General features: G+C 52.9%; 1 protein-coding gene across 8 annotated transcripts; it reads right to left on the bottom strand.

Annotated features, from left to right (window-relative positions):
* Nucleotides 1–43,065: 43,065 nt before the first annotated feature.
* On the bottom strand, nt 43,066–91,705 carry TLE3 (TLE family member 3, transcriptional corepressor). 8 transcript variants are annotated; one of them, XM_033439971.2, is made up of 20 exons: nt 90,603–91,705; nt 89,958–90,058; nt 89,379–89,442; nt 88,343–88,387; nt 70,033–70,095; nt 68,349–68,453; nt 60,542–60,746; nt 58,759–58,775; nt 55,058–55,177; nt 54,077–54,127; nt 53,275–53,427; nt 52,719–52,860; nt 51,961–52,160; nt 51,057–51,133; nt 50,042–50,291; nt 49,410–49,657; nt 48,432–48,579; nt 47,475–47,625; nt 46,286–46,362; nt 43,066–45,216 (listed from the first exon to the last, which is right to left on the bottom strand). In XM_033439971.2, exons 1-20 carry the CDS (start codon nt 90,624–90,626, stop codon nt 45,109–45,111), a joined length of 2,349 nt encoding a protein of 782 aa, XP_033295862.1. In that variant the 5' UTR covers nt 90,627–91,705; the 3' UTR covers nt 43,066–45,108. The 8 variants fall into 8 exon arrangements, with proteins under 8 accessions (XP_033295862.1, XP_033295864.1, XP_033295863.1 ...); XM_033439973.2 differs by having other exon boundaries at nt 51,976–52,160; XM_033439972.2 differs by having other exon boundaries at nt 52,728–52,860.
* Between the last annotated feature and the right edge of the window lie 50,292 nt (nt 91,706–141,997).

Below are 141,997 nucleotides of genomic sequence, written 5' to 3'. Positions count from 1 at the left end.
AGGACTCCCAAAGCAGGGAGTTACCCCAGAAACGAACACTCTCCTCCCAGACACCCCAAACCGGTGAGAAATCCTTTCTGAGAAGTACTAGAAATTATTACTGTCTTAATGAAACTCGGCCTACCTTCCTTGCATCGATACCCCGCTCACCATAGATCCATGCCCCGCCCACCTTGCGTCCAGGTCCCTGCTGCCCTCCCCGGGAATCCTTCCCTGCTTTAGCTGCAGCAAGCAGGACAGTGTATACTGTCCCCTGGTACATTAACATCGGCCCGAGCAGTCATTAACAGAGTCACCATCAATTTCTCCAGAATAATTGCTATTGCACAGGGAACTTAATGGAATCTCAGGGTCATTTTTCATTTAAAAAAAAAAAAAGATGGGGGGTGGGTGTAAAGCAAAAGGAAGGAAAGCAGGCCCTCAGCCAGCACAGGGCTGCTCTAGTCACCCCGCCCGTGGCGATCTCCAAGAGCCTGTGATGGGGAGCACGTGGTACTCTAGCTGGTTAATCACCCAGCAGAATGGAGACTGCGGCTTATTAGGCAAATGAAGCATGATGGATGTTTTATTTCAACAGTGGAATTGGGAGAAGAAGGGAGGCTGGGAGGGTCTTGCCGCAACAGCTGGATAAAGCTAGTCAGGAGGGGCCAGGTTCTGGTGTCTGGGCAAGGGGAGGGGGCACTGTGGACCCCAGCACGTGGGAAGAGCAGAGTCAGGGAGGGGTAAGCAGCAGGAATTCTAAGCCCGACTCACAGCAGTAACGGGTTTCCTGTATTGAACAGGAAACCTTCAAATGATACTTTGTGCCCAGCATATACCTGTCCAGGGAGGTAAGACTTAAACCAGATCAGGGATAGCACACGCTGAACAACGCCCCTTGTTCCCCAAGGAAACCCCCGCGGGGCTATTTCCTCCTAGGAGAGAGCCCTGCCTTGCTGGGGTGCCCTTCTCTTCAGGAGGAGGGACAGCTGTGGGCTTCGGTGAGCTGGGGGAGTGGCCCAGCCAGACTCCGCCCCCCTGCAGCCTGGAGGACGGTGGTGAACGAAGGCTCTGGGAGGGGAGCCCTCAGCTGCATCTTGCTGAGGCCTGTACTGGGCGCTGGGGGGTTGCTCACAGATGGCTGGAGGAGCCTGTTCCCCAAGGGCTCAGAGAAGCTGGCAGGAAGTCCCCTGGGGAGGGAAGCTGGTCAGTTCCAGCTGTTCTTAAGCACCAATCAGGCCCTGTGTCACCTCACTGAATACGCCCCAATCCCCTGCCTCGTACCATGGCTGTCTGAGAATTATTATCCTCACTACACAGGTGAGGAAACCAAGGCTCAGAAAGGTCAAGGGACTTGCTCAGAGTCCCTTGGCAAGTGAGTCCGGGCAGAGGCAAACATAGGCCCATGACTCTACCTTCGGCACAGATGGCAGGGCAGCTTAGCAGGCTCCTGGGGGATGGTTCTTGTTGAGTTCATCTTTTTCCTCCTTGTCTCCTTTGGGAGATGCTGGTCCGTCCAGGAGAAGAATCTCGTGTCTTCTGCTCTTGCATGCATTTGTTCATTCAATAGACTTGAACTGGCCAAGTCCTAAGTGCCTGGTGTGTGCACTTAAATTTGAACCAGACGCAGGCCCTCAGGGGCCTCGGGGGTCTGACAGCCTAGGAGGGCTGCAGAGGGGACCAGTGTGGGATCTGCAATCAGAGGCGGGGACTTGAGTCTTGGCTCTGCCGCTGATGAGCCCTGGCGTCCAGGACAAATGCTTTAACTCCTCAAAGCCTCTCTATCTGTACAACGGAAATAAAGTTCATCTACTTTCCAAGATTATTGGAAGAACTGAAAAAGAGCTCAGGTCCACAATCCCTTATCCAAATTCCTTAGGGCCAGATGTATTTCAGGATCCAGAACATTTTTTTTTTGGAATTTAGGAAGGGAAGATGGTGGAAATATCACCTATTTCATATCACTCCAATGATCTGGGACAGGGCCCTGTAATCAAATGCATTAACATTTCTGCAGGAAAACTAATGAATATTCACAGTCCATGGGTAAATAAAGACTAAAAATAGTTTCCAAATGAATTTTTAAAAAGCTTTTGGTGTTCAGAGTGTTTGGGAGCTCAGGATTGTGGATAAAGGATCTGGATAGTAATGATAGCAGTAGTTACTATTTACTGAGCATTTGCTGATTGGCATGGATTAACTCACTGAATCCTCACAGCAAGTCCATGAGATCAGGAGCCATGATTATCCCTGTTTTGTAGTCAGGGCTGAGAGACCAGAGAGGTTGATTCACTTGCTTATAAGCACACAGGTGCTAAAGGGGAGAGTCAAATTGGACCCAGGCAGTCAGGCTTCTGCATCTGTGCCTTTGCTCAGGTTAGAAATTGAGAAAGGTGGTGGGGCTGCGGGAGGGCCTCAGACAGCACCTAAGCCATCTTCCTGATGTGACAGACAGGCACAGAGGGGAACAGTGAATGCCAAGGTCTCCTGCCCTCTTTCTATCAGGGCTGGGAATAGAGCCATGTTTCCAGACTACTTATCCAGTGTGCTACACACACACGCGCGCACACACACACACACACTCTCTCTCTCTTTGATCCCATCCTTCCAGCCTCCACTTCCCCAGCACCCACCCAAAACGTGCTTGCCCAGACTGAGGTGTCAGGTAAGAGAGCAGGACATCCGTGGCACCCGGCCTCCTTTCTGCCTCTTCTCTCCTCCTGTGTGATGCCCCTCCCACCACCATCCCCTGGGGCACCCACCTGCTTTTCCCCAGGGATCTAAAGCGGGTGGTAGCCGTGAGGGGATGTCCCCGGGCAGCAGAGGCCTCCCTGGCTCCTGACCCACACAGCCTCACTTCCGCCTGACCGCACATACGCAGAGTGAGGTACGGGAAGCCCAGAGACCAGGCCTGGACTCACACAGGCCTGAGTTTAAATTCTAGCTCCTTCTCTCACTAGGCTAGTGAATGATGTCAGTCTCCTGAGGTCTCGAAAGAGGAACAGGTACTCCGCGAGGGATGGGGCACATTTGTGAGTTAACGAGGTGAGCTGGATGGAGCCTGAGTGACCAGCTTCCCTCCCCAGGAGACTCCCTGCCAGCCTCTCAGAGCCCTCGGAAACGGGCTCCTCCAGCCATCTGTAAGCAAACCCCCCGCACCCAGCACAGGCCTCTGCAAGCTGCTTCCCAGGGCTCCCCTCTCAAAGCCTTCGGTCACCGCTGTCCCCCAGGCTGCAGGGGAGGGGGGGAGAATGGCCGCGGCCCAAGTGCCCCCCAGCTCACTGCCGCCCACAGCTGTCCCTCCTCCCAAAGAGAATGGCACCCCAGCAAGGCAGGGCTCCCTCCTGGGGAGGAAACAGCCCCACGGGGTTTTCTTTGGGGAATGAAGGGGGTCGTTCAACGTGTGCTGTCCCCAATCTGGTTTAAGTCCTACCACTGGGACACGTACGCGGTGGGCTCAGGACTAGTTCCCCCAGTCCACGAGCTCTTATCCCAGGGCCTCTTGGGCAATGGCCCAATGGTGCTCTTCCGAACGCTGTGAGGCTGGGCCTGGGGACCACCCATCACCCTCTCAAATGTGATGGGGAGGGCTCAGGGCTGCCAGCCCGGGAGCCGTGGTCCCAGCCTTCTGTCTGCCGAGAGGAAATCGTTCTCTCTGGCAGGATGGTTGATGGTTCACAGTCCAGATTTGTGAGTCAGGAACATGAATGTGAACTCCAGTTCCACCACTTCCTAGCTGCGTAACCTTGTTCATCTCTCTCGACCTCTGTTTCTTCATCTGTAAAATGGGGACGCTATTTCTCTTACTTCAAAGGGCTGCTATGAGGATTAAACAAGATCGCTGATCCAACAGCAAAGATGTATTGAGCCCCTGCTACGTGTCAGACACGCTGCTGAACACTTTGGGTGGAGGGTTCAGCAAACAGACACGGCTCCGGCCTCCCCTGGAGCTTGTAGTCTGGTGGGTGAGCAGACAGTCAGGGTGCAGTATAACAAAATATGATGAAAAGAACTTGGCTTCATAAGTAAGAATTCTTATTATCTACCTTTGGGGGGTGTGGCTGTGCTTAGCTAACATTAATTAATTTATTTATTTAAATTTTTATTTATTTATTTATTTTTGGCTGCATTGGGTCTTCGTTGCTGTGTGCACGCTTTCTCTAGTTGCGGCGAGCGGGGGCTACTCTTCATTGCAGTACTAGGTCTTCTCATTGCGGTGGCTTCTCTTGTCGCAGAGCATGGGCTCTAGGCGCGCGGGCTTTAGTAGTTGTGGTGTGCAGGCTCAGTAGTTGTGGCGCACGGGCTTAGCTGCTCCATGGCATGTGGGATCCTCCCAGACCAGGGCTCGAACCCCTGTCCCCTGCATCGACAGGCGGATTCTTAACCACTGTGCCACCAGGGAAGTCCCTTAATTTATTAAAGCATTACTATGTATCAATATTTATTATTTATTTGTGGGCTATTATGAGAGTTAAATGAGATTTTATATATAAATAGTAATATAACCATATATATTGTATATGCATAATCTTAATGAGCCCTCATAAAATTCTTATGCAGTAGGTATTTCCTCCATTTCTCAGGTAAGGGAACTAAGGTTTAGAGAGGTTGAGAGACTTGCCCAAGGTCACACAGCATGTAAAGGGTGGAACAGAGACTCCGGCCCAAGTCAGTGTGCCTCAAAACTCCTGTTCTTATCTGTAGGGATACTACCTCCTCTTAGCTCAGAGGCCATGATGGATGGCCATCATGATGATGGGTTCTCTGCAAATTACAGAGCCCTGGACAAATGTAAGGGGTTGTTATAGCTTCATTCCCTGCATCACATCTGATCCCTTGAACACCAGGCAGATGAACCCAGGGTGGGAGCCAGGGAGGTGAGCCACGTGGGGATTCCGGAAGAGGGATTAGCTTCCCTTGCCAGTGGGGGACACCTGACATGTAGAGATGGCATCCTCCCAGTTGGAGCTTCTTTAGGGTTTCTTGAAGTTGCTCAGCCCCAGAAGAGCCATCCCCAGAGAATTCACACTGTTCACAGAACAGCCTTTAGCTGGTCACTCTCTCCATCATTGCAAGGCCAGTTCCAATCCCAGAGAATTCCCTAAACCCTAGATCCGCCATCGGGGAGGAGGTATAAGCTTTCGTGAGAGACACACCTGGCTCTGAATCCCCGCTCAGCATTTCCCAGCTGTGTGACCTGAGGCAAGTCACCTAACCTCTCTGAGCCTCGGGCTTCCTCGTCTGCCAGGTGGGGGAAAGGTCCGGCCTGCAGGGTTCTTGTCAGGATTGAAGGTGACGTCCCCCAAGCACACAGGACGGTGCCTGCCACCGTCAACACTCGGTAGGTGGTAGGAGATAAAGTGCCTTGGTGGGTGGGTGCCGCCAGAGAGAAGCAGTACCCGTCCTGGCCTATCTGTTACGCACACTTTGGAGAAATGCGGGTGCTACTGAATCCAGCCAATTAGGAGGATTTCCCATAGAAATTTAATTCTTCAATAAAAGAGTACAAAATGACATAGGTGAAGCATTTTAAAACTGTAAATTAATGATCTATGGTTATAGCCATAATAATAATAATAGCTACCAATTATGGAATATGGAAGGCCAAATCTGGGCCAGGAGCTAAATACACACGGTACCCAGGTCCCCACCTTCTGACATAGGGACTCCTGCATTTTGCAGACAGGGAGAGCAGGGTTCAGCGAGGTCAGTGGTTTGCCCACCATCCCACAGACACCATGTGGCAAAGCTTCAGCTTCTCACTCCTTCTCACTCCTGTGTCCTTCTCTCTCCAATGACCAGGCACCTTCAAACACACTTACAGCAAAAAACCAAAGAGCAAACTGAGAACAAGAACTGTCTCTCATAGAGTTTAACTGTCTCCAGTCCCAGTTTAAATGGAATTGAGTCTTCCCTCTCCAGACCTGTATCCTCACACCAGTTCTACTTCAGTGCCATGAAAGCCTTATGAGACAAACGTAGCCTCAGGCCTCTCCCTGTAGCCCCTGGAGAAAGACCCTCAAGTCGGGGGCTTCCCTGGTGGCGCCGTGGTTAGGAGTCCCCCTGCCAGTGCAGAGGACACGGGTTCGAGCCCTGGTCCAGGAAGATCCCACATGCCGGGGAGCAACTAAGCCCGTGCGCCACAACTACTGAGCCTGTGCTCTAGAGCCCGCGAGCCACAGCTACTGAAGCCCATGTGCCTAGAGCCCGTGCTCCTCAACAAGAGAAGCCACCGCAATGAGAAGCCCGTGTGCCACAACGAAGAGTAGCCCCCGCTCGCCGCAACTAGAGAAAGCCCACACGCAGCAACGAAGACCCAATGCAGCCAAAAATAAATAAATAAATAAATAAATAAACGTACTTTAAAAAAAAAAGACCCTCAAGTTTCTCTCCTGCATCTTTGTGTAGTTGGAAATCAATAACCCAACTTTGCATCTATTCCCCTCAAGACCTTCCCTGATCTCAGAGAGATCTGTTCTCAGGGAACCCTTTGGAGTCTTCTCCAGTCTCCTCTTGTCCTCTTGACTCCTCTGAGGTCAAAAATAGACAAGATTCTGCAGCCTGGGGACCGGCTCCATTCACAGACGCTGGAGCCAGGCTAGAGATTCAGTCTCTGACTTGGTACTTACTGTGTGGCCACGGGAGAGTTACTCAATCTCTCTGTGCTTCTGCTTCCTCATCTATAACATGAGGTTGATAATAATAACACCTACCTTCTAGGATTTTTGTGAGCTTAAACAAATGCAAAGCACTTAGAACAGTGCCTGGCACCTGGGAAGTGCCCAGAAGCACTTAATTATTCCCCACCCCCTAAGTGTTCGTATGTCACCCATGGCCATAATGATTTCTTCCCAATACAGAAGATGAGAGGCAGGAGAGCTCCCTTTCACAAAGCCAGGCACAGTCCTAAACTCTTTAAATGCATCAGCTTCTAAATGTGCCAAGCACAGTGAATGGCCCATCATAGGTTCTCAGGAAATGTCAGGATCTCTGAAACCCAAGTTACTTTCTCACTCAGTTAACTTAGAGCCCTTTCCATTTTTTATAAACCATAATTATTAGAAACAAATTACATCCTAGAAGAGAACATAGGCAAAACGTTCTCTGACATAAATCATACCTATGTTTTCTTAGGTCAGTCTCCCAAGGCAATAGAAATAAAAGCAAAAATAAACAAATGGGACCTCATCAAACTTACAAGCTTTTGCACAGCAAAGGAAACCATAGACAAAATGAAAAGACAACTTACAGACTGGGAGAAAGTATTTGCAAATGATGTGACCGACAAGGGATTAATTTCCAAAATGCATAAGCAGCTCAATAACAAAAAGACAAACAACCCAATAAAAAATGGGCAGCAGACCTAAATAGACGTTTCTCCAAAGAAGACATAGAGATGGCCAGTAGGCACATGAAAAGAGACTCAACATCGCGAATTATTAGAGAAATGTAAATCAAAACTACAATGAGGTACCACCTCACACCCATCAGAATGGTCATCATTAAAAACTCTACAGGGACTTCCCTGGTGGCACAGTGGTTAAGACTCCGTGCTCCCAATGCAGGGGGCCTGGGTTTGATCCCTGGTCAGGGAATCAGATCCCACGTGCATGCAGCAACTAAGAGTTCGCATGCCACAACTGGAGAGCCTGTGAGCCGCAACTAGGGAGCCCGCCTGCCATGACTATGGAGCCCGCATGCCACAACTAAGACCTGGTGCAACCAAATAAATAAATAAATATATTTTTTTAAAAGTCTACAAATAACAAATGCTGGAGAGGGTGTGGAGAAAAAGGAACCCTCCTACACTGTTGGTGGGAATGTAAGTTGGTGCAGTCACTATGGAAAACAGTATGGAGATTCCTCAAAAAACTAAAAATTGAACTACTGTATGATCCAGCAATCCCACTCCTGGATCTATATCGAGACAAAACTATAATTCAAAAAGATACGTGCACCCCTATGTTCATAGCAGCACTATGGAAACAACCCAAATAGCCACTGACAGGTGAATGGATAAAAAGATGTGGTGTATAAATACAATGGAATACTACTCAGCCATAAAAAAGAAGGAAAGAATGCCATTTGCGGCAACTTGGATGCACCTAGAGATTATCATACTAAATGAAGGAAGTCAAAAAGAGAAAGACAAATACTGTATGATATCACTTACATGTGGAATCTAAAATATGACACAAATGAACTCGTCTACGAAACAGAAACAGACTCAGAGACATAGAGAATGACTTGTGGTTGCTAAGGGGGACGGTGGCAGAGGGATGGAGTGGGAGTTTAGGATCAGCAGATGCAAACTCTTATATATATATATGTATAGCTGAGTCACTTTGCTGTACACCAGAAACTAACACAACACTGTAAATCAAACATACTTCAATAAAACAAATTTTTGGTAAAAGTAGCAAATTACATCTTGATTGCCTTCAACCATGTGTTTCTTAAAGAAAACAAAACTTTTTTCCTTCATATATTTTTAAGTGGACAGAATCATTTTACAGGTCACCCAATGATTGACTCAATGATCTCTCAGCGTTGCCTTTCTTTGGGGACTCCCATTCTCCTAAACCCTGCCGCTCATAAGTCCAGTATCCAGCCAACTCGCAAATCCTGTTGATTTCCCTTTAAATGTCCCTCCTTCCCAGGTCTTGCTCTTGGCTCATGTCCAGGCTTCCCCTCATCTTGAACTGTGACAAGCCCCTCCAGGGCTCCGCCTTCCCGACGGATCCCACATGATCAGTCTCTCCTTTCTGGGGATCAGTTCCCTCCACAGTAACCATGGGCGGCTCCTCAGCCTGCCCCACCCGAACCCCATCCTTAGCCCTCTAAGGCCTGCTTTCGGCCACAACCTCATTCTGGGCTGTTTTTCTTGCTTCTGCAACCCAGCTGAAAACCCCTGGAGGCGGCAGCGTGTTTTAGGTGCCATGTGGACCTGCCGGCTTCTGACACTAACACAGGGCGAGCACACTTCCGGGTGATCAATGGAGTCCAGGCTTGCAAATTCAGTTCAGCTGTTTTTAGTTTGAGACATATTCTTGGACCTGATTTGCCAGTCTGAGTAACTAGGTGTGGTACCTTTTAAACATTATTAATAGGTCTGTGCTAATTACCCTTTGCACCTAGGCAAAATTTTACGGATGAGACTGACAGAGAAGGAGGCGTGAAGGGCTGTGCCTGAGGCCGCCGCATGAGTGGGTTGTCAGGATGGGGCTGGAACCCGGGAAGCTGGGGTCCTAGGCAGGAGTCTTGCCTCCAGAAGAGGGAATAGGGCAGAGAGAGGTGGCATTCGGGCTGCAGGGCTGGGACACGGGGAAGCGGTTCCACCTGGGGAGATGGAGCCACTGTCTTGCCTGACTCCCAGAATACACCATCTACCGAAACCTCTTATTAAAAGTACTCTGGAGGTGATAAAAGTGTCACCAAAGATTTGCTCATTTTCTAAACTGTCATTAAAACAAAATTTATTGTCAGGGGAAATACAGGCAGTGGAGGAGGGAGGGTGGGCAGGGAGACAGGGAGGATGATTTAAAATCGGTCCCTTCCCGTGAGCCGTGGCCGCTGAGCCTGCGCTTCCGGAGCCTGTGCTCCGCAGCGGGAGAGGCCACAACAGTGAGAGGCCCGCGTACTGCAAAAAAAAAAAAAAAAAAAAAATCGGTCCCTTAATAAATTAAAGACATTCGCTCACAAGAGGGGGGCTTGGAGAGGGAAACTGCTAGAAGGTCATCGCTTTCTCCGTGCCAGCTGGCCGGGTCCTCACAGGCTGTCACACACCCTGCAGTCTCATCATCCCCACCTCTATTCCATCCCTCTCCTAACCCATCCGAATGGCCAAATGCTCCCTCCCTCAGGCCCGCCCCTCCCTCCCCCTCCCCCAGGACTTCCAGCCCCCACCAGGCCTCCCTCAGCCCCACTGTCTGAACAGTAACTGGAACCCAAATCTGCATGGAAGGTTACATGGCTGTTTCTCACCCCCACTGGACTGTAAGGTCTTTGAAGACAGGAGACCTGCCTCTAAGTGTTGCTTGATTCTGAATCATCATAATGTCCTCGTGGCCGGGGTGGTCGGGGGAGACAGGAGTGTGACCTAATTCCCTTAGAATTAGGACATGTCTGCTGAGAAAGGGAACATAGAACCCAAAGAGTTCAAACCCTCACTATACAGACCAGGAGCCTGAGGCTCAGAGGGGAGATGGGACTCACCCCAGGTCACACAGAGGAGCCACCAGAACTCGTGTCTCTGGCTTCTAGCTCAGGGAACCAGCAGCCACCTCAAGAGCTCCGCCTCCGGTTATAGGCTACCTGAGTCCAACTGTGGCCCCTCTCCCCTCGCTAGCTGTGTGACCTTGAACAAGTCACTGGACTCTGGTGTCCCAGGTACCTGTCTGGGCTGTTATCGGGATCAACTGGGAGAACGTAAGTGCTTTACTCAGTGACGTTGGTATTTATCATCTTCCTGTCATCGTCATCCTCATGATGGCAGGAGGGCAGTGCAGTTCAAAGCTGTCAGGGCTTCTGCCTTTTGTTTGGGCCCATATCACCTGCTCAACAAGTACCCCTGCATCCACTGTGCCAGGATTGGGGCGTACAGCCCCGGCCCTGAAGATGCTTCAGCCTGGCAGGGGCAACCACAGCTCTGAACACAGAGGTCACCAGGGCTGCTCAGACATGTCCCAGCCCTTGCTCCTTTGGGGCGGGTGGCAGACTTGCGTTGCCCCACCCGCTGAAGTTAAGTGATCATGTGTCTTGCTTTGGCCAAGCAGGACCAGCTCAGAAGAAGGCCTCTGGGGAAAGGAAGAGGGTGTGGCTGCCAAGTGTGGGAGCGAGGGTGTGGGGTGTGCAGCAGGTGCTGACCCACTGAGAAAGGGAAGTGAGAACAGGTGAGGGCCAAGTTGCAGGCTAGGCCCTTCGGGATGGGTTTTCGGGTCTGAGCCAGGCCAGGAGGTGCCAGGCCCCGGTACCCCTTCCCCATCTCCCCCAGTGCGGGCACTCCGCCCTTGTCTAGAGTGAGGTTCAGGACCAGGCGCTGGCTGAGTGTGCCGCAGACCAGCTCCGGGAGCCTGGCACGCTGCCAGCCTGAGCGTCCACTCCCCTCTGCCCACCGTCACACTGTGTCCTCCGTGACAGGCTCTCCAAACTGAGGACCAGGTGCCAGCGTTCACAGGAGCGAATTTGGAAAAAGTAGCAAGCACAGGATGAATCAAAGTAGCACATTTCAGAACTCGGGGATGCCTCTCTGTGTACATGCCCTGAGGCCTGGGTGGGGAGGGAGGAGGAGATGACGGAGAAGAGGATTTTACATCCAGAAGGAGGGATGGGAATAGAGAATCTACGTGCATGGCAGGCAAAAGAAATCCAGAGGAATCCCTGGGGCTGGTGATCCCCATGGGCTTCTTGGAGGAAGAGGAGCCTGGGTTGGGCTTTGAAGGCATGGCGCGTACGGGAGGAGGGGAGAAAGGAAAGCAGGGGGCGGGGTGCAGGAGGGGCCTGGGCACGTGGGGGTCATGGCCACTGCAGGGCCTGAAGAACCAGGACCCTGCAGGCCTCCCAGCCTGGGGAGAGCCCTCCAGCCTCCATGAGGGGGTTGCTTCCCAGCCTCTGCAGGAGGAGTCCTTTTTCTCCAAAGACCACATCTGAGGAAAAGGGAGCAGAAGGCCTGGCGGGCTGGGCCCTTCATCTAGAAAGCGGGCCAGCCTCCACGTGGAGGAAAGGAGGGCAGGCCAAGGGGCCAAGCCGCTGGCCCAAGCTGCGCCAGCCCCACAGGGGAGTCCTGCCCCAGTACAAGACACTTAGTGGTGGTCCCGCTACTCCCAGACTCTCCCTCGGCCTCCCTCGCTCTCTGTTCCGGTCTCTGTTGGCCGCTGACACTCTCTTTGCACGCCTCACTGCCTCACTGCCTCACTGCCTCACTTGGTGCTATGGCTGTGTCTTTGTTTTGCTTTCTATTGTTGTTTTCATCTCTGTTTCTGTCTGTTTCTCTCTGTTTCTCTCTCTGTTTCTCTGTGTGTGTGTGTGTGTGTGTGTGTGTGTGTGTGTGTGTGTCTCTGTTTCTCTCTCCTTCCTCTCTCTCTCTGTGCAGCTCTGTCCTGGCTGTCTCTCTGTGTCTTGCTCTCTCTCCCTTCTGTCCCTCTCTTCATTGCTACCCCTCCTCTCTCCCTCTCTTTCAGGCCCCCCTGCCCTGCTCTGCATGTCTCTGTCCATCTGTCTGTCTCTGGTCCGCTCTCTGTCCCACAGCTCTACCTGAAAGACACTGGGATTCCAGGCTACAGAGGTTTCTTGAGGCTGGGCAGGCCTCCTGCAGACTTCAGCCTGCGGAGAACTGGCTCCTCTTGCTTTAATCAAGGGGTGATCTGACTTTGGTTTCTTTTACCTCCTTCACCTTTGATCTTTATCTTTCTTTGAAACCCTGTGTTGTTAGAAACCTATTCAGATGTCCTCATCCTTCCCGTGTAGCAGCCAAGACGACACTGGGCCAGGGGATCTGGCTGGGTTATTCCCCAGAAATCACAAGGCAAAGATCTTGCAAGGGCTTGGGCTGCAGCTGGATGCCTCCGCCAGATTAAATGAGAGGTATCCCAGGAATCCTGCAATCCTGGCGTACTGGAAGGCCGTGTGGTAGAGGGGGACAGGATGATAGAGGGGGACAGGGTGGTACCGTGGGGACAAAGTAGCACAGGGGACAGAGTGGTACAGTGGGCACATAGGTAATATAGGGGGACAGCGTGGGACTGCATGATTCAGGGGGACAGGGTGGCACAGGAGGGACAGAGTGGTACAGGGGAACACCGTGGGATCAGAAGATAGACCTCCCTGAGCTCTGCCATTGCTGAGTGCCTTTGGACAGATCACAACTCTGAGTTTCTATTCTCTCTTCTAGAGTTTTCATAGCTCTCCTCTCTTGGGGATTACACTGGATATGAGAATTCTATGCAGCGATACGTGTAAAATGCCCAGTGGATTACCTGGTACATAGCAAGTGCTATATTCAGTTTCTTCTACCTTCCTCTCCCTGCGCTGTGATTTCATTAAGGGCCAGGCTCACGGCAGCCACAGGACATCCCCGCCACAAAGACAGGGCCTCGCTCACTGCCCCGCCAAAGAGGTGAGCCAGCTGGGCACAAGGATATTTACTAAGACACAGGCTCGTCCCTATGCCCCTGCCCTGTGCATGACGACCTCTGGACTCTTCTTGCAGCATCTCCAGGGCTCTCAAACCTCCAGGTTTATTCACCAGAGTCATCAGGGCCACGGCAGGCCCGGCAGAAGTAAATGACAAGCACAAAAGCAACGACCAGAATAATAAAGCAATCAACTCATGTAGTGTCCTAGAGCCTCTCCCCTGACATCCCTGTGCTCGATTCCCATGAGAGCCTCGAGATGAGAAGGTCCCAGATGAGGGGCCAGACCCACTCAGGTGACCCAGCAGGTCAGGGCCAGAGCCGGGTCTGAACCCTGGTCTGCTGATGCGCAGACCAGCCATGGTGCATACACCAGGAAGCCCCAAGCACAGCCCTCAGAGACTGGGACTCAGCTGGTAGGGCCGGGGCCTGGGAATCTGCATATCCGTAGGCTCTGGGGAACTGTGATACAGGTGGGCTCCCCCAGTCTGAGAAACACCCCTCCTCAACATTTGCATGGAAGGCAGTGAGTCTAGCTCAGCTATCTCCTCAAAGTGGCAGAAGCTTGGTTCATGGTTACTCACCCTGTCCCTTACTGGGGGCAGTTTAGGATCAAGGCCTTATTAGACAAGCTGGAGGGAGACGAGCTGGGCCTGGAAACGTGGATGCTGTATCTGATCCCGGGGTGCCCCTGAATTCACTCTCTGGGGTTCCTTGCCGGGTGATGAAATAAATTGAGAGCCACTAGTTGTCAACCCTGGGTGCACACTGGAGTCACCTGGGGGCTCTTAAAAATATGATGCCTTGGAGCTGGCCCATAGAGATGGCAAGGTGATTCTTCTAGGGTGTCGCCTGAGCGTATGGGATTTGTTAAAAGCTCCCCAGAGGATTCTAATGTGCGCCAAGTTTGAGAATCACTGAAGCAGGCCACGAGGGTCAGCTCTACGATGTCTGAGTGTAGAGAGCAGGTGTGACACAAGAAGTATTGTCTGCGTGTGGGTGTGAGTCTGTGTTTGTGAATGTGAGGCTGTGTGTGTGCCCGTGTGTGTCTATGTTTGCATGTACGTAAATCCACGTGTCTGGGTGTGTGTGTGTCTGTGTGTCTGTGTGCATGTCTGTGTCGATGTGTGCCTCGTGTGTGTGTTTACATCCGTGTGTGTCCAGAGAGAGAGACCAAGTGGGCAGCTCCTGGGGTGGGGGGACAGAAAGGGCTGTAGAAGTGAGGCAGGGACCCCGGGGATACAAGTTTCCTCCCTTTACAGACAGGACCCAGGGTGGGTAAATGGCTACTCCAGGTCACAAGGCCCAGGCCTCCACAATGCCACGCCCGCACCCCAAGGCTGAAAAGAGGAGGAACTTCTGAGCTGGTTTGTGGCTCCAGGTCTTGTCGGCTGAAGCAGACTTCTGCTTTGCTTCTCTACCTGCTACAAAATGCTAGGCCCAACGCAATTTAGCCTGTTCTGCTGGCTTGAGAGGCCGGGCCAGCTTTTCTGAGAACTCTAGGCTCCCTGAGGCTGCTCCCCAGCCAGTGACCCCTGTTCCCCACTGCCCACGCTGGGCAGGACTCCCAGGCCAGCCAGGGCCTTCTGCCCTCTGGGAATTTCATCACGCACAGGATTCGAGCGTGAGGAGGAACAAGCATAGCCCCCTGAGATCCAGGTGACCTCCCAACACCTTGGGGCTGAGGTCCAGAGCTCACCCCATGGTTACCTGGAGAGAGACCCTGGTTGCTGAAAGTGCTCCAGGCCGGAGCCTGGGGGCACTGCCTCTTCCCAGCTGTGCCATTCGGGCACAGGTGAGCCCTGCTTTCCTCATCTGGCAAGCGGGCCTGCAGGACCCACCAAGCCTTGGGGTGCAAGGTGGCTGGAAGCATAGACGGGAATGCAGGTGAAAGTACTCAGCAAAAAATAGCATCGGGGGCTTCCCTGGTGGCGCAGTGCTTGAGAGTCCGCCTGCCGATGCAGGGGACACGGGTTCGTGCCCCGGTCCGGGAAGATCCCACATGCCGCGGAACGGCTGGGCCCGTGAGCCATGGCCACTGAGCCTGCGCATCCGGAGCCTGTGCGCCGCAACGGGAGAGGCCGCGGCAGTGAGAGGCCCGTGTACAACAACAACAACAAAAAAAAAAACAATAGCATCAGCGCCCAGGCCAGATGATTCCCGTGCACAGCCTAAGGAGGGTTCAACCACTCCTGTCCCCAGATGTCTTCCCCACTCGCCACCGGTACCTGCTGTTGCCAGCATGAGATCCCTAACTTCTGTGTTGAGGGTATTCAGAGGTTTCTGCTGCAAGGAGAGGTTCAGGAAGTGACACACCCCACGGGCCGTCCTCCACACTGGTGTGACCGGCAGCTGGCTCTGTGGCAGGAGGTGGCACATAGAGGGAAGTGGTTCCTGCTGGGACAGGGACCTGGTGGCCTCTGGACCAATGGCCAAGGGAGGGGGCGGCTGGTCTCCCTGAGGCTTTCAGGGCAACAGGAGTGGGATGCGGGCTTGAGTGCCCTCGGGACCTGGGAGTGACCGGTAAGGAAGGAAATCTCCAGTGTGTGGAGGCCGGGCGGCAGCAGGGACCCAGTGAGTCCAGGGCTGGCCTGACCTACTGCAGCCCTCTCAGTGGAAAGGATCCAGGATCTGGAGCCTGACAGATTGGGGCACATTTCTTAACCTCTTTGAATATCATGTTGTCATTAGTAAAAGGGAGATAAGGAACAATTCTATTTTGGAGTCATTTAAGGATTAAAATAATATATGTAAAAGACCAGTTATTTTTCATTACTTACAATTTTGTTGGGGCCTTCGCACAGGCAGACTGTATATTTTCCCCCGTATCTGGGTATTCACTCCCTCTTTGCTGCGTTTTCTCCTCCAGGCTGGAATGCAGTGCAGCAGACGGGACATGGGGTTGGCGGTCAGAAGACCTAGATTCTAATTCTGCCCTTGCACTTACTGGCTGAAGGACCTTGAACAAGTCCTCTGGCCGTTCAGAGCCTCACCTGTAAAATGAGGGTAATGAATGGGATAATAATCACTAACTCATTAAGTTGCTGTGAGAATGACATAAAACAATATATTAACAATAGTTCCTGTCTGTCCAGCACTTACCATTGTGCCAGGCCTTGTCAAGTACTTCACAAGCATTATTTTGATGGCCCCTCACTACAATCTTATCATTACCTCTATTGCTATAGAAGAGAAAACTGAGGCTCAGAGAGGTTAAGCAATATGGCTAAAGGTCACACAGCTTGCAAATGAGGGAGCTTGAATTTGAACCCAGGCAGCTGCTCCTTCATTACTTTACAGGGCACGGGATCTAAGCACATCCAAGCTGGAAGAAGCCTTAAAGCACACATGGCCCAACCACCTGTTTACTGCTAAGGAATCGCCCCTTCACCTTGACCTGCGTCATAACTTCCCTGTTGAGTCCCTGTATCTGGCAGGTCTTCACCAGCCTTACGGCATCCACAAAGCAAGTTAATGTGCTCTTCAGAGGAGGGCACTGAAACGCAGAGAAACCAAGTGACCCGCCTAGGGTCACATGGCATGCCTGAGGCCAAGCTGGGGCTCCAGCCACTTCTGCAGGCTCTTGGCCGCAATGCCTTATGCCATGTGTTCTCGGTGGGGTTGGGGACTTTTGATGCTGGGTGAGGGGTGATTAGTGTTCCTGAGACTTCTCTGCCGTTCTAAAAGCATCCAGGTATGACCCTTGACACTTTGTGGTCTAAGTTCTGATGAGATGTCGGCAGTACTTCCCCCTCCTATTTCAAGACCTGGCCCGATGTGGGGCTCTGCACAGTATGGCAGCATTCCTGCTGTGCCCATCCCAGTGCCAGGCACAGCCTGGATGGCGCAGGGCATGGCACACACTGCTGATTGCCTGCTCAATATTCTCTCAGATTTGTGTTCAGATATTGGCATGCCCAGCCCCAAGTGACATATCAGTCATGGTAATCCTTTTCTTCTGCCAGTGATTAGCTGCTGAGTGGCCAAATGACCCAGTTCCAACCAACACAAGGGGAGGGAACCTCTGAGGAAAAGTTCCCTCCCCGAATAAAGAGGCACACGAGAAAGGAGCCCTTTTGCTCTCCCTCTCGCACCTCCACCTTCCTTTCTGCTGACAACGTTCTTGGGTGAATATATGATGCCTGGAACCATGGCAACTCTTTTGTGACCATGAGGTGACATCTGCTGAAGATGGTGGAGCAGGAAGATAGAGAGAACCTGGACCCTCGCTGACTCTGTTGAGTTGCTACGCTATCCTTGGAACCACCCATCTTGTTGAATAAGATTATACATGTACGTATTGATGATACCATTACCTGATGTCTTGTTACTTGCAGCCAGGATCATCCTAACTGATAAAAGGGATAACAGTAATAATAATAATGATGATGATAATAATAGGATCTTCTTTATGAAGTAGACACTCTGAGATCTGTTTTGTACGTAAGGAAGCTGAGGTTTAGAGAAAATACTGAATTTTCCCACTTTATATATCCACCACTAGCAAGTAGAAGAAACAGGATCCATCTGATTCCCACACCTGGGCACCAAAACACCTCACAGTCCTGCCTCAGAGAGAGTTGGGTTCCACTGAAAGGACATCAGAGAAAAAGGTGATTTCTACTCCTCTCCTAGAGCTATCTCTAAATTACCCCATTTCCAAGTATTCAGTGAGTATCCATGTTAGAATGTGTCCTGTAGGACCAATGATGTGTTTTGGAGTTGAAAAGAATAGAGATGATGGGATTGGGCCTGTGAAGAATGAAACCAGTCCTGCCCTTCAAAGGCTTGTGTTGTCTTTAACGATCTGGGATGGTCACCCCAGAAGCAGTGAATGACCTCAGAAAGAACACATCTTCTGCTTCTTCCAGTCTGGGTCCTTCAAGGCCAGTTCAAGTGTGCCTTCCTCCAGGCAGCCTGCTCTGACTGTTCCAAGCAGACCTGGCCCTCTCACAGGCTATGTTTGCCCAATTCTTATCATGAGCAAAGTTTTTAAAGCTAATTATGTGCACATGTACGCTTCCTGCCAACTGAGTGTGAGCAACTGGTGGGCAAGACTGTGTCTTACAAACAGGTGCCCATCCCATGCCCAACACAGTCCTGAGTGCCCAGGAGGAGTTAAGGAAATGCTTCCTGGTTTGACGACATCATTCAGTGCCAACCACACGCTCTGTAAGGACAGCTACACCAGGTCAGTTTCACCCTCTCATTGCCACAAACCCACCCCATGCTCAGCATAAGTCTTTATCCACCAAAGGGAGCTTCTTCCACCAAAATTTGGGGTATCCCTTATGGGGCACGCCAAGAAGTGCAGTGGTCATGTGACCCTCAGGGGGAACCCACAACATCAAACAGTTTGAAAAAGACTGCCTGGAAGAACTGGGACTTGACCTTGCCTGGGAGGGCGGGGAAGAGCGTTGAAGGGAGCCCAGCATGAACGAAGGCACAGAGGTGGCCCCATGCCGGAGGGTAAAAGGGACAGTCGGGGGTGGCTCCAGAGAGCCACCAGGCACCAGAGAAATGGCAGCTTTCTTCCGCACTCCCGCCAGGTGCTACCACCTTGACCCAGGCCTGAGGAATGTTCTAAAATTGGCGATGGCTTTTCCCTCTGGCCTTACTCGTCCCTGGAACATAATGGCCTGTGCTTGAAGAGCTTGGGGGTTTCAGATTCCTTCAGGCAGCCAAGGAATCAACAGCTTCTGGGGGCTGCCCTGAACCGCCCCTCTCCATGGGTATTTTTAGTCACTTTTAATTTGGCACCGCTGAGCACTTCTGATTTCACAATGATTAGTTAGAGCTTGTGTGTGCGCTGATTTTCTTCTTCTGGCCCGCCTGTTTCCCACAAGGGGACTGGTTGTTGTTTTGACTTTTATGTGCTACAATAAAAACTTTCATTGTAGCAAAATGTTTGCTCGTCAAAATTAGCTTGGTTAATTCCAAAGAATTGTTTCATCTTGGCTCCACGGGCACCAGGGATCTTTTTTACAAGACGAATTGGCCACCAGCCAGCTATCTCCGGGACCATTCCTCTGTAGTGTTCTTCCCCCTGGAATTTACCTTTAAAGAGGAAAGACCTTTGCTTGCCTTTGCTTTCCAACGGCTCCTGCGAACGTGCTACCGAGTTTACATGCTCAGCAGGGCTGGGTAACGTTGATTTTAACGTGACAGACATGAAAGAAAGCCCGCCCACCCAGAGATAGACTCTCATGAGTGCAATCCAGGCATGAAGGCATACACACACACACACACACACACACACACACACACACACTCAGATATGCCAGGCCCAAACCTACACCTGGAGATATTACACTGCCGGACACACATCAACACACACTCACAAATGTACAGGCACACCAGGCATGACACTGCACACAAGCAGGCTGACCCGGGGCACACGGGAAGATAGAGATGCAAAGGGACACGCAGACCCCACTCAGCGGGTCCAGATGGGGAACTCCTGAGCCGCCCTCCCCTCACGCCTGCAGGGCTTAGCAGGCAGGCTGGGCCCAGAGACCTACCTGTATCAGTGAGGGAGCTCGTAGATGCCACCACCACACAGCATCGGTTACCCTGGGGCCGGGGCTCAAGGCCCTCCTTGCACTGGAGGAGACGAACCCCTAAGCCAGAAAAAGCCAGCTCTCTTGAGCCGAGAGCGCAGGCCGAGCCGACTCCCTCTGGCGGCTCTCCCACCTGCCTCTCCCCTTCTCCCACTGAGACCCGCTAGCCAAGGAGGTGGAGGTCTGTGCGGTCAGCTGCCCGTTGTTAGGTGGGAGTCTGCTCAAATAGTCAGGAAAACAAACCTGGGAGAGGCAACGGGAGGGGCGAACGTGCAACCTGAGCTAGAGCGCGGGCCAGGAGTAGGGTGGACGGGAAGCGGGTTCTGGAGGGCTCTCTGCAAATGGACCGTTTTGCCTTGGCTGTCCTTGGGATGGATCCTCAGAGCTGGCCTCAAACCATGTGGGTTAGTAGATGACACTCAGCGCCTCCTGCCGGCCTTCCAGCAGCCCCTTCCTCCCCCTCTTCTCTCTACACTGAGTGGGTTTACCGTCAAACAGTTCTGGGAGAAAGGCGAAGTTACTATTATCTGGACACCCCTATGTGGCAGGCCCAGTTCAAACACTTGAACTCATTTACTCTTTCAACAATCCTGCGAGGCTGGCATCTTTATCCCCATTTTGCAGACAGTCGAGGTAATGATGATGGCGCTCAGTGTGGGCCCAAGGACAGTTGCGCTCTCTCTCCTGCATCGGGTGGATAGACGATGAGGCTCAGAGAGGTTCAGGGACTTTCCCAAGGCCACCCAGCTGGTACTGAGGGAGCACGATTTGAGCTCAGGACTGACTCCAAAGCCAGTTTGGGGACAGGCATTTAGGACCCGCTGCCCTGGACACAGGATGGCAGGATCAGGGCCCCAGATGGCAAGCTCTGGCTGCAGTGTGGGTGGCAGATTGGAGGGGAGATCCATTCGGCTGTGGCGTGACCTGGGCTGAGAGCCTGACCTAGGGACACCGCGGCAGCAGGGGGGATAGGAGGGGTGGCGGGGGCGGCATGTAGTTGGTAAGTTGGCTGAGCTGTGTCCCGCATGGCTGAGACATAAAGGGTGCCCAGACAGGAGCAGCTGCCACTGCAAACACAGTCCCTGATAATGTAGCTCTGGCATTCTCCCCTGCCTGCCTGCGCTGCCCCCACCACCCCTGCCTAATTCACTCCTTGGAGAAATGGCACAGCTGACATCTTAAGGGGAAATTGGCCTTCGGGCCATGTATTCATTCTTTAAATTTTTATCCTGTTCCAGGCCCTGGTCCAGGCACGGGGGCTACAGCAGAGAACAAAACAGAGCTTCTGCCATCCAGCGCTTGCAGGGGAGACAGACAACTGTGGACAAAACAGCAACGTCCGGCGATAAGGAAGATGATGGGGAGGAAGCAAGAGCCGCTGGGGTGATGGGTGGTGAGGGGAGGGCGGGACCAAGGGAGCAGAGATCGGAGGGCTGAGCTGAGCCACTGTCTGGGAAGAGCAATCAGAGCGGATAGAAGCCCCAGGCCAGAGCAGGCTTGGCGGCACTAGGAAGTCGGCGTGGCAGAACTGGGCCAGCAAAGAGAAGAATGGGTAAAATGAGGCTGGAGAAGCAGCCCGAGGCCAGGTCTCGTAGGACTTTGTGGGACACGGTCAGGGCTCTTGAGTATAGCCTGCATCTGGAAGCACCAGGGGCCACGGGGCAAGCGGCTGACAGCATCGTGCAAGGATCTGGCCTTCTCGGCAGCCGCCGGAGCCCTTCAGTCTAGAGTTTCTCTAGCCGGAACTTTTGGCTCCCTGGCTTAGAGATCAAGTCCTCCTTCGCAGTCCCCGTTAGGGAAGGGGCTTGCAGAAGCTGCTGGAAAACTCTTGCTACACTGTTGGGTGCCAGGCAGGGCTGAAGACCTGCACAGGGGCCTGGCCCCAGGACCTAGCTGGGTAGGGAGACAAGAGCAAGACCTGGGATGGAGTCCTCTGGCTTCCCCTGGCCAGCTGTGTGGCCTTGAGTCAATCATTCGCTCTCTCTGAGCCCCAGGTTCCCCCATTGTCAAACAGAGAGATGTCCCGCCACAAAGCCCTGCAGATCAAGTAAGCAAAGGAAGTCAAAGGGCATCGTAAAATAGAAGAATTCTGCACATCTGGAAGTTTTTACTTAAAATTGTTTCTTGCCTGTAGGGGGACGGGACGCTGACAGCCAAGGAAGGGAAGGAGAAGGCTTCTCTGGGAGGGGCTTGGGCCCCCCTCCCTGCCCCCTCCTCCCCATTCTCCCCGCTGTCTGGTTGGGCCTCCTCTGGAGTCTCTCATCCTGAAAAACTAAGAGGCTTCACCTAGACCCTGAGGCCCAGCCCACTGGCACTGATTTCTCACCCAGGATTTCTTTTATTTAATTAAATTAATTAATTATTCTTTTTTAAAGATGTTTTTGATGTGGACCTTTTTTTTTTTAAGTCTTTATTGAATTTGCTACAATATTGCCTTTGTTCTATGTTTTCGGTTTTTTTGGGGGGGCCGTGAGGCATGTGGGATCCCAGCCCCCCATCAGGGATCGAACCCGTGCCCCCTGCAGTGGAAGCACAGATTCTTAACCACTGGATCGCCAGGGAAGTCCCTCACCCAGGATTTCTGCTCAGGCGTGTGCTTCTTGCTCTCTCCGGCAGGGAAGCCACAGCCTGATCAACAAACCCACGGCGTTCTCCAAGTGGCACCTGGAAGAGACCCCAGGAGCAGGCTCCGCCCGTGGCCAGGATTCAGAGACTGGAGGATCTGCTGACAGGACTCACCAGGGTTCCCCCTAAAGCCTGCCTCCACCCCACACCCCGATTTCAGCTTTGGTCCATCTCTCTCTCTGCATTCATTAATTACTTTTTTAAAAGTCAAATGATTTTTTAAATTGATGTTGCTAATTCTTCTCACTTTTCGATCCTAAGGATGTGTATCTATGGGTAAAAGAGAAAACACGAAGGGACTGGCTGATGGAACACCTAATTTGGATCATCAAGGAATTCTAAGGACCTGAAATGTATTAACCTCCCATAAGACAAAAAGACTACTGGTGAGTGAGGCAGGGTGTGGGGACCATCGCAGCTGGGGACACAGGGCTGGGCCCACAGAGAAGGCCTCTGCTTCAGCAGCTCAGCTGGGTGGGGGGCAGGGGCCCACGAGGCTCTGGTGCCCCCTGAGGGCCCCCACCTGATACCCTTCAACCTTCTGCCTCCACCAGCCCCTCCTGACCTTCAGCTGGTGCCTTCTCGCTTCATCAGGGCTCCACCAGCCTGTCCCAGAAGCTGCCTCCCCCTCAGAGGCAGCAAGGTTCAGGTGAAGGGCAGGACAGCACAGTCAGCCAACCTTCGGCGCCTGTCGGGTGAGCAGAAACGCTGCCCTCGCAGGGCTGCTGAGAGAAGTCAGGAGGCTGATATGCAAAATCCCCAGCCAGGGACGAGTCCGCACCTTCCCATCTCCGCCCAGCCTGCATCCCTGGACCGCACACCGGGCACTAGGGATGCGAGATGAGTGACACATGGTCCCTACCTCCATGAAGGTCACCGTCCCCCTCTGAAAACTGACCATCTGGGTTCTGGTGGCTGGAGCAAGAATTGGACCACGTCATCAGGGAGGGAACCATGACAGAGAGAGGCTGGTGTCCCTGACCCCTGAAGAACTCAGGGCTCTTTACTCATAGCCAGGAGGTCCTCTAGGGCCCTGTGGAGGCCACTCGGAGGCCTGGAGACCAGGAGAGCAGCTGCCTCCGTATCTTCTCCTCTTTGTCATCATTTATTGAGCATGTAATATGTGCAAGATGGTATGCCAAATGCTGTGTACGTATTAACTCATTTCATCCTCCTGATAGCTCTATGGGATGAGTGTTATTGTTTATTCTACAGGGGAGGCAGTTGAAGCACAGAGAGGTTAAGTAACCTGTCCGAGGTCACACCGCTGATCGGTGATGCAACCAGACTGGACACAGGCGTCAGGTCCAGAGGCTGCAATCACACCCACCGTAGTAACAACTCCTCTGACAGGCATGACGTATATAGCACAGGTCATCATGAAGCAAACGTTAGTGTTAGGAATCCTCCTGAAAGCTTATTGCCCTACTTTACATTCGAGAAGTTAGGCCACTGAAGTGATCATTCATCTTCATTGATTAATTCGTAGGAGCCAGGAACTGTTCTAAGTACTTTGCATGTTTTCACTAACTTGGTCTCATACTGTCATGACCCCGATTTTACAAAAAGGAGGAAACTGAGGCGTGGAGAGGCTAAGCGCCTTACCCAGGGTCCCCCAGCTGATCACTGGCAAAGCCACAGCCTGAACTCGGGAGGTCTGGCTGTGGAGTCCACGTTCTTGACCACTCTACTACGCTGCCCAGGGTGTGCAAAGTTAGTAACTAGAAGAGCCCAGGCTCACAGCCAGGTCTGTAGGCCATCTGTCCCGAGCGTCGGCCGCTCCCACCTGCTCTGCCCGGACTGTGATGCCCTTTCCAGGTTAAGACCCTAAGCAGGGTCCCAGGCCTCTGGTTCACTGCCTGCCAAAGCAGGGGTCCTTTGTTTCTGGGCCCTCCTTCCTCCAAACAGGCTAGAAGGAAGCTCTCTTGTCCTCCAGGGCTCTCCAGCTGCCTCGCTCACCTGGGCTTGGCCTGCGCTGGAGTTCACCTGCCCTCCAAGCCTTCCGGCCAGACTGAGCCCCTACTAGACCCCTGAGGAGCCGCACCCCTGGCTAAGGAGTCATCTACGTTTCATTGTGGGGGCCTCTGGCCCCTTTTCCTGGGTGCTCACACTGTCGTCGGTGCTCTTCCTTGGGCTGGTCGTGCACTCCGCCTTCCTGAAATCAAGGGCCCTTGTCTCCTGGGCCTGATTTGCCTTCGCTTCTGGGCCGCCTTTCCCCAGACTCATGTCTACTTCCCTTCACCCACCAGTTTCTCCTAAAGGGGCACCATCGTGGCGCCCTGGCCTCCCCACCCCCTGAGTGAGGCTGCCGGTGGCACCCAGCCGGCCAGGACAGGCTGCGTGGGATGGCAGCTGTCACAACTGCACAGCTGAGCCCAGGTCGGGTGGACCCACAACAGCGGCCGATCGGAGCCCTGCCGGCCAAGGGCCAGGAGAGATGAGCTTCCCAGAATCCTCCAGAAGCAGCACAGAGGAGGGGCCAGACAAGCTGCGCACTTGGAGTCTCACTCAGACCCTGCTCTATGACCTTGGCCGCCTACCAATTAATCTGTGTCCCAACTCCACTGACTATAAAACAGGGGCACAGCTAACACCTTGAGGGTAGCCGTGAGGATGAAAGCCTGCCACTTGGCAGAAGTGAAGGGACTCTCGGAGGTCCCTTTTAGCTCCAGCAGGTAATGATTCCGTGAAAACCAGGCAGGTAGTCAGGCTGCATGTCAGGCAGGTCAGGCTGTAAAATGCCAGCATCACGTCTCCTCAAAAAGCAACAGACTTCTGCTGGTCACTCAGCATGTGTCATGTGAGACACTCAAAGAGGACTCTCTATCTCCAGCCCCAAACCCCTTCCTTCAGGCAGGAGCCAGGGTGCTGAAACGCCACCACTGCAGGCACCCCTGGGACTTACACACTGCTCTCTCCAGGCATCTCTTTTTAAAAGAAAAGGTTTCGAGCTGAGTGTCTTCTCTTACAAAAGGCAGCCCCACAGCATCACGGCCCCTGGATGGGCGGGAGGCACAGGCCTGGAAGCCAGGATGAGGCACAAAAGAGTGGCCGAGCTCGGGCCTGGAAGACGAACCTCACCAACTCCCATGGGTGGCTGGGGCCAGCTTGGCATGGCCATACACCTCGGCACCTAGTAAGGGTCTGTCATCCTCACAGGGGCAATGCTGGGCTGTTCACAGAGCACATTTTTACGTACGCTCTTCTGAAACTTCACAACCTGCAGAGGTAGGTCTGTTTAGACCCATGTCACAGATGAGGAAACCAAGGATTGGAGATATGGACTCCTCCAATATCACCAGCGTATCAGGGGCAGATCCAGGGTAGACCCAGCTCTGGCTCCAAGCCCAGCACTCTGCCAACTGCACTGCCACCTGAAGCACCAGCAAGACGCCGTGGTCAGCAGCCCAACCCTAGCGCCCCTGCATCCACCGTGGGGAGAGCTTAAGGGGGTTCGAAGACTCGAGGCCAGCAAGCATTTGGCTAAGTCACGGTACTTAGGATTCTGACAGGTCCCGCTAAAAGCCCTCATCCCTGGGGGAAGTCTTTGGTGCCAAAAGGGAAGGAGATAAGTCCCCGGGGGTGTGGACTAAGGGAGGACAGGCTGGGCCGTCACAGAGCAGAGCCCACCCACAGCACTGGAGCAAGCAGCAGAGCCTCCAGAGGGGAGGTCCCAGGCTGGGATGGCAGGTGGCCCGTCACGCGCTTTGACTGCAGAGGGAGGTCTGTGCAGGCCCCGCTTAGAAGCAGCTTCAGAGCAGCTGCTGGCTGAGCAGCAGTGGCTCCTACGAGTCGCCTGCATTATGGAGGTGTCTTAGTCTCCAGGAGCCCCACAGCTCAGGGATCTACACGGTCTTCCTGATGAGACAGGAGAATCCCTTCCCTTCATCTCAGAGGGATCGCCAGCGAGGTCCAGGTGAGCAAGCCCAGCACCAGAGAGTGGGCATGGAGAGGGGGCCGCCACGCTGCAGGGTCGGGGGTGTACTCACTCGTGTGTGCACGTGTGAGGGGGTGTGTCTGCAGGGGTGATGAGTGGAGCGAGTGCAGCTGTCAGTGGGAGCCCTGAGGTGTGTCAAGGGTCCGGGCCCGTGGCTGTTTCTGAAAGACAGAGACTGTGTGTGCGTCTTGTTCACCCCACCCACCACGTGCCCCATGCCTATCACAGTGCACCATCACCCAGCTGTGTGGCCCCAGGCAAGGTACTTAACCTCTCTGTGCTTCAGATTCCTCTTCTGTAAAATGCAGCTGGCACTGGGCTTGCGGGAAGGATTTGACGTGACAGCGAAAGGACCTGGTACGCTCTCTGTGCTTGGCGTCCCTTGTGCCCCCAGAGCATCCGAAAACATGAAGGCTGGCACCTGAGGTCCTCCTGGCTCACTGGCCATTGGGAGAAGGAACTTTTGATCCTAGAAACCGGAACGATCATCAAAAGACAGGAAAGGAGCTGGAAAACGTGACCCCTGGGGAATGTTGTTTACGGAGCACACTTCACGAAAGTAATCATTGTTTTCTCTGAGAAGCAGTTCTCTAAAGGGCCCTTGAAATACCTTACCGAGAAATCCTCCAAGAAGAACAATCCCTGTGACTTGCTTTGAGGGATGCCTCCGACATGGAGACGCACAAACCTCGTCCATGCAGATCCAAAGGTGAAGGTGGATGCAAGGCCGAGGACTGGGCTGGCGCCTTCTGTAGAGCTCAGCTTTACAGCACAGAGTTTACGGCACCTAAGCAGCTCTTTGTGAATGAATTGTATTTTCTTGGTGTAGCAATGTGCCGTACTCAGTCTCAAAAGAAAAAAAACTGAGCACAGAAGCACAGTGCTGAGCACATACCAAGTCTCCACAAATGGCAGCTGGAGTCATTTTTATTATTATTTATGTACTATGAATATTATTTGTGTATAAATACTTAGCTATAAATAATGTTTATTTTAATATTATTATTAATATATATTATCATGCAGGCAAAAAATGAATGATGCTACCGGAAGAGTGGAAGAAGCAATCAGGTGACCCCCAAATTCATCACTTTGGACAAGAGAACAGGGGCTCAGAGGGGAAATTTGGCCAGACCAGACCTGCCAAAGTTATGCAGAAAGTCAGGGATGGGGCTGGGATAAGCTCCCTACCTCCTGACTTCCAGGGGCCTGTCACACTCTAGCCCTGCTCCCCTCCCCACTGGGGGTCAGAGCCCTCTGTGGCCCAGCAGGGGGACCAGTACCCCCCTACCCTGACCTACTCGGTCTCTGAGCTGGTGACTCCTGGCAGTGTCGCCCTGGATCGGGGAGGTCTACTCGTATCAGCTCAGTGCTGGGAGCCAGGAGACCCCAGGGCCACCCACCCTGCTGCGAGGGACCCTGAGGCCACCCAGCAGAATTAGCAGAACACCCTGGGAAGTCTCCCTTCACCCCTCACTCTCACTTACACATGGGGGGTCTCGACTCACCTACGGCCTCGGCCTCCAACTCAGAAGGGGCAGTAGCCACAGGGCCATGTGCGTCTGGGAGGTCACAGGTCCCAACAGACCCCACCAGGGTCTTGGGGGCTGCCTTCCCGGAAGAGGCCTGGTCCCAGCACTCACTTTCCCTGGCTGAACACTACCATGTTGGGATGAGAAAAGTCTTTGAAGTTATGGAGCCAGTTTTGCTTTTCTCTTGGGCACCAGGGACTAGGGAAAGTGTAGAGGGATGTTTAGAATCTATCCATTTTATTTGCATACTTAGCAGGGGGACCAACAGACGCAGACACACCTGGGTTTGAAACAAGGCGACCCACTTACTAGCTGCCTGAGCTCGGGAGGTTCTTCAAGTTCTCGGAGGCTCAGTTGCCTCCTCTGTGCAATGGGGTAATAAGGCGCTACCTCCTGCAGTTGCTGGTAAAGGCGAGTGAGGCCAGGCTTGTAACAAAACACCACGGACGTCAACACACTGTGATGGGGGAGCGGGTCCGAAGATGTAACTATTTGCCCGTAAGAGTCTGAAAGAATCTTCACCAAAATTTAAGCAGGGGTGGGAGTGGGGGTGGGTATCACTGAGGGGCAGGATCTCAGCTATTCCAATTCCTTTTCTTCTTTTCCTTTTCTTTTGACCTGAGTTTTCCAAATATTCCACAATGCTCCTGAATTCGTCATTTGAAAACGATAACAGAGTGAAAAATCAACCTGGCCGCCCGCTGCGATGCGTGGTCGCTTCCGTACTGGGGGTGGGGGCGGGGATGGGGGTGGGGAGGGAGCCCCGTGGGGGCAGGGCTAGGTGCCCTCCCCCGGCGGGCGGGCCCAGCGGGCCTGCTCGCTGGGGTGGCGCCTGGCTCAGACAATGCGAACACACAGTCATTCATTATAACTCAATTACAGTGATTAAAGCTGGTGGCATGCAGAGGCAGGAGGGAGTGTTGCCAACAAAATTTACACTCCGTGTCATCAGCGAGAGATAACAGCAGCTGACGCGGCCGCTCGCCTCCCCCTGCCATCTGCTCGGCGCGGGGGCCGCCCGAGGGGCGAGGTGCTGCCGGAGGACCGCGCAGCGGCGGAGAGCTGCTGATTCGGGCTGCCCCCGGCCGAGCTGGGGCCGGGACAGGGCAACGATCGCTGGGGAAGCTGCCCCTCCCTGCGGACAGGGCGGCCCAGAAACACGATGTCCGGAACGGGGGTTTGGGGAGGCAATGGCGCCCGCTCTTCTGGGCTTGTGCCCACCGTGGCGGAGGGTGGGACGGGAAGATCTGGGTTTTGCCCCCATGCTCCAGATGAGAAAACTGAGGCACAGACCCATGAGAGACGGCGCACAGTAAGCCTAAACTCACACCTGCTCTAGCTCTCCTAGGGACGATGCAGAGAGGGAGGCTGGGAGGTTGGGGGCCACTCTGGACTGCGGGGAGTTGGAGGGGCCAGGCGGAGGCCTGAGACCCAGAATGAGTCAGAATGAGTCAACGGTGGGGACAGGAGGGCCTATGGGGGCAATGTGGGGGACACCAGCCACAGGGCAGGGCTGCGGGGGGCGTGTGGTGGGGCGTGAGGTGGCCATCAGTCAGCAGGCAGCGGATCAGACACCCGTGGGCTCTGGGCAGGGTGACTCAGAGGGACTAGGGGGATGAGACAGGCAGAAGACCATGGCCTGGGTCTGTGACACCGTGAGGCAGAGGGACGGGGAGGACGCAGCTGCCTTTCAAGGGGCAGCAACCTCACCCCAGAACACCAGGCCTCCAGCTTTGTCAGCCACAGGGAATAGGAACCTGTCTATTGGACCAGCAGATGAGTTGGTCCCCTATCTGGAAAAGTCTCCATGCTGAGACCCTGTTGACTTGGGGTGCGGTGGGGGAAAGGAGGTGCTTCGGGCTCCCTTCTCCTGGTTATTCTCTTACTCGTTTACCCAGAGCGTTTTTCCAGCGGTGCCCACCTCTGAGACCACGTCACCATGGTAGCATAATGCTACAGCTAGAGCTCGTTTCCTAGTGCCCAAATCCCACCACAAGTCGCATTTGCTAAACTGTCAGCGGCCCCTTGGTTCCCCCAGGATACATCTGACCCCCCAGATGTTCTCCTTTGAGCCCCATCTTTCCCCTTTGCCCCAGGGCCTTTGCACATGCCGGTCCACAGACTGAAGCTCTGCCCCTCCTCCTTTGGCCCTCCTCAACCCGCTTGTCCTTCAGAGCCCAGCTTAGGCATTTCCTCCTCTAGGAAGCCATCCCGACCTCAAGGCCAGCTGGGTGCCCCTCCTCTGGGCTCTCATACCTGCATGCTAGTCCCCTTGGAGCACCAACCAAAGAATACAGAGGTCATCTGGGGACAGGTCTGTTTCCCACCTTCAACCATGGTAGCAACTTGGGGGCAATGGCTAGGGCCTGTGCATCACTGAAGTCTCAGCACTGACTGGACAGGTGTGTGAATGTGGGTGGGTGGACCAGACAGAAGCCAACAAAATGGCTACCTCACGCAGATTGGCTCAGGAGAGCATGGAACCCAGACCACAGGTCAGGGCAGAGATCAGTGTTAGAGTGAAGAGCGAGGGAGGGAAAGTGAAGGGATAGGAACCACCCCCCTTCCCCAGCCTCTCCCACATCCACCAGGGCCCCTCATTCCATGCCTGACAAGCCCACTCTGTGCTACACCTTTGGCTCCCAGGCAGGTCAGACCAGGCAGGGCTGATGGCCTAGAGTGGGGCTCGGAGCTGCGGACTGCTGAGGCCTTCTCTCTCCTGCACATCCCACGTCAGGCCACCTAGACACTGGACTGTCAGCAACTGGGGACACTTGGAGACATGGTACAAGAGTGAGGTCCAGGCAGGACCACACCACCTAGCCCGAGAAGCACAGTGCCTGGAATTCCCCAAGTAGAACCGAAAGAGGAAGCTGAGGAGAGGTGTTGAAGGCCGGGGACGAGGTGGGAGAGTCTGCAATGCAAAAGGCACTCAGAGTCAAGAAACCTGGGTTTTTGTTTCAGTCTTGACTCAGGGCTGCCTGAGCTTATGCATTCGTTCATTCTGCGAGCCGAGCTACGGACACAGTCCAATGCTAACGGTGGTCCTGCCTCCATGGAGCTTCCATTCCAAGTCACTTGCGCTCTCTGGGCCTCAGTTTTCCCATCTGTCACGAGGGTAATGGCCTTGAACTGGTCTCCCAAAGTTGGTATGGGGGAGCCTTTTTTTAAGTAAGATGAAGACTCATTGAAAATCATGGCCATCTATATCCAATCTCCTGGGATAAACCATAATGGAAAAGAATATTAAAAAGAATGCATCTATGTATATAACTGGCTCACTTTGCTGTGCAGCAGAAATTAGCACAACTTTGTACATCAACTATACTTCAATTAAAAAAAAAAGAAGAAGAAGAAAGAAAAAGAAAATCACCGCCCACAGAGCAGGAAAGTTTTTCCCTTTCCAACTCTCAGTGATTCTGATTAGGTCAGATGCTGAGGGGTCCTCAATGCCTCTCAGTCAGGAGGACTTGAGGCCTAGTTAGATCTGTTGACATTGCATTTACTAGTGTGAAGCATTTTTTAAAAGATGAGTGATAACCCACTGAGGATAATGATATACAGTTTCCCTTTTAAATGCTTATATTTAAGCTTAAAAAGTGAAATTATTTCAAGAAAAACTATGAAGTAACTCGGAGGCTGGTGGGTTTTAGTAAACCAGGGCACATATCACCAAATGATAATTTACAAATGACCACAATTCCTTGATCCTTGGGTCCAGGGGCTGCTGCATCACCAGGGTAGCTCTGCTCCTGTTGGGGGCAGGGCTCAGAGGCCTGACAGCTGTAACTCCTAGAACTGGGCCAGCAGGGTCAGAGGAGGGTACCACACCCTGATAAAAAGGCGATGGTGAGCCAGTTGGTAACATCAGTCCTTGGGGCTTCCCAGGGACTAGGGAGTATGTCCCTAAACAAGCTTGAATGCAAATTACTGTCAATGACAGACAAGCTGACCTACAGTGCACGCACAGCACTTGACATTAGTTTCCAAACGGTGCTCTGCAGAGAGGGGCAGCGCCTCTGTGCAGTGCTTTACAAAGTGACTCAGGCCTGGGGGCTCTCTCCCTTCTCCCTTCCTCCCTCACTCTTTGTGCCTGCCCTCCTACAGCCCCCCCACCAAGGGGAGGGGTCCTCCTAGGAGTAGCCTCCAGCCCCAGCACAAGGGATCTGTAAAGCCTTTAGCCACCCAGGAGCAACGTAGCTCAGCACTACCGAGGGGCCGGCAAATCAGGGACCAGTGTGTCTAAAAGGCCTTTCCTTCTCTCAACCCATGACTCCTAGTCATCCTTAAATACCTAGGACAAATGTGATCTCCGTTGAAAAGCCTTCATGTATTCCTCCCCTTCTGACCCTCCTAAGAGTTGCATGAACTTTCTGACCCCCATAATATGCTGTCCATACCACTATTTATTAGTAACACTGTTTTATAATTGTTCTAACTGTTCAAGTTTGTTTTCCCCACTAATGAGTACACTGCTTGAAGCATGGACCATTCATTTCTATACCCCATGTCCCTAGCTTCTGACACTGGGTACGGGTAGCATAGATATAGAGCATCTGTCTATATCTATCGAATCAGTGGGTGGGTGGAAGGGTGCATTGGCTTGGCTTAAAGTTATGAGCTAGTTTTGCACTCACTCTACTTCTCTATTTAAGGAGAGGAAAATGTGTGTTGAAGGCATCGTTCTTTCAGGCATTCATATTACTAAGCACATATCATGTGACAGGTACTTTGTTAGGGGCCAGGAGTACAGAGTGAACCAAATTTGATCTGTGCTCTCAGGAAGTTCACAGGTTGGAGAGTGAGGCAAGCAGCAAATGGGTAACAAGGGAAGGATTTCAACGTCATCATCACTTATATGTAAAACCACTCAGAATTGAATCAATTTTGAAAGGAAATTCAGATAGAAGATCAATGAGGTTAAGTAAAAACCTGCAACCCTGAATTTGAATTAGAAGTATCAGCAGATGTATAGCACAGGGAACTATACTCAATATCTTGTAATAACCTATCATGGAAAAGAATCTGAAAAAGAATATACATATTGTATATATATAGCTGAATCACTTTGCTGTACACTTGAAACTGGCACAACTTCAATAAAAAAAGAGGTATCAGTAGACTTCATGATGTATTTTATCTTTAACAACTATATAAAAACATGTACCTCCTAGCTCTGCTACTGAAAGGATCTAAAAGCAATGACCAATCCATTAGCATCAAGCACCCCTAGCCCCCAGATTATGGCCCCTTAAATACTACTTCCCACTAAAAGGAACTAGGGGTCCTTGGGGAAATGGCTGACTCCAGATTTAGGACAGAAAATGTACAAGATGAGAATATTGTCTTGTACCAGAAAGCAATGAAGCTATCAGACTACCAGAGTCATATCAAAAAGACTCAGAAGGCATCTTCAAGAAGTTTCCTAAAATAGGATGATTTGAGAAGCAATAAGAATAACTCCACTTGACTGAAACATATCAAATATATATAAATCCACATGGTTAGAGTGATACTTTAAAAGAAGAAAATCTTTGAGGTTGCTAAGGAACTAACTTATTACTTTGAAAACTGAAAAATAAAGCAAATAAGTATGTATTTATCGTGCATTGAAACTCTACCTCAAGATAACCAAATGGTTCATGAGGGGTAGTTTCTCTTTATAGAAGTACCCAAGCAAATAGATGAAAAAGGAGGGATAGAATTTAAGTATCACCATTTTGCAGCCTCCTAATGAATTCATGCATCTAGACAGGGATCAACCATGACTGCTAACGTTCAAAAGGAGAAACACATACATAGTTATGTGCTTCCGAATGGATCAATGAAATAGTCTTGCCTGCGCACACCCCCACCCCGGCCCCAAATCAAGCCGGGATCTCATCAAACTCCAAGATCTAATTAATTTAGCAATCAGCAAAATTCAGACTGTGAGAAGCTGTGAGGACAAATAATTTTGTTTCTTCAATAAATAAATGTGCGTGTGTGTGTGTGTGTGTGTGTGTGTGTGTGTCAGAGAGAGAGAGGGAGACTGAGATATGAAGAAGGAACCTAAAAGACATTTATCAATTATAGTCGCTTTGTACTTTATTTGGGATCCTAATTCAAATATACACATTTTAAAAAAAAATCACCAGATAATTGAGGAAATTCAAATATGAAGTAGGTATTTTATGACTTTTAACATTGCTGTTAATTTTTTGGGTGGGTTACTAGTATTATGTTTACATTTTTAAAATAGATTTCACTTTTTGGAGATATTGAAATATTTACTAATTAAATGATGAGATGTCTGGGGTTTGCTGCATAATACTCCAGTGGTGGTAGCCAGGTGGAAATAGGAGGGGTGTAGATAAAACAAGGTTAACCCTGAGTTGACAACTGTTGAAACTGGATGGTGAGTACACGGAGATTCATGATACTGTTCTCTCTACTTTTGTTTGTTTCCTAATAAAAAGCTAAACAAATTTAATCCATGATGTCTATGCATGAGATTGTTGCCCATGAAATCTACAGAATCATTAGAATCACAAAATATCTAGGCTAGAGAGGACCCAGGGATTGCTCACCCAGCCTTCAAGCATGACTCCATAGATAAGAAGACCAGGACCTGGAGAGGTCTGGTGACATAGATAAGACGACATGGTGAGCTTTGCTCCTCTGCCACTGGGCATGTGCACCTGTCCCCCACTTCCCCCCGCCATGCCCAAAGCTCCCCTCTTAGTCACCAGAAATTATGATGATTCCTTATCAAGTCCTGATTTTTCTAGCTTTTCTTTATTTAACCTTCAATTATGAAATATTTCAACCATACAGAAGATAATATGATACTACTAAAGCTACCACACAGATTTAAAAAATGTGAACATTTTAAGATTTTCTTCAGTTTTTTTAAAGCTAACAAAACGTGATAGGTAGAACAAACTGAACTCCCACATTCTTCTCCCTTCCCTCCTCACAGATACAATTATCCTGGTGGCATGCTGTGTTCTTTCCACTTGTGTTTTTATAGTTTGATGTGTACACTCAAATTTATAATTGTTTTGTGTGGATTTACATTTGACATAAATAGTATCGTATCGTATATTTCCTTTTGCAACTTGCTCTTTTCACACAACATTGTGTTTTTGAGGTTTATCCAAGTTGATACATGAAGATCTAGCTAATGCACTTTAAAGCCTCTATGCAATTTCATTATACAAAAACATATAGATTTTTCTTTGTTTCCTCCAATAATGCATTATTGCATTATTGGTTATTGACAGTTATTTTTTGCTGCTTCAAACAATGGGGCAATGAAAAATGTCTGTATGTATCTCTTCATGTGTTTGTGTAAGAGTTTCTCTAGTGTATATACTTGGAAGTAGAATTACCAGGTCATAGGGTTGTGTTGCTTCTACTTAGCTATTGCCAAATGCTCAACAAAGTGGGTGGGTGACCCAGTCATGCTCCCACAAGCAGGGTTTGATGTCATTCCCCATCCTCCTGGAAGCTGCATGTTATTAAACTCAAAAAGTTGCCAATCCAACAGGAATGAGTTGTTCTGTTTTGCTTTTGTTTTGTGAATTTGCATTTTCCTGATGACTAGTGAGAATGGGGCTTTGTCACCTGTTTCCTGACCATTTGTGCTTCCTCTCCTGTGAACCACCTGTTTCTGCATTCTGCCCATTTTCCTGTGTTGTTTACTTCCACGTACTGACTTGGAAGAATTCATTACATATTCCAGATACCACTTCTGTGTCCGTTATAGGCGATGCATTTATTTTTTTCATGCTTTTTTATGGCAGCTCTCATCGTACAGGTGTTTTAAATTTTAATGTAGTCAAATTGACCTCTTTTATTTTTTTCATTATAGCTCTCCCTTTCTGGGTCTTGTTCAATGATCCTTTCCTACTCAAAGTCCTAAGGTTGCTCCCTAATATTTGATCCTAAAAGTTTAAGGATTTTAATCCTGCTGGAATTTATTTTTGTATGTTGTGTGAGGTAGAGATCCATTTTCCCCTCCATAAAGATGGTCTATTGCTCCAGAACTATTGCTAATAATGCTTTTCTTCAATGATACATGACGGCACCTGGGTCATAGTCAGAGTTCATCTCTATGGGGATTTATTTATGCACTCTGTTGTGTTCCACTGGTCCACTTGTCTATACATGCACCAAGAGCACACTTTCCTGCTGACTGTGGCTTTACAATAAGTCTTGATATCTGGAGGACCAGTTCTCCTTTTTTACTCCTCTTCAAAATTATATTTGCTATTATCGGTACTTTACTCTTCAGATAAATGTATTAGCTTTTAAAATTACACAGAAAGCATCCTTTTTGGGCTCTGTTTAACATTGCATTACTATATAGATTGCTGGGAAAGACAGCTTTTAAAATGAAACCGAATTTTCTCCTCAGTGAATATGGTATAGCTTAATGAGGCTGGGACCTGGGCCCCTTTGTTGCAAGTGCTGCAGTGCTTGCACCTGGACACCCCTCTCCTCAAGCAACAAAATACAAAGAAACTGTACAGGACTAAAAATAACTGTGTGCATGGTGCAGTTGGGGTAAATTCTGGACCCAAATGATACAAAGAGACCAAAAAAACCCAACTGCCACTTTTTTTTTTTTTTTTTAAGCGGTATGTGGGCCTCTCACTGTTGTGGCCTCTCCCGTTGCGGAGCACGGGCTCCGGACGCGCAGGCTCAGCGGCCATGGCTCACGGGCCCAGCCACTCCGCGGCATGTGGGATCTTTCCGGACCGGGACACGAACCCGTGTCCCCTGCATCGGCAGGCGGACTCTCAACCACTGCGCCACCAGAGAAGCCCCCAACTGCCACTTTTGAAGAGCCTGGAGCAACAACAGGGCGTAGGGGGCAAAAGCAAGATACTGCACATGCCCCCTCCACACACCACCACCTAAGGGGTGGGCAAAACACCTAAGCCGCCCCTCTGACCCGACCCCTGGACACACCCCTACCCTCACCCCATATAAGAAGCAAGGTTGCCCGCCCACCTTGGGGAGCGAACAAGCAAGGGAAACTGTTGTTTGTTCTCGCTGCCCCCTGCTGCAGCAGGAGGGGCCCCAATAAAGCCTTGCCTGAATTTCTTGTCTGGCCTCTAGTCAATTTCTGTTGATTGGGGAAGGCCAAGAATCCTGGTCGGTAACATCATGATCTGCATATACATCTTTTTTTGTGGGGGGGGGCTGCATTGGGTCTTAGTTGCGGCATGCGGGATCTTCACTGAGGCATGTGGGATCTTTCGTTGTGCCACACGGGCTTTCTCTAGTTGTGGCTCTCAGGCTCCAGAGCGCGTGGCCTCTGTAGTTTGCAGCACGTGGGCTCAGTAGTTGTGGCATGAGGGCTTAGCTGCCCCGCGGCATGTGGGATCTTAGTTCCCCGAACAGGGATCAAACCTGTGTCCCCTGCATTGGAAGGCGGATTTTTACCACTGGACCATCAGGGAAGTCCCCTGCATAAGTCTTTTTAAAAATTATTTCCTTCTATAACATTTAATATTTTTCTTCATAAAAGTCTTATGTAGCTTTACTTAGATTTAGTCCTAGGTCATTTTTGTTGCTATTGTAAATGGGTTTTATTTCTTTAAATTACATTTTGTGATTGATTACTACTTATGAATAGGAATGCTATTGATTAATATTGATTTCAGATCTAGCAACTTGATTAAACTCTCTTACTTGTTTTAATTGTATATTTTCTAAGTATGTAGTCATATTATTTGCAAATAATCCTGACGTTCTTTCATTTCAATCATCATATTTGTTATTTTTTATTCTTTTATTTTGTCCTATCGCATTGGCTAGAGCCTTCAGCACTATGTCGAACAGAAGCAGTAATAATGAGCATTTGTTTTGTTGCTGACTTTGAAATTATGCTTCTAAAACTTAACCTTTATCTATTATTGGGTTGCTGCTTGTCTGATTCAGCTCTCCATTGCCAGATGAAAGATATTTTCTTTTATCCCTACTTTGGTACTTTAAGGAAAGTCATGAATGGGTGTTGAATTTTACAAAATGCCTTACCTGTTTCTTTTGATTGATAAAACGAGGACTTCCAGCTGTGCTGAAAAGTGAGGTGTGTTCTTCAATAATTGGTTGTAGGGTTGGTTCTGTGTCCCAATTATGTTGTTCAAATCTTCTATATCCTTATCAACTTCTCTCAGCTTGATCTAGCAATTTCTGTTAGTGGATATGTTAAAATCCCCCATTCCTCCTTATAAAATTCTGTCCATTTTTGATTTATGTAGTTTTTATGTAGTTTTCTTAGCTTGGGAGCTCCCACTCTACATTTAAAGGTTTTTATCTATGACATTAAAGGATTCCCCTTTCTTTCAAGGTAGCCTATCAAAATAATTGTTTTATTTATTTATTTATTTTTGGCTGTGCTGCGTGGCACGCAGGATCTTACTCCCCCAACCAGGGACTGAACCCAGGCCCTGGCAGTGAAAGCACGGAGTGCTAACCACTGGACCGCCAGGGAATTCCCTGTTTTACTTTAATTTTATCCAACATGTCTGTCCACACAGTTAAAGGAAACCCTAATTAGCTTGCTGTTAGATTTGCCAGAATTGGACATGCCAGACGTGCTTTTTTCAAGTCTGGTCACCTATTGTCAGCAAACTCTTGCATCTGTGATATTCACAAGAGACAAGACCACAGCTCCATCTCACTCTCGCTTCTGGCCTCAGCAGAGCGGGACCCCCCAAGGGCCCGCTTCTGAGCCATCAGCCCTGCCCTGTCTGATCTGCCTGGGAGGGGAGCTCAGAGTCAGGGGCACGGTGAGCACACTGTGGAGTTTTCTGGGCATTGACAGATGTGCCCTAATAGATGTGAGGAAGGCCTAAGCTGGGCAGTGGACACTTCTGTCCTCCTTTGACTTTTACCTTCCTATGGTCTTCATCCTGAGAGTGCTGATCTCCTCTTCTATCTGTGAGATCAGTTCTTCCCAAGCTTCTGAGCCAATCCTAATGATGCAGCTGGTCCACCACCCACCCACTCATTCATCCATCTACTCATTCATTCATCCAGCCAGCCAGCAGCAATATCGTACAAACACTACAAATTGTGTGATCTTGGAACTTCAGTTACATCATCTATAAAATGAATATAATAATAGCATTGACTTCATAGGACACTTACGTGTTTAGAATTAGACAGTGCTTATGAAGCACTGGCAGACACATACTAAGTACTCTATTAATAATAGCTATGATCTTCATCACACACTCACTGATTCATTCAACTAACATTTCCTGATCACGTACTGCGTATTAAGTACCAGAGATACGAGACACAGTCCCTGCTCTCGGAGCTCACCGCCTGGTGGGAGGGCCAGGTGGACATCAGGAGAGAGGATGATATTATGAAACTAATAGCCACAATACACCATGCATAGTGCGTGCCACAGAGAGCTGGCAGAGATGCTCCGACAGCACAGAGGAGACACAGCCAGTTTAGACTAGAGAAGCTGAGGCTCAGGGAAGGGCTTCCTGGAAGAAGTGAAACTGAAACTCAGCCCTAAAGAATGAGCAGGGGTTTGAAGAAGGATGTAGGGCATTCCTGGCTGGAAGAGAAACACATACGAAACCTAAAATCAGAGCGTGGCTTCTCAGGGCCTTGGAGGCATGTGTGACTAGTGTGTAAGGTCAAACGGGAGAAAAGGTGAGACATGACTCTAGAGATGCATGGCTGGGCCTGAGGACAAGTTAAAAGTTCAGACACTGTGCTTGCCCAGGGCCACTGAGGGGCTCCGAACAGGGGAGTGGCGAGCACAGGTGTGCAGTTTATAAAGGTCCCGCGTGAGTATATCAGCCGGGTAAGGGACCCAGATCACGTCCAGTGATCCAGTGCACAGAACCCCAAGTCTTTGGATGTTAATTGAGGTGGGGACCTAGAGCCTGGGACCCATCACGGGCAGTCTTGAACTGCAGCTCACGCCCTTCATTTCCTCCTCGTCCCCCTGCCCCTCCTGGCTCAGGCCAGAACTGTGGGCTCTGCAGCTCCCTCCTCCTGAGCTAGAGCAAGGCAGAGGGGAGAACTAGGTGGGGTGGGGGAGGGGCACGGGGAAGGATATGCCCTTACCCCAGGCCTTAGCACATGCTGTTCCTTCTGCCTGGAACACTCTCCTCCCCACATCCCTTGGGCATGGTACCTCTGCATTCTTCAAGCCTCAGTTCAGCTCACTCCTTCCAAGAACCCCTTGCTCTGACTCCACGTCCTGGGTGATGTTTCAGCTATGTGAAGTGACATCTTTTGGTTTGTGCCTTCACATATCTCATGGAGCGGCAGTTGTCCGTTTATGTGACCGTTTCTGCCAGCTGGATGAGAGCTCTGTGGGGAGGGCAGGCATCGTAGCACCCAGAACCATGCCTGGCACACATTAGGGTCTCACTATAGAAATGTTGGTTGGATGGATAGGTGGACAGAAGGATGGCTGAAGAAATGAGTAGATGAGTGAGTGGGTTGGGTGATGGATGGATGGAAGCATGGGCAAGATGGGTGGGTGAGTTCTAGAGTGTTCTCAAGGCAGGATGACTTGACTTCCATGACTACTGTGGGCCATCTCCCTTCCATGAGGAATTCCCCACCAGTCCTCTTGAAGAAGAGGCAGGAGGCGTCATCCCCTGGATACTAATCCTCCAAACAGTATCATTCAGTCCTGCCCACCGGGCGGCTCCTTCACTAAGGGTGGGCTACTGAGTTTAGGGGAGGGGGAGGTATGAGTTGCAATCTCAGCTCAGGCTGTGTCTCATGGTGGGTTACTTACCCTTTCTGGGCCTTAACTGTCCCATCTATCAAACCAAGGTCTCAGGATAGATGTCTCTTCAAATACAAAAGGCCCAATTTTGGTGTAACGTTTAAAAATACCTCATGAGTACGGTACATTTTATAGAGTACGGTACATTTTATAGAGCACATTTTCTATTGTTGTCATAAAAAAATCAAATGATGCCTAACCGTGTAAATAAAAAAAGGTTCATCAGGTTTGTTTGCTATACTTTATGTTAAAAATAGCTCAAACAGTGTTCTTGAAAAAACATTTACACTCCAGCATCACGGGAGAGTCCGTGGGCAGTTCATAACATTTAAGAGTCTTGCCAATAACACTTCCAGCTCCAGCATCCAGACCTCTGTATCTGTTCTTTCCTGTAGACCCTGTAAGTTAGGACAGTCACTGCCCCTGCTGGGGCCTGGGCTGCCTAGGGGTGGGGAACAGGGATGGCAGTGACTCAGAGAGAGGCCTGAGGGTGACCTGGTCTTAGGATAATCCTGTCACTGCCCCTGCTTGGTCTGGCCTGGACCCTTGTACATAATCTGATGTGACCTAAAACCATGAAAGCTGGCTTCTGACGACCACGCCCTCTTCATGTGTTTCAAACAGATCTCCTTGCTTTGAGCAAAGGCAGCACAACAGAACTGAAGAACTGCAGAAACCAGTCCCTTCTCTGGGCTTCAGTGGTGAGCACTGTGACAGCCCACTTGCCCTGAGAAACGGGCTAATCTCAAGCCAGTGAAAGCTCATTCTTTATTCACTAGTTACAACCCGGAGCCTATGAAGTCCTGGGCGCTGCCCTCCAGGGAAACTAGTCTAGCTGTGCAAACAGGTGTGTGAAACGCTGCAATTAGTATGAGCCTGGATTTTTGCAGCAATAGTTAGGGGGTGACTTTGAAAAGGGCTAAGAAAATGATATCAAGGCTTTCTACCATCCTGCGGAGGAGGAGGTGTGGGCAAGCTCGGGGGATTAAGGATGAAGTCAGATTGTTTATCATACTTGGGTCTCTCCCCAAAGACTCCAAGAGGCCTCACAAACCTGAGAGTGCGGAGGAATCACCTGCAGAGCAGTAAGAGGGGGAGCTGAGGTTCTGCAAGGTGGGAAGCATGGGAATGAGAGGGCAGCGGTGGGCGGGGGAGAGAGGAGGAGAGGAAGCAGGCGAGTGTGAGGTTCAGCGTGGACAGGCTTGGTGAGCTCCTTTCAGGACAGTGGCCGTGATGACAGGAAGGGGTCAAGGCACCAGCAGCCAGGGCCCAAGGGTGTGTCCCCAACCACACTTTCACAGGTCAAATGTCTCTCCCCACCCTCGACCGTGAGCTTCTAGCGCTCGGCCTGAAACTTGGTCATCTCTCCATCCTCGACGGTGCCCAGGAAGTCTTGGGAGGACAGCCTTTCTGAGGTAGGTCGCCTCCCCTTCTCAGAAATGGACCTGACATCAGCCTTCACTCCCAGCAGCACAAGACTGGAGGTAAGCGTTATGAGAGGTGTTTCCTCTTCTACCTGCTGGGGCATGCAAGCCTCAACTCCAACCCTATCTCGGCACCGATGGGCAACCCACTGGCAAACACAGAACTTTCTGGCCAGGGCCTGCCGTCTGGCCCCTCTGGCCCTCTGCTGTGACGATAAGACCTGGACAAACAAGGAGTGTGGTTCAAAGGGCTGATGCTTTTCCTCAAGTTTGTGCAACCAGGACAAGACAGAGCTGTCAGCCAAACTGTAGCCCCCGATGGGCATTCTTGCTACCTGCTGGAAGCTTCTCCGCTGTAAGCCTGAGAGGACAACCGGCTCCAGATAAATGACCCGTGTGTGCAGTCCAGCTGTCCTTTCTTAGGCTTAGAATAGACTGCTTTATCCCGAGCGTCACTCCTTTTTTCAAATGTTCAATTCCCTTTCTTGTATGAAATAACAGTAGGCAATCGTTTGTGCCGATTTACGATGACTGACAAAATACGGAGTTGGAAACCATGTTAGTCCCTAGTTCTCGAGAGATTTTGCCCATGGCTGCGTGACAGCCAAGAGCCTGGGAACCATCCCGGGCCAGCCCTGCCTCCCTGAGGGCACTGCCCTGCATTTCCTATCCTGCCCCTTCCGTAAATAAATCCCTCTTCCTTCAGAAATGCACCCGTAGTGAATTAGAGAGCGGGGTCAGCCCACAACATCTGAATTTAAGCTTAAAAAAGACGGTGGAGGTTTTCAGGGTCCTGATGTGACATCACAGACACTTTGCAACTTCACTGGAAGTTCATCACACTTCATTTTCTTCCCAAAAAGTTTTGCAGTGACAGCCGTAGAGGACTTTGGTGTTACCTGTGGGCTTCCCCTCAGGGCAAGTTAAGCACTCCCCTTAACTGTCCCGTGCGATCACTTTTTAGGGGCAGGGGCAGCATGGCAGTGCTTTGAAGAGAGAAGAGCTCACGTTTATGGATGACAAAGGAAGCTGCCCAGGATCCAGGACATGGGGGTGACAGCGCCCCGCTCTCTTCTTGGGGGCGGGGGAGGCAATTAAAACGCAACAATCAAACCAACCTTTAAATAGTAACTTTTAAAAATATAAAAACAGCTCATTACAATGACTTTTCATTTTTTCTTTTCTTCAGGAATCAACTTGTCTTCCACCCTCGCCCTCCCTTGTGGGGAGAGCCTTAACAAGAGGTGGCAGCTGAGCATCTGAGACCCAGAGAGAGGAGGGAGAGAGGGAGGGAGAGAGACAGAGAGAGAGAGAGAGAGAGAGAGAGAGAGACACAGACAGACTCTGGATACGTCTCCCCAGCCTTAGAAAGGGAACGCACCTTGCGTCTCTGCAGCCTCCCATGCCAGGTTGGGGGAGGGGCTCACCCAGGAACAAGAGCGGGGGTGGGGTGGGGGTGGGGGGGTGAGGGGCGTGGTTCACCAGAGCCCCTCCTTCCTTCTCACCAGACAGAATCACACATTATAAAATAATCCATAAAAATGCAGTATAAAAATTATCTTCCATATGCTACATCCATGGAGAGCCCACCACCAGGACTCACGACGCCCTTTAGCTTTTCCTTAGAAGAAGAAAAAATAAGACCAAAAGGAAAAAAGGAAAAAAAAAAAAAAACCCCAAAGACCAAAAACCCACCCAAATCCTAACACCTCAGAACATTTTGGTACCAAAAAGTGGCACCTGCAGGAGACGATATTCTAGCTGTAAGCTGTCTGGGCTCCTAAGAGAGACGGGAAGCTACAAGAAGTCAGCCCAGTGTGCCCCCAGCCCAACCCCAAGTCCCCTCGCCCCAGGCAGGGGGGAGATAAACCTGACTCACAGCTCTGCAGGTTAAATACACACTTTCCCTCTAAGGAGAGAGGAGGTCAGAGGCAGGAAAGGGGAGAGGAGGCATTTTATGAAAGGACATCACTTCTAATTCCTTTTATTCAAATTAAAAAAAAAAAAAAAAAAAAGCACCCACATCAGTTGCTATTTTTTCTCTGGTAGCTCCCTGAGCTGAGTCGCTATGCTTTCCTCTAACTTCGTGTCCTTTTTAGGTTGTGTCCGAAGATGAAGAAGGGCCGGAGACAGAGTGGCTTTGAACTTCCATTTCTCACCACGATAACCAAATGTGCACCAAAGAGAGATGGAGGTCAGGGTGGGTGGGAGGGAGGGAGGGAGGGAGAGAGGGAGAGAGAGAGAGAGAGACAGACAGACAGACAGACAGGGGGTCAGACACCTGAAAGGGGAGCATGGAGCTCAGGGGACTACAGAAAAACCCACCATTTCTGCTGCCGTCACCCGGGCTGACACCCATCTCAAGCTCTGTCAGTCCGTCAGTCTGTCTGGAGCTTGGTCCTGACACGCCTCAATCGATTCCCAGGTCCACACGGAGATACACTTGTCCGGGGGGTACCTGGTAGCCAACCTGGCTGCCAGCCGTAGTGCCTCTCCTCCACCCCAGGAGTTTTCTCCCCGTTCTACTCCCTCTCCATTCTGCACCCCGCTCCCTGCCTCCCCTTCCCAGATGGGAACTTTTGTTTTTTTTTTTTTTAAAAAAAAAAAAAGAAAAAGCCACCACCACGAGTGGATTACAAATACAGCAGGCGAAATACACGGCTGGCGTTGCCGGTGGGAAGGGGCCTCCTCCCCCCGCTGACCAGTCCGAGATAGGAGTCTGTTATTTACACTTTTCACAAACCTCGTGCGCTGCACAGTCAGGGACGTGAAACCCCCCCTCCCCTGGCACAAACGTGTGGTCCACGCTCCAGTGTCCCCGAGCCAGGGCAGGGGAACACATCAAAAACAAGAGGGGAAGGAAAGATTCATGAGGGCGTCTGTGGGGAGCTGGAGCCACGAGCCCCCGAATAAATCTATGTGTAGCATCTGCCAGGATCGTTAAGGGGAGGAGAGGAGAAATCCATCAGAGTCCGTGAGTCCCATCAATCCACGCCTGGGAGTCCCGACTGTGATGGGGGCACCTTCTCAGCCGCCGGAGTACAGCGCTGGCCCGCTTGCCGCCCATCCTCCACGTCCACGGAGCCCCTCGCCGGGGTCTCCCCGGCACAGCTGAGTCTGTTTCTCCCGGAGTTTGACAGCCCTGTTACAGTCCTTGTTTAGTAGATGACCTCATAAACCGTGGCCTTCTTGTCACCAGAGCCTGTTACAATATATTTGTCATCCGCCGAAATGTCACAACTCAAGACAGATGAGGATTCCTTAGACTGGAGGAGGAGAGGCAAGAGAGGGCGGCGAGAGAAAGGACAAATTCACTTTGTGGGACTGGACGCCCTCCCTTTCAGTGCTCTCTGAATTCAACCGCCCTCTGCCCGCCCTGGAGCCCACACTGCAAGGCCTTCAAACACAGCCCTTCCCGTGAGAGGGGCCCCTTCCACCTGCTTCCCCACAAGGAAAAGCTCGTTAACAGGGCCCAACGTGATCTGTACAGTCTCTGAGGAGCAAAACAGAACACTTGAGCCTCGTGAGCTTTGATCCTGAGTTTACAAACAGGAAGAAGCTTTTCTGAGCTGGGAGCAGGTGTCAACAGCCCAGACCCTCAGCCTGGTGAGCTAAGAAAAAGGATTTGCACCTGAGTTTTGAAGCATCCAGTGTTAACTGGAGACTCGAAAGTTACGTGCGTGACACGCTAGACGCCAGACTTCTAGCCTGAATCCAGAAAGTGGCTTGTTGGCTCTGAGAGCGGGTGTGACTGTGTGTGTGTGTGTGTGTGTGTGTGGCATGTCTCTGTATGTGTGCGCGTCTGTGTGACCAAGTGAGAGGGTACAGCATCAGGCCCCAGGTCTTGAGAACTCACAGAAAGCCTCCTCCTTCTCTCCCATCTCCTTCTGGATCTTTCTCCTGCCCCACCTCTCTCCCTACTTGGAAGTGTTGAGATGAAATACGAACTTACTTGAATATCAGACAACACTGCTCAGAGAAAAAGCTGCCCAGTTTGCTCAAATGCCCAGCACCCCTCCTGCGAGGGCTCAGCGTGCAGGCCAAAGCCAAGAGCATGCTCTCACTTCTCCTTGCTCTAGAAATCCTACAAGAGCCCCTGCTTAAAAGCCCTCACCCCGAGGGGTCAGATGCCATTAGCAGCAGAGTGTACGGCCCACTGATGCGCCCAAGTCCAAGCTCTTGCCTCTGGAGAACCCATCCTGTACCCCCGGCAGGCAGGGGCTGGAAGAGGCCGAGGCAAGTTCTGCTTCACCTCCCCCAGCCCCGCCCCCATGGCCGCGGACGGGCCCTGACTCTGGGCAGGATCAGGAGGGGCGCTCGGGTGGCGGGTGGTACCTGGAATATGCTAGCTCCATACGGTGTCCTCCAGGCGTTGAGAAGGTTATCCTTCCCAGTGCTCACAAACCACTTGCCTGCAGGCGGGAGGCAAAGGAAACATCAGGTTGTGGGCTGCTGCCCCCTAAAGTGAGACCCGCCCCATACATGGCTGGCTGCCATGGAAACAGTGTGAACCGCTAACCAGTGCTGGGCCAACTCTTCACTCGTGAGAGGCATTTTGTAACCGAGACGCGGTAACACAAACATCGACGCCCAGAGAATGCCTTCCTCTGCGATCAAGGGGAGGGGTGGGCAGGCTGGGACGGAGAAAGGGAGGATCTGCAGTTAATCACAGGGATTACGCTGCCCAAAAGATGCTTTTTAAAGCCACTAAGGTTGACTGATCCATCTCGATTCTACTACTGGAAGACGGCAGGAAGTGCTAGGAATGACAAAGCTCTGAGTGTCTGGAGACCCAGCTGAAGGCGGGGATCGCTGCAGGTGCGCTGCCAGGGCTCTGCCTGCGTTAACGCCCCAGGGCTCCCAGAGCCACGTGGGGTGCCTGCAATTCCTGGTCCACAGAAAGACCGGTCGGGGTTTAGAGAGGACGGGCCGCATCAGAGCTGCACAGCCACAACTACTGAGTCCGTGTGCCACAACTACTGAAGCCCACGCGCCTACAGCCCGTGCTCTCCAACAAGAGAAGCCACCGCAATGAGAAGCCCGCCCACCGCAACGGAAAGCAGCCCCCACTCGCTACAACTAGAGAAAGCCTGCACGCAGCAACGAAGACCCAACGCAGCCAAAAAGGAATAACTAAATTTTTAAAAAAGTAAAATAAATTTATATATTAAAAAAAAAGAAGTGGGTCGGCAGATATTCCAATCCAGAGCTATGGCCACCAGAGCCTGGGGTCTGAACCACAACCTGGAAGCACTGCCGGCAGGGCTGTGAGTACTGTTCCTTTGCCCCAAGCCAGCAGGGTCTGGCTCTAGCCTGGTCTCACAAGTGCTTGGTACCCTGTGGCAGCATCTGCATCCGAGGATGCAGGGGGGGGATGCCAGATGGGGGGTACTGGTCAGGGTCAGGGGGCCTGGTTCTGGGACCGTGCTCACTTTGGGGCTCTGGCCCTTCTCTAAGCTTTGGGCCGCATCTATGCACAGAGGGCAGGCCAGGCCTCCCGGGGCTCCCGCTCCCCCAGGCTCACCGCAGTAGGCGAATTTGAGGGATAGCACGCAGCTCTCGTGCAGGTGCAGCTGGTACTTGTCGGGCTTGGTGTGGTGCAGCACCTCCACGTTGCTGCTCTCCATGCCCACGGCCAGCCACTCCCCGGTGGGGCAGTAACCCAGCGAGAAGATCTGCGGGGGAGGGGCATAAGGAGATTAGCATCCTCCAGAGCCACAGGGGTGAGGGTTCCTCGAGGGCCCTGCTCTGGGACCCTGAAGACTCAGCGTCCCACCACTCCTTCCCCCAGCACCTCCCCACCTGCCATTTGCAAAGCCAAGCCCGATAACCCAGGGGAATGGGATCTCATGTTTCATCCCCATTTGATAGGTGACGAAGTTGAGGCCCAGAGAGATTGCTGACTCTAGAAAGTAAGTGGCAGAGCAAACTCAGAGGTGGCACAGATATTTCACTCTCACAGTTATTCTCTCTGCCTCAGTGACTTCTGCCTTTTCTTAAGAAAAATGTGAGTAAATAAAACACTAACGTCTTGAATAGCAAGATTAAAATATTAAAACAAGTAATAAAACAACAACAGAACCCAGTAACACCTGGCACTTATAGAATGCTTTCTATGAGCCATGCTTACAGCCAAGGCTTTTAGAGGGACCATTTCAGGTGCTCCCACCAGACCCATGAGGCAGCTATGACTATTCCCATCCCACGTAAGAAAACCAAGGCCAAAGTGCTCAACGGCAGAGGAGCTGGGAATCAAATCCAAGCCGTTGGGTCAAGTGTGTCCAACTCCAAAGCCTTGTCGATTCTGTTTCATTGCCACTTCCTCCAGGAAGCCTTCCCAGATGGCTCAGGTTGGTCTCAGGTCCACTTGCAACGACCAGGTGTGAGGGCCCCTTTGTCCCCTGACTCAGCCACTGGGACCTGGGGAGGGAAGGCCCCACGCTGCTCCAATGGAGGGAAGGGGGGGGTCTCGGGGGCACACCTGGGAGGTGAAGTCGTGCTGCTGCAGCTGCCGGCCCTCCCGCAGGTCCCAGGAGCGCACGGTGTTGTCCAGGCCTCCGGTCCATAGCTTGGTGCCGTCATGAGAGATGTCTATGCAGCTGGCCCCATCCGTGTGGCCCTGGAACTGCCTAGGAAGGCCAGGCAGGGATGGGGATGAGCTCCGGGGAAGAACCGATGCCAAGCGGACAGCCATCCCAGGGGGCAGGCCAGCTCCGCCTGAGCAGAACAGGAAACTGCGGTCCATCGTCCCCCCGGGGAGCTTGCAGCAGAGCCAGGCCTGGGCCCCTCTCCTTCTCTGCTCAAGGGTCTTCGGCAGGGGCAGTTCTGGGAGAGCAGGTACGTAACAGGAGAACCCCCCCCCCTTAGCCCCACACCCCATGCCTCCTCAATTTGCATTCTTGATCCATCCTTGTCACCCCGCATAAACCAGGCGGCTGAGGCCATAAACCAGCTGCATGGCGCTATGACTAACGCAGACGGCCACACTGCGCTGAGGGCCGATGCTGGGCCCGGCGCTGGGGTCCGACTCTAAGGAAGGGGCTTCACTCCGCCCGTTGCATGCAAGGGAAACCGAGGCACGGAGGTTAAGTGACTTGCACAAGGTCACACGGAGGCAAGATTGAAACCCTGCAGCTTTGCTCCCGAGGCCCCACACTTAACCACCAAGAGGTACTGCTCCTCCACTCTGGTCTCAACGCCTCTCCTTCTCCTGCCCTCTCTGTGTGTCTCCAGCTCCCCTTCTCCCCAGAGCCTTGTGCAAGTTCCTGGGCCAAGGAGCCCTCCATCGTCTACCCATGTCAGGCATCTGGCACAAGCTGTTTTCTCACCTGGGTGCCCTCGCCCGCGCTGTTCCGGCCGGCCCACAGCACCTCGGACAGGCCAGTTGCAGCAAAGATACCAGGCACGGCCAGCGAGGCCTTCCCGAGGACAAGGACACCCGCTCCCTCCCGCGCCTAACCTGACTAGGGTCTGGTTGTGCAGGTCCCACACGGCAATGTTCCCGTCGCTACAGCAGGAGAAGCAGACTTTGGCGTCGGGGCTGATGGCCAGGGCGTAGCAGGCCGGAGCCGAGGAAGTCAGCTCGGCCTTGATGCGGGGCGTGGGTGACGCCAGGTCCCAGATGGTGAGCGTGCTGGCCTCGCCGCCCACGATGAGCGTGCGCCCGTCGGGGAGCAGCTTGCAGGAGCGGATGTAGTTGTCCCTGTTCTGGAGGGGGAAGGGGCGGTGTTCAGCACTACCCACCTCCCCTCCTGGGGACCAGGGGGGTCCACAACACTGAGCACCCTGGCCGCTTCTGCCCACTTCCTGCCCTTACCGAAGGCAGCTGCCCGTCCGACTCGGCTCCTCATTCACTCCTCGTTCACCCCCCTTTCAAACTTTCACTCACTTCTTCACAGACCCCTGGAGGTCGGCATCACCTCCCCTTACAGACGACGGAAGTGGGGCTCAGGGAGGTTTGCCAACTTGCCCGAAGTCGCCTAGCCAATACAGGGCTGCACCTGGCCGGGGGGATGGGGCTCTCCCCCGACCCAGGCTGTCCCGCTCTCCTAGACCAGGTGGAAGGGATGCCCCCAGCCCCGGGATCCTCACCAGGCAGTCCAGCTGGGAGATGGGGCTCTTGCTGCCCGGCTGGCTGATGTCCCAGATCTTCACGCAGCCCTTGCCACCTGTGTAGACGTGCCGCGTGGGGTTGCTGATGGTCACCGCACACACCACCTCCCCGTGGCTCAGCGTGTTGATCTGCCGGGCGTGCCTGGGGATGCCGGGGCCTGCCAGGGCATCGTGGGGGAAGGGCACGGGCTGCATCTGCCCGTCAGCACTCACGTGGAAGGAGTAGGCTCTGGGAGGGGGAGAACCACACTTCTGCCATCTCCAATCCTCTAATGACAGTGTGCAGAGCTCCTGCCTAGTTTGACCGGCACCCGCCCCTGCCTGGCCTCCTTGCCTCCAGGTGTCCCCTCTCCCCAGATCTGAGGGCACCTGGTAACCCCAACCTCCTTGGCCTGGCTCCACCGGGCCGGAAACCGCTGCAGAGTCCAACCTTGGCTTCTGCCCCCGCTCACAGAGCCTTGCTGCAAACCAGGCTGCTGACCCCAAACTGGCCGTGGGAAGGGAGCACCCTTCCCCCACCCAGCTTGAACGCCACCCCTCCTCTAGGAGCCAGTGGCATTGGGGAGGAAAACCTGTCTGCGACCCTCCAAGTGAGTCCCAGGGTGCGCATCGGAGCCAGGGCCGAGCCAGCGTGGTCGGCCTGCTGTCTTAAGTGCCAGCTGTGGGCAGAAGCCACAGGAGCCCCCGAGGCCAGGGCAGCTCCACGGCGTCTGGTTGAGAGACCGCAGTGTCCGAAGTGTTCCTTCCCTCTCAGAGCCCAGGGACCACATCCTCCACCCCAGCCCTGTCTCGTTCCCCTTTCAGAGGGAGCCTGGGGGCCGTTCAGGAGCGCGGCCAGGCAGCTTTGCTGGGGTTGCAACCTGGCCTCTGGGTACCCCGAGAGGGGCAGACACCTTCCCTCAGGGGAGGTCCACCAGGGCAGGGGATGGATGGGTGGGTGGGTGGTGTGCTCTCCCCTGCCCTCCCCAAGAAGCAGAAAACAGCCAAAGCTTACGGTTTTCCACCAGGAATGGAGGCGAGGCTGGAGGGCAGGCCCGTGGCCCGCATCGGGGGGTGAGGGTCAAACCCAACCTGTAAGGCAAGGCCAGGCCAGCCCTTAGTGTGGGGTGCCGCCATACGTCCCCCCACTACACATCCCCCTCCACCACCTCCTGTCCCACCCGCACGGCGCTGCCTCTTCAGAACCCGAGACAGCTGGGCAGAGCACAGCCCCTTGTTCCAGAGAGAGCACGGGCCCAGGAGGGCCAAGTGCCTCGTCCAGGACAATGGCAGGAACAGGATGATGGTCCAGACCCCAAACTCTGAACCGGTTATCTTCCACTCCCACCCCCAGCTCATTCTCCCTGCTCTGCAAGGCCGAGCGGGCCCCTCCTCACTTTGTTCCCTCCCCTGGTGTCCCAGGGGGCTTGTCATGTGGAGAGGAGGCCAACCTGGGTTCAGGAGATCAAGAGAAAAACCGTCTCCTGGAAGAGGACCCACCTCTCCAGTCTGAACTGCTCTCAATAAACGGCAGACAAATCTTGGTATAACGGGCTGCCCCGTTTGCCAAGTCCCTGCCTCGTGGAAATCACCCGACTCACCGTGGGATTCCCACCCCCACAGAGCCCAGAAAGAGAGGTGTCAGCCCCGCTTCCCAGATGGAAAGGGGCAGCCCAGGGAGGCTGTGTTGTGTGAGGTCACGTGGCAACTGATGGGCAGGCGGGGTGGGACCCAGGTCTGCTGACCCCCAAGTGTGTTCCACTCTTATTCCTAATAAACACTCTACCCCAAAGGCAGCTAGCTGCCTGGTCGCTGGGCCCAGGTCCCCTTTGGTGTGCAGGAAGGGCCACCTTCACCCCCTCCAACTCCCCCGCTCCTTACCCAGTCCCCCCAAAAAAGGAGCCAAAAGGTCTACGTACAGCTCCAAAGCTCACCATTGGCGATCGGCCATAGGCGGCGGCAGCAGCGGCGGCAGCCGCGCTCATCTGGGGTGGGATGTTGTGGAGGCCGGCGTAGGCGCTGGGGCTGGTGAGGGAGCCGTTCATCTCATGGTGGCTCATCATGGCAAAGGGCGCAGCGTAGGAGCTGGTGATGGAGATGGGCGTGCGCAGGGCCGAGGCTGCAAGGAGGCGGCCGTCAGCCGGGAGAGGCCACCAAGGGGAGTGGGCCCCACGCCTCCATCAAGGGCAAAGCTCAGGCCACCAGGCTGCCTCCCTGCCCAGCAGCAATCCCTCCTGTGTTTTAAAGCTGCCTACTCCAAGCAGTCCTCCTGGACTGAACCCACCTACCAGAGAACCCCATCTTCACAGCCTAAGAAGGTTCGAGCTGAGAGAGGTGACCACCGCTTTTTATAGAGCAGGACTTGGAGGCCCAGAGGAGGGGGCTGTTCAGAGCCTCACAGAACTAACAGCAGAGGCAGACAGATCATTGGTGTCCCGACCTGTCTGAAGCTCCTTCCACACACCGAGTGCACAGCGGCTCCAGTAAGCCCTGACACCGGTGCTGAAGCACCAGGCACTCACCTTCTCCTCAAACCTGACCAGGTCCCCCAGAGACGGGCCCTGGGAGAGCCCTGACTCTGACCCCCCTCCCTGGCCCCCATCCGTGAGGCTCCAGCCCTGGCCTGGGGCAGAGCCCCTCCCCTCAAACATGGTCAGCCCAGCCCCATCGTGCCTACCCATTATACCTATCGGGTCCATGCCCGGAGGCTTGCCCGGCATCGACCGGAGTCCTGGGGTTGTGCTGGTGCCCGGAGTTGGGGCATCGTTCCTTGGGGTTGGTGTGTTGGACTTGAGCCCAGGGGTGGAGGATTTGTCATTCTGAAGAGGGTAGATGCAGAGACCAAGGGAAGCCATGAAGATTCCTTTCTCCCAAGAACTGGGCACCACATGAAGCCCAGTGCTGGACCCAGCTCTGAATCTTCTGCCCCACAGCTCCTCAATTCTTGCCCAAACTTGTTTGGCAGGGACTGTGGTAATTGTTCCCATTTAATAGATGCAGCAACTAAGGCTTAGAAACGTTAACTAATAATAAGCACAGGGCTCAGCCTGTAAGTGGTAAAGACAGGATTTGAGCCCAGGCCAAGCCCCAATCCGTGTACTTTCTACTCCAGCCCTCTGCCTTCCACTTAGCACCACTCCAGATCCAGACCCTTTTCCAGAACGTTTTCCCTCTGCCCCCACGTTCCCCACCCTCTCCCAGCCTTTGCGGCGCCACGGGCAGACCCCACATACATGACCAAGGTCTTTGGTCTTGGAGGAGGGCGTGCTGCTGGAGGAGGCCACCGAGGCGGGGCTGGTGGGAGCGTCCTTCTTCAGGCCACGGGCCTTGTCCAGCCCGTTTTCAGGAGGGGAGTGTGCCGGGCTGACCCGGGGCGTCGCTGGGTCCTAAAAACACAAGTGATATGGGGATGTGCTGAGCAGTGACGAGTCTGGAGTCTCTCTGCTCTGGGGACGGGAATGGAGTGGGCACGGGGCATGGGAAAAGAGCCTGGTCCCAAGTGGGGACAATGAGTTTTTAATGACCTAGTCTGACCCCTTCATCCCACAGATGGGGGGAGACTGAGGCCTGGGTGGGTGGAGGTGACCTGCCCAAGATCAAATACAAGTTCAGGACTCCAAGCTGGGCAGCTGGGCCTTGGCCCTGGGTAGGTCCTTTCCAGCTCCCCCTCCCTCACTATGGCTGACCCAGGAGGCTCACAACCCCAAGATCCCAGGGGTGGTGGGGAGAACAGAGCTGACCTGGAGGACCATGGTGACTGGGAGCCAGCCCTCCCCTGGGGTCTTCAGGGGCCTCTCTCTGGAGACCCAGCCTAGGAACCCAGCAGTGTGCACGAATGCCCAGCCACCAGGCAGCCAAGCCCTGCCCTCCTCCTCCTGACCAGCTGGATGCCCCAACCCCAAAGGCCTCGTCACCCAGCTGGGGCTGCTGGTAACGGTGCAACAGCTGAGACACGACAGCTCCCACCCAGGACAGGAGCAATCGCCGACCACCCTGCACAGGGACAGCCGCCCTGCGACCTGGGCCGGCCCTTACCTCATTGGAAACGTCCACCACCAGATCGTCACTCTTGTCCCCGTCACTGTCCTGCACGGAGAGGGAAGCCAGTGAGAGGCCACGCCCACCCCAGACTGAGCCCAGACCATGTCCCTGCTTCCACCAGCCAGGATCTGAACCCCGGCCAAACCCCAAAGTCCATGCTCTCCCCACTCAGCCCCACCAAAGCTGACCTCTTCTCCTTGCTGTTTGCTAGCCCAGCCCCCAGCCCCACGGTCACTCTGCTCCCACGCCCACAGGTGGCCTCACCAACACCTGCCCAGTTATAACATTTCTAAGGCTGCTTTAACATGTCGCTCTGGAGCCAGACACCTCTCTCCAGCTGGCCTGATATCCACCACCATTTGCAAGTGAGTGCGCTGGTCTCGTTCCATCATTCCCATCACCGTGTGTGTGTGGGGGGGGGGATTAGCCTTGTCTCCCAGAAACGCAGCTGAGGCTTTGGCTGTGCTACGTGTCCGGAGCCCCAGAACAGCCAAGGAGCTGAACACGGAGGGCCGGGCCCAGGGGCACCAGGTCCCACACTGCATCGCCCCCTGCCCTCTGCCCCAGCTCTCAGCCCTGCTCGGCCTGGCACAGAGCAGACACCATGACCACCTGTAGGGTCGAAGTGTGGGGATGCCAGGAACGGTCCCCAGAGCAGACCGGAGGTTCTGAGGGGGCCGTGATGGCAGCAGGGGGTTTTTGGCCCATCGGGGGAGGTGCCCCTAGCTCTCCCCAGGCCCTACGGAGGCTGGGATGACTTCCCTGTCCACTGCCTCCTGGCCATGGTCCGCAGGCTCACAGGACATCGGTCTGTGGACGCTTCCCCTGCCCGGGCCACCTGCCCTCCTCAGTGCGGCAGTGTCTCCTGCCCCCACCTCTTCCTGACTCTCCCACGACTCAGGCCCCGTGGGGTCTCCCCCAGCCCAGCCCACCCAATCCAAACCCCGGTGGAACCCGCCGCGCTCTCAGACGTACGTATCGGCTCAGACTGTCCTTCTCCTCTGCTTTCCGCTTCTTGGCTTCCATGCTGTAGTCGGCGGAGCCCCGGTGCTTCTCACTGGCCCGCAGGCTTTCCGAGGGCGACACTGAGTTATTCTGGAAGCAAGGAGGAGAGTGAGTATGAACATTTCATGCACATATCGACATAGCTAAGTGACTCAGAAGGTCAGCTGAGGTGTCGTGTGTGTCCTGCAGGTCTCAGCTCCATCGGAGGTTCCCCAGGGACGCCTTCCCAACTCCCCAGACTCGGTTCCCCTGGGAGCACGACAATTCTCTTTTATAGCTGCTATTAGATAATTAACCCAGCACGGGCCGTCTGCCTCTGGCCTATGAGACTGTATGCCTCATGAGGGCGGGCGGGGGTCACGCCTGTGTCCCCCACCGCCCATCTGTGCCTGCCACATACATTTGCTCAAAGAATGGATAAGCTCAATCTGCACTGCGTCTCGAAAGATGGATCTGAGCCGACAAACTGGGGCCAAGTGCAATACTTCACCTGCGGAACCCGACAGGAGCGGGGAGACTGACCGGGACGGGGATCGCCGGGGTGCCAACAGGCCTCCTAAGTGTAGGTGGGCGATGGGGCATTTTGTGCGAACACCCTACAACTACAGCATGGCCTTCTACAACTTTAGAGAAACTCCAGAGTTATAAAGAAACAGAAAATGCAATGTCATGAAGCCTTTCCCCTCTTAAGACAGGAAAAAGTATAGAGGACAGGCAGACTCCCCCGCTTTGTAATGACGGGAAAGGAGGGGCCCCAAGACAATGGGCAACGTGCCCAAGGTCCCCCAGCAGCAGGCAACACGAAGGAAACCCAAGTTTTGCAGGCCTGGAAGAGACTTAGCAAGTTCTCCCTTCAACTACAAAGCAAGTGAGGACAAGGAGAGTTTGGAATTTCAGGCCTGGAAGAGGGAAGGTGGGCCAACAGGCGAGGCAGGAGAAGTACCGGCCAGCGGGTCCGGGGACGGAGCGATGCTGGAAGGGGAGAGCTGCCCGCAGAGGAGGACCCTGGCTGGTGGTGTGATGGGTAACCAGGAGCGGGCTGGGAGCAGGGAGGGAGGAGCTACGGGCAGGGGTACCTGCCAGCAAACCTCTGTGCCGAGAGAAAAATACCACAACCCCCTCTAGGGGGCTGCCGAGGCTTGCCCCTTCCTGAGAGACCACGCGACCCCGTCCCCGCTTTGCTCAGCACCCTCTAGGGCACCTGCCCTGGATCAGGCCTGGGGCTGGATGCCAGGCGTGGAGGAAAGAACAAGACACAGTCCCTGCCCTCCAGGAGCTCACAATCCAGCTGGAGGGAAGGCCAAGTCCGCTTCATCCCCATCCCCAGGGGTGTGTGACGAGGCCACACGGGGACCCAGAGAGACGTCTGCTCCGAGGAGAAGGGCATCAAGAGGCAGCTGGAAAGTCTCCCCACGTCCCCAGCGGCCGGGGACAGTGTGCCGGAGTGGGGTGGGGGGGAGCGGTGCGGGAGCCAGCCACAGGACTTTATTTCCTCCCCTAAGCCGGTTTCTGGGCAGCCCTTCCCTGCCAAGCTTCTGCCTGAAGCAAATTAAAATGGCAGAGTTATCAAACCTTGAAGAAAATATGGAGGTTATAACGGAAGTGCAGCTCAACCCTCCCCGCAGCCGGGCAGGCGATCCACGCACAGCCGTGATTCAATTAGCCGGGGCGAGCGCCGGCAGAAAAATCGCCGTCATTTCATTTCAGTTCCTCTGACGGTGGCCACCCCGCGCTAAGCAGAAGCGCTCCCAGCCCCTCTGCTCTCGGGTGGGCAGGCGGGGAGGAAAGGGGGGCGCGCGGCTGCTCGTGTTTCTCCCCGCGACCAGGGCCACGGCTCAGAGAACAGCGGGCTCTTTCTTCTCCTGCAGTCAGGCTGAAAACCCTCGCTGCTACCGGAGCAGAGTCCTGTCAGGCGTTTAGCGGCATCGATCCAGCCCGCCTCTGGCTGGCAGGCGGCCAAAAAACTAAGTATTTTTTATTGCTTCGGCTAGGCAAGGAAATATGAATGAAGCTACCTCTAATTGGACTCCAGACTAACCCCTCTGGGACAGCTTCCAGCCCCTCCAGCCGGTCCCCCTCCCACTCCGACACGGCCCTGTCTTTCCTGCCGGGGCCTCATCTGTTGACAACCTGGTTTCCAAAGGGCTGATTACGTGTGTCTACACTCCCTCCAACACCATGGCCGCGTGCACACATGTGAGCCCCTACTGCCTGTCCCCGGGACGCCCCACACCCCCTCCCGGCCCAGGACGGCGTCCCGATTCATTTCCACGGCATTCTCCAGTGGCCCAAGGATGGCCCCTCTGCCCTGAGTCTGGATGTCGGCGAGCACTGAGGAGCGAAGAGCCCAGCTCTTAGGGGTTCCCCATGGGTTCCTTTTAGCAGAAATCGTTCACAGATGGGGGCACAAAGCCAGAGTCAAGAGCGACGAGGACGAGCATGAGCATGTGTGAAGGCAGGGAAGGGGCTGAGCACCCACTTCTCTGTGCGGCAGGTCCCTGTTAAGCAGGTTAAGCTCCGGATCCTGGGTCCCGTTCTGAGCAGGGGGTCTTCCTAGCTAAGCGGAGAGGCTGGCTGGGCAGGAATGTTGCCATGTTACAGATAGAGAAACTGAGGTTCAGAGAGGCCAAGAGGACTACCCAACGTCCCATGAATCTGGGACCAGACTGACCCTTGAGGTGTCCAGCCCAGCCCTCCAAGAAGGCCACCTACTGGGATCAACACTAAAGCAATCAAAATGGATGTACAGTTTCAGCTGTTCCTTTCTTACGCACCTAGCCATTCCTGGGCCCAAATGACCTGGATTTCTGAGCACACAGGCAAGTCGAGAGGGGACGTGAGCACTGCTGCTAATGGGAGGTTTAAAGTCAGCCCGGGTAGAGGGCTGGGAAGGGGAGGTGGGTCGGGATGGAGGAGCTGCCCAAGGAAGCTGCTGTCTAGATGGTTAGTTAACTGCCTGACCTTCCAAGTCCCACTTAACACGAGGTAATAACCAAAGCCATCCTAACAGATTAGATGGCCCCAGATACAAGGACGGCGATGAGGAATAAAATAGCTGTGTTAATCGCTGAAGGATTTTTTTTAATCCAGACTCCACTGTGCTTATTCCGAAGGCTTATTCACTTGAAACAGAACCTCTGAGCCTCCGTGTGCTCAGAAAGATTTACAGCAAATCTCAGAGCTGACAGACACGCAGGCAGCCTGCCCTTAATGCTCACTTGCTAGCACTTTCTCAAACCGAGTCAAAGCCTAGAACAGGGAGAAACCTCAGGTGTTGGGAGGAAATGAGGAGGATATAGGATCATACAGGGGTCAGCCAATCTGGGGGACAGGGAAGCACTCCGGCCCCAAATGAGGGGGGGACACCAGGGTCCCGAGCTCTGGGTTCAGCCTGTGACTCCACAACCCCCCCTTGGAGGGCCCAGGGCTGGCTGGCTGACCTCTCCAGTAATCACCTCTCCTACAAAAGGCGGCTGGTTAGAGCGCACTTAGCCCAGCTCTTCATTTAACAAATGATGGCCCTGAAGCCTGGAGAGACGAAGGCTTCCCCAAGTGCAGGTCACTCAACAGGGGACAACACCCTCCTCCCAGGAGCCCACACAGGGTTAGGGCTGACCCTCCCCCAGCACCCAACCCCCCCCCCCCCACAGGTTCCAGAGTGCTGGACTTACCGTGCTGGATTCTCTCTCTTTGGGGACAGAAGGCCGGGACAGGAGGAGGGTCAGGTCCCCCAAAACAAAGAAACAAAAAAGAAAGCAAGGTCAGTATCGTCCGGTTGCCTTTTATGCTTTGCTAGTTCACGGGTTCTAAAACGGGCCGCGGCCTGGCTCTCTGGGTCACCGCAGGTCAGCCAAGGTAGGGCCATTAGGTGACGTCTCTCAGTTTGGAAATTAACCGCCCCAATCCCAATGCTTCACTCGGCCACCAGGCCCCGGTGGGGCAGCAGGGGGGGATCTGTGGCCTAGCTCTCCCTGACATGCGGAGAAGGGCACCAAGATTACTGGTCAGCAGTTTTTAAAGCCGTAAACTTGGGAAGGATCGTGCTACGCAAAATAGCCATAGAATCTGGGAGTTGAGAACATTATTGTTATTTTTTTTTTTTTAAAGGAATTATCGGAGTGGTATTTTGGTGGTGCTGTTTTGCTGTATGCGGGCCTCTCACTGTTGTGGCCTCTCCCGTTGTGGAGCACAGGCTCCGGACGCGAAGGCTCAGCGGCCATGGCTCACGGGCCCAGCCGCTCCGCGGCATGTGGGATCCTCCCGGACCGGGGCAGGAACCCGTGTCCTCTGCATCGGCAGGCGGACTCTCAACCACTGCGCCGCCAGGGAAGCCCAGTGTTGTTTTTTAATTAATACTCTTCTCTGTTTCTTTACCAAGACGCCCCAGGAAGCTGAGGCCTCTGATTATTTGCCCAGCCAAGCACTAGCTCCCTGATCCTCCTGTCTGTTGTGGGGAGGCCCTCTTCCTCTGCCAGGAGGACCATCCTACTGCAGGGGCAAAAAAACGTAGTCTCTGGTTCCCACGACCTGCTACTACCGCCCCATGGCCCTGGCCCAGGCAGGATGGTAACACTCCAAGCCCCCTGTGCCCAGGGCCGGCTCATAACACATTGGCCATGTGCCCCAGTAAGTATCTAAGGGCAAATCAAACCATCACGTGATGCACCTTAAACAGGGTAGTATGTGTCGACTGTATCTCAATAAAGCTATAAAACTAGTATCTAAGGGCAGACCACACAAGGTGGCAATCTTTGCAGAGGGTCTGCTAGGAAGCCAGGCCCTCTCCTTTCCCGATCAAACTAGGCGCCCTCCCGAGGCCCTTCTCAGCGCAGCTTCAGGAGTCTTCGCGGGACAGGCTGGGTTAAGGGTAGAGGACGTTCTCATTCCCAGTCTTCCCCATCATCTCCCTGCAGCAGTGTCACCACCACCTCTACTTAAAGACAGTCCCCTAATGAGTCTTTACTTGAGCGCCAACTGGGTATCTTTTTCAAAGGACATGGTCCTCAGAGGACTAACGATCCTGGTGAGGATAAAACACTTTCCAGGGTAGGAAACAGAAGAACGGTAACAAAGGGCTCCGTCTTGGGACCCCCAACTCTTGAACTCTTATGGGAATTTGAAAAGAGACCCTCAGCTTGGCCAGGAGGGCATCCTGCAGGGGTGGGACTGGGGCTGGCCCTTGGAGGGTGGACAAGGTGTGGCTAGGAAGATGTGAAGGTATTCCAGGAAGAAAGGACAAGATGTCTTCCAGGGCAAAGAAGAGAAGGTACACATCAGGGATTGGGGGGTGGGGCTCCGGCTTCCGTGCACCAGGATCTTAATATATGGCCCCAAGCCTTTTGCTAACTCCTGGTCCTAGGGTGACAGCATCTGCTGTGTCTGTTCACAGAGGGGCCTCCAAAACCTCTGCCCCCAGCCCTGCACTCTGCCCTCCGCCCCTGCCCCGGGCCGCACCTCTGTGATCCAGTTCATGGTGGTTCTTCTCGTCCTTCACCGACAGGTGGGCCTGGCTGCCCAGGGCACCAAGCGCCAGCAGCCCTGAGCTGCTCCCCGTCACCGGGGGGATCCCTGGAGGCTGGAGGCCTGACGGGTGGGGCGGCAGCTGCACCGGGGGGCCGTGCGTGGCGTGGGAGAGGTGCTGCGCCTGGAGCTGCTGTTGCTGTAATGAAGTTGGTGGTGAGCGCGGCTGAGCGGGGAGGGCCGGGGAGGCCTGGGCCAGCCCTCTCGCTCCTCCAGGAAGTGCCGCGGGCACATGCCCCCCGTACCTCTGCCCCCAGCTCAGGCCACACATGCTGTCATGCTGGAGGAAGTCTGGTAATGGACCGCAAGTGAGACACAAGATCTATGATGGCAAACGCTCCACCTCCTCTCCAACCCCAGTCTCAGGACAGAACTTCTCAACGCACGTTTCCAAGCCCAAGATAAATACAGCATGCGTTTAAAAGCCAGTCGTCGGGGCTCCCTCTCCGTTGAGGGCGATCCACTTTTACGCTCCCAGCGGCCACAGTTTTGCTCATGCTTGCATGCCTGCAAACGTCAGCAGCCAGCGCTTCCCACCCTGAGCCCGTACCCTGGGGAAGACTCCCTAATCCTGAGGAACTCCACGCCTGTCTTACAAAGCGGAGGCAGGACACGGCAGAGGAGTCCCGATCGAGGGAGTTTGGGGCCAGTGGAATGAGAGCCGACGTCACCGGACATCAGAGTGGAGAACAGGGTAACAGGAGGAGTGGGGGCTTTGGAATCAAGACAGACCAGGATTCAAATCCTGGCACTCACTAGCTGGGTGACCTCAGGCAGGTTACTCACTAAGTGATCTCATAACGATAGCTAAACGTTTCACAGAGGCCCTTCCGAGGCTCCCTCCCCTTCCCAAATCTAGTCGTGCATTAAGTCACTTACTATCAATAGTAAGGGTAACAATCCCTAATTAAGGATTCTGCTCAGCACTAGCATCAGTCTTCTTTTCCCCCTTCCCCTTGTGCTCCCCCAGCAGCCAAGAAAAAGCGCCCTTTATCATTCCCAAGATTGCGTCAAGAACCACGGGCACTGTGGCGCACGCTACGCCACGGCTGCATACTTCATAGGGACTGAAATATGTCTTAGGAATGGCTGGGCCCTTGGGTACACATACATCTTTCTTCTCAACGAGCACAACAGGAGGGAACAGAAATTTACTGAATGCCTGAATCAATGCCTGGGCCCTTTCCAAATATTTTCTCTGACCCTTCCAACTACCTGGCAGAATGGGCCAGAAGGCCCATTTTACAGATGGCAAACTGGCACCTAGGGGCCGGAGGGGGCAGCCAGTAACTAGCCAAGTCTCACCCCTAGTGTGGTATCTGGACTCAAATCTGTCACCCACCGACGTCGGCCAAAGAATGTGCCTAAAAGACCCTCCTCCCCAAAGCAGGGAGAGTTGGTGGGGGTGACAAAGAGCTAAGATGTGACGAGCTCGCCTGTCAGTGTGAACCGTGGCTCTCAGGCCACTGATGAACAGACAACAAAACACAATGCAGGCCCACAGCTCTGGACAGACGCGAGGCTCCAAGAGGCAATGAGTGTGTTTGAGGTCAGGGATTAAGAGCCCCACTCTTCCCCAACTAATCCGCCAACCGCCAACCTGGTGCACCCCCAAATTAATGGCACCCCCAGTCACACCACACTCCTGGCCCCAGAGAGCTCACTTCTCAGTTTGGGGAGAAAGGCTGGGACCCACGGCCATTGCTCCAGACTTAGGACATCTCTTAGTGGGCAGTTTACGGAAGCTGCCGGTGGGCACTGGCCCAGGTTGCAGCCTGACCCCGAGACACCAGAGCAGAAGCGAAGCCGAAGGGCCCCCTGGAAGCCCTCCCCATCATCCGGGTCAGAACAGGTTCCTCCTTTCTGAGAGTTATGACAGCTCAGACTCTGGAGCCAGACAGACTAAGGAAGATGTCCCGCTCGATCTTTTATCAGTTCTAAGAACTTAGACAACAGTGGACCTCTCTCAGCCTCAGTTTCCACATCTGCAAAGTGGGGATCAGAATGCAGCCCATCTCTTCAGGTTGTACAAGGATCACGTGCGTTACGACATGTGAAGGCAAAGTAGGTGTTCAACAAACATTAGCAAAAACTATGAGTGGACCACAAATAGAACTGCATCTTTCTCTGATCTTGGCAACTCGTGGGCTCCAGGAAGAAAGGACCTTGTTTTATCCATCCCAGCACCTCGAGTGGGGCCTGGCATGTTTGCCCAATACACATCTGCTGGGTGAATAAATGAAAATGTTGGAAAAGGGTTTACACAGAGAGGCTGGGAAGTAAGTCCGCAGAGTGGCTCTGTCCAAAAGCCATCCACCTGCCCAGATCCAAGCCTCCTCCTGGTTGGGAAGAGGGGCATCAGTGGCACTTCCTGCTTCCCAAAACACGAACCAGTGAACCAGCATCAGAAACTTGGAACAAAGGCTGTAGTTGCAGTGGCTGTTTGGAAGACAGTGGCTTTCAAAGCTGCTGAGCTTCCCAGACCGACAGGTTGGTTTTCAGTCCTGGCCCGTCAAGCAGGAGTGTCTCTTCTTTGCAACAGAGGAAAGGCAGCTTCCATGTACTTCTCATCTTCAAATACAGGAGCACCCCCTGCACAGCCAGAAACCCCCCTGAGGTCTGCTCTGGGTGGCTGGAAGGCATAGTCGGGAACGGCCCAGCAGGCTCCAAGAAGCAGGGACAGAGAGCCGACCTCCTCCCAGGCTCCTCTCCTGGGGCGAGGACAGACGCCAGGGCTTGTTGGGCCAAGGGTCTGCTAACAACAGTCCTGGTTGTGATAAAGAGCGAGATAAAGTCTTTGCCGCAGCGGGGCAGGGGGAGCCGGCTGGCAGTGATCCACCTGTCTCTCCGTCCCCGTGTCGCAGGCAGGGTACAGCCATCCTCAGGCTGCATTTCTATCCCTGTGACATATCTGTGACTTTCAGAGGGCGATGTGCAGAAACACAGTGACATCCGAGTGGGAGGGTGACAGCGTTTTCAACTGGGGACAAATGGGATCAAGTCCACCGTCCGAGGAGGGAACTGGGCTTCACCACTCTGCAGCAGCCTGTCCCTGGCTTCCACCATTCCCTCCAAGACCAGGATTTCTCTGTCCACCATAGGAAAGGAAGTCAACCACCCACCCCCCAACCCCAAAAGAGGGGTGGGGCGTCTGGAGGCAAGCCCCCTCGTGAGCACGCCCTCCTCCCACCTTTAACATTTCACACTGGGACAGCAACCTGTCAAAAAACACGTCCCGTGGGGCAGACGCGTGTCCCTGTCCTCACGTGTGCCACATGCCCAGTTCCCGGGCTCCGAAAGTACGGCCACTTACACGGGAGGCTGTCAGGGAGGCCCGCGCTGGCCGAGTCTGTGTAACTGGACTGTGCACACCACACTTCATGCCTCTGCAACCTGATTTAACGCTTCGCTTCTCAGGTTCATGATTTGGGTTAAACCTAGTGAAGTTGTCTAAGCATTTCCAGGGCTGAGACCCACCAAGGACCTCCAGACAGAGTCCTAACTGCATAAGATGCAGACGCCCTGCCCTCCCAGGAGAGGGAGGGCAGCCCCAGCCTCTACTTCCTGCCCACGGAGGTGGCCCCCCAGCTCCAGGCTGAATTGTGCCTTCATGCTCTGTTATAGCTTGGAGAGCTCACAACAACCCCGTTATCCCCATTTCAGAGACGGGAACAGGCTCAGGGGGAGGTGAAGGAACTCCGCTAAGCCAAAGTAACCAGAGCCAGGACGCAAACCCAGCACGACTTCTCTCTACCCCGGCCCCCTGGCTGAGAGAAACAGATGCGTTCATTCTAAGGCCCGCTCGCCGCACCATCCTTCTCCCAGTCAACTGAGCCCAGCTCGTCGGCGTCCTGGAGGGAACGCGAGAACCTCAGGACTGGCTTCAAAATACCCAGTGTCTTTTGTAACAAGCGAAAACCTCCCCCTTCCTCACCCCGCTCACCCAATTTAAAAAAAAAAATAAGTAAGCACCAACAGGGACCTACTGTACAGCACAGGGAACTCTGCTCACTATTCTGTAATAACCTAAATGGGGAAAGAATCTGAAAGAGAGTGGATACATGTATACGTACAACTGAATCACTCTGCTGTATGCCTGACATTAACACGTTGTTGATCAACTATACTCCAATATAAAAAAATGAAAAAAAAACCCAATCAAGCCAACACTTGTATCTTCCACTAATAATTTCCAAGGGAATGCAGGCCAGATCGTCAGTGGGGCCAGTGAGGTACGTGCCCCTCCACCTGCCAGGTTCAGTGACCTTGGACTAGCACTGAGCAAACTAAAACACGAGTTCTGAAGATGGTGGGTAACTTCGGCTCACAGGGTCTCTAATCTGCTTGGGGGGGACCTTGTGCAAGCTGTTGACCAAAGGACGATATTTCACCCCTCACGCTCAGGAACCTTTTGACCCTCCAACGATCCCCCAATAACTTGGACCCAAGAAAAAGGGGTGTGTAACAGGTCTGCAGTAACTGGGTCCCGGCAGGCCCTGGCGAACAGACACACACCTTCAGGCCTGCCTTCCCCAGACGGTCACTTGAGTTCCCCGTGGCCCTGTGTGTGGTGGGCGGACTGGGCCAGCAAGCCTGGGCTTCCGTCAGCCCCTCTGTCCTCTGTCCCCTCTCCCCTTACACCAAGCTGACGCTGGATTCTGGCCTCTCTCACCTGGAGGGGAGGCCCTGGAAATACTCTAATTCATGTGATAAACACACACCACTAGCTGCAGGTATGCCCATGCCAGACGTGTCTACCTGACCTCTCATCTCTCTCCGAAATGAGCCAAGATGTGAACCCAGAATCCTTCCACCCCATGCCCAGGAGAGCCCCAGATGACTGACTGAAAAGGGCACGTCAAAGGAAACTTGCCCAGCCCTTTTCCATCTTCTCACAAATGGGGAAAACAGGCCAGAGGAATGAAGTGACTTGCCCAAAGCCCCCACTAACTCCCAGACCAGGGGGCTGGGCTACTTCTCCCCCAAGAGGGGCAAATTGGACAGTACCATGTGGGTGGCCACAAGGCTTCTGGGTCCTCCCCTTCACCGCCCTTTCCTGCTGGGGCAGGACTCCTGCCCTCTGGCCATCAGCCCTCCCGGCCCCCTGCCACCCTCCTCCCATCACTCTCCCGAGTCAGCCCGGCCGCAAGCCCGCTGTCCCTCTCCTTCCTCCCTCACAGGATGCCCCGGCTGGGCGAGCCATCCTCAGCCGTCCGTAATTCCTGCCTTGTGAGGCTCTGTCAGGCGCACTGATTAGACGGCTGCCTTCTTAATGACAGGGAGACGGCCGCATTCACTCAGAGCCGGAGAAGCAATTACCTCGAAAATGGGGGTCACAGGCCCCACTCGTTGGCTTTAATTGAATTCCAATATCTGCCTCTAGCTGCCTTGGCCTAACGTGTAGCTTCCTAAATACTCCTTGAAGGAAGTGGAGCTAATCCAAGCAGCGCTTCTTCCCCCAATTCCACTCTTCTCTTAGAACTTAAAAAAAAAAAAAAAATTTTTCATAAGAGGATTTTAATTCCAAAGTTGGGGCGGGGGGAGACAGTGGGGGAGAAGGGACTCCACTGCGGCCACGGAGGGATGGGAAGGCTGGGCCTGGAAAGCGGATAGGGAAGAGGCTCTGAGAGAGGAGAAGTATCAGAGAACGCACTTCCCACCCCGAGCCCTCATCTGCCACTCTCAGCAAAGCCCCCACGCTGTGAACTGGCCACTGAGGAGGACACGGGCGCCACACCGGGGCCGGACTGGACGGGAGGTGGCGGGGGGAAGAGCCCTAAGCCGAAAGCCAGCCCGGGGCCTCTGGCCTGGCGTTGCTCCTGGACGGTGTGTGACCATCTGTGAGTCACTCCCCGTCTCTGTAAAGCAAGGGCCTCGGCTGGATCAGTGGTTCTCTACCATGGGCCGTTTCGTGCACTGCCCCTGCCCCCTGCCGGGACATCTGGCAATGTCTGGAGACGTTCTGGGGTGTCACAGCTGTGTGTGGGAGGGTGCCACTGGCATCCAGTGGGTGGAGGCCAGAGCTGCTGCTGAACACCCTACTGCACATCCTCACAAAGTATGTGGCCTCAAAGTTCACGAGTCTTGAGGCTGAAGAACCCTGGGCTAATAAGATGGTTTCCAAGGAGACTTCGAATTTTACCATATTACGATTTCCCTGCTGGGGTCTCTGCCTCCCAAGCTCACTGGCTAAAAGCAGTGACCAGTCGCTCCCGTTCCCCTTTCTGGCCTCCTCTCGGCTCCTCCCCCATCAACACTGTCAGGATTCAGACGAGGCTACTGCTCCCGCCCTGGCCGTCCTCCAGCAGCTCTCAGCAGCTGCCACGGGACTCAGACCGGAAGGACAGAGCCCAGTAACCATCACGGGGTCCCAATACTGTGTAGGAGGATCAGTACCCGCCAGCATCACTCTGTCACTCCAAAAGCCCACCCTCCCGGCGTTCCTGGCCCAAAGAGATGAGCTGGTCCGCCCCCTCCTGTAACAGACGCAGAAACTAAGGCCTGAGGAAGAGATGGGACTGCCTGAGGTCACCTGGGGAAGAGGCTTAACTAGAACACAGGTCTCCAGGTTTCTGCCCCAGAATGAAGAGCCCAGAGTCATCATTCAACCCACCAAGCAGAACATCCTAGGCCTTCAGTTCCACCTTGAAATAATGACCGTACTTAAGAACAAGCGGAGGCATGAGGACCAATCAGAGGGCTAGAGGGACCTCAGCCAACCAGTCCACTGCTTCCCAAGCCTGACTACCCTTCCGAATGATCTAGAAAACTTCAGAAACACAGATTTCCGGGTCCACCCCAAACCTATGGAAAAGAACTCTGGGGTGAGTGCCCTAGAATGTATTGCTCAGAAGCTCCGTTGGGGACCTGGACTCAGCCATCTGTGGATGGGAAGCAGTGATCTCACCCACCCTGTTCATTTTAGGGACCAAAGGTGGACGGGTGCACCCTGAGGCTAAGAGCCTTGCCCAAATTCCCCTTAAAAAACCTGTTTCTCCTCAGATGCTTGTCTTAAATATCCTTCAGCAGCCTCATACCAGAGCAGCAAGCAGGAGGAAGATGCTGTGTGAATCCCACAAACGCACTAAAGATGTAAGCCAGGCAGGAGCACTAAAGGCGAGAGATCAGGCTTCCTCCTTTCACTGAGGGGCCAGACCAGAGATGGGCCTCACGAAGCACTCTGCATTATCTTTTCCTGTTCCCAGGTGAGACGGGACTTCTAGAACATCAGGGAGACCTAGCCAGGGGCTCTGGCTGGACCTGACATGGGCCCAGGATGAAGACTCCGCCAGGCAGCTCAGCGCATGGGACAGCAAGGCCCAGCCCCAAATGCCACAGCACGTTTCACATCACAGTACAGCAGAGACAGTTCTGATCCCAGGTGGCCAAAGAAGGGTAGACCTTTGCCAGTGAGGGGACAGGCCCCTGGGGAGGTGGGAGAAACCAGGTTGGCCTCCAAGGTGATCCCAGAGTCCACCCCCCGCTCAATGCTGGAGATACCGAAAGCCGGGAAAGGATGGGGCTGATGAATTTCGAGGCGGATCGGGTCGTGTCGGGCACCGCTTTAACTTGGGGAGTGAGAGGCAACCGGGGAGCCACAGGGGGAGATCTCTAGGCAGGTCCAAGCCCATGAGATGCTGGGAGAGGCCGGAGCCCTGGGGCTGCCATTCTTTGAGGCCAGCTAAGGTCAGGGTCCATCTCTGGTTATGGTAAGTGAGAGGAATAAAAGGGCTATACACACGGTGAGAGGCAGATTGGGGAGTCCACGTACCCCGATGATGGCGTTCAGCTCCGTCATGGTGACCTGCTTGGCTCGCTCCACCGCCTGCGCCACCTGCTGCTGGTGCTGGAGGGAGCGGGTGTGGGTTAGAGGCGGCCGCCTTCCCCGACCGACCACGGAGGCACCGGGGTAGGGGACAGGTGGTGACACAGGAGGCAGAGGAGGTCCACTGACCAAAGCAGGACACAGGGAGGACGGGGGACCCTTTAAACCCTTCTCAACGCGTGCCTATTACTTCTGTAACCCACACTTCCCGGACTTTTAAGTTAAAATATAAAAGAGCCCAAAGAGGGCAATTTGTCGACCGTCTCCCTCCGCCACGCAGACAAAAAAACTTCCTTCCAGGCATGTGAGACAAAAAAAACTTCCTTCCAGGCATAAGTCCCCAAACTAACATCCAGGCTGGATATTAGAAGATGCTACTGAATGATTATTCATTTCCTAAATGTGGTGACAACAGTGCAGTCCCGTAGGAGGGTGTCCTGTTAGGAGAGGCAGCTGGAGCAGTGAGTGCTGTGAGCTGTCAGGGTGTTTGCAACTCACACCCAAAGGGTTCAGAGGAAAAGTACGTGTATCTACAGATACTCACCCTGGATCTATCTAAATAGAAAACGAACAACAACAAAAAAATGGCACAACGTTATAAGCTGGGAATTGGGTGATAATGTGTCGATGTAGGTTCATCAGTTACTCTGGTGTGGGATGTTGATAGTGGGGAAGGCTAGGGGACGTCTCTGTACCTTGCACTCAGTTTTGCTGTGAACCTCAAACTATAAAAAATAGTGTCTATTTTAAAAAAACATTTTTTTTTTTAGTGCATTCATTCCCTTCAGCCTTGAGGTGAAACCTGCTTCTCCCCTAACGGGTTGCAAGCTCCTAGGACATCACTATATCCTGTTTTTACATGAATTCAATCATGTATGGGTCACTACTGCGACTCAAGAGACCCAGGAATCCCGGAGGGAGCGAGGGTGGTCTAAGCCACTGACGGGGGTCTGGAAGGCAGGCCTGCCCCAGGCTGGAGTGAGCTCTGCTGGATGGAAAGGGGCCCCTCTCGGGCAGCCCACCCATCTGCCCTGCACCACGGGGCCTCCTTGCAGATGCTTTTCTCCTACTGCCCACTGGTCCAGCCCTGCCTCAGGCGGGAGTCTCTTGCAAAAGTGCGCTTAGAAGATGATGTGACTGACTTGGTCATGCCGCTGATGAGGACACTCTGTCCTGGGGGCCGGGGTCCCCTTTGGGTAGTGGTTCTCCTTGCAGGGTCTGGCCCTCGGTGCTAACTGGCCAGGCTTCCTTGCTCTTAGATGTCTCCAGGTGTGGAAGCTGGGGCACGGGGAAGCAGAGGCTGGGAATGCTGGTTGGGATGGGGTAGGGCCGGCGGTGGGGGGAGGCACAGCGGTACCCACTGCCCACTGTTAGCCCCTCCACAGGCCAGGACCCTCCTCTCGGGGCTCAGGCAAGGGCAGAGAACAGGTTCCACTGAAGGAGCAAGTGGCCCCTCTGATGTGCCAGAGGAGCTTCTGTAAAGCCCCAGGCTGTCAACTTCAGTCCACGTGAACGGACAGGGGCTGGGGCTCCGGTGAGACCTAGGCAGCCACTGGGCTGCTCTGCAAGGAATGGAGGGCACAGTAAAAGAAGGGCTTACCTCTTGTGACAGGAAAGGCATGATCTGTGCTAAAATCGTGTTCAGTCTCTTCGCAATCTCTGTCTGCAAAGGAAGAGAGACTGCGTGAGGCTCAGGCCAATAAATCAAGTTGCCAAAATGTCAGACGGTGGAAGGACAAGCTCCCCCCCAAACCGCAGACCCCCGGCGGGCTCCATCCTTCCACCCTCGGTGGGCCTCCTGCCAGGAGGCCTCGCTAAATCCACAGCGTGAAGCAATCTCTTCCAACTCCCTCCAACCGGGCTGCCTACATTTCAGGGAGCTCCAATTTCCTATCAGAGGTGGTCTCTGTGTTTGGTTCAGAGTATCCAGTTCGCCTCCTCTGGATGGAAGCCCTAATCAAAACAACGCAAAACTAAACAAGAACCACCTCCACACCGCCCACTGTGGTGAAACCCATCACAAACAAGAGTGAAATGCAGTGTGGTGAGAAGGAACTGCTATGCCGTGTGGCCCCAAGGGCAACAGCAAGCCAGGCTCTCAGGCTCCCAGACAAATCAGGAGGTGATGGAAGACGCCCGGCTGCATGTGCCAAAGTGTTCCCTGGGGCCAGCCTCACACCCGGCGATATGTGTCTTAAAGGGTCTCCCTCGCCCTCCACTTTCCACTGCTGCCTGTCTCCCACCAGACCGATCCCTCACCCTTATATGTGCTGCCCAGCCTGAAATCCCACCGTTGACGCTTCCTTTTGGGGGGCATAAAGCACTGCCTTCTCTAACATGATGCTCGGGATGTAACCGATTGGATCCCTAGCCCTTCATCTAAGTTGACCACAGAAACAATTCTCTGCCCCACTGCTAACCCTCCAGAAAAGATCACATTCAGAAAAACATCAACTGATTTTGCCACCCGTGTTCCATGTGAAACCATCTCAGATGAAGAACGGTTTAGAAAAAAAAGAAAAAAGAAAAAAACAGTGGGGCTAAATGGTTAACCGAATCCAGACAGGAAGGCCGAGGACCAGACAGACAAGTCTCAGAATTGCTTCTCTTATCTCCTTCTAAATCCCAAGGCCACCAGGACTGAGGTCCCAGAGCTGGCTTCAAGGCTCTCATCAGCACACAGCCATCTTTCAGAGACAAAACCATGACAACAGCCTTTAAAAATCTGTGATCATCTGCATGTCAAATGACTCTGGATGAGAAATCCTCGTGCACTTAAAATAAAAGCAATGTTGTCTGAAGGCTTACGAACAGACCCTGGCCCTCAGGAGAATTCCTGGGGCCAGCACCCCCTCCTCCCCCCAGCCCCCAGCCACTCATGAGTGATGAGGATGCCCCTGGCTTGTGAAGAGACAGGCCATGGACCAGGAATCTGATGGGCTTCTGTGGTCCCATGTCCTGGGGCTGCTGGCTGCGGTGCAGGCTCCAACTCAGAACGCCTGTCCAGGGCATCAGGGGCTCCTGGGTGGGGATCAGAGATCACAGCTCTCTCCTGGAACACTCTAGATTCTCAGGAATAGGGCCAGTCTTGCCCACTGTGGGCATCTGGGGTAAAACAAGTCTTTGGTGTGAAAGATTGTCCCCCATATCCTAGACCAACTGAGTGCCAATAACGGTCCCCACATTTCTAAACTTCCAGGGTGGAGAGGGTATATCATCCTCGCTAAGCCCCATGGGACTCACAGCCACATCTGCACATTCAGGGTATATTCCAGCAAGGGCACTGTATAACAGTCTGTCGTACAAACTGGGTTTGTCAGCAACAATGCTATTGACATTTGGGGCCAGATAATTCTTTGTTGCGTGGGGCTGTTCTGGGCATTGTAGTGTTTTTAGTAGCATCCCTGGCCTCCGCCCACTGGACGCCCGTCATTCATACTGTAAGGAACCTGGGACGATTACTAATTATTGTATTTATTAATCTAGGTAAGTGGGAAGAGTTCTACTCCAAAACAAGGTCCTTTCTCACTTATGTTCATTTTTCTTCCCCCAAATTGACTGACAGTGGGCAAGAGGGATAAAATATAAGAGTCAGGGTTGTACACGTCGGGAGTTCTAGAAACAATCAAATCAGTCCAAACCCGTAAGGGCAACACAATCACTCAACTGTCACATGTTTATGTGCCAGATAAGAACAGAAAGTTTTATTTAAAACAAAAAGCAAAGAGAAATAAACAAAATAAACCATCCTCACTGCTAGAGAGCTCATCGGTCCAAGGCTTCTTACCTCAAATGACTGGCATAGCAGAGCCTGGTACGTAGTAGGTGCTCAGTAAATGTTGAGCCAAAAGAATCTCGCTGGCCTCCCCGCATTTATCTTTCGAGACTTCAGATTGCAGTGGCCCCTGGCCAGGGATCTGGGCCTGCCCCACTGTGGGGGGCATCTGGGGGAGGGGCAGTGGCGGACGGAGCGCTGACCTACAACCAGGAGCACAAGTCCTTCATCGACAGGGTGAGGCAGTGGTCAAGCCAGACCAGCCACAAGCCGCCCGCTGGGCTCTGCCTGCTGCCCCCGCTACAGCCAGGGAGGCAGGCGCAGGCTCGGAACCTTCCCCATCACTTTGGCCTGCTCAGCAACTACAGCTCTCACCGTTTTTGGGGTGGGTAGTTATAAAGGAGTCCCAGCTGTTGCTTACTTCCTCTAGCAAACAGGTCAAGTGTCAAGATCTTGGGAGGTAAAGGAACAAAATGAAAAGTAGCTGACCTTCCCTCTCCCCGCATCTTTTAGCAAACGTGTGGCCACAGGCTGCCCCCAGGTGGGATCTTTCCCCTGCGCGGCCTGGTCCAGAGCCCAGCATCCTCTGGTTATGAGGAAAAATCTGCCGGGATTTCACGTAGCTCTGCCTGGTTCAAGACCGGTTCAAGCCTGGCATCCAGGCTACTAGGTGACCACGGCTGGGTCGCTCAGAAGCCCTGTGGGGGGCTCAGACCAAGTCCCCTCTCATCTCACCTTTCCACCCACAGGGAGCAGTTCTTGCCTCCCAACCCCACACATCAGGACCAGCAGAACAGATATGCAATATTCCGGAGGCCTGGGCTATCAGCCTTCAGGCTCTCTCCTGGGGCCCAGACTTAATGAAAAGCGGCCTCCCCGAGTGACAGGAAGGACTCTGGCCTGCCACGAGTTAGGACTGTACAGTGTTGGGGGAGGGCAGAGGAAAGGGGGTGGTGTCACACTTGGTCCCTGTCCTCGTGTCTGGGTTTTTTTTTCCTGGGAGAAAGCGGGGGTGGAGAAAGCATGCGATCCCATCCTTCCCAGCTGGGACCGTCCCCTGCCGGGGAGCAGCTCTCCCCTCCTGGTCTCCCCACCACGTGCGAGCAGGAATTGAGCCTCGGTTTCCTCTACATAGACCATCCAACCCTGAGAACGGGCTCAGCGCACGCTGGTGCGTCAAAGAATGAACAGGAAAACTGTTCCCTAAACGATTTTTCTTTTCATGTTTATTTTTTTGAGGGTGGTGACGGCAGGAGTGGAAGCTCCCGCAAATAGAAAGTCGACCGGACAGAACCACTCTTAACAACAACGATAATAATAATGGCTAACATCCGCCGACCCAGCTGCTCCAAGCATTTTGCATGTGTGAGCTCACAAGAGCCCTGCAGGGAAGGCACTCCTTATAAATCTCCAGTTTTCAGATGGGGAAACTGACGCCTGGCAATTAAGCAAGGTCACTAACCGACTTCCTACCAAGAAGCCAAATTTTGACATTCTGAGGGAGCTCAGAGAAGTATTTTTCAAAGAAAAACTACTGTCAGGGTTAATAATTGACAGCATTTCCGATTAGGGCAGCTGTTAAAACAGCATCTGATCCAACTCAAACAAGCTCTAAACATCACTTCCAAGAAAGGAAAGAAAAAAAGAATCAAGACGTGTGACTTTTAACAATCGGGACAGGTCACAAATCACAAATCGGAACTAGATCCTACGTTGGAAAGCTCCTTTTGGCCTTCGGGGCACCCTGTTATCAATAAGGCAGCTGGGGCTCACGGGGTGGACCTTCATCCTTCCTCCATCTTGGTCCCAAAAGGCCACTGCCTTTGAGTCAGAGCCTCGGAGGAGAACCTGGGAGGCGGCAGGTGCCAGGCTGCGGGAGGACGGCTTCCTTTGGAAAAAGGTGTTTGGGGAGCCTGGTGCCGCCTTTGAAAGTTTCTTTTCAAGTGTGGTTCAAAGAAGGCAGCTTTGCTGGTGGAAAAACATCGTTCCTCAGAAGGAACTAAGCTACTCGACGCAGACAGAGCAGCCGCTCAGAGAGAGAAGCGTGCACAGAGATCCTGCGACATCTGGAATCTGTGCTCTCAACTAGGCGCAGGAGGTACACCTGCCCTGTGTCCCCGTCCAGACTGTTAGGCAATAAGTGACGGAACACAAGATGAGGGGGGCGGGGGCGAGTGTAGTTTCCCAGAGAGCAGTCTGCTCCACGCGCCTTAGTGACTCCCATTCACGCGATCATCTCATCAGAGCAGAACCTCTAACCATCCTGGGGTAGACGGAGGGCGCCAGAACTTTCTCAAAGTACGCTGCTCCAGCCACACCCTTGCATTCACATTTGCTGCTGTTCCCATCCGTTGGGCCTTGACCCACGACACTGAAGGGAGAAGGAATCTGCCCTTGGTCCACACCCCGAGCAACCTCTCGCTCCTGACCGGCAGCACCCAGCCAGGCTTCGGTTTTTTTTTTTTTTTAATTTAACTGCCTGCTCAAGTCACAGCTGACAGCCACTTCCAGAAGACCGTCTCTCCAGTATTTGAACTGCCAGGTCGTCTGGACCGATCAGCTCTTGAAAATGCACACTTCATTCTAATCTCAGCCCAATAAAAACGAGGAGAGGGAGGAACCTGGCCGCTTTAAAGAGCACGTTCTGACCCCGGAGCCACACAGAAATGACCTGGCGTTGCCTCCCAGCTCGGCCTCCAATCTAGCTGCATGGCTTTGGGCAAATCCCTTCCCTCCTCTGGGCTTCAATTCTGTCGTCTGCAAAACAGAGGGATGGACTGAATAAATGATAAGATCCAGGAGCCATCTTTCAGAGTCTGAGAACGCTAAACATTCCTGAGTTGCTCTGTGACACATCGATTCCTCCAGAAAGCTCAGTAAAACAGAGCAGAACGTGAGTTCAAAGGATGAGCAGAGAAGAGGCAAGGCGACTTGAGACACGGATGGATGCCGGGCGGTGGGCTAGGCTGGGGCTGGCTGGGCTTGGCCCCCAGGACCAGTCTTCACGGCACAGACCGTTCGAACGTGTCCATCAGCCATACTGCGCCCAACGGTCACAGAGCAGACAAGAGCAGTGATGTCCTATCTGTAGGTGCCGAGCACCTCCTGTCCGGGTTCTTGTCGTGATTCACAGGGAGCTGAAGACAGCCAGGCAAGGGCTCTTCAAGGTGTCTCACTTAGTGGGAAGTAACAGCAATGAGGCAGCCAAAGGGCCGCTCCTAGGTTCCCGGTTTCACTTCTAAAACAAGCATTTCTTCACGGGACAACCAGCGTCTTGGGAAGAACAGAGTGCTGTGATTCTGGGGTCCCGTGTGTGGACGTGTGCGAGAAAAACGAGCTGACGGAAAGATACCTACGTGAGACGTGAGTTACACCCCAAGTCCCGTGGAAATGGTGCTCCCCCCCCAGCTCTGCATCTGACAGGCCATGTGACCTCTGGACCGCTGGCTGGGCCTTGGGTGACTCCTCTCGAAGCATGTGTGTCTGGGGTGGACACCTGGTCTGCTCTAGGGTTCTTGAATTTGGATGGGGTTTTACCTGGCTCTCTGACTCGAGTCCTGGGGTGCTCAAAGGGAGGCTGCCTGTCTTGAATTAACATCACAGGGGCACAGGGAGAGGCTGGGGGCCATGCAGAAGCAGGAAGCTGTGGCAGCCAGGTGCCACAGTCACCCCGCAATCATACTGGGAGATTCCAGAACAATGCATCCGAGCAGTTTTACCTTCAAGTTTCCCACTGCATTTCCTAGGCAATTCTAAACTGACAGGCCCTCAATTATTGGACTACGAGATGAAATTCCTTGCCAAGCAGTTTCTTCTCAGACCAAGCTCAGAGAGCTCGGAAACAAAGCAAGGGGACGTGTTATCACCAGAGAGAAGGAAGTCCAGGGACAGGGAGGTGTGAGACCTCCAGCAAAAGCCAGTGCCGGGTTCCCAGGCCCTGCTGCATCCCCGCCAGCCACTGGCTCTAGGGGAGAGCAGCTCTACGGTGTCTTTAAGGAGGGGGGAGTAAATGACCCACTTGGCAGCCCGGGAGATAATGACCCCTGCTCCTGCAGGGGCTGGGGAGGTTTACATCACAGATCACTCAATGATAGGTGAGCCTCCTTAAAGGCCCTTTTAGCATTGACATATTGATCAAATTATATATAACTACAACGCCATTAAATATTTATGCTTCCGAGGAAGCCTGCTGAATTCTTTATGCAGGGAGGGCTCGGAACAAAAAAAGGCCCAGCCCTGGTGTGACCCTGAGGATCTGTCTCCCGGGGGAAGGAAGGGGACGCTGGTTGGGGCCAGCCTGTGACACTGGTCCCCGTGCCCTTCACACAGAGTAAAGATGGCAGAGAGGATTTAACACACTTGCCCTTACCCAGCGAGGACAGATGAAAAGCAAGGGAGTCTGGGGGCCCTGAGTTGTGACATGACCTTCCCAGGTGCTCCCCTGAAAGGAATCCCGCGTTCCTTTTCTGTGCCCACCAGAAGTCTTGGACATTTTCTGCCAAGAGTCTAGGGAGTAAGGGAATTGGGAATGGTGACGCTGAGTGAGGAAGCGGGGGAGTGGCGTGGGTGGGAGAACAGAGGAAGCATCTAGGCCACTGACCCTGGAAAGAGCTGGCAACGCAAAGTCTGGAGACCTGCATTTCCGCCCCAGGTGTGTCTTGCGCTAGGACCTCAGCTTCCATTGCATGAAGGAGGCAGACTTGGGTCCAAGTTAATAATCAGAGCTCTCAAAAACAAATTAGGTGCTGTGTGCAAGTGAGTACCCCGTCCTGGGGAGCATTCAATGGCAACCCTACAGGGACACGGGCGTGGATACCACTCCACGGGAGGGACTTGGAAAGGTGACAGCCAAGTCTCTCCCTGGCTCTAAGACTCGAGACTTTCATTTCTCAGACTCTCAGTTTCCATCCACCGGGCTTCCTGTTAACAAGATCCAATAATCTTTAAATATTTGTTCACTTTAATTTCTTGGCTCCCAAACACATTAAACTCTGCTTGCCTCCCACCCCCACTCCAGGGAATGGCCCTCAAAGAGCCTGCTTGTGTAGATGGAACAGGGAAAGCCTTTTCAGATTACAGCTTCTCCCAACACTGCCCATTCATCCCAGGCGCGGAAGACCCCACCAACCCCCCCCAATCCCTCCCTCCCTCCCCTCAGATAACCCCCTGGTCCCCTCCCCCACCTTCCCAGACTCCACAGGCCAACTCCCGCCAGGAGGGAAAATTCTCAATTCATCCCTGTGGCGTTGCTATGGCAACCCCCAGCCACCTAATCCCCCTTGGAACATTATGCAAATCTCCCTTTGCCCCTCAACAGGCTGTAAAAGTCACATTACCCTTGCAGAGGCGGCTCGTTAAATTTTGGGAGTCTCCCTGTAAGGTCAGCACTGTGACTTTTTAGGGACAGGGGCTCTCTGGGAAACCTGGGTGGTGGGAAGGGGAAAATGAGGTGTCGGGGAAGGAGCAGAAAACAGTCCCCTTTTACCCACCCCATCACTGAGTCCACAACCCAAGCGCGTGGCCCTTCCTTAGATTAAAAGGGTCAGAGGGGCCTCTCTTCCCCAGACAAGGATGGCAGGAATGGTGGCATTTCATAGGCCATAAAAATCAAGATCAGTTATTTAGAAACTTGCTTAAACGATCGGCTCCCTCTCAGACTGGCCCCCTCCCAAACCATCAGCACATTCAACATCTCATTTCACAGATGGAGAAAAGGAGGCCCAGAGAGGGCCCAGCTGCCCCAGGTCACACAGCAAGACAATGGCTCTGGAGCCAGAATTCCTCCCCCTCATCAAGGGTTCTAAACCAGGGCAGATTTTACTCCCCCAGGGACACTGGCAGTGTCTGGAGACATTTTTGGGTGACACAACTGAAGTGGTGCTACTGGAAATTAGGAGGTAAAGGCGAGGGATGCTGTTTAATATCCCGGGAAGCCCAGGACAGCCCCACCACAGAGAATTATCTGGCCCCCAAACGCCAACGGTGCCCAGGTTGAGAAACCCCAGTCTACACGTCGCTGACACTCATGTTTCACTGAATTCTTAAAAAGCTTTGTCTGAGGACTTCCCAACACTGGAATCAAAGCCTTGATGTACAGGTGGGTCTGTGGGTGGGCCAGCGTGGAGACCACAGAAGACCACGCCTTGATGTGGCCTCTGGATAAAGATCACTGGTCCAAATGAAACAAGCCGAGTTACCAGTTCTGAACCTGCCCCTGATCCACAGGGAGACCGCAATCGGGTCACTGAACCTCTTGAAACGTCAGTGTTCCTACCGTTAGGCGGGGCTCCTGGTGTCCACCTTGTAGGGCTGGCATGTGGAGTCAACAAGTCACAAAGGAGAAAGGGCTCTGGGAAGTGTCACGACATGTGCAACACCAAGGAGCTGGTCCTCGCTCTCTCAGGCCTTGGCAACTTCAGGGACTGTCCCGCTGTGAGAACCCCCTGTTGAGGTCTCCCCACACACAAGGGAGGTACTGTGCTAAGCAGTTAGCATGCGTCATTTCACATCATCCTCAAAACACGCTCTATAACTGCACAGTCCAATACATGAAGCCACCGGCCATGCGTGGCTAGCTAACGTTAATTAAAGTTCAATTTGAAACTCAGTTCCTCGGTCACAGTAGCCACATTCCAAGGCTCAACAGCCGCACGTGGCTGGTGGCTACCGTACTGGACAATGAGACAGCCACTTCCACGACTGCAGAAAGTTCTATCAGGCAGTACCACTCTAACAGGTAGGCATTCTCACCATTCCCATTACAAATTCAAGTTCGCAGAGAGAAATGGCCTGTCCCAAGTCACACAGCCAGTAGATCCTAATCTAGGACTCAAAACTAAGTTTGTATGACTTCCAAGCCTGTCTCCTAGCCACCAGGACAGGCCATCTCCCAGCTCCTGGTGCTCTGAACCTAACTTCCCAGGATGCCCCTTCGAGAACCAACTGACTTCTGAGAGACCAACTCTGATTCCACTGGCACCTTCATGAAAAAGGGTTTACCAAAGACCCACCACCTGGAGGCCTGGGAAATGCCCAATGTTCCTACAGCACCAGAGGGGGATTAAGACAGGGACCTAGTCAGGGGGATAGCGAGGGAGAGCCAGGTGGAGATCCCTTGAGAAGTGGGGTGAGAACCAGGTAAGAGATTAGAGAGAAACCGGAAAAGGCTAAGAGAGAAGACCATCCACACACACACCCCACCACCGCCACCTTCAGGAGTTCCTGCAGGCTAGGCTCCCCGGTGCCACACACAGAGCGCCAGGTGACACGGAGACCAGCGTCAAGCCAACAGTGGGAGAACTGTGGCAGGGGGAGGGCAGCTCGGGGGCTCTAATGCTTCTCCTCGTTTCAGGCTGGCTTCATGGGGATACCGATTCTCTGGGATAAAGCGTGAGGTCCTAGGAGATGGGGCCATCAACCTCAACTCCTCCGGAGTCTTGCCCGAGGACTTCTGCTCTTAGGCAAAGCAAGATGGGCACTGGACTGCAGCACTCTCCACGGGTAAGGCATCTCTGAGGAAGGGCCCCCTGCTCTTCTCAGAGTAAGGGTTTAAGGAAAGGCTAAAGCACCCACTGACTGATCAGCCCTGGCCCGCCCCCTACCTCCATCTGCCCGATCTCATGGGTACTCTCTTCCCACCAGGCTATTGAGCCCCTCATTCCAGACCATTTGGTATCACCGGCAGCTTCTCCCAGGCCCACGAGTCTGCCCGACCTCTTCCCGGGCAGGAAGTCTGATAGTCCATGTACCCCGCTTGCACCTCAGCTGGAGGATTGCCTCCCATCCCTTGCCCCCCAGACACACTAAACTGCCCCGCTCCGCCCTAGCAGATCTCACCACTGGTTCACAAAGCACGTGCCTGCCGGGATGCTCAGTTTCAGACCAGGAGCAGGACGGACCTGTGGAGGGCTCTCCCCTGAGAAGTGTTTGGGGACTGGGTAGAGGCCCTTTGTCACAAAGTCCTCACCTCCTGGCTGGGTGGTGTAGGAGTCTAAAACAGAAACCTCCCCAGCCAACCAGGCAGGAAGAGTCCCCTGCCCTGCCCCCAGGTTGCAGGACTGGTGGAAAGAACTCTTTCCGCCTCTGAGGGAAGATGTACCCTCCCAGTACAAACGAAAGAAAAAGTTCTCATTCGGAATTGAGGGGGAAGAAAAAAAGTCGAAGAGCTGTGAACAATGGTTATCAAGGATTTAAAAGGGCAATGAGATAAGGCCCCAACACTTGGAACTCCAGGCCCAAATAGATAGCTGAGGAATGACAGGCATCGTTTACTAATTTACCTCCAAGCCATTAACCCTTGCTTCCTGCTACTCGGGTGCTCCCATAATCCTAATTCAGCATGCTTTCCCTGGTTCTTCCCCATTCCTTATCCCGCCCCCCCATATCTCTGCTTTATCATCTTTCCCCAACTATCTCGTTCCTCACCCCCCTCCCTTTCTTCTCCTCTCACACTTCAACTGTCCTGTCATGTGAGACGGGAAAAAAAAATGGTTAAGCCTATCAAAGACACGTTATAATACAGGTTTATGACACATATTTCTTCCTACCAGCACAACTTTCGCAACCACAGGCCTCTCTCAGAAACCTGAGAAAGCCTGGTATCCTTCCCAGAAGGTCCGTGACGCTATACAGGGTCAGGAAGACCCCCAGACTGGAACATACAGTCCCGGAGTCCCCAACAAAATGCACACCGTGCACCCGGTACGGGCTCAGGGGCCTCCGTGAATGCAGAATGGTCACGTCCCTCAGGGCGCTCAGAGCCTCCACACCGCTCTCCTCCCCTCTTAAACCCAGCCCCAGTTTAAGAGCACAGCCCTGAGGGCTTCCCTGGTGGCGCAGCGGTTGAGAGTCCGAGCGGGTTCGTGCCCCGGTCCGGGAGGATCCCACATGCCGCGGAGCGGCTGGGCCCGTGAGCCATGGCCGCTGAGCCTGCGCGTCCGGAGCCTGCACTCCACAACAGGAGAGGCCACAGTAGTGGGAGGCCCGCGTACCGAAAAAAATAAAGAAAGAAAAATAAAGAAAAGAACACAGCCCTGTGGCACCCTTAAGTATACAGGTCATCTTCACACGCCAGGCCTTTCGTGCCAGGCTCTGATACTTTCCTCCTGGTGTGTGTGTGTCCTGGAGCCAAATGCCTGTGAGTTTAGGTTTCTAAGGTGAAAATGTCTAATCTGCTCTGCAAACAATCAAGTGCTACAGAAATACGAAAGGCTATATTATTATAATCTACGATATCTGGTAGATCAAATTTTCACTGTATCCTTGATGAAGGCTTTCCCTTGGAATTATCTGGAGATGGCGGCAGCTGCCCCAGCACCCCGCCTGTGTCACTCACGCGGCGGGTGAATGAAACGGGGCGCCTCTGAGAGGACAGGGCAACGGGCGCAGCCAGACCCAACCCCAAAGGGGCTCCCCTGGAATCTCAGCCCCACTCCTGGGAACTTCCTTCACCCTTCAAAGGACGCAATTGGTCAGGGGAAGTTCTGGTGATAGCAAGCGAAGGGAGCCTCTTCCTAAAAGGTTGTTGAACCTTCAAAGTCGTGACATCACTGGGGTGAAGGGGAGGGAGGTCTTTGTTCTCAGGCAGAATCTTCAGGGCTGAGTAAATGGGTCCCCTGGCTCATCCCAAGCTGGGATGAACCTCCCCTGAAGAAGGCAAGTCCCTGACCTCCCCATCCTCACAATTTCCGGAGGGGCCTCTGCAGAAGAACGGCCTCCTGGAATCTGATTTGAGGGACTTCGAGGCCCCTGATCTGACTCCCCAAAAGCTGACCCCTCCCCCGTCAGATGGCCTCTGCCTGCACATCCACGGTGACAAGGTGACAGTTTGGAAGCCTGCTCGCTCCACCCACATGCTCACCAGTGCAACAGCCCTAGCGAACAAAAGAACTCAACATCACTGCTGGGGAGAACTGCAACGCCCCCATTATCTCCTCCAGAAGACCCTCGGGGGCGGCACCAAACCTTACTTCTGTGGCAGCAGGAAATTCCCCCCCTTCCCTAAGTTTCCCCTTAGCCTCAACCTGAGAAGGAACATTTCTTTTGAAAGGCAAGAGAAAAGCAAAAGCCAAGGGAGAAAAGCAAAGAGAGAAGGGGAGAGAAAGCATCTTGGCTGTGATCTTGAAAACAAGATATTGTCCCTTTAAGCATATAAAAACAAGGCCCTTGAGTGCGCAGTTCTCACTCTGGTACACAATTATGGGTGCTTTCAGCTGTCTAGCACTACTTCAAGTGCTCTCTTAAACCAGACTGTCAATGGCATGTTGAAAGCTATTTTGCCGGCTGCTATCATTAATAGCAAAGTGGAGAGCTGGGCTGATGAGAATTAAATATGGGGGAGGGGGCGGGTCATAACCAGTCATTACAGAATTACCAATATGAGCAAGAAGACAATGCCACTTTGGGGAGTAAAGTTCAAACCAGCAGATGACGGTGGGGAAGCAGGCCACAGACTGCAGCAAGTGGCCCCCCGGCCCGGCCCGGCAGATGGACCTGGGCCAGCCCTGGAGAGCCATCTGGGCACCGAAGAGCCACAGAGCGGCGAGTGTGAGAGCAGAGAGGCCTTGGAGATCGCTTTGCTGCAACATGTCACCACCTCACCTCCTGCCCCAAGTGGAGTCCCCCCTCCCCGCCCCGTTCCCAAGACTTGTGGACTTGTGGCTTCCGGGACACACCTGGCTGCCTTTCCAAGCACTGCTGCTGCCACCCCCGGAGGAGCCTCCACTGGCGGCTCCTGCCTAACGAACGCGGCCCTCCCTTTAAGACGAGGCTCAAGTAACAGCCCTTCGGTGTAGTCTTCTCTGACCCGACTCCCCTTTCCCAGGAAGGATGAGCCCTTCCGTCCCGGGGGCTCCTCCGTTAGTACTTACTTCACTGCATTGCAATGACTTATTTAGATGCCCGACTCCCCCGTGGAGGGAAGGGTGTCTGTGGAACAAGCCCCAGACCACACTCGGGACACCCCAGGCCCCTAATAATCATTTTGGGGATCAGTCCAACCCCCTCATCTGACTGATGGAGAAACTGGATGGTGAGCGGTAGGAAGCAGCAGGAGGAAGCCTGCAGAGCCGGCGGCCAGCCCGCAACGAACACCCCCCATCTCGACTCACACCCTCTGACTGCCCAGTAATTCTGAGCAAAGGAGAAGCAACGTGTTCACTGAGCACCCAGTATGTGCTAAGTGCACGTAGGAGTCCTGAGCAGAGGGGCTTGCCCCCCAGCTATGGGGGTGTAGGAGGACCTCCTGCATGCAGATCGCAGCAGGGCACCCCACTGAGGTCCAGCCTGATCACCTTTTTGCCCCTGGCATCCCAGGATTTTGTACAAACGGGATGGAAAAACATTTTCCCCCCACGCAGGAAGGAAAAGGGAATTCATCCCTTGGCTGACTCACTCCTACACCAAAAAAGGAAACAAAGGGCCTCTGACCTAGGCTAGACCCTTCCTGTCCGAGCTGGGGAAGGAGGAAGCCACAGACAGAAAGAAGAGCTCCGTGCCCTCCAGGAGCTCCTGGTCCAGCAGGATTCACGGAGAGTCTTCAGTAAGGAGCCAGGTCCCCATCTAGGACCAGTTTCCTTGATCGGAGGGTAAACACAGGGACCATGTGCCCATCTCCCAGGTCATTTCAGTGATCAAATGGACGAGAAGGAAAAGCGCAAGGAAAGCACACAGACCCTCGCTCTGACAACTCCATCAGCAAGAAGGAAGAGGGGGTCCCGAGAAGGCTGGTGTGAGATGCAGTCTTGGGAACCTGGGAGGCAGGCTCCTCCTAGGTGGACAGGACAGGGTGAAGGGAGCTTGGAGCTTGGTGGACCCCAAACTGGAGCAAGGCAGGCACCCCAGGCCAGCATGACTAGAGGAGAGACTGTTCCGGAGAAAAGCGACAAGGCAAGAAAGTCAGAAGGAAATCAGGGCGTAGAGCGGTTCCCGGATGCCAGCATTCTGACCAAAATAAATGATACTCAAAGGTTTTTTTCTTAGCTCGACTCAGATGCCACACAAATAGGCACCACCCTAGTATGAAGACCCACGTCCCCTTCAATTTCAGTGTTCCACCTTCTCCTCACCAAGACGGACCTGATTCCTGGGCAGGGTTCTGGTAACCTCACCACCTGCTGGCCCCCTCTGGCCACCCACACCTTCACAGCAGCCACAAAACTTCAAGCTGTTATCCCTAGAGGTCTTCCAGCCCAAGCCCCTTTTTATGTAGGTGTGAGGACCCAGAGAAGGGCAATGACAAATGAAGATGTCCCATCTCCATCTTCAGCCACGTTCATGGCCACCCCCATCCTTAGATGAAAGTCACAGGTTTTATCACTTTACCTTACCTGTGACCCTTACCTCCGGGATTGCTAGTTATGCATTGTGTTCATTACTAGGCGCACTGAATCACTGGTTGTGCAAATAGCTAGCGGTTCAGAAGAGCACCCTGGGTGGGCAAAGATGATTCATCTGATATGGTTATAGAACCAGAAATGCGGGACTTTGGCGTTGCCAGGTTTGTGGCCTTAGCCTCCTGAGATAACGCAGAAATCAACAATAATTATAGACACAGAGTGCTATTAGTTAGTAAATAAGCGCTCTTCGTTTCTTGAGTTTTGCTAAGAGACCTGGGGTCAGGAGGAAAAGTGGCAGCGGCAGTTCCTCTGCTAACATGGGGCTGGATACCTCGACTCCCCTGCCTGGGCCTCAGTCTCCTCATCTGTGACTTGAAAGGTCTGCAGGAGATGCCAAAGGGCTCTCCCAGTTAGAACAGAAAGTTAGAAGAAGTGTTGCTCGGTGACAGAAAAGTGGGGGCATGACACTGTCCCCAAGTCAAAAGGCCTCTGGTGCTCTTCCAAAACCTTAGCGCTCACCAGCAGGGGGTGAAAAGAAGGCCTGCCCCAGCTTCTCAGGGCACCAGTGCCTCAAACCCAATGCACTACGATCGCTCCGGAGGGCTTGTTTCTACGCTGGCGATTTGTGGCTGACACCCGAGAGCTTCAGCCTCTGCGGGAACAAGATGGGAACTGACGAGCTGGCCAGCCATCATCACCTCCCCGGCCTTGCTGAATCACCCTTGACATCCTGCCTGGAAGTAGAGGCTTGGAGGAGGTGGGTGACCTCTCGAAATCTCGGGCCAGGCCCATGATGCTGTAACCTCTGCTTTGCCACAATGAGGGAGGGAGGGGAGGAGAAACTATTTACTGCTTCTCTGGGATCTGACAGCTTGGAAAAAGAACGGAGAGGGAGACAGAGAAACAGCTAGGAAAGGAGCCAGCCACCGTGAGTTTAACCTCTCGGTAGAATAAAAACGGGCCGGACGCACCTCATCAGCTGCCCTCTGTCAATACTCAGGCCCATCTGGTGGAACCTGAGGTTCCCAACTAATAGGCATTTCCCATAGAGCCAGCAAACGGCTTTTGAAAAAAATATGTGGGGGTGCTGGTAAGAGGTGAGTGTGTGTGTGTGTGTGTGTGAGAGAGAGAGAGAGAGAGAGAGGGAGAGAGGGAGAGAGGGAGACAGGGAGAGAGAGAGAGAGAGGGAGAAAGAGCGGGAGCACGCAGGCTGAGGACTGCCACGCTCCCCAAGGTGCTAGCTCTGGAGAGCATCCATTATATAAAAGTACAGACAGTCCCCGCCCCCCCGCCCCCCCCCCCCAGCTTCAAGATGAAGAATCCAGCCTGTTTGTTCCAGGCAGATGTAATCACACGAACAGTCAAGTCTAGAGGGCAGGACACTGCATGAATAATTCAAGCACTCCAGTCACTTGATTGTGTGTGCAGATAAAACACCAGTCAACCGCTAAACAGGTCAGCTGATAAACTTGTTTGCTCAGGCCTAACCACCATCCACCAAATGCACCCAAGACCCACACTACAATTAGTGGCCGGTTTTCTTCTGCAGAACCCTTGCATGCCTAGGGAGTGGCCAGCCCCAGGAGGTCAGGGCTGCATTTCTCAGTGCAGGGTTGCTTCACCTCCTTGCCTCTTTGTTCCTACCCAGCCACCGGGCGATTGCACCCAACTCAGAGATTGCCATAAAACCGGCAAAGGCACTGAACTCAGAGCACGGAACACTCCTGCTGGGAAGCAAGGGGGAGCTGAGGCTGGAAGGCAAAGGTGAGTGGCAAACAGGGTAAAGTCCTGTTTAAAAGCCAGAGGCCCAGATTTGAGTCCTAGGTCTGCCCTCCTCGCCTCCCTGAAGCCTCAGTTTCCTCGCCTACAAAAAGAGGGCAAAGAATACATTTATCTGCCTCTGGCAGCTGACAGGATTAAATGAGACCATGTCGCCAAACCTCAGGCATTCTCCCCCTAAGAACCTGGTTTGGGGACTGGCCAGAAGTCCCAGATGCACACAGCTGCTCCTTATGCAAACCCCACCACTCAATGTGCTAGGAAGGCGAATAACTCTTCCTGGGTTCAGAGTGTCCCCAGGACTCCAGGGACGGCTTCGCTCCACCAGCCGAGGTGGATTCTTTGTGCCAAAGAACCAGCCACTCACAGACGCGGGGAACACCACCCATGCAGACCTCGACGTGCAACGACATATTACACCTTAACCACGAAGCTCTTAGAAAAACGGCTGCTGTAACTTTTAAACCTGGGTGCAATTACCCTGTTCAATTTAAACACACCCAAGATACCAAGCGCTGAGGACAAAAAAAGAGGGGGTGGAGAAAGGGATGAGGTTGCATCCTGCATAAGAGCCCAAGGCCCTTGAACACCTGGAACCCCGGTTGCACTGCACACATTCTTACTGGACCAGTCAGACCCAGTCAGTCCCACCTGAAGTTGGGCAGTCTCTAGCCCCGACTCCCGAGGAGAGACAGCTTTACTTACAAAGTGGTGTCTGTTTACAGTTCCTGTGGGTCAAGAAGTAAAAACCTGGTAGCCTTCATGTGCCTCCCCAGATTCCTCAACAAACTCAGGTCCCTTTCTGGCTGCCCTTCACCCAACACTGGGGTTCCCTCCAGGAGGAGAAAGGAAACTAGATTCCAAAGACTCTGTGCGAAGCCACTGGAGTGGGCAGACAGGAATCTACAAGCATTCCAGAGGTCACCTGCCCTGGGTCCTGCCCCCTTAAAGAGCGAAGATTAAACCTTGTAAACCACTGTTCATTTAGAGCAGAAAGTCCATTCAGAGCACAGTCAACGAAGACTAGAATAAGTCAACAGTCTTCTGGGATTTCAAGAACACCAATTGTTACAGAGAACCACCGGCCTGCGCCATTTCTCCTTGCCAAGTCAATGCTAATCACTGGCCAGGCCAAATTATAGGCGGCCTCTCCTCGGAAAACAAATACACAAACGGGCCTCTCCCACAGCCCAGCCCGGCACCCAGAATGAGTTACTGATATGCAGCAAGATAAAGGTGTTTGTATTCGCCCGGTCTGAGGTATACTGTTATTAGAAGAGTAACAATACGGGGTAGTTTACATATCCATCGCACACTACCACACTAGCTAAACTGGTTTGACTTCAAACCAGGATTTCAAAGCTGAGCTCAACCCCCAGCCATCTCAGAAGTCCTGGCGAGGCTGCCCCAGGCTCGTTACTTCACCTCTCGGCTTCATCTTCCTTCTCCGAAAAATGGGAAAGGCTGTGGCCGCCTTCACATTAAGATGGAGATAAAAGAATTGCCTCATATACATAAGGCATTGGGCTGTATTTCATTCTGGCTTTATATTTTTAAGCAGTTGGTGGCTTGTTCCCTTAAATTTTGACAGCTCAGCCTGGCTTTTAAGACTCTTGAAGTTTAATCTCATCAAGGCAGAACATATTTTTGTACACACACACACACACACATACAAACTCTCCTGCCTTTCCTCTTGAAAATTTTACATTAAAACAGGTAGCAGCCAGCTACCTCTGGGTTTCAGGAGTTTGTAAGGAACAAGTTTCCTTTGGCTCCTTCCTCCTCCACCAAGATCCAACACCAGGACGAACTTCACAAGCTCGGACACTAGAAGCTCAACATGTCCAAGAAATCAGCCAAGCCTCAAACCCTGCATGTCAAGGGCTGGATCCATTCACTCTTCAAAGAGGAGGAGAAGGAACAGAAGAACGAGGCTCATTTTCAAACAGGAGGAGCCATTTTTAAACATCTGTAGATTAGGTAAAAATTTTAAAGCTAGACGTGTACGGTAAAGCACTTACCTGCTTGTGCATTTCAATGTTCAATCCATAGGACATCTCGTAGTACTAAAAGTAAAAGTAACGGCCGTTAATGCACAACACCGAAGTCTGTTTGTGTTCCACAATGAGCTTTGGGGAAGGTTTCGGCCAAATGGTACTTTTATGATACATCTGTTAAAGAAGTTTAAGTCAAAGCCCAAAGCCGGCTATAAAGGGGCTGCAGAGCTGAAGACCGGCTCATGAGTGCTGTTCTCACGGCAACAGAACATCCTATACGCAAAGTATTATGAAGAGCGGGGCCCTCCCTCCCACCAGCCCTGCCTGTGCCATATATCCTGTTTATACAAGGTTCTCGTTCAACAAGGAATCGTGTGTACACTGGGACCCTCTTGTCCTCTGAGAGTTATTTAGCAATGTGTCGAAGGCCTCTTATGTGCAAAGCAGTGCAGGGAGCCTCACTTAAGGACCTCCGGTGCCTTCCTCACCAACAGAAGATTTAAACTTGCTGGAATAGACACTGGGAAAAGGGCGGACGTCTACACACTGTCCCAGGGCCTTTAAGGTTCTCAGTTGGGGGATCCCTGAGTGTACAGTGGAGGCAAACGCCTGTAAAAGGCTCCTCCACTGTCAGAACCCCCCGGAGAAAGGGGGTAGGCAGAGGGGCCTTACACCCCACTCTGGCTAGATCCCAGGGCTGCAGAGCAGTGAAGTTTTCAAACACTCCCAGGAGATCTCTAAGAGAGATTTTTATCCAACCCTGACATAGGCTGATCCAATCCTATCTTACTAGCCAAGATAAGACAACCAGCCCTCTGGGAAACCTTCAAAACACAAATTAATGGGGCACAAAGGAAGTGCACAAGTGCTTGGCCTGGGGTTTGGGTTTCTCTTTCTGCCCCTCCTCTCACCCACCCTCCTCCAAGTGGCCGGGCTATGGGAGGCTGGTGAAAGGTCAGAGGGCACACTCGGATTACACCCGCTCCGGGGCTGCCCGGCGGAGGCCGGTCAGGGGACCCGGCTCCAGGCTCCCCAGGCCCACGCCGCCCCGGCCTCTCACCATCACATAATGGCGCTGCATCTCCGTCTTCTCGTTCGCCAGCTTGTCGTATTCCACTTTGAGGCTGCGAGGGCAGAAGGAGCCGGCTCAGACTTGGCGCCTGCACAGCCTCCTCCGAGGCCCCAACCCAAGGGCCTCTGGGAGCCACTCTGTCACTTTCCTGACACCCTCCCCCCGGGGGGAACCCCTTATCCCGCAGCCTCTGGGGGAGGGGGACTTGGGTCCCCGACACGCGGAGATGGAGTGAAACAACTTGAAACTTCCCGCGGCCGAGAGAGTGGACTTATCCGAGCCGCGGGGGGGCGGGACCCCGACGCTCGCTCGCGACCCCCAGAACCCGGAGCGAGCCGGCTCGCGACCCGAACCCTCACCCTGGGGGCGGCGCAGGGAGCCGGGAGGCTCTGCCGGCAGCAAAGGGTTAAGGCGCCGCGCTCGGAAAGGGGAAACAAAAGGAAGAGGCCCGGACTGCCCCGCCGCCCCGGGGTCGGGGGCCCGCTCGGTCCCCTAGGGGTGGTGGCAGGAGCTGCGGCGGAGACGCCCCCGCCCCGCCAGCCCCGGGGCGGCCCCCACTGGCCTTACCTGTGATATTGAGCTTGCAGGAACTGGAATTCGTCTTTGATCCTGTCACAAGACTCAGCCACCGTGAATTTAAATCCCGGCTGCCCGGGTTGATGGGGAGCCTGAAGCCGGCGAGGACAAGACAGCGGAGGGGCGGGGGCGTCAGACCCGGCTCCAAGCTGCCCAGACCCCTCACTGGCTTTCCCCGTTCTCCCCCCGCACCTCCCCCACCCACCCACCATAGGGGCCGCCCTCACAGCCCAGCACCTTTCCAGCAAGTTTCTCAGCTCCCCGACGGGGCGGGGGGGGGACGGGGGGCTAACCTCTCCCTATTGGCCGCGGGGCTCCCATCCCTTTCACGAAGGGGCTCCCATTCCCTTCTGGGGCGGGGGAGACACACGAGTGAGTTGGGATACTTAGGCGAGGGGGCGGAGGACAGCGTGAAAACAGTTCCCCAGGACGACTGGCAGCCCCCCACGCCATTAGGGCGGAATTAACCTCCTCTCGTAACGGCGCCCCCCCATCCCATCCCCTTTGTGTGAGCGCGCGCGCGCACACACGCACACACTATAAAGGTAGCAACAAGCAAAATGGAGGTGCCAGATAAACTGCCTCGTTTACCCTCCCATGATAGATGCTTAAATAAACCGAATTGCAATTACTCACCGGATGTCTGCCTTGCGGATACATGGCAGGGAGGGGTCGTGATTCCGAGAGCGTGGAAGCGCCGAGAGCCCGGGCAGGGGAGATGCGGGGGAGGGGGGAGCCAAGCCCGAGCGGGGGGCGGCCGGGAAACCGAGAGCTCGTCCCCGGCCCCCCCAGCCCGCTCTCACACCGAAATCCCAGAGTCGGGCGCCCGCCCCAAGCGGAGACAAAGAGCCGCGAAGCAGGCGGCAAAGTCGTCGGCGGGCGCCGAGGCCGGGCGGCGGGCGCGGGCTTTGTGCACCTAGGGCTCGGCGGGCTGTGGCCGGCCGCCTTCCCCCCGCTGCGTGGAGCGCGTCAAAGCCGGGGGCTGAGCGGACATCGTCGTCTACCCGGCGGGTCCGGCGCGGGGTCCCGAGGTTAGGGGGCCCCTCCTGGGGCAAGCGCGGGCGCCCTCCGGTTCACTCAGCGCGTCGCGCCAGGAGGGAGGCGCGCCGGGGCAGCCCCAGCATCCGGGGCGCGCGGGTCCGATCCCAGGGGCGGCTCTCGGCGAGAAGAGGAAGGAGGCAGGCACCGGGGTGGCGGCTTGGGGCCGCAGGAGTGCCGGAGGGTGAGGGCGGGAGCCCGGCGCGGGCGCTTCGACCCCCCCCCCCCCCGGAGAGGAGAGCCTGCTGTTCTGTCTGTTACTGCCGCCGCCGCTGCAAGCCCTTCCCAGGGCCGAGGAGGAAACTCCGGGCTCAGTAGGTGGGAATCAACCACCCTGGCATCCTAACTCCAGCAGGCACAGGAAGCCGCATCAAAGGGGTCCTCGCTGCTCCCTGCTTGAGAGCCGAGTCCCCAGCGAGGAGCGCTCGGTGCCGCCACCGCCGCCTCGGAGCGCGCAGGCAGGAGAGCGCTGGAAGGGAGAAGCAGCCCGAGACCGGGGAGCTCTGTGGCTTCCTTCCTTCCCCTCGGCTCGGCTCTCCTCTCGCGCCCCGACAATCCCCCCAAACACACACACACGCGCACACACACACACTCGCACCAAAAAAAGTGCCCCGGACCTGCGGATACCACACACAGACAGGCGAGGGAGACGAGCACGAGGTCTGAACTGCCGCGAGAGCAGTTCCAAATAGGGACTGAAAAGTAACAAAATAATGTGGCAGCTTCGCCCAGCGCTGGCCAATGGGAGCGCGGGGCCCCCACGTGGGGCTGCCAGACTCGGCCTGCGACTGGGCGCCGCCGGGCGCGACGTCACAATGCCCTCTTGTGTCTAAAACTATGCATGAAAAGTAGCAATCAGGCCCTACCCGCTGGTGACTTTCGCATGGGAGTGAAAAACAGCGCTCCTCAGATCAGGAATTAACCGAAAGACATATAATAAATAGATATATATTATAGTCCTGGGCTGCTAGGGTTTTTTTCCCCTCCTCTCTTTTTTTTTTCCCACGATCTACTAGCAAATAATTATTTGGCGGGAGGGGGAAAGAGGGAAGACAGAGGAATAATAAAAGAAAAAAAAAGCTGTACAGTCCTCAAAACCTGTGGCTGGTAGTAACGTATCAGTTTATTCTGCAGTGGCGGCAAACGATACCTCCCTCTAATCCCATTAGGTCTGCAAAGCAGCCCAATTAGATACTATAAAACAAACAAAATCACTTTGTCACTTTAATGTTTTCACAAGATTTCGGACTGATAAAGTGGTGGTCCCAAAGTTGCCCCCCACCTTAAAAAATTTGCTCGGAACTGAGGGTGTCCCTTTCTTTACGCCTTCTCCGGCCCACCCCCGACCCCACGGCCCCCAGCTTTTCTTCTTTGTTCATGTCCTTCTTTTCAGAAAGCCAAATAAACAGCCTCTTTGATGTGCGGCGGCTGCCCCCGAGAAGTCGGAGGAACTCTAGCTTGGCGGGCACCGCAGACGGAAGAGCCCGACTCCCGCAGACACCCTGCTCAGTCCACGCTGTCCCCACACGGGGCTCCTTCCCGGTGGAGACGGCTACGCCCTCGCCGCAGCTGCTCACTGAGAGCCGGGGCCAGGGAAGCGAAGTCGGGAATGCGGTGGCGGCCTGGCCTCACCACGGCCCGGGAGCTCCGAGTTCCGACCCGGTTTCCTCAGTCTGCCCTCGGCAGTGTCACCGCGTCGGCGGAAACCTGCGGAGCGGCGCGTGTGCGAGCCTGTGGGCGTCTCGGCCGCCAGCCTCGACGCCCCGCGAGGCGAAGACGCTCATCCGCCCCCGCGCACTCCTCTCCTACCCCGCCGCCGCGCCTCCGGGACTCCCCGCGCGGTCAAACAGGCCGCTCGACAACGGGGGCCAGTTTGCCCGCACAGCGATAGCCTCCACCTCTGGTGCTCGGGGTTACGTCAGGGCAGACGGGCCTGGGGGACGCGGCCCTCCAGAGGCTGGGAAGCTGGAAAGGCAGCGTCCCAAAGCCCACGGGCACCGCCGGGTGGGCGGGCCCAGGTGGGCCCCCGGACCCTCCCCTCCAGCATCTCCGCGAACCCGCACGCACCCCGGGGCCGTCGGCGGTCCCCGGATCTATATTTTCTCCTCATTAGGAGCTGGAGTTCGCTTTTGCATCTTAATGAGGAGCTGAGAGCGAGCGGGCGCTCGGAGGCCGGTGCGATGGGAGTTACACGTGAACACCCGCCTCGGAGTTGAACCTCCCCGCGTCCGTTCCGGCCGCCAGCCCCGAACCGTGCTCCTCTCTTCATTTATTTATTTTCCTAAATAAAAACATAAATCGTGTGCGGCACGCACCGAAGGGCGGGGGAGGAGAAGCCCGGCTCAACAGATGCGAGCATCTGGCCGCAGCATTCATTAGACACAAAATGGCTCCGCTTTGGAGCTTCCTTTCCCCCTCCCCCTTCTCTGCCCTCCCCTCTACGTCACGGGTGGGCGCACCCGCTTCCCACCCGCCCCGCCCCTTTCTCGCCCCTGTCCCCACGTGGGGGTCGCCGACCCCTCCCCCGATCAAGGCCCGAAAGGCCAATCAGAGACGGCTGATGGGAGTCTCTGTTACCGATTGGTGAAGCTGCCGAGCGCTGTCAGTCCGAGACCAAGGCTGTCAGTCAAAACCACGCGGGGTGGGGGAGCGCTGACAAATGCCGAGGCTTCTGAGCCTCCCGCTTGCAAATAGTGCTTGGAATGGCTGCTTAATTAGCTTTGAATGGCTTTTCCTTCCAGCTCAAACAATCTGTCACTACCATGTGGTATAAAGGAGCCATGCATAAAAAAGTAAGCAGAGGCTAAATATCAATTTGATTTTGTGTATCAAAGGAATATTTTATTTTTCTCCCTAGTAATGAAACGTATCAATTTAAATAATAAAAGGTAAAAACACACACACACACCAAAGAAAAGAAAAAAAGAAAAGAAAAAAAGAAAGAAAAAGGAAAAAAGCCAAGCTCCACGGTTCTCCGACTCCTGTGCAAGCCTGAAACAGGTAATTTCTACGGCCCACGTTCAGGAGGAAGCCTGAAGCTTCCCCCCACACTCCCCCCACTTTTAAACTTGCATTAAGTGTTCTGTTGTCGTCCAGAAGTCTAGAAAGAGTGATGGGGGAGGGGTGGCAATGTAAAAGGAGGTGGGGACGGGGAAGGGGGCAAACTTTAAAGGGAGCTCTTTGAAGCTGCTAATCAAAGTGGAGGGGGGGGGTTTAAGACCCCATAAACTGGGGCTCCCGCAGCAGGTCTCGATTTGGGAGCTGAGAGAAGAGAGGGGGAGAGCGAGTGTGCGTCTCGCCCGGATTTATTAAACACAATGCCTTCAAGATGCCCGGGACGCGGCCCCTGTACCGGCCTTCCCCCTCTCCGCTCTCACTCGAGACCGGCTCCGACGGCGCCCGCCCGCAGTCGGCCGACGAGCCCGGGCCCTAGGTCAGGTCTACGCAGACCGTGGCCAGAAGAGACGTCTCGGGTTTGGCGTCGCTCCTGCCCCGACGTCCACTCTCCTAGGGACCCCATGAGCAGAGCAGACTCACGTCGAATTCACCTGTGAGCCACAGCTCTACGGCCAGCGCCAAGGCCTGAAACCTTGGAGGAGCCCGCGGGGCGTGTGATCGACCTTGTTTTGCAGGGAGCCGCCTCCTCTGCAGGGCCCGAGTGGACTACTCCGCCACCCAGACCGAAATGATAACGGCGCCCAAGCACTTTCTGTGTACAGGGCAGGACACTGCTACCCAGGCGAGAACTCTCTTCATCCTCACCTCACTCCTGAAGGAAGCGGCCTGGCTGGTAGTCCATTTTATAGAGTAAAAAAGAGAAGCCGAGAAAGTTCGGTAACTTGCCCCAAGCTGGGCAGAGGTGTCAGGATTAGAGTCCAGGGCTGCGGGCTCAACAGCCAACTTCAGCGCCCCCTTTGCTAGCGCGAGCTGGACGGGGGCGAGCTTTTGCAAAAGGAAAGGCATTCATTCATTCATATTCACTTATTCATTCTGAGGTTCTGGCGATGAGGTCAGAGGCCCAGCTCCCCAGCCCCTGGCTTCTACTTGCTCTGCACCCAGCATCACTCCCAGCTCTGCAGGGCTGTCTGGGCCTCCTGCCTCAAGAGGAACGGAGAGGTAGGCAACCAGGCCAGCACCCCTTTCAGCTCGCCACCGCTCTACCCCCCACCTTGCCACCCCACAAATTAGGAAAAACAAGGAGAAAAATAATTTTTTTATGCTCGAGAGAGAAAAGAAAAAACATGTATACAACACCCCGTCCAAAGCGCTTGACAATTATTTTTAAAGAAGGAGGGGAGTGGAGAGAGAGAGTTCAAACGTCTCTGTCTCCAGTTCTAATTGGAAACGTTTCAACTGTTTATGTTACAAGAAGTGTCAGGGTCATTTGCTACCGGAGAGCTGACTTTTCATTGGCTGCTTAATTGAGTACCTCGGAGTCCACCCCACGTGGGAGAGGAATTCCTGGCATAAAAAAAAAAAAAAAAAAAAGTCACCCGGTGAGACAGAAAGTCCGGCCTGGATTTGCAGAGCGGAGGTTCCCCAGCCCCTCATTTGAGGTGCAGAGTGGTTGGTGGGTAGCAGTTTGCCAGCTCCAAGAGCTGCTTTTCTGGTTTTAAAAAAATAATTGTCAAACACTTTAGATAAAGTGTTAATATATGTTTTCTCCCTTTCCCAGCAATCAAAGGGTCTGACTGAGGTCAGTCACTGGGCTGTGGCCTCCTATTTGAGGAAGAGCTCAGTACCTTGGGTGGGTTTCAGATCGCTCTCTATCATCCCTCCCCCGCTCCCCCCCAGCCCCCCAGCCTCCACGGGCTTTGATTTTCTAAAGGTCTGTTGTTGGGACTGCCCAAAGGGAAGAGAAATCTTTCTCTCCCCTCTCCCCTTTGGTTGATTCTGTAAGGCTCCTCTGATGGTTGGCCCTTGACTCCATTGCTAGGACAGTTCTGTCCCCCAACTTTCAACACCCCTACCCCACCCCCACCCCCCACTCAGTCATCCCCAGCCTTCTTCCACAAGTGAGCACCTCACCACAGAGTGAAAGGAAAGGGAATTTTTATTTATTTAACATACTCTTACATAGTGCTTAACTCTGTCCCAGACACTGTTCTAAGCACTTGACAAATATTAACACACTTAATCCTCTCACAGTGAATGAAGTGGGTACTATCAGTATCACCCCTATTTTACAGAGGGGGCAATTGACATGCAGTGGTACAATGACTTGCCCAGAGTCACTTCAGTGGCTGATGGACTTGAACCCAGGCAATCTGGTTCTGGAGTCTTCAGCCCCCACACTCCACTGTGCAAGCTTGGCTTTCCTGGGAATGGAGATCAGGGCTGCAGGACAGACCACAGGAAACTGGAGGGGCCCCAGGAAGACCCAGAGGGAGCTCATCCTGCAACCGCCTCTTTTCAGGGAAGGGAACTGAGTTCTGAGAGGCTGGGGAACTTCCCAGGGTCTCCTTACCCCTCTTCCAGTTCTCTGGCTGGTCCCAGCTATGTGACCTTGGGGGACTTACTTAATCTTGCTAAGCCTCCATTTCCTCGTCTGTAAAGTGGAGATAACAATCCTGTCCACCTCAGAGGTTTGTTTTGAGGACTGATGGAGTTAATGCATGCAATGTACTTGTACAGAACCTGGCACATTAAGTGATCAATAAGTTAGCCATGTTGGTCATGATGATGATGCAGAACCATCAGATGATTCGACTCCATGCACGTTTTGTGGGTGCCTGCAGAGATGAGGAAGGTCTAATGTCCCAGCCCTTGCAGGGAACAATCCAGGCAGTAGCCAAGCCCCGGTGGGAACACCCAGCTCGCTGGAGCCCCTCCTGAGGTCATCAGGCCTTCCCCTCCCTCTCTGGAATTCCCATTCTTTATCGTGGTCCTCAGATGACCTTGGACATCCATACTGCCCAAGGACCCTTGAGGTGTGTGTGGGAGGGGAAGGGCAGAAGGGAGGGGGCAATTCAAGGCTAAGCCTTGGAGGGGTGAGGGGTTCTGGAGGCAGAGAAGTCCGACTAAACAGCAGTGGCGTCCATAGCATTTCTGAGAAGACAAGCCACAACAATGAAGTATATGAGTATAAAGTGGTCTGGCTCTGAGGGAGAACGGGAATTGTGAAGGGGGCGTTCTCTGAGGGCTCCCTGGAAGGGCGGAGCTTGAGCTCGGTCAAGAAGGATGGACAGAAGCGCCAGTGGGTAAAGGGGACCAGGCTGAACAAAGACTTGTAACGGAAACCTTTCCCCCTCAGCCTGCGCCAGGGGGCTTTCGGCTTCCTCGGATCCTTTCTGTGTTTTGCCACCCGACAACGTGCTTTGGCTCCCTTCCTTAAGACCCCTGCCCTCATCCCAACTTCTATTTCAGACTCCAGTGAAATCTGGCTCTAAAGTCTCCTAAGGTCAGGAGAGAGGAATCCACTCATTAGTACTGTGCGGCAGCCCCAGCCTGGGCATCAGGAGGCCTGAGGATCTGCAAGATCCTGGGCAAGACCCTGAAACTCTCAGAGTCTCGGTTTCCAGATCTGTAGAATGGGAATGATTGCTTACCCGGCAAGAATGTACAGAAAGCCTGCTCTGTGTAAGACCTCTTTGGAGGTACCACAATCTAAGGGAAGCCTTTGCCTTTGGAACGTACACAAGGCAGGACAACCCCTAATTCCAGGCTGTATGTAGGCCCTAAGAACCAAATAGAGTCTATGCAGGGAAGCAGTATTGGGTAGAAGGGTGGAGGTTGACAGTCAGGGAAGCTGCCTATAGAGGGTGGCCCTCGGTGTGGCTAAGTGGAGAGGAAGGGGAGAGTTCCAGACAGGGGCAAAGGTGCCCAGCCGGGACGTTCTAGAGCATGCTGGGGATGGTTTGCTTGCCTGGTGGCCCAACTGGCGGAGAGAGGCCACCACCTCTCTCCAGAAAGCTAAGGAAGCCGGGCAGTAATTTAATGAGCCCCTCACGTCTACCTGGGACTTTGTGCCGAGTAGGCATGGAATGTGTTTGTTCACCTGTCTTTAGCAGAAGCTTAAGTCTGGAAACATTCTCCCAGCATTCCATCCGAAGCCAAGCCCCACCGCATCCCGCCGTTCCCAAGGCGCACTTTGCTGACCTCCACTGACTAAGGGCGCAGGGTTTCTATGCCTCATGCCGGAACCGGGTAAATATTTATCGAAGTGATTGGGCGTCCTAATTAAGAGATTTGTGCCATTTCTTTCTTTCCTTTTTAAGGATTCAGAAAGGAGGCTTAGGAGATTAAGAAATATTTTGCTGGTATTAATGCATCCAACTTCACAAGGGTGAGGCCCATGCCGCAAGAATTATCCAGGCCAGCAAGCAGAGGAGAGTGCTCCGGGTCAGGCTGGGTGATTAAGGGGGGACTGTCACCCAGCACACTTGGTCTTTGATGGTGGGTGCGGGTTGGGCGAGGAGAGAGGAGAGGATCTGTATTTGCCTCACAGCTTTGATTTTCACTTCCAAATCTGCTCTCAGCTTTATATCCTTTTAGTAAATGAATTGATAAAAGTCTGTTTGTCACATACAGGCAATAACAGTGAAGAGTTTGTTCATCCAGTGTGCTCACCTATACTAGTGGTTCTCAGCCAGGAGGGATTTGGTTCCTAAGGGGATGTTGGCACTATCTGGGGACATTTTTGGTTCTCACGATTGTGGGTTGCGGTGCTATGGGCATCTAGTGAGTACAGGCCAAAGATGCCTCTAAACGTCCTACGGTGCACAGAACAGCCCCACAGCAAAGAATGATCCAGTCCCAGGTGTGCATAGCACTGAGGTCCAGGAGCCCTGACAAACCTGTCTCACCTAACCTTCACAAGCAGGGGATCTCTCTCCGTTCCTATTTTGCAGATGAGCAAACTGAGATACAAAAAGGTATCACTCATCTAGGATGTGAAGAAGTGGTTGTTGAACTCAGACCCTCTATCTTCAAACACGGGATCAGGGTCTTTAGACCCCTTTTCTTCTCTTATTCTCAGAGAATAGAGCTCTACCAGAAGGTGATTAGAACCAACTAGCTCTGGCATCCTCCCTTGTGTAGACTTTAAGCCATTTTAAAGGTTGCCCTACAAATTAGCAATTATGTAGTTGTTCAAATAAATTCTCTCTATGAAGGGCTGGCTGGGATTTCCTGGTAGCTCCTCCAAGTGAGGACGTTAAACCTGGCCCCTCCGGGCATCTGTGTTACACTGGGAAATAGTCAGGAAAGTAGCTGTTGGCCCAGCTCTGAAAGACATCCAGGTGGAAGGCTAGATAGGGTGAGGTTGTGTAGAGTTCGATGGGGGAGGTGTGGCCCAGGAATGGCATATGTACACTTTGCCTTCTTTGGAGGTGCCTTTGCTGGAAGGAAGGTCCTGCAGGAGGGAGCCTGGGGCAACTTGAGAAGGGTGGGCTGGGGCAAGGCTGGGGGTACAGAGGGAAGAGAGTGACGGAGACTGTGAAGGTCCAGGCTGCAGGTGGACCTGGAATTCTGGGAGCATGGGGAGACGGGGGCAGTAGAAGAGGGAGGGGCTTCTGATGTAAAAAAGAAGGAAATACGGCTGATATACCATTTCAGATGTTCATGCTGGAGGAGAATTGCAAAAAAGACTCATTTTGAAAGTCTGGAGGACCAACTTGCTGTTTGACCACTAACCCACTGCAGAACATCTGCAAGAAGGAGGCAAGGTACAAACAAAACGAAAGCCGTGTGTTCAGTTTACAGCACTGTCATATCTATGGACTCGTAAGCAACACACAGCATGTAGAGCAGGGAAATAGCTCCATCTGATAGATGAAAAAACTGACGATCAACGAGAGAAAGTGGTTTGCACACCACCGCACAAGTTGATAATGGTGAGTTTGACCAGAATTAGGCCCTCTGGAGTTGGAATAACCCAGTCAGGTTATTTTTTTTATTTTTATTTTTTTTTTGCGATAGGCGGGCCTCTCACTGTTGTGGCCTCTCCCGTTGAGGAGCAACAGGTTCCGGACGTGCAGGCTCAGCGGCCATGGCTCACGGGCGCAGCCGCTCCGCGGCATGTGGGATCTTCCCGGACCGGGGCACGAACCCGTGTCCCCTGCATCGGCAGGCGGACTCTCAACCACTGCGCCACCAGGGAAGCCCCAGTCAGGTTTTTAAACTGTGCTCTAAGGCGGTCCTTGTATCTGCAGGAGTTGATGGGGTGGGAAGAAGATGGGGAAGTGGAGAGGGTGGAGACAGGGATCCCCTCCCCCACTTCCGTTGGAAGCGCTCCAATTTATCTGTTTAATACATTAGGTTCTACAAAATACTTTGGGGAAATAAAGAAGAGGTTCTGGAGCTAAATAAGTTTTAGAATCACTAAACTGCTTGATATCTGTCCAGACATTCTCAGCTGTGACTATAGAATTTTCTCCCGCTTAGTGAGAAGGGCTCTAGAAGCCCCATGCTCCGGGAGGGGCACTGCAGATGCCTCATAGCCCAAGGCCTTGCATTGTCTTCACACCTAGGGAGTCAGTGCTAATCTGGCTTCCCATTTGCGCTTGTGAAATGGCCTAAGAGGAAAGGGAGACTCCGGGAGGCTGAGGGCCACTCTTAAACCCTCAGAGTGGGTTGGATGGCTCAAAGGGGAGAGCTGTAGATAAGTCTGGGCCACCTCCCTCCCCACCACCCACACCTGCCCTTTTATAGAGGACAGAAGGGAAACCCAGGGAGACCCAGGGATCTGCTCAAGTCACTCAGCTCAGGGGTGGGAGACCTGGGGTTCCACCCCAGCCCTGTCCAGCTGCAGAGTCAGTGCTCATGAGCATTGAACTGCTCTAACCAGTACCACCCTGCCTCATCGACCCACCATTCCTCTGTGCTTGGAAAGTCACAGTGAACGAATGCTCCACTGTCTGCTAAGCAAGGCCCTAGCACTTTCTGATGCATCATCTTATGTGTTACCTTGGCCCCCCAACACTCATCATGCGTTCCAACTTCCTTACTAGGCACCTTCCTATACTGCAGAGGCTGACAGCTAAACATCACACTTCTAGACTCCTTCATTGCAAGGGCCCTGAACAAAAAGACAGTTCAACAATTAGATGCTCTCAAGCAAGATAGGAAAGCAGCAGTACGGCAGAGACCATCTCTGGCTACCCCAGTCGTTTCCGAATGGTGATGTGTTTGTAAAGAGGGGGGTTTTTTCTGCACCCCTGTTCCAGTATCTAATCGCTAGCTTCATAAGTGTCAAGGGTAAGTTGTGATGGGTAGGGCAGCTTTCTAAGCTCTGACTCTTGGTAACAGCAGGTATTCGTCAAGTCAGAGATGCTAGAGGTGGCCATCTATTTCCCCATCCTCCTGACTGTGCCAGGCAGCCCTCCCACCAAGGCTCCTAGAGGAAAGCATGGGGGAAAATCCTTCATGACATTGGATTTGGCAGTGATTTAGTGGATGTGACACCAAAAGCACAGGCAATAAACACAAAAGTAGGCAAATGGGACTATATCAAACTTAAAACTTCTGTGTGTCAAAGGAAGCAATCAACAGAGTGAAAGGCAGCCTACAGAGTGGCAGAAAATATTTGCAAATCATATATCTGATGAGGGGATAATATGCAGATTATATAAAGAACTCCCACAGGTAAACAAAAAAAAAATAGATAACTGGATTTAAAAATGGGCAAAGGGGGCTTCCCTGGTGGCGCAGTGGTTGAGAGTCCTCCAGCCGATGCAGGGGACACGGGTTCGTGCCCCGGTCCGGGAGGATCCCACATGCCGCAGAGCGGCTGGGCCCGTGAGCCATGGCCGCTGAGCCTGCGTGTCTGGAGCCTGTGCTCTGCAACGGGAGAGGCCACAACAATGAGAGGCCCGCGTACCGCAAAAAAAAAAAAAAAATGGGCAAAGGACTTGAATAGGCATTTCTCCAAAGAAGAGACACAGATGGCCAACAAGCACAGGAAAAGATGCTCAACATCACTAGTCATTAGAGAAATACAAGCCAAAACCACAATGAGATATCACCTCAACCTCATTAGGATGACCATTATATTAAAAAAAGAAAATAACAAGTGTTAGTTATGATGTGGTAAGATTTGAACCCTTGCGCACTGTTGGGAGTGTTAGATGGTGTAGCCGCTATTGGAAATAGTATGGAGGCTCTTCAAAAAGTTAAAAATAGAATTACCATAGGATCCAGCAGTTCCACTTCTCGGTATACACCTAAAAACCACTGAAAGCAGGATCTTGAAGAGGTGTTTGCACACCTGTATTCATTGCAGCATTATTCACGATAGCCAAGAGGTGAAGCAACCCAAGTGTCTATCTATGGATGAACGGATAAACAGAATGTGATATATACATGCAGTGGAATATTACTCAATTTTAAGAAAGAAAGAAATTCTGTCGTGTGCTACAGTATGGGTAAAACTTGAGGACATTATGCTGAACGAAACAATCCAGTCACGAAAAGACAAACACTGTATGATCCCACTTACTTAATGTATGTAAAGTAGTCAAATTCATAGAAACAGAAAGTAAAATGGTGGTTGCCAGGAGCTGGGGGGAGGGGAAATGGGTACTGAGTTTCAGTTTTGCAAGATGAAAAAAATTCTAGAGATGGATTGCACAACAATGAGCATTTAGTTAACACTGTTGAACTGTACACGTAAAAATGGTTAAGATGGTAAATTTTATGTCATGTGCTTTTTACCATAATTGGAAAAAAAAAAAAAAGAGGCAGCCCCTCTGGCAGACAAGTTCTGTGGAGTTCTAAGTATGATTCCCAGAGGCCCAGCCCCAGCCCTCTGCTCTAGCCCTTCCAGTGGTATCTCAGATACCAATTCCTTCCACTGAATGCTGTCTATGTCACATCGCTAAAGTGGCTTCTGTTTCCCGCACCCGACTCCTGGCTGGTACCCTCCTACTTCTTCCGGCCAACCTCAGCCTGACTTGGGCTTTTGGGGTGTTTTGTCTTTCCTTGCTGTTTAACTGTTTCACAACAATAATGATATTGAAAATAACAATGACTCAGGGCCATCAAGCCTGAGCATAAACAGATGAATTTATGCAAACTAGTGGAGGGTGCATTCTTCTATTCAGAGCCCAAGTGCTCTTGGAAGACAGATGTGGGTTGATATTCTGATTCTTCTGCTTTTCTTTTTTTTTTTTTGCTGTGGAACCTTGGGCAAAACACTTGTTTTTGCTAAGCCTCAGTTTCCTCATCTGTAGAATGGGGATATTAATGGTGCCTTCCTGACAGGGTGGTTGTGAGAATTAAGTGGGATAACGTGGGCTGGCATCAAGCTTTCAATGACTGTTAGTGATTCTGAATGAATGAGGGCACTCCAACTGTTTTGTCTCAATGTGTTCAGACCCCTTAGCCTCTTTATCTGAATCCAAACTTAGATGCTTTTCTACTAGAGCTAGATCCTCTGCTCCCGGAACTTAAATATGTCTCACATTAGTGGGAGACATGAAAAGAGGGGAAGCTGGGGACTCAGAGGCCCAAATGCTGGAGGTCAATGTTAATCAGAGGGCCCCTGGAGTCCTTGCAAAGGGAAAATGCAAGTGGGGGTGGGTTTTCAGTGGGTAACAGATGTGTGTGTGGGGGTGGGTGAGATGGGATTGGGGACTTGCTCATCCAGAGCTAGCAAGAGCCTGACGTGGACGCAGCCCCTGCCCACCTGCCTGCAGCCTCCCACCCTACGAAGGCCAAATCCAGACAGACACTGGGAACCAGAGCCAGGCGGCCTCCACAGTTGGCAGTGCAGGGAGCCCCTTTTAGCCAATGAGGAGCATGCCTTCTCCAACCCAATTAACTGCAGCCTCATAACGCCTAAGACAAGAATGAGGCCAGACCCAGACAGAGGAAGACCAAAGGCTCCGCAACTGTGACTAGGGGATCTGTGCTGGAGAGAGTCTTTGGAAGCCCCGTGTATGCTGTTGGTTGGGACCTGCAGAATTGAAGGCTAGAGCAGATCTGGCCACCAACACAGAGGGGGAACTGTGAACAGAGTCCCCCCCTGCCCCCAGATGGGAAATCAACAGGACTGACTTTGGAAAGGGCTCTCAAAAAGGAGCCGAGGGAGATTGGAAGAGCAGGTAACTCAGAGCTGGATGGTTGATGGCCTTGGAGGCCAGGCTAAGTGACCCGGCCTTTATTTGGGGGATGCTAAAATCATCGACTGCTAGGTGGCAGGCCCACACTAAGCTGTTTACGCAATCGTCTCCTCAAACTGTATAACCATCGGGTCATGGCTGCAGGGGTGGCCTACGGCCCAGACTCCCCCGAGGACGGAGGCCCCAGGCCCCAGCTGCAGGGAGTATTGGGAGGCTCCCAGAACTGCCCTCAGCAGAGGAAAGCCCCCTTGCCCAAGGTCACACTCCTGCCCCACCTGGGAAAGCCAGAACCCAATGACGGGTGGGCTGTGGGAGTGTAAAAGGCCAGAGCCCTGGCCTCAGTTTGGGCAGCTCTGAAAGGCCACCCAGCTCCAGAGCACCCCTGCAGGTTGGCTGAGACCTCTGTGTGACAGCGTCACGGCCCTCTGCCTTCTCGCTCTGCCCCTTCCTGCTGCCCTCGCTGCTCGTATTGACCCTGAGAACACCCCTCAGTAAAGCCCCTGCATTCGAACATTCTCCACTTTACAGCTGTCGGATGTAGCAAGTAAAAATGCAGGATACCCACTGAAATTGGAATTTTCGTTAAACAAATAATTTTTTTTTAGTAGATCCCCAATATTACACAGGACATACGCTTAAACAAAAACCCTTCGTTTATCTGAAATTCAAATTTAACTGGGCATCTTGTGTTTGACCTGGCAACCCTGCTCCATCTCAGTCCTTTCTTGGGCGAATCTGACCTATAACAAAGCCCATGCAGTGGTACTCCCATTGCCCCTTTTTAGAAACAAAATGAAGCCTGAAAGGAATAACAGGCACACACACGTAACCCTGGTTATTACCCTCGGGTGACCACAAAAGCAGTGCACTTGGGAGCTGGAGCCGCTGGATTGGGCTGGGGGTGCAGCAACTCCTCAGCCCTTTTCAAAGCACCACCTCTAACTGGGCCTGCAGCTCTGGAGGAGATGGTTCCTCCCCGGGTTTTCCAGCGAGCCTTCCCAGGGCAGAGCTGAACAACCCGGGAAGAACATTTTAATCAGCCACCCTGTCTCAGCCTCTCTTGGCCTTTGCTTTCATTGTCAGAATCTGTGTCAATAGCTGGAAATCCAGGCAGCAGCACAAGTAGGCTCTGCTCTTTCCTAAGCAGAAATCTCACAAAGGGCAGGGCTCCCCTCTTTACAAGGAAAACAAACAGGTCTCCAGGCTCCCAGGGGGTGGGGGTGGGCTTGGGGGCGGGGCTGTGGGCAGGCAGCTGGCTCAGCCCGGCCCATGCTTCCCAGTTCCATCTGGCAGATCCTGCGGCCTGGCCTGCGGCTGGGGGTGGGGGTGGGGGTGGGGGTGGAGGGGGGGGCCTCGGCAGGCTTCCCCTCTCCTCTAGAGAGTGCGGCTGGCTCAAGCCTCTGAATTGCTCAGCTGGGCCACTGGGCTCAGCAATTCCACTCCATCCCTCCCTAGGAGCCAGCGTGACCTCAGAACGCTCCCATGGCTCCCTTAGGTGGAGTAGATAATACCTCTGGCCTTCGCTCTTGGGTTCCTTCTACCTGAATGCCCTTTCTTCTCTGTTTGAGCTCATGGAATCCCACCCACTCTTTAAGGCCTTTCCTTTACTGTCCCCCCCGCCCCACTGCCGAACCCTCTTGGTCAGAATGAGTCACTCCCCCTGCCTTATGGTTAGTTGGGCAAGTGTGGGTCTCCGCCCCTAGGCTGTGAGCGTCACCTGACCTTTGTACAGTGATGTCCAGTGTATAAGGTCATTTTCACATTCTTGCACCTTTGCAGCTCTCTTGGATAGAGATCACAGTCCCCATTCTAAAGATGATGCAATAGAAGCCTGGAAGGTTTCCTGGTGTGCCCATGGCCAGGGAGCTAATAATTGCAGAACAGGACTCAACTACCCAGATCTCTTGGTCACATGTCAGTGCTATTTACATTAAAGGCTGGAGTTACGAACTTATATGCTAACGACACTTAGCTCTGTGGGTAGGCACATAGTAGGAGCTCATTAAATGCTGAATTAAATGACACGAATCAGAGAGTTTGCAAAAATATCAGGGAAGGGGTCATTTGGAGATGTCTAACAGCTTTCAATAATGTTGAGAAAAATCCCTTCCTCTGCTCTCTTTCCTCACTCCCATGCCTGCCAGGCTCCCAGTAGAGTGTGGGGTTGCTAGGGCAGGAGTTCCACTTCCTGTTCTGCCCCCTTCCTCTTTAACTGGAATGCTGGGGCCGGTGACGGAGAGGTCAGCCTCCGGGGCGTGCAGTAGGAAGCTACCATCGTTGTGCCACTGATGGTAACATCAAGAGGAACTGGGATTGGGGCCCATGAAGGCCGGGCAAGGGCGGGTGTGGAGGTACTTTCCACTCCTGGGGTGGCCCCAGCATCACCAGCCTACCTGGGAAAAAGCAGGTCTGGAATCTCCCACCTCCCATGGACCACTTGCACGGCTGCCCCTGAGGACAGGGTCCGGGGAAGGGCTTCCGCCCCAAATCTTTCCTGTGAACAGCTCTCTCAGGGAATCACGATGGTGCCACCTCCCAAGTACATCCTCCACTGCCATCTCTGCCTCTTTCGGGCTTAGGTGGAGTCGGGGTCAAAGGAGGAGAGAAGGTGTACCAGGCAGAAGAGCAGGACTTGTGTACAAAGTCCTGGAGGCTCAAGAAAGAGGAGATGCAGGTGGTCTGGCTCAGCTGAGAAGGCCATGGGCAAGGATGCAGGGGCAGAAGAGATAGGATGCTGGCAGCCTGGGGTGCACTGCCAGGGAGTTTGGGAATCCTCCTGAGGATGGAAGGAAGCCACAGGATGACCATAACTGGGGAGGGCCACGATTAGGTTGGTAGTTTAGAATGATCCCTCTAGAAGTGACAAAAGGATGGGTGGGGGGAGGAGGGAAAGCAAGATAGGCAGTGACAGCAACAGTTTAACCCCGGGTGATTTTTCTGGGGCAACTCCAAGCAGTGGGAAGAGTTGGACTATGGGGTCCGGCAGCACAGGGTGTGAATCCTTGGGAAGTGGCTCATCCGCGCTCACACACCAGCTGGCTGTGTGACTTTGGGCAAGTCACTTAACCTGTCAGAGTCTCAATTTGTTCTTCTGTAAGGACACCTGTCTCCCAGGGAGATCCTAAAGTTGAAAAAAAAAAAAAGGTGATAAAAATTAAGAGGGTCTGGGGGCAGGAGAGACATGAACTGTACTTAAGCCTCCAACTAGGGGAGGTTCAAGATGAAAATGGCACAGGCTAAAATTGCCCGGTTCAGAACAAGGACTCTGGCACTGCCGGTGCTGGGTTTGAGTACTGGCTCCATTACTTAGTAGTATGCAGTTGGGGTCTAGCCACTTCATTTCTCTGAGCCTCCTCTTTAGCACCTGTAAAATGGGCGTAATAATATCTGCCTGACAAGGTTCTGGGGCAGGGTCACGTGATTCCCAGCACCCGGAACACTGCGAGTGTTCCAAAGATGGGAATGGTTGTCACTGTCATCATTATTATTATCCTCCTTAGAGGAATAGACTCAAAAATATTTTTTTCTTTTGATTTTTGTTATCGACATGCTGTCTATACGGTAATTATTTTAATAATGAAAAAAATTAACTCATCAAGAAAATGAGAAGACAAGCCACAGACTAGGAGAAATCGTTTGCAAGAGACATATCTGATAAAGGAATGTTATCCAAAATATACAAAGAATTCTTAAAACTCAACAATAAGAAAATTAACAACCCAATAAAAAAAAAGACAAGAGGTCTGAACAGACATTTCACCAAAGAGGATATTCAAATGGCAAGGAAGCATATAAAAAGATGCTCCACATCATGTGTCACTAGGGACATGCAAATTAAAACGACAATAAGACCACTATATACCTATTAAGAATGGCCAAATTACAAACACGGATGACACCAAATGCTGGTGAGAATGAGAAGAAGTAGGAACTCTCATTCATTGCCGGTGGGAATGCAAAATGGTACAGCCACCATGGAAAACAGTTGAGTTTGGAAAACTAAACATATTCTTACCGTACAATCCAGCAGTTGCACCCCGTTATTTACCCAAAGGAGACGAAAACTTATGTCCATACAAAAACCTTCACGTAGATGTTTGTAGCAGCCTTATTCATAATTGCCAAAACTTGGAAGCAACTAAGGTGTCCTTCAGCAAGTGAAAGGATAAAGAAACTGTGGTACATCCAGACAATGGGATCTTTTTCAGCACTAAAAAGAAATGAGCTATCAAGCCAGGAAAAGGCATGGAGGAAACTTACGTGCTTGTTACTAAGTGAAAGAAGCCGACATGAAAAGGCTTCACGATGTATGATTCCAACTACGTGACATTCTAGGAAAGGCGAAAAAGGACACAGTGAAAAGATCACTGGTTGCCAGGGGGAGGGAAGGATGAATAGGTGGTGCTCAGAGGATTTTTAGGGCAGATTCAGACTGGGAAAATTAGGATGGCCTAGGTGCAGGGTGCCTGGTGCAGGGTGATGGGTGCAGTGGGAAGTGAAGGTCCCCTGTCCTCAAGGCCCCATCACTCAGTCCTACCCTTCCCAAGCCTCCTGCCCCTGCTTCCTGTGAGTGGCTGATCCTCCTGGATCAGCTGGAGAGGCTCTGGGGAGGCTCTCTGCCTACATGTCAGCACTTGGGCCCCCTCTGCCTTGCTCTAGCCTTCTCTAAAATGGGAATGGAGGATGCCCCATAATCCAAGAGCTCTGGAGGCCAGGCCTTTCGAGGGGCACAAGTGGGGTCTCTACCTTACCTTTCCACCCTGCCCCCCAGCCTGGCTGCCCCCCTGGATCTCCTCATGCAGAAGGGATGTTGAACCCACAGCTTGTATGTGATCTGGGTCCTGTCAGTGACGCGAAGACAGAGGCACTTCCAGGGGCATCCCATCCATGGCTACAGAGAGCCTGCCCCTCTTACCAGATGAAAAGCTCCTGTGAGGAGCTAATTAATTACCTCTCGCTTTGTTAACTTAACATCAGGGACTCTGGGCCCAGGGAGAGCTCTGAGGGGCACGGGAACATGACACAGAGACCTGGGGTCACAATCTACACATGCCACTTGATGGCTAAAGGTCACACCCCTTCCAAGGCCAGCGACCTCCTTGGGTCCCACGGCTGGGCTCCCCTTCTTTAACCAGCCGAGTACCTGCCCGCCTGCCTGAGGCCACCCACGCCAGTCATGGGCTAGAGCCAGCTCCCCCTGGCTTGTGATTGCCCACATCTTGCCGGGAGAAGAATATTTACACCATGGAAATCTGCAAACGCTGCCAGTCAGCTGCACCCTCCAGTTGTTGTTATTATTATTATTAGCCAGTTGTTAGAGAGTTACCAGCACACACCACACATACTGCTCCTTTTGCCAGAAACAAGCCCCCCTCCTCGTTCATACCTCAGTGCAAATAGGGCTTCCTCAGACAGGCCTTCTCAGCTCCCCAACTAGAGTGTGGGTCGCATAGTAGGGACTCTTTAAGGATGTGGGGCAGAGCATGGGACCAGCTCAGTCAGGACAGCTGTGAGTAGGGAAGGACCTACCCTGTAGGCTCTCTCTGTCCACTCTGGTTAGGAATGATGGCTTCATTCTGCACCCCACCTCCCAGGAAGAGATGATTTTCGTTTTTCTACCTTAATAGCCTTAAATTGCCACCTGTCTCTTGGAGGGCTCAGGCATGCATCCTTCCTTCTCACTGATGAGAGTTTCTCCCCGAGCCTCCAAGCCTGCCTTTCTGGTTTTAGCAAAACCCTCGAAGGTTGCAACTCACATCCTTTGCAAGGCCCCTCGGCTTTTCCAAACCCTCTCCTTCTCTACGCCATCCTTCCTCTCCTCTCCCAGGGCCTCCACACTGCCCTCGGATTCCCTCTGCCCTTCCACTTACACATCTTGCTTCCAGGCTCTGTCCTACAGTTAATCAATTACATTTTAGCGAGAATTAGAGGTAAGGCAGCTGGGAGCAACAGAAAGGCACTGGCTTCCTTTCACTTGTCATCTTCCAGGGCTCAGCCCAGACAGCAGAGGAGTCTTCTCTGAACAACCTCCTCTTTAGTCTTGATCCTAGCACCCTGCTTATTTTCTTCATAGCCCTGATCACAGGCTGTGATCTTCATTCATTTACTCACCTTTCTCTGGCTCGTTGTCTAAGAAGTGTTACCTCTACGAGAGCAGGGACCGAGTTTGTCTTCCTCTCTCTCGCGTCCCTGGCGCCTGGCCCACCTGTGCTCAGTACACATTTCTCGGTGCTCAGTACACATTTCTTGACTGTACAAATGATTTCTCATTCATAGTCAAATCTGTGCTCTGCCCTGCCCAGCTGGGTCACCTAGACGACTCCCTTGTTCTTTGTGACTCAGTGTTCTCATCTGTAAGTGGGGAGAACAGTACTTGCCTTTCTGGATTTCGGGTTTGTTGTAAGGATCAAATGCGATGCTGACTGAGAGTTCTGGACACCTGCAATGGGCTGTTGACCTGCAAGGGCTTATTATTAAGTCACAGTGGCTGTCCGAATTCATCTGCCTTCCCAGTCTCACCTCCCTTGTGTGGTGAAAGGGTTAAAGGAATTCCAGGAGGCAGCAAACAGGTGAAGAGAAAAATAACTATCTAACTAATGATAATAGTAATTAATAACTAATTAATAATAATAAAAGTAATAATAAATGACTAAATACTATATGTCAGATGCTGTTCTCAGCTCCTTATAGGAATTAACTCATATAACTCAAGAACAACCTTATGGGGTAAATCCTTTCACTGTCCCTATTTTACAGATGAAGAAACTGAGTCAGTAATTGGTTTTGAATTGGAGAGGTTCAGTAATTGGTCCAGATAGTGGAGATGGGTGAGACTTTTAATTTTTGCTGAGACTTCTCCAAAACCTCTTTGATCTAATAAGTTGACAGTTTCAATTTCATGACAGTTTACTGGATCGCTAACACCAAGAGTTTGTGTTTGAGCACGGCTTTGCCCCTGTGGCAGACTCTGGGGTTCCAGAGCTGAATGGGGCCAAACCCTGCCTTCAGGGAACCCACTAGAAAGGAGCTGGCAGAGTGCAGGTCCTGCTTCTGAGGGGGCTTCCTTCAGAGCTCCAGCTGCCCCCAGGGCATTGCCGGTCAGGGAATGACTGGAGGGTACAGCCGTGGTAACTTGGGACCGACGGAACACCTGAAGTTTGAGAACCGCAGAAAATCAGCACCAGAGGGGCCCCCAGAGTCAACAGTTACTGATGACTTGCCCTACGCCGGGCTCGGGGCTCCACGATGCAGGCTGTGCAGTACCACCCTCAAGGGCCGTGTATGTGGGGTGGGGTAGGGATCGTGCAGGTCACTTCGTAAGGCACACCTTAGGGCAGGACCCACCTGGGTCAGGACCCCCAGGCGGTGCAGACCCAGGCCCAGGACCCGGGACTGCTCACTCCCACCCTGACCCCCTCAACGCTACTGTGGGCCTCGGGATCCTCAGATCCTGGCCAGGGGCCCCTCAGGAGAGGCCTGGCTCTCCCTTCCTCCAGAGTCTCAGGTTGCGGGCAGGGACAGCTGCACGTGGTGATGAAAAAGGCCTCCCAGCCTGAGGCCGACCCAGGTCACACACTTAGTTTCAGGCGGCTGGGGTCGGCTGGGGTCTGCACATTGGAGGCTCGAGGGACCCGCCGGGACCCGCCCGTAGGCAGCCTTTCAACTTCAAAGCCCCTGGCAGACTGTTAATTAGTCCTCTCTGGCCTGCCTGCCCTGGTGATGGAGGTTAAGTGTTTTGGGCCAGGAGGGAAACCCAGAGGAGGCTGAGGGACTTCCCTGAGGGGTATGGGGCTGAGCAAAAGTCTGAGAAGGAAAAGGAGGAACCCTGACTTCCAGAATCTTCTGCTAGTGGATTCCAAGTTCTTGGGCTCCTCCTGCCCTGTTAGAACAGCAGCATAACTGAGGGCAGGGGCAGGGGCAGAGCCCCCAGCTGGAACGTGGCACCACGAGGCTTCAGAGCCAGACAGCCCTGAGCTGGAATCCCAGCCCCACCCACAGCAGACCTTGGGGCATTAATGCCTCTAAGCCTCTGTCTTCTTCTCTGTGAAATGGGGATAATAATAAAGCCCTAGGTGGGACTGAGTGAGTTATCCGTGGAAGTGAGGATGGCGCTCACTGTGGAGTGAATGAACATGGATATTGGTGGGTGGGGTGGGGGAAGATTAGAGGTCCAGAGAGACGGGCTGGGGGATCTAGATGGGAGGGAGGGGCTCTTTTCCTTCCTTTGCTCCTCCTTTTCCTTACTCCATGGCCGAGGACTCTGCCCAGAGGGCAATTGCTATCCCTGGCCTTGCACGGCTGGTCATAGAGGAAGTCAATTTCGTCCACCTTTGTGGGACCCTTGACATTCACAGCAATGGAGAGCTCCACCTAGGAGTTGCCAGGTGAGGATGCTCCCGTCTGCTTGGCCCCCCCAACCTCGCTGCTATGAGGGCCAGACCAGGCAACTGGTACCACAGCCCTGGCTTTAGGGTCTCCCGGACCTGAGCTCAAATAGCTGTTCCACTCTGCTGAACAAAGATTCCAGCTAAAGTGGGGAAATCATCCCCACCTCTCAGGACAGTTGAGTGAAGGTCAGGAGGCTGTACGTGAGTACCAAGCAGCTCAGTGCTGGATAAGTGATAGCCAGAGTCATCACTCACAGTGTGAGACGGGGGGCGTGAAGCGTGAATGCACCGACAGGTGGTGGCCTCACGGGACAGGGAGCGGGGCTGCCCCAGCCACCTGGTCACCTGCTCCATCCTCTCCATGGTTAGGCACAGGGCAAGACAGGAGGGCTGAGAGATGTGTGCAGTCTGGAAAAACCATCCCTTAGCATTTTGGTGCCAGGGACCCCTGTGCACCCCTTGCTCACCCTACTTAGGGCTGCTATGGAAGTTACTTAATGATGGTTTTATCCTTCCTGCCCTCTCTCCAAATCCATCAAAAGCAGAGACTATGTTTGGGGTGTGTCTGGGCCCCCAGAGTTGTTGTTGGTGACAATGTTAAGAGATGGGGTTTGGCATGTGAGGGATTAGAAGGACATCATCTCACGAGGACTCAGAAGCACTGATCCTGCTTCCTGTCTGGGGTCAGAAGGTGAAAGTGTATCGAAAGAGGACGAGGAAAGACGCCCACGGGAGAAGCTGCTATAACCTGGCAGACGCTACCACCACTTGCTCAGCCCTCTTGACGTGGAGGAGAGGTGCAGGGGAGGAGGAACACAGAGGGGCTGCCAAACAGGTAACAACTGTGGCTGGAAAAGGCATGCCCCTCCCTTGGTCAAAATCCCCGCTGGCTCCCCAGTGCCTGTGCCAGGAGCCCCTGGTCTGGTAGCTGCAGAGGTGGTTATGTGGGTAATCTGTAGGTTCTTTCCATTCCTTCAAAATGCTTGATGGGGGTCAATGGTCCCTTTTCCTGTGACACGGCCCTATGGGTTAACCTGTAATGACGTATCAGATTCACTCCCTCACCTGCTGGCTTGCTCATCACTCAACCTCTAATGAACACTACTGTCTTCCATGGTGCTGACCGCCGGGGGTGGGGGGTTGGATATGAAATCCCTGTCCCCAGGGGTTCGCAGCCTCCCCAGGGAGATAGACAAGCAAATAGACGTGCCCACGCAGTGTGATCCGAGCTCAGCACCTAACCTAGATGTGGGGTCAGGCATCTCTGCTTGGAGGAAGCATTAAGGTTTGAGAAACCAGAAAATAGGAAGGTGGGAAAGAATGAGAGGTTTCCATGTAGAGGAGCAACATACTCAGAAGTCTGAGGGGGAAATATGCAGGTCTGAAGAACCAGGAAATATGCAGGTCTGAAGAACCACGAGTCATTTGGCAAAGCCCAGCCGAGAGGTGGGGGGCCAGGAAGTCAATGACTTTGCATGCTGGACTTTTTCCTGAGGGCAATGGGGAGCCATGGAAGAGTCTAGAGCACCAGAGTGAGATGTTCAGAAACATTTTCTTTTTACTTTTGCGATAGTAATCTCAACTGAGCCAACATTGGTTATACTGTGGGAAAACACATGGGTTATTTGTTAACAGGTGGGGTGTACTCAGTAGGGCAGGCCTGCTAAAGATGGGATCCTTTGAGAAAACTGAACAAAAGGTCTTTGGTGGTGACTTCAGGCCAGCAGGGTCAAGTCTAACCTCGCCCCACCGCCCTGCCTTTGCTTCCATTGCTTCAGACAGACCCTCGCTCCAGCTGCGACACGTGTGTGTGTTGTTGTGCCTGTGACTTGGCCCTGTGGTCACCCTGCCTATTTGTGCCGCAGCCTCCTCCTTCCTACCGCTCCGTCTCTCCAAAACCCAGTCCTGTCACCTCCTCTAGGAAGCCTGCCCTGGCATCTGCCAGTCCCTGGGACTATTTTGCTCTTTGCACTTTGGAAGGATTGTAGTAGGGTTTTCTAAGGCAATGTGAATCCTCCTGTTGGGCTGGGTGGTAGAGTCACCTACACCAAAGCTGCATCTCCGCAGCTGGAGCATAAGCAATCCGAGGGCAGGGACGATGCCTCGTTCCTCTCTGGATCCCCCAATCATCTAGCTCTGTGCCTGGCAAGCAGCCCAGGAATGGAATCATGTTGAATTTTGTGCATCCCAGACTTGTCCAGAAACGTTGGGGAGTAAGTGTAGGAACCCCGCCAAGTTTCTGCAGGTCCATTTTCTGCATGCCTGGTAGTTGTGGTTTCCCCTTTTGGAGCCTTCTTGTCCAGGTACAGTTAGCCACCCCTTCGCTGGGCTCCCATAGTCCTTTGCGCCTACCTCTGTTATGCTCCTTATTATAGTGTGGAGTCAAAGTCCTTTTTCAAAGTGTCCACTCTCCCCACCTTCCTGTCCCCACACCCAGCCCAGTGCTGAATGCACAGCAGGAGATCAATAAGTGTTTGTCGAATGAAAAAAAAAATGTCCTGGCAAGAGTACAAGATCGCTCCTTAGGCATATTAATGGGAACACAATCACCAATTGAATTTGTTTCCTTCAAAAGAGCCATATATCCTGGAAGCTCCATTCCAGACACCCAGATGGCAAGGCCTAGGAGAATTCAGAGTTATTCCTATTGAAACTGTTTCCTCCAAGAGGTCCAGAGTTCAAAAGGGAGGCATTTGCCATGAACAATTGGGCCAGTGTGAGAGGATGTGGGTGGCACATTTCCAAGGCCTCGGTGGGGCTTTGAGCAGTTACCAATGCAAATATAAGAGAAAGATTCCCCCCACCCCACCCCCCCCCGGGGGCAAATGTGATCACCCAGAAATGGAGCCTTTGGCAACAAGGAGAAGGAGAAAAAACCAGGTCAGCCACTGCGTGGGGCTGTGGAGAGGCCAATGGACTTGGAGCCAGGAGGCCTAGGTTCTCAGTTGGGACCTGGGTTTCAGATCAAGGTTTCTGATAATCTAGCCCCAACCTTATTCCCCCGGGACAGTTTCCAAGCCAAGCATGAGATGCAGGACACATCAAAGGGATTTTTCTGAATTGTGAAGTGTTCCTGTTAACTCAGGCTTTGGAATGAGGCCCCATTTCTTGTTCTTTGAGGAGGTGCCCCTGTCGAATGTGGGACTCTCTCTGCAAAACTCTGCTCCCGTGAAGTTCACCTCAGCCTTCTCCATGTACATCTTACTCTCCAGCCTCGCTGCCTCTGTTCATGCCTCTCCTCCTCTCAGAGTGTCATCTCTTCACATTGCAGCATCCCCCAAACTGGGTTTGATGGTTGCCTTTTCTTTGAAGGCTTTCTCTGATCACCACAGCTTACAGGGATCCAGAGAGAGAACTGGTTCTAAGAGACTACAGAAGGTTCTGCTGGAATGTCCCTCCAGTTAGCACATATGGACAACCTATTTAGTAGTTAATGTCGGCTGACCACTGACCATGAGCCAGGCACTGTGCTACTCTCTACAAGCAGGATCACTCTTAGCTCTCCCAACAACCCTAGGAGGGAGATCATTCTGGTACCATGTTTTAAATCTACCTTTGTGGTAGTCATTAGTGTTGCGTCAAAGTCATTTTGGCTGGCTCTCCTCCTCCTGAGTACCAAGAAGGATTTCACTTCCTGAGCCCCTCGTGGTAGGGTGAGGCCATGTGAACAGTCTGAGCAATGCCATGCGGGAGGAAGGGACCCATCACCCCAGGTTGGAGAACATTTCATTTTCCCTCCTGTCTGGTGATAGGCCAGCAACATTTGAGAAGGTGATGGTTTCATCAGCTTGCTTTTTGTTGAGTGACGACAGTGAGCAGGACACTCAGGCTGACCCAGGATGGCACGTAGCACGAGTAAAAACTAAACGTGGCTTGTTTGAAGCCACTGAGATTTGGGACTTGCTTGCTACTGCTGCACAACCTAGCCCATGCTGACCGAGACGCTGCTCTACAGAGGAAGCAATCACGCTTGCATGGAGGGGGAGGCACGAATGAGCCTGGAGAAGAGGTAGCTGGAGCCCTCACTGTGCCCAGTGCCCTGACGGCTGGATTGTGAAAGGCCTGGAGGGTCAGGCAAACAGCTGGACTTCACAGTGTAGGCTTTGGAGTGCGAGGGAAGGGTTTGAAAGACAGAGGGACAACACAGCTGTCGTACTTGGGCTTCAGAAGGATCGTGTGGCAGCTGCTCCTCGCTGAGAGGTCACTCTTTATTTATCCACCTGGAGAGATCAGTCCTGAGCCCCATTGAAAGCCAGCCTCCCAGCATCTATAAAGACACCCAGGGCAAGTCTGCGCAGTGCCTGCGATCCCCCCAGCGCCCAGAGTGGAACGTTCACGCTTCTCCATAAGGAGCCAGCCTGGGTGGAGGAGAGAAGTCCCAGGAGGGCCTTCTTCCCACTGAGGGAGGCCTGTCGACTCCGCTGTCTTTTTAAATGACCACAGAGCAGCACGGAAATGAACGCCAACTAACAAGTTTAAAGGATCCTTAAAATACAAATGACGCCATTTTTTTCCCCCCAACTCACTGCTGAGTAAAAATTTGTCACTTCAGTAAGCATTTTATTGGTAATTACAGAGTTACTTTATTTGCATATTACAGAGCTGCTAGCGGCCTTGGTGAAAATGCTTAATGTCATTGAGCATCTTGGAAGGAATTACTCAACCCAGGGAGGGAGAATTCAGTAATTATTTCCTTAAAACTGGAGTTTGCTAATAACTTTGCAGCTGATCAATTTGTGCTCCCCAATACAGCAATTAAATAATAAGCAATTAAGTGCCAAAGTGACTCAGGCATAGGACCTACCCGCCCCACAGGGCCTCTGCTTCATTTCCTTTGAAAGGGGAATTGAGTTAAAGTTAACCCTTTGACTGCAGAACCACAAGGGAACACTGAGTCCTCTCGGAGCCAGTTAGAGCGGGCTGGGGGCCCCAGTCTGCAGCAAGGGGAGGCTGGCTCTCCTGCCCAGCAGCTGGGATGGGAAGGGGCAGATGCTGGAATCAAACGGGCTGGGTTTGTGCATCGGGCCCAGCACTTACCATCCGGGTGTCTTGGACAGATCACTCACTCTCCCTCCGTCTCAGTTTCTCATCAATTAAGGGGGTTCAATGGTATCTACTTGATTGGAGGTTGTGACAGTTGAATGATACGTGCAGCAGAACAATGTAAACTCAGAACACGGTCCACACGCAGTGCGTGTGAGCTGCCTTGGCTTTGCCCCAGAGCCCAGGGCTCTGTCAGCTCTGTTAGGGAACGGGATTCGAAAGTAAGGTCAAGTGTGGTGGCAGGCCTGGTCTCCCTCAATCCCTCTGCCTGCACTTGTGAGGTGCAATAATGGGGGTGGGGTCGGCACTCACCATCTAGATGAAATCCTGGTCCCCCATGTGCACACTCCGTAGCCGCGTGACTACAGGGCACTGGCATAGCCTCCGAGAGCCCCGGGCTCATGCCTGTAAACCAAGGAGAGCGATACCCATCGGAGTGGCGAGGGCACCAGGTGTCCCATGTTTAACCACATGCTTTAGTCATTTAGCTTCCTGCCAGGCACATTGAGAGAAAAAAAAAATCAAGTGGACATGGCCTGTCCTTAAAAAGATCATTACAATTTCAGACTTGCTCTGTCTTAATTCCTGATTGATACTTAATCAGCAGTAGCTTGGAACACTTTGGCTTTTAGTCTCTCCCTCTGTTAAGTATTTAATGATCTGAAAACAAACACTGGAGGAGATGCTACCTACAGAGGCTCTTGATCTTTCTGCAACCCAAGGGATCCTTCATGATGGGGCTGAGTTTATTCTCTATTTCATCTGTCTGCAAGATCTGCTCAGGTGTGGTTTTCTATTGAATAATGTAAAATGCTATTCCGTGGAGGGGAGAGGGCAGAAATGTATATTTTTAAAGATTCACCTCTGCACTTCCACATCAGGCCTGTCTCTGCTACCAGGTAGGTTTACAGGAAATATCTAGTGACCTCCTGAGAAGGAAGATTAAATGAGCTAGCAGAGTCCAGCTCCCAGCACAGGACCTGGCACTGAGATCTGTAATTTCTAGCTCCCATGTCCAGCTCGGCAGTGCCTGACATTACACCTTGTAAGTTTTCTCTTTAGCTTCAGCCATTGGTCCAGGTTAACATGCCTTCCCAGCCCAAGATGCTGAGAGGGTCTCGCTGTTATTGGTCATTTACATCTCAGCCAGCCTTTTCTGAGACCATGCTTCAGAGATGTCTTGCATCTCAGGGCTGGGAGGAAGAAGCATGGCCGGGTTCTAACATCAGAGGAGGTAAACACACGGGAAGTACCACCTTTTGACTCCTTCCTGGGGCCTTTAGCCCCTGTGGAGGTAGAGTGGTGTGCGGTATGGGGGGCTCTGCCCCATTTGTTAGCAGCGGTTATTTTATTTTATTCTATTCTATTTTATTTTATTTCATCTCATTTCATTTGCCTTGCCACGCGGCTTGTAGGATCTTAGTTCCCTGATCAGGGATTGAACCCGCGCCCTTGGCAGTGTGAGCGTGGAATCTTAACCACTGGATCGCCAGGGAATTCCCTGGCAGTGGCAATTTTTAAAACATGGCTCTCTTTGACCAGTCTGACCCTTGCTTTTACCAACTTCAGAGGCTCGTACCAGCAGTAGTCTGGGCAGCTCTGAAAGCCAGCACCTTGCAAAAATAAGCTGTGTCTGCCTTGCGGATCCTCTGCTCTGGCCAAGGACTGCCCTCCCTTGCCATATAGAAGATGAATTCCATGTCCATGTAGTGACTCTGTCAACTTCTAGAGTACACTCTTGGAGTCAGAACCTCACCAGACCTAAGGATACCCAGTCCCCAGGCCTCCACCCTCCGTCTTGTGACCTGGCTTTGGCGTGTAGCTGGTTCACTGCTCTTGAACCCACTCCAGTTGATTAATGCTGCCCTTGAAGATTGGACCAAGCTTATTTTCTCCTGTGTAAGAGCTTCAAATGCACCCAAGTGGAAGCTGGCTGGAGCCAACCAGGTGAGCTCATCCACTGCTGGCTGGACTGGGGTCTGCAAGGAGAGAGGCTTGCTGGTCAAAGGGGTGGGAGAGAGAGAGGGGAGGTCTGGGTAGGGCTCTTCGAGGAGGATGGCTCTCTGCTCGGGCTCTCTCACAACCATGTCCCCGAGGGTCCAGCAGGGGCTTCTGGCCAGGGATCCAGGGAAACGCAAAAAAGGCCCAGAGGATCCTAAGTACAGATACATGTAGAAATGTCTTTAGGGCCATAAAATAATGTGGAGCCCGGTACTCCCCTTGCGAGATGACTGTGGGTGACTGGCAGCTGACACCTTGCTACCCGCCTGCCAGCACTACACTGCCCTCAGTGGAGCCCTATGTGTACAGTGTGTGTTGTTGACACACCCATAGCACAACCTGGGCTCTGAGGTGCCCTCATTTCTGTTCACCCGTCACCCCCATCTTTCGTGGTCGTCTAGCTCTCTGCCCTTGGCTTCTTTCCAGCGAGCTGTGGTCCTCCGGGGCTGACACCTGCTTTTATAGCCTCTGTGATCCCTCCAGGGCCCCAGAGAGCAGGGGCTGGCCAGGGTGGGCTGCTCTGGGCTGCTGTGTGCAGCAGGTGATGGAGGCAGGAAAGCCGCTCGGATGGACAGAGAGCAAAGCCCTGGGGTGAAGCGTACAGAGAGCACCTCGCCAGTGTGGAAGCTAGGAGCCCTCAGGTTGGAGCCTGTCCTAGAAGGGAAGATATATGGATGAAAACTCTGACCTCAGATGGCAGCCAAACCTGAAGACAGTGGTGTGCTGGTAAACGTCAAACAGCTGGCTCTGGTGGGGGTGAGGGAACTGATTTATATCCTTTTCTTTTAATAAATTTATTTATTTTTGGATGCACTGGGTCTTTGTTGCTGCGCGCAGCGAGCGGGGACTATTCTTCGTTGCAGTGCACGGGTTTCTCATGGCGGTGGCTTCTCTTGTTGTGGAGCATGGGCTCTAGGCGCGCAGGCTTCAGTAGTTGTGGCACATGGGCTCAGTAGTTGTGGCTCGTGGGCTCAGTAGTTGTGGCTCACGGGCTCAGTAGTTGTGGCTCGCGGGCTCAGTATTTGTGGCTCACGGGCTCAGTAGTTGTGGCTCATGGGCTCAGTAGCTGTGGCTCACGGGCTCAGTAGTTGTGGCACACGAGCTCAGTAGTTGTGGCACACGAGCTCAGTAGTTGTGGCTCGCGGGCTCAGTAGTTGTGGCATGCGGGCTCAGTACTTGTGGCTCGCAGGCTTAGTAGTTGTGGCACGCGAGCTCAGTAGTTGTGGCTTGCGGACTGTAGAGTACAGGCACCAGTGCTGTTTCCCACTCCAGCCCAGTCAAATCAGGCTCATCCAGAAAGGGCCTTGGCTCATTTTTGTGACTTCCAAGCTCTTCAGATGAAGCCCATGTGTTGTTGTCATCACAGAGGACCCATGCACAGGGCATAGCTTCTTCCTCATAGCCCTCAGAAGGAACCAACCCCGCCAACACCTTGATTTCAAGACTTCTAGATCAAAACTGTGAGACAATAAATTTCTGCTGTTTAGAACCAATCAGTTTGTGGTACAGTAAGTCCCCTGCATACGAATGAGTTCCCTTCTGAGAGCGCGTTTGTAAGTCCAACGAAGTTAGCCTAGGTACCCAACTAACACAACTGGCTATATAGTACTGTACTGTAATAGGTTTATAATACTTTTCACACAAATAATACATAAAAAACAAACACAAAAAATAAAGCAAACACTTTTAATCTTACAGTACAGTACCTTGAAAAGTACAGTAGTACAGTACAGCAGCTGGCATACAGGGGCTGACATCGAGTGAACAGGCAAGAAGCGTTACTGACTGGAGGGGGGAGAGGAGGTGGGAGACGGTAGAGCTGAAGGATCGTCAGCGATAGGAGACAAAGGGCAAGCTGCAATTTCACTCACGCCTGACAGTGATGGCACAGGTTCTGGTTCCTTGCTGGATTCAATTCTATCTACCCTCTTGGAAAAACGATCCAGTGATGTCTGGGCAGTAGCTCTTTTTTTCTCGTCATAGATGACACGGTAGCACTGGATTGCATTCTGAACAGCTACTGCAACCTTCGTGTACCGTTCTGTGTTCGGGACCTGTGCCTCAAAAACTAACAGTGCCTCCTCAAATAAAGAAAATCCCCTTGCATTTCCTGCGTCGTGAATCCCTTCGGTTCTTCAGTTACTCCTTCTTCCTCTTGTCTTCGCCCTTTCTCTGGGCCTCCAATTCCTGGTGCTTCTTAGCAGTACCAGCTACATCACAGCTGCTTTTATGCCTGCTTCTGGACATCCTGGGCTTGAACTAAAGATACTGTACTACTGTACTCTATACAGTACCGTACAGTAAAGTACACAAAAGCACAACCAGTTGTAGAGGATGCACGCACGTGACAGTGTACACCAGATAATGTGAACTAACTTACGTGATCGGACATGCAAACGCACGTTCACGTCTTTGAAAGTTTGCAACTTGAACGTGCATACGTAGGGGACTTACTGTACTTGGTTACAGGAGCTAGGGCCAACTCATACAGCAGGTAACTAGTGTATCCTAGTGGGATTCATCTTCCCACCCTGCTCTCCTTGAGCTTCTTTTCCAGTGAGGGAGACAGGCACTAAATAAACAAAGAAGTTAATATCTAATGACAAAAAACTGTAAAGGGTCCTGGGACATGGACCCTTCTTTCCATCCTCTTCTCCTTATTTGGGTTGTGAAAACTCATTGATAAATGTTCCCTCTCTGGGTTTTGCTTGTGTGGGGTCCTTAAGAACAAAATGAGATTTTAATAATCAAAGAATCTTTTGTTTTCTTCTCTGCCCTCTGGTTAAAAATGGGCTAATAAAACAAATGAAACAAATCCTTTCTTTTTATCCTTTATAAAAGAAACCATTCAAAATGTTCATGTGGAACCATGCGTTCTGCAGGATGTGTGGTGAGAGTGATTCTCCCAGCATATCAGGATGTGGTTATTGGATGTGGGAGAAGACAGTGCTCGCTGTTTCATGCGGAAATGGGCTTAGGCCTCGGGAGCTAAGACAAATCGGCACGGGCATGTCACTCTGGCTGGCTGGGGCTTGAAGCAAAAACCTTCCCACGAGGCCAGGGAGCCCTTCCCTCCCAGAACCAAGGTTTCAGCAGGGCCCAGCTGCCTGAGGAACCCGGGCAGCGAGGGTGTGTTTCAAATCCAAGCCTCTGGATAATTTTTTTTCTGGGTGGAGAATCACAGAGACTCTAATTTGAGAATCTATAGAATTGTAACACCTCATTTAGCCAGTGTCATTAGGGAGTGAGGAGTTCCACATAAGTGAGTTTTCCAGATAATTGAACTTTACTCCCCTAAGAGCCCAAGCTTAAAAGAAATTAACCATTTAGACAGAAAGCTTTCTAAAATACGTTCCTCTGCTTTAAGACCCTGGGTACCCAGATATTTAGCCCCTTCTCGGCAACTCTGATGACGCGGACCCTCAGTGCCTATTTCTGGGTTGGGGTGGGTTATAGTTGCCTCCGGGGCAGGGGTTCTCAGCCCCCTGGCTGCGTATTAGAGTCATCTGGAGAGCTGAAGAAATCCTGCCACCCAGGTCCAACCTCAGGCCATTTAATTCAGAGACTCTGTGAGGTGGAGCCAGGCGTGAGCGTTTATTAAAGCCCCCTGAATGACTCCAGTGTGTAGACAAGTTCGAGAACTACTGCTCTAGGATGGGTTGAGTTTCCCCCAGGAATAAAAGATGACATCAAGTACAGCAATCAGGAAACAAGTGAGTCAGACACTCAGCTGGTGACCCACATACCTTGTGTCCTTTCATTCCTGTCGGTGGCCTTAGGCCTCCTTTTCCATGGGGAAACTGACTCTCAGGGCCGTAGGAAGTTTTCCACCCTCACTTAGCTAAACAGCAGAGTCCAGGGGCCCAGTTCTCTCACCCAAAGCCCTCCTCTGTGAGATGGCTCTCGCCAGCCCCGCGGCTGGAGCACTTTCTCTGGTGGTTCCGTACCCTTCTTCACAGTTGGTTTCAGCAACCCCTTCTCCTGTGGCCCGTGCTTGCCTCTAACCCATGCCACATCGGAACCAGAGCTTCTAGTCTGCCTGGGGCTGGGAATCCAGATCTCTCAGGGTCAACTGGCTCCGAGTGGAGGCCTGACAAGAGGGCCCTTTCTGTGCGAAATGTGTGTGAGCTCTAGGACATCAGCTTTGAACTCTGTTTGCATATGGAGGACCCAGGAGATGCCTGTAGAAATAAATCAGTTCCCTTCTCTGCCTTTCATCTCTGCTCCTTGGGGGAACCCCAGGCACGGGGCACACGCACGCAAGGTTCTCGGACATTATTTGCTACCGTCTGCTCTGCAGACGGGGCCCCTGGCAGGAGGGTTGGAAGTCCTTCTTCGGTCAGTTTCTGTCTCTGTTCTGTCCTCATCTCCCCAGTCTCCTTCCTCCCCTGCCGAACTGGGCTCTCACAGCCTCTGAACTTGTCGTAAACATCTCACCTTGATGCTCTTGGGCCGGCTTCTTCCATGTTCCCTTTTCTGTGAGCCCTGCCCCTACTTCCTTCCAGCACATTCTTCCTAGAGCCTCTGCCTATAAGAGAGGTCACTGACCCCTGTCCTAGGAGCTTCCACCAGGGTCCTGGCCCTTAGACAAGGAGGGAGCCCAATCTGTTCTAGCATCAGTTTCTTCGCCTGTGAAGAAACCCATCTCACGAATTTTAAAATAAACAAGGCGTGTAAAACACTTGGCCCAAATGACCACCCAGGACGTGGCAGCTCGTCCCCCTAGAGGACCAGCTCCAACCCACGGGGTCCCCAGCAACTCAGCCCTGCCTCTCTCTCTGGCTCCTTCTAGCTCTGCTGTTGGGCTACATGATCATGGTTCCTTCGTAGAGCCCTGTGGCTCAAGTAAACGTCCAGTCCTCTCAAACTGGCTCTTGGCAGGCCTAGAAGTTTATGTATTTGTGTGGGTCTGGAAGTAGGGGGGTGATGGAGGAGGGGAGGGGCTGGAGGAAGTAGGGGCTGGGGACCCGGCGGGCGTTTCTGCAGGTAGGACTCCAGGAGGCTCAGTTTTCACTCCAACTCTTGGTCTGAACCTAAGCCTTAGTCTGTCCTTGCACTTGGCTCACCTCACATGCTGCCTTGGTCTCCGTGTGCCTGCTCTCCCCACGCAGGATGTGGACTCCTGGAGGCTGGGGGTCCCCTGTTCCACCTCCAGCAGGCCCAGTCCAGGGAGCTGGGGGCCGCTGCCTTTCCCCCACCGTGTCGCCTGGTTCTGTAACCGCACAGAGCCTCCAGCCTCTTGAGAGACCCGAGCGTGTACGGGCTTCCAAAGGCAAACAAGCAGTGAAGTATTTCAAAACCTGGTATTTCACCAGAAACGGCCCTTCAGAGGGGCCCAAAATACACAGCTCAGTGTTTGCACTTAAAAGAGTGGGAGGCCCAGCCCTAGGCTCGGTGGCCAGGTCTTCCCCGTGTCAACAAGGAAAAGGAAAACAGCTTGGCGGTGTCTGGGGCGACCTGACAAAGGGGTTTTCCGACTGGGGCTGGAGGAGAAGGGAGGGCAGGGGATGCGGCTACCAACTCCCCTGGGCTCTTCCTGCAGATAGTGTAGAGAGCCTGGGGCTTTCTTGTGAGCTCAGGGGGAGAACCTCCTAGGGAATTCCCTAATAATAATAATAATAATAATAATTCCCAGTTACTGTGATGTGCTAAGCACTTTCCATGGTTTATCCCCTGTAATCCTGATCAGGTCTGTGATATCATCTTCCCCATTTTGTAGATTAGAAAACTGAGGCTTGGAGAGGCTCACGTGTTGGTGAATGGTGGAGCTGATTGCAGTGGAGGTGGGCCTGGCACCCAGACCTGTGATCCTAGCAGTATGTAAAGTTTGCCCTTCCTCCCTCCAAGGTCACTGAGCCCCGCCATGGTCCAGGCACTGAAAACACCGAGAGGAATAAAATACAGCCTCAGGGAGCTGCCAGTTAAAAGGACAGCCCTGTAGACAGGTGATGGCCATGTGAGAGCATGAGGGCTCACCAAGGTTTATTCAAAGTGTCATGGGAATGTGGGAAGGAAGTGTTCGCCTCTGCAGGGCCATGTCTGGAACTGGGGCCAGCTGACTAAGGGCTGAGTAGAGAGTCAGTATTGCCAGGCCGGCCGGAGGGAGCAGGGGCTGCAGGCCGGCGGCCGAGGGACACTGCAGGCTGTGACTGTCTGTTTAGGAGGGCAGGTGTGGGGTGGGGGTGGAGAGAACAACTTCCCACTGTGTCTGGGAGAGGATGAGTAGGGTGGGGCTGGGCCTCGGCAGAAATCGGAGGGCTTGGAGGAGCCCAGAGGATGAGCCGGGCTGCTGCGGTCCTGGATGGCCAGGGAGACGTTGAGGGCGACAGGGCACTGACCAGCCTGTCATGAGCTCTCTTAACACATCAGCCCACAAGAAGAGGCCAGTGAAAATTTCTCAAGGCCCCATACAGGCAGTGTGGGTAGTGATGACACAGTGGTATGTCCCAAATGTGCCCAGAACTCAACAGTGTCACGTTTTGACAGTCCCATCCTTAGCACAGGCCTGGGATGCAGGTGCTCTCACCCTTGTGGTACCCATGAGGAGAAGAGGTGGGTGGGATGGCCCTGGGTTAGGTGTCAGGAGACCCTTTGCGGCGTGATCTTGGGAAGGTCCTTTCACTTACCCCTGTGGGTCTCAGTTTTTCCAACGGAAAATTAAGTGGATGGGATGACCCCTGAATTCTGGCTTGAATGGAAGTTCCTGTGTGGCGATGAAGGGGGAGGGCGGTTTGCATCACAGAGTCTGCCGTGTCTGCACCAGGAGGTGGGACAAGTATGGACCAGGAGACCAGACATGAAGGAGGCTCGGCTCCGTCCCACGCAGGATGCGTTAACCCGGGGCAAGTCATTTCCCAGCTATAAAATGGAGATAATAATTCCTCTCCCAGCTCACTCATGGAATTCTTGCGAACTTCAAATGAAGTAACAAGCATGAAAGTGTTTAAGCTGTAAGGTATGATATAAAGTTGAGTCAGCTTCTGGTTTGGGAACCTTAGGGACCATTTAACCCAATTCTCCTATATTCCAGAAGAGGAAACAGAAGTTCAGAGTGGCTGTGACTTGTCCAAGGTTCTCTGGGCAGAACTGAGACCAGCCCCTAGATACAGTCTCTTCCCTTTAACCACTGCTGTTGCTGCTATGATTCATTTTGTCCTAGAAAAAAATGTAACCACCACCCAGCTGACCCTTGGCGTGGAGCATCTCTTTGCCTTCAAAAGAAAGGAAGGAAAAAAAATTCCAAAGCTCAGCAACCACAGAGCAGTTGCTTCTCAGGAAAAGCCACTGTCCTCTGCCACTAGGTACGTGACACAGCCGAAACTGGCCTCTCTGCCTGCCACCAAACACACGTGCCCTGTTCTGATGGCTCTGTGGCCGATGTCTCGCTGTCACCAAGCTCTTCCAAATCACTGGGGGAGGTTGTTTGGATATTTGATTAGCCACAGAGAGTAACTTGTGAGTGCTTGAGAGAGCCAATTCCAAAGCCATCACGGCGCTGAGTGCTTTAGGCTGTTAGAGATACCATCGTATCAGGGAAAGTAATGGTGGGCAGGGCTCCAAGAGGAAAGATAAGTGGGCTGTTGGGAGAAATTAATATGAAGAAAGGAAGTGGTGAATGAAGTCAAATGAAAACAGGGTCCTGTGATATCCATGACTCATAAATTTCACTGATACCCGGGATGCGAATTCCCTGCTCTCCCTTGAGTTAGCAAACTGCTTTTCGTCCTCAGGGCGACCCTTCGGGAAGATTCACGGTGGGGATGGGCTGGGAGGTGGGAAGGGGTGGGCCCTGGAAAACCTGTGTGACTTTGAGGCAGAACTTGTGGTACCTCTGCTCCCACAGGGGGGATCCCACCTAGGAAGGTCAGCCCTACGTAGGAAGGTAGGTCAGTCCAGGACAGGATTCACGGGGGAGGAAGTGATGGTAAGAGATGAAGGGAGGTGATGATGGGGGGGTGAGAAGGGAGGTGGGAGGAAGCACAGGCGAATCTTAATTTCTTAGCGAGTTTGTTCAGACCAGCCTACTGCAAGATGTTCATTGGAAAGAGCCCCTTTTATTATTTTGAGCTACCACGAGCCCCCGAAGGTGAGAGATTGCATCTGCCAAATGGATTCATTTTCCCATCTTTTTTTTTTTTTTTTTTTTTTTTTTCAGTCAGCAATCTCTCTAAGCCGCTGCTCACAGAATCGGACCAGGTCCCAGAGTGTTCAATTGCCTGTGGAACTGAGATGATTTCAGCCAAGGTTCAGTCCCTGGAGTTCAGTGAGCCTTACTGTCAGGCTTGGGTCAATGTGGGATTCCCATTAGGGCTTTTGAAACGTTGGAAATCACTTGGGGACTCCATTGCTTTCCGCAAGGCTTAGATTGCCAGCTATAGATGCTGCACCATCATTTCCACTCCTACAGCCCAATATCACATGCCTCTGGAGCCATGCTGGAGAGGGCCAGGCTCCAGGATGGAGGAAGGACCATGAAGTAGATGGGAAAGGGTGAGGCCTGGCCTTGGAGACTAGGAGAGGTCCCAGGACATAAGGCTGGGAGGAGTGGCCTGGGTGTCACATCAGGGGGCTTCCTGGAAGCCCGGATTTGCTCATGCTGGCCTGTGGTCCTCTGCGGTATATTGTGACCTCGCTATGTGAGTCAGGCTCTTGTGTACAGAAAGCCTGTTCCCCTGCAGCCGAGGAAAGCCCCTGTTTCAGCGTGTAGGGACCCACGTCAGAGTTCCCAGGCATGTAGCCCCAATAAGGCCAATGAAGGAACCGGGACCAGACTGGGAGATCCAAGGGATTCTGGAAAATGAGACCTTTTATGAACCTCAGAGGCAGGAGCTACCACTGCATTGCTCGAGCCCAGCTTCAAACCACAACTCGGCAGGGCGACACCTCCCATCTCTCTACCTCAGAGCTGGCCTTCCAGGACTGGCTGAGCTGGGAGTCCTAGCTCCAGTCTAGAGCTGAGGAAACTGAGGTTCCCGGAGGTGCAGTCATGTGTCCAGCATTACACTCGGGGCCCAAGTCCAGGCTTGTCCGACTCCAAGCCGGGCTTGTCACTGCCGCCCCACGTGCTGTATGGGGTTTTAGCGCCCTTCAGGCTGTCTTCCCAGTGAGACGGTGAGCGCTTAGAAGGCAGAGCAATATCTTATTTATGAGTTGGTTTGCTTCATTTTGACACACATTGATCGAGGGCTCACTTCATGTAGGCGCCGTGCTAGGCAGGACCTGCTACATCAGACATGGGGCAGGTGCTCAAGAATGTCAAGAGGGTGACAGCAGAGCCTTACTCCAAGCGCAGGCCTTCCTGAGGGCAGCCCATGAAGCCGGGCCAGACACTGGGAGAGCAGAGAGGAAACAACAAAACAGAAGCCACTGCAGCGCCCTCAGAGAACGGGGACGGCCGTGGGCACGCGGCTGAGGGAGAGTAAGGCAGGGTGCTGAGCCCATCGGGGCACCTGGCTCAGGGCCTATACTGCACATTTGTAGATTCTCCACAAAGGTTGGGAGAAAAGCCCCTCGGTGCACATTATCCCACAGTGATGCCACGAGGCAGACGTTATTTACGTAACAGACCGTCACGCGTGCAGTGTGTGCAGACGTCTTCCTAAGCACTTTGCTCTTAACAATCTTGTAGGGACTTCCCTGGAGGTCCAGTGGGTAAGACTCCACCCTTCCACTGCAGGGGGCACAGGTTCAATCCCTGGTTGGGCAGCTAAGGTCCTGCATGCCTGCCCCATGGCGTGGCCAAAAACCAAACCAAAACAATCTTGTGATGTAGTTGCTTTGTTCTCCCCATTTTACAGGTAAGGAAGCCGAGGTTCAGAGATGTTAAGCGACTTAGCAAAGCTCAGCTAGGAAGTAGGAGTCAACCCCAGATCGGTCTGCTTCTAAAACTAGAAGTTTCCCCCAGGGCACCATATGCTTTCCATGAGGGTAACCTTGATGACGTGTGGACCTGTGTTCAGGTCCTGGAGGGTCCCCAGCTTTCAGGAATGGGATGACAGGTCCATGAAGGGTCGGAGCAGCTGGGAAGGGCTGAAGAGTGAGCCCCAGGGCCTGAAGGCTGCCGAGAATCTGTACCTGAGGATCAGCACAGGTGGGACTGGGACAGAGGCTGGTTAAAATAGATGTATTGCAGCTTTCCTCTTTTTAAAGGAGAAGACATTGGAAAATAAATTAGAAGAAAAGAGAGAAAAACACCCAAGGTCCCAAGATCCAAATACTACCCTTATTAATATTTTGAAATACTCCCTGCCAGTCTTGGAGAACTATGAGAAAGATGTACCCCTCTAGGTTTTAGGGGAAAGGTGAAGTGGTATAACCTTTGTGGAAAGCAATCTGGTGACATCTATTAAAATAAAAAAAATGCATACACCCTTCAACCCAGCAGTCTCACTCCTGGGAATCTAGCCCACGGAAATAAAAGCTCCATTAGGTAAAAATGTAAGTGCAAAGATGTTTATTGTGGCATTATTTGAATGACGTGTATGCGCGCGCGCACACACAGAACACAGCGGATGCCCATCAGCTAGGAGAATGACGGAATAAATAATGGTAAAGACACTGTGGATACAGCCACTAAGAAGAATGCAATCAGCACAGACTGGAGGTGGTGCGGGGGGCTATTAAGAGGGAAAAGCAAGATGCAGAAAGCAAGATGATCCATCTTTTGTAAATTAGTGACAAATAGTACCCGCCTGTGTATGTGTGTGTGTGTGTGTAGACACAGGTCTGTACCGGATTATACCGGCATGCATCTGAACACAGAAGGACACATACTGAGTTACGGGCATAGCTCACCTGAGTACAGGGAGAGGAGACAGGGAAGGTGGTCACTGACATGGCAGTACAGGCTAGGAAAGGGAGAGGGAATTCTCAGAAGAAAAAGGAGAAAAACAAAGACTGCTCATTTCTCCCCAGCCTTTTTTCACTGTATAATCTTCTTCCAGCCAACTCCCTCGCTGTATAATCCCTGCTGTGCAGGCCACACCAGCCTGGCGGTAAAAACAGTATCATGATCACACAGTATACAGTAAACCTCCAATGCCAGCCCCCGCCCGAGCTCAGCCTGGGCGTCAGCCTGCCAGTCATTCTCCTACTCTGCTTCTGAAACCTCCGCTGCCTGCCCAACCAAAGAGTCCCTCGTCCCACCACTGCTGAACCTGAGGGTGCCGACTCCAGTCATCCCCAAAGAGGAGGGAGCCTGCTGGAGCTGTCAGGATCCACACCCAGCTGTCCATTCTCAACTTGGTCTCCCCTCCCTGCATAGGTCATGCAACAGAAGGCAAATTGGCCTACCTTAAATAAAAGAGCCGGTTTGATGGAAGAATGTTGGGGAGGCCACAGGATGGAAGGAAGGATGAAAATAGCCAGGAGCTAACTGATGGAAGCAGGGGGGCCCCAGAACGCCTCAGGAGCAGAAACTCCTGCCCATCTCCCTGGCTGGCCGTTGCTGATGGGCTGAATGAATGCACGCCAGCCTGGCCTCATTCCTTGCCTCTGCTCGGGGTTCAGAGTCCCAGGAGAAAGTCTCATTGGTCAGCTGTCCATCGTCGGGCTGAACCAGGGCACTGGGAGGAAGGTTCCAGCAAAGGAGCCTCCGGGGTCCCATCCCCACTCCGCCCCAGAGAAACACAGTCCTCCTGTGTTTCCTATAAACTGAGGCCACGTGCTGTGACCTAGAGTAGGGAGGTGGGGGAGGGAAACATCCCCTAAAGTAAATTGGGGACGGTTGAGGGAGGGGAATAGATGCTGGAGTCTCAAAACAATCAAATGTCTTCTTCTCACCTGCCCTCCCCATTCAGAATTTAGTGAGATGGGTTGGTTTTACTTAAGATTCTTTTGGCTCTAAGTGACAGAAACCAACTTAAGCTAGCCTCATCAGAAAAGGAGGCTTTCTCCTAAGGAAACCAAGGAGCGGGAAGAATTTAAGGCTTTAGGGAGGACCGTTCGAGGATCCAGCCTCTCTCTTGGCCTATCTTTCTACTTGAGGATACATGCTCTCTCGAGTCGGCTTCTTCCTGCTTGTCTGGGCTTTTCTCTCTCTTTCTCACTCCAGACTGACTGTCTGCCCTTCACGCGCATGGAGTTGGAAGTCTTCCAGCCCACAGCTCCTACATTTACCTTTCCGCGATTCAAGAAAGCATCCAGCTGTCTGGCTCTCAGTCTCAATTGTGAATTTCCCAGGGAGAACTGGATTGGCTCTGCTTGGGTCAGGTGGTCACCCTTTGCTCCAATCAGCTGGGGCCAGTGAGCAGGGTTGTGTGGTGTAGATGCAACGCTGGGAGCCTCACCCAGGCGATGGAAACCACGGGAAGAAACGGAAGGAAAAAACCTTAATTGAAGCACTGAATCCAGCAAACCAAGAGCATCTCTAAATCCACAGAAAGTCAGAGTCAAAAAAACAAAACACAACCCAGCAAACAGCTGTCCTATATGGAGCTGGGGGTCTGGGGTGAGGGACAAAAAGTGGGAGAATCAGGTTGGGAGCAAACAGGGAGTCATAGTCTTGCAAATGGCCTGAAATTACCCATGGTCTTTGCCACTTGCTTTGAGGAGTCACAGTGAGCATGATATGGGATTGGGTCACCTTGGCTTCAAGAACTGACAGTGGCGATCTAGCTGGGGATAAGTTTTGAAAAAATACTTTTTACGTTTTCCAAACTAATATATGCACATAGCTCTAAAAAAACCCAAATAACTAAAAGGCTTCCTGTGCAAAGCAGCTGTCTCCCCGCAGGCTCCTCACCGCTCCCCCACTCCTGAGAGGAAGTGCTTCTATTATATATCTCCATATACTTCTAAATAATTTGTTACGCTGCTGCCTCCCCCCCCCCCCCGCCCCCGATTATCTATTGACTTCTTGTTCTGGCAACTGAGGATTTAGCTACTATACAAGCCCTACCCTCCCACCCCCATTTCTTCTTCTCTCTTTACCCTGCTATGTTATATCACAGTTTTGGTCCGTGCTTACATTATCACGGCTGTGAAAATACTGTTCCCCATGACTCAAGTCAGGCACTATGATTACATTCCCCTTTTTGTACATCATTTTGTTTTTCTTGGTATTAATTTCTTTGCTTTTCATTGGCTCAGTTCTCTATGCTCCAAGAGAGCTATCAAATATCTATCGTTATTGTTTTCTAAAAGTTTGAAACAACCATTTCATCTCCACGCCCCTCCCGCTCTCACCCCTCCTTTGGACTGGCTGCGGTCTGGGCTCCTCTAGGGGCTCTGGGCCCCGTGCAAGGTAGTTACTGGAAATTGTGCCGGTTTCTTGGGTGGGATCTCCTGTTTCCTATCTCCCGTGGGTTCCCATTTCTTGGTTCATTCTCTTGTTTGGCCGAAGCACGTGCTATAGTAACTTCCTAAGAAAAGGTTAGGTTAAAGGGAGGTTAATTTTTTCATGTCTGAAATGTATTTATTCCATCGTCACACGTGGATTATAATCAGGTTGCGTAGAGAATTGGGTCAGAAATAGTGTCCCTCTCTGCATTCTGGGGACATGTGTTTCCATTGCTTTCTACTTTCTCGAGTTCTGGTTGAGGTCTGACACCATGTGGATGCCACGGAGAGTGGGGAGGGGTCTGGGAGCGCAACTGCTCCAGACTCACCACGGCCTTTTACAGACTTGGACCGGCAAGCACGGAACCTCTCAGGAATTCGAGACAAATCAGTTTGCTTCTCATTGGTCTCCTTCTGCAAGTGCTTGATTTTGTAGCTTTCTCCACTCTGCCAAGTCATTACCACTCAGAACGACTTTCCAGAGTCAGGACATTTGTTGAAATCTCTTACCTTCTGATGTCTCAGACCACTTTGGACTTGGGATTTTATACACTTCCCCCATTACATCAGTTTAATGAGATGCTGAACGTGAGAGAAGGCCAAGGTGCGTTTAATCCACCATGTTCAATCAGACTCCAATCTTGATTTTTTTTTCCTACACCTAGAACGTACATAGTTTTCCATGTCACTGTAAGAGTCACGGACTTGTTTTGTAATTGCTGTATCAATTTTGCCAAAATTCCAGAATGTGTGTCGCCGTTTTCGCCTGGGGTCAAGAGTGAGGGGCAGGCTGTTGTAAACGCCTGGCTGGTCTTCTACAGCTGTGAGGATCTTATTGAAACTCAGGTCTCTGCAGGTTTCCCCAACACCACGTTCTGGTGAATCTGTGGAAGCTGACAAAGGCATTCGTTCTTGCTAAGAAATGTCCACATGCTTGTCTCAACCAGTTTAAAAAAAAAGAAAACAATGCTGGTGAGGGAAGAAGGGAATGTAGATTCCTTTATTTTCTTCCTTAGTCTTTCCTCTAAGGAAGGGAGGGAAAGTATAGGAAAAGAAAAAATAAATTTTTAAAAAGCTATTTGAAAAAATAGCATGAGTTGAAATCAGCCAGGATGGTTAGTAACTGTAAATTAAGAATCTTACTGCTTCACCTCATTCCTTCTGGAACAAAGGCGTTCCAGTATACCAGTAGGGTCACCTTCTGAAATCTGCTCATAGAGACCTGTGGACCTTCCATGATGGACGAACTGGCAAGGCCCTTAATTCAGGGCCCCGTTTTACAGATGACGAGACAGAGCCCAGAGAGGGAAAGGGGCTGGTTCGTGACCACAGAGCAAGCCAGTGGCAAAGGCCTCAAAAAGAGGTGGGGGGGGGGGGCGGGGGCTTCCCTGGTGGCGCAGTGGTTGAGAGTCCGCCTGCCGATGCAGGGGACGCGGGTTCGTGCCCCGGTCCGGGAGGATCCCACATGCCGCAGAGCGGCTGCGCCCGTGAGCCATGGCCGCTAAGCCTGCGCATCCGGAGCCTGTGCTCCACAGCGGGAGGGGCCCCGGCAGTGAGAGGCCCGCGTACCGCAAAAAAAAAAAAAAAGAGCTGGGGCTACCCAGACTAAGATGCTTCCCCTGAACTGGGCATGCCTGAATCATGGCTGGTGTTGTCAGTATCATGTCTGTGACAAGTAAGATCTCAGTGGTGGCACAAGGCGGTCCGTGGGCTTTCCCTCAGAGCAGCTCTGGAGGAACCGCGGCATTTGCAGCCTAATCAGTATCACACTTTGCAGGGGCTGTTGGTGGCTGGATGTGCAGTGAATTGTGACTCTTGGCTCTCCTGTCTGGGGCCTTCCAGTGGAGAGGGTAGCCCTCTGAGGGGCTGGCTAAGCATCAGAATGTGAACTTTGAGTCCTGGGGTCCCCAAGGAGCCTAGCAACCCTCTGGAATTGCTGTGCAGAGTCCTGAATGCCCCCTGGGCCCTCCCCCAACACAGAGCCTCGCTTTGACCCTTACACTGGGTCTTTCCAGATCTCTAACTGGGTGTGACCAAGTGTTTCTAGGCTTGAATTAAGGATCATCCTGTGAAAGCGAGACCGGTGGCCGTTGTGCTTTATTCCCAGGGCCGGGCTAAGCTGATGGGCTCAGGTGTCGACTGCCAGGAACCCACCTCGGCTCCACCACTGGTCAGTGTGCCTGATCTGAGTGCATTGACATCCCTGAGCCCAGCTGTCTCATCAATAGAATGGAAGATGTTAGGTTGAACAGATATTGCTGATCAATCTACTGAGAGTATCTAACTTACAGCATTTTGAGGATGAAAATGAGATCATTCATATCCAATGCTCGGCACGCATCTGAAATGTAATAACTACCAAGGTTGGTACTTATTTTCTAGACTCAGGGCCTGGGCAAGGGAGAAGTGAGCTAACGTGGGTTAAGCATGGACTCTATGCTAGGTACGCTGTATGTCATACCGTTTCATCCTCTCAACAGTCCTAGGGAGGGTTGGCATGACTGTCTCCATCTTATAGATGAGGAATCTGAGGCACAGGGAGGTTAAACAAATTGTCAAAATCACAAGGCTAGTTAGTGGCTAAGGTGGCATTGGAGCCCAGAGGCGTCTCACTGGAGACCACGTGCCTTCCCTGCGACACTCTGCCACTTTCCGAGTCTTACTGAAGAAGGCTTGAGTGTCTTAACGGTCTTTGCCTAAATTTGAATTTAGGAGAAGAGAGAGGTTATTATGAGTTATCTCCAATGAATTAATAAACCTCATGTGTATAATATTTTGTTTGAGTTCATAAAACAACATGAAACATCATTCACTCCATGAAAGAACTCTCGTTTCCATTTACAGATAAGAAAACAGGCTCAGAGAGGTTATAGGATTTGCCTAAAGTCACACAGCAGGAAGAACAGCCGAGATCCACCACCAAGTCCGCTGGACTCCCAAACCTTTGCTTTCTCTACACTGGGAACCACAGCTCCCGATGTCCTGAAGAGGGCCACAGCCTGGTCGGTTGCTGGCATCTTCTCATCCAGCGGCTGAGGCGGTTCCTTCTCCCCACTCTCCCTGTGCTGTCTGCACTTCACTCGCCTGCAATGGTGCGGGACCCAGATCCGTGGGAAATGATCCCTTACTGAGATCACTGTGAACTGCAGCCTCACCCCGCCACACACCACACACACATCAGAGCTCTGGGGGGAGGGGGCAGAGGGCTCTGCACGCTCAAAATAGCTCTGTGTTATTAGCTGCATTTAATTGAAGGTGTTTCGAGGGAAGCCTCCACCAGGCCCAAACCAAATGGAAACTGACACACTGTCAAATTAATGTCCCCAGACCATGATACATGGCTGGGGTGGTGAGTAATGCTTCCATTTCTCGTTTTAAAGGAGAAGGACGCAGCCCAGCTCCCTGCGTCTGTCCCTGCTGCATGGGGGAAAGGTCAGGGGCATCCTCGGATTAAATAGCCTTCCTCACGAGCCCGCCCATGAGGATGGGCTTCTCCGGCTTCCGCTGAGCTGTGCTTTCCCTCCCTTCCTGTCTCTGGAGGCTGGCGAGGTTGCCGAACAGCTTGTGGGTCTCCAGGCCAATGTCCAGGGAGGAAGGGGCAGTAGATAAAACTAATCTGTCACCGTCCGCCTGTACTTTATACCTTCCAGAGCGGCCACCTTGGCTATCTCATTGATTAGCTGGCATTCGAAGCCCCTCCTGACCTCCAGCTGCACCCCCCAACCCCGCCATGTCCTTGGTTTCAGCCACGCTCATTCCTCAAAGCCGCCCTGTACACCTACCCTCTCGTATGATGTAGGACACCGTTGCTGAGTGCCAGGCCCTGGGCTCGGGGCTGCAGAGGCAGAAAAGAGCAAGAGTTGGGCCCTTCACTGGAGGAGGCAGAGAGCCCCTGAGAGCCGGAGCTCTGAGGTGCTGCGCGCCCCCGTAGAGCATAAACAATTCCCCAGCATATAAACATCAGACAAGGCCACAAGCAAGACAAAAACAAGACCACTCCGTAATCGTATCTGAACGCAGACAAAAACAGGAACACTGTCCAAGCCATAAAAATCACCAAACATCCCCCTACTCTGGCTAACATCAGGGACTACAGCTTTTTAAGCAATTACAGTCTTCGCTTTGCTCTCTTCTTTCCTCCTAGATAAGATTCATTAAGTCACCCAGGCGTAGAGTTACTACTCCCCCTCCCCACTTCCTGACAGCATTCAAACCAGAACAAGACTCTGCTTCCTTGAATTCCTCCAGATCGCCTATCACCAGCCCAAATCCTAGAACTCATTTCTCGTACCCTCTCGCTGATGTCCCACTGTCCCCCATGGTTCAACCTTGTTGCAACAGGTACTACATTCGCTTTTGTTCAAATACAGCTGTGTTCTTCATGGTCTTTGGCCGGATGGCAATGGCAACACGTACCTTGGGCACAGGGCAGGCAGAATTGTGGAGGAGCTAAACTGTCCCACAGATGATCTGTCACAGGAGCAAGGGTGCTGGGACCATTCATTCTGGATGGGGAGGTTTCATGGAGGAAGTGGCATAGCTGCTTGTCAGAGGAGGAGAAACGTGAACAAGTGGGGCACAGGACCCTCCAGGTGACAGGACCCTGAGCAGAGCCCCAGAAGTGGGAACTGGCCTGGGGCGTTGTAGCTATTCCTTCCTCCTCTCATTGCCTGTCAACCGACATAGGGGAAATTCTGCGTATCCTTCAAGCCTCAGTGCACGTCACCTCCTCTGAGGAGCCCTCCTAGACTGCCTTGGAGTCCCTTCACTACTCTGGGTTTCAGTTTCCCTGCTAGTAAAATGAGAGGATTGGACTGAATCAGTGCTTTTCAAACTTTTCTTTTTAAAGGAAGGCAGCCTTTTGCTCAAAGGTGACTTTACACAGAAGCCCAACAAATAAAAGGCATAAAAGATATAAGTGGAGCTGTAATGGTTGAATCGGGGGCTCGGAGCCTGCTCCGCAGTTTGGCAACTCCTGGGCAAGGCAAGGGGGTGCTCCTGGAGACTCCTGGGGTTCCTCAGCACCAACTGGAAAGGCATGAGAGGGGAGGGCATCTGTGGTCCCCCCTCTCCCGGAGCTCCCCAAGGACTGGAGCCACGTCCTAAATGGCTCCCTTTCTCCATGCCCTGCGCATGCAGGACAAAGATCAGATGCCACCTGAGTCCATGTGGGGCTCACAGCAGCCCTGCCGGGTTCTCGCTCTCCCATTCTTCCGAAGTGGCTGGTGAGGACCCCGAGGACCCCAGGTTAGGCAGAGGCAGTGCCAGCCAGAGATGACCCGATCTCTCCTCTGCATCCAGCACTTCCCCCACTGTGTAGGATCCGAGACTCAAGGCACACTCTGTCCATCTGTCTGTCCATCTGCCTCTGTGGGCCCAGGCTCCTTTCCTTCCCCGTGACAGCCTGAGACAATATTGAGGGCACACCATGGCTCTCCCGGCTCCATTATCACCAACTCCCCTGCTGCACGAATGGACCATCGGTCCCTGATGATACATCGCAGAAAATTGGTTGTCAGGCCAATAAATGTATCCGATTGGATTTTTGACATCCGGGCGAACCCATTTGTAAGGCATTTGATTATAGTGCTAAAAGGCAGTGCAGCGAAATCTGGGCAGAGCTGCCCTCCGTCTGGCCTAAATAGGGTGCTGTCTTTCCTCTGGGCAAGATGCTATCTCCTTCCCCGTCTGCTCCTTCGCTTCCTTTCCCATTTTCATCCTTCACTGCTCTGAAAGTGCCGCACTCAATCAGGGCTCCCGGGGGTGGGAGGGACAGCCTGGCCAAGTAGGAGAGGGATTGCCTTCCCTCGGCTGCCCGTTTGGGAGGTTCAGGCCTCCAGGAGCTGGCTGATGTGCCGGCTGGAGCCCTGCGTGCGCGTGCCCTTCCTCCTGGGCTGTCAGCGGGTATCAGTCACTGAGTCATCACAGCTGTTCCCCTTCCTCGGAGTTAGGGAGGGAGTGGAAAGAGTTCTCGCTGGATAGACTGGGTTCACATCTCTGTGAACCCTGGTAAGTGAGTTCATATCCACGAGCCCGTGTCCCCATCTGTAAAATGGGGATGATAAACACAGACACGGTTCCGTGTGCACATTCCCATAGCTTGAGGTGGAAATGGCACGGTTGGCCTATTAGGGGACACGATGTCTGTTACTGGACTGCTATTGGTGATGATGAAATCCCAGTGGGACACTGTGCCCCACACGTGGGACATATGCTGTTCATTACTTTTAGCTCGCAATCACAAACTACAGGTTTGGCTATAGGACATTGTAATTATTGGAATCATTGCAGGTAAAATAACTTTGTGAATCCATTTTATTCATTCTGCAGTCTCTCCTTTTCCTACGGACCACATGATGTTTCTTAGGAAGCCGGCCGTCCCATGGTGTCGGCAGATGAGACGGGATGGAGGATGAGATGCAGTGTCCCTGGTGTCTGGCCCAGAATGGATGTTCATTGAGTCTTTATCCGTTTCTCCATCTCTCCCTCTTATGTTCTTTTGTTTCCAGTCCCAGAGCCACCACCCTTGTTCAAGCTCTCATTATCCTTCCAGGGTCTGGACAATGGTCTCCCGACTAGTCACTTTGCCCTGTTCTCTCTTGCCCCCAAATCTGTTTTACTAGTGACCCCTAAATTGATATTCCTGAAATCCAGCCCAAAATTGTCACTCCCAAGCTCCAAGACTGGGTGGTTCCTGGGCCCCGTAATACCCAATTCCAGCCTTATCCGCCAAAGCCAATCTCCCTTCGCAAACCTCCTTCCAGTGTGCCCAAGCCGCCAGAATGCTTTCTTGCCCACACCACTGTCCCCGATCGTCACCCTCCAGGCCACACTCTGTACTTCTCTTTGCGTGCACAATTTCTACTCAGTTTGTAGCCCCCTGACCGCTGGACAACGCCCCGTGCCTTTCTTCCCCCGCGCTGCTTCTTTCAGAGCTGGGCCACAGCACTCAGTAAACTGGCTGCCTGGTTGGTCTGGAGCGAGAATGGCCTTATGTATTCACTGAAGAATTTCCAAGACCCCAGATCGGAAGGCGTGCTTGGCAAGGACTCTGATGACATAACAGGCGCCCAGCTGGGACAGATCTGCCAAACCTGGGCCTGTGCTGGGGCTGGGAAGAAAAGATGGTGCCCCTGGACTGTGTTCGAGCTGCGCTGGGAGGCTCTGCCACGCATCCTGCTGCCGCGCCCGAATCCCACTAGCAGCCCTCCACCTGCTCCCTGCCCTCCCTGCCCTTGGGTTCAGAAGGAAGTAGTTTGATGGCCTTCAGTCCCTTTCAGACTTGGTCCTTCCAGTCAATGGAGTTGTATTAGCTGGCTCATTTGTCTCCGAGCTGGAAGACAGGCTTGCAGGAGCTGCTGCTGCCCCAGAGTTGGAGCCACCTTTGCAGAAAAGCCTCCTTCCCTCTCGGGAGTGTCTCTGCCCTCAGCCTTTCTGCCTCAGACTGGGCCGAGCAGGTGGGCAGGAAGCAGGCTGCACCTCACTTGGGACTCCCCACCCAGCAAGTGCGGGGGCCAAGATCCTGCTACAGTGGGTTGAATGGTGTGCCACCCCACCCCCATCCCCACCCCCACCCCCATCCCCATCCCCATCCCACCCCCATCCTCATCCCACATCCCCATCCCCATCCCCATCCGAATCCCCATCCCCACCCACATCCCCATCCCCATCCCCATCCCCTTCCCCATCCCCATCCCCATCCCCTTCCCCATCCCCACTCCCACCCCATCCCCACCCCCACCCCATCCCCACCCCCATCCTCATTGCCATCCGCATCCACATCCCCATCCCCATCCCCTGGCGGAAGACGTGTCCACGTCCTAATTCCCAGAAACTGGGAACATTTCCTTATGTGGAAATAAGGTCTTTGCAGATGTTATTAAGGTAAGGATTTTGAGACGAAGAGATCCTCCTGGATCAATGACAGTCCTAAATTCAATGACAAGTGTCCTTAGAAGAGTCACACAGCGGGGATTTGACAGACAGAGAGGAGACAGCCATTGAAGGCAGAGGCAGAGATTGGAGTGAGGCAGCCACAAGTCAAGGAACTCTTGGAGCCGCCGGAAGCTGGAGAGTCAGGAACAGATCCTAGAGTCCCCAGAGTGGGGGCCTGCTGGCAACTTGACCTAGGACTCTGGCCTCCAGGACTGTGAGAGAATCCATTTCTTTGCTTTAAGCCACCCAGTTTGTGGTAATGGGTTACAGCGACCACAGGACGCTCATATACCTGCCCTCCGGCACCCGCCTCGCTCCAGTACCCTCTTCACCGCAGCCGTCTTTGCAGGAGGGTTGAAGGGCTGTCGGCCTCACAACTGTCAGGGCTCCTGCTTTTTTCCACCAGCAGCCTTCCAGGGGCAGTTAAGAGGGTACTTTGTTCTTCAGGCACCCTTCCTGGCAGAAGCAGCTTCTCACCCTCACCCCTGCTCCCTGCCTGAGCCCAGAGTTCCCTTAACTGCTCCCCCCAACCTGTGGATGCTACAGGCCTGTGGCCATTTTCCTGTGGGTTCCCACGTGGGCCCTTGTCACTGGTGTCCCTTTGTCCCGCTAACAGGATGGCAGGTCTTATCTACCACTTTACAGAGCTAAGTAGAAACTCGAGAGACCCCTTGGTCATCCTCCACCTCTCTACAGATGGGAAGGAGGCCCAGAGAGGTCAAGGACCCCAGCCCCTGCCACCAAGGCCCTATAGGGACTCAGAAGTTCAGAGCCTGGTCTTCTGGCTGCCAATCCCAGCTCTTCTTTTGCACCACACTCTCTACCCTGGCCCCAGCAGGGCCTTCCATTGACCTTGCTTCCTGATGAAAAGCTTGAGTTCTGTGTGTTCCAAAATGTACGTCCCTTCCTGATGCTGGAGTTTTTTAACCTCTCTGTGAGCTGGAACCCCACCCAGGGTCTCTGGCTTCCTGTGAGATCAAGTGCACAGGGCTATAAGGGCACCCCCACCTTGTGACTGTGTCCTGGACCACTCAGGCTCAAGGCCAAGGGCCTCTGTCTAAAGCTGAGGGCAAATGGGGTGTAGGTAGAAGAAGGGACAGTCCTGTCTTTGTCACTGTGCCATGTGCAGAAAGTTCCGTCCCCTCTCTGGGCTTTGCCTTTCCCAGTGGCGAAAGGGACAGAGTTAAATGACTGTAACCTTCCTCAAGGTCAGTATAAAATGAGGGATTAGGGGACAAAACCAGAGGGGGTCCCCAAGATCCCTCAAGCCCTCAGCATTCCATGTAGT

The sequence above is a fragment of the Orcinus orca genome, chromosome 2 (assembly GCF_937001465.1).
Source record: "Orcinus orca chromosome 2, mOrcOrc1.1, whole genome shotgun sequence".
Classification (NCBI taxonomy): domain Eukaryota; kingdom Metazoa; phylum Chordata; class Mammalia; order Artiodactyla; family Delphinidae; genus Orcinus; species Orcinus orca.
The sequence above is the reverse complement of the archived record's forward strand: the minus strand, read 5'-3'. Positions and strand labels throughout refer to the sequence as shown.

Bases quoted from the DNA above. Each gene is read 5' to 3' on its own strand.
- TLE3 (XM_033439971.2), bottom strand. From the start codon at position 90,626: ATGTATCCGCAAGGCAGACATCCG. The intron at 49,658-50,041 runs GTGAGGATCCCG...TTCCCCCTCCAG, and splicing joins TCTCCCAGCTGGACTGCCTG to AACAGGGACAACTACATCCG. The intron at 47,626-48,431 runs GTGTGCCCCCGA...CCTCCCCCGCAG, and splicing joins AGCACGACTTCACCTCCCAG to ATCTTCTCGCTGGGTTACTG.